Source organism: Lonchura striata, chromosome 20 (genome assembly GCF_050655825.1).
Source record: "Lonchura striata isolate lonStrDom1 chromosome 20, ASM5065582v1, whole genome shotgun sequence".
In the NCBI taxonomy this organism is placed as follows: Eukaryota; Metazoa; Chordata; class Aves; order Passeriformes; family Estrildidae; genus Lonchura; species Lonchura striata.
In genome coordinates, this window is record NC_140722.1 from 1970147 (window position 1) to 2107773 (window position 137627).

General features: G+C 52.5%; 6 protein-coding genes across 16 annotated transcripts; 5 read left to right on the forward strand and 1 right to left on the reverse strand.

Moving 5' to 3' along the window:
* The first annotated feature begins 5563 nt into the window (after positions 1-5563).
* SRSF6 (serine and arginine rich splicing factor 6) lies at positions 5564-10256 on the forward strand. The gene is made up of 6 exons (XM_021548102.4): positions 5564-5836; positions 6028-6176; positions 7452-7579; positions 7747-7955; positions 8562-8651; positions 8767-10256. Exons 1-6 carry the CDS (start codon positions 5730-5732, stop codon positions 9128-9130), a joined length of 1047 nt encoding a protein of 348 aa, XP_021403777.3. The 5' UTR covers positions 5564-5729; the 3' UTR covers positions 9131-10256.
* A 141-nt stretch (positions 10257-10397) lies between these two features.
* On the forward strand, positions 10398-43543 carry L3MBTL1 (L3MBTL histone methyl-lysine binding protein 1). Of its 9 annotated transcripts, none has more exons than XM_085557895.1 (25): positions 16150-16253; positions 17314-20018; positions 20854-22095; positions 22760-22948; positions 23161-23323; positions 25408-25631; positions 26289-26433; positions 26571-26700; positions 27358-27481; positions 28073-28160; positions 30181-30272; positions 30865-30969; positions 31727-31862; positions 32326-32426; positions 33062-33213; positions 33298-33374; positions 33736-33821; positions 34359-34469; positions 34713-34827; positions 35084-35183; positions 36077-36274; positions 36568-36614; positions 37318-37475; positions 38114-38176; positions 39093-43543. In XM_085557895.1, the coding sequence occupies exons 5-25, from the start codon at positions 23188-23190 to the stop codon at positions 39225-39227; spliced, it is 2523 nt and encodes an 840-aa protein (XP_085414021.1). In that variant the 5' UTR covers positions 16150-16253; positions 17314-20018; positions 20854-22095; positions 22760-22948; positions 23161-23187; the 3' UTR covers positions 39228-43543. The 9 variants fall into 9 exon arrangements, with proteins under 9 accessions (XP_085414025.1, XP_077643169.1, XP_085414027.1 ...); XM_085557897.1 differs by having other exon boundaries at positions 20854-20950; XM_085557898.1 differs by lacking the exon at positions 17314-20018 and having other exon boundaries at positions 16137-16253; positions 21926-22095.
* LOC110480277 (osteoclast-associated immunoglobulin-like receptor) lies at positions 32773-53296 on the reverse strand. Of its 2 annotated transcripts, XM_085557905.1 has the most exons (6): positions 50482-53296; positions 46492-47385; positions 46360-46395; positions 45896-46165; positions 45386-45667; positions 32773-44758 (listed from the first exon to the last, which is right to left on the reverse strand). In XM_085557905.1, exons 2-6 carry the CDS (start codon positions 46520-46522, stop codon positions 44586-44588), a joined length of 792 nt encoding a protein of 263 aa, XP_085414031.1. In that variant the 5' UTR covers positions 46523-47385; positions 50482-53296; the 3' UTR covers positions 32773-44585. The 2 variants fall into 2 exon arrangements, with proteins under 2 accessions (XP_085414031.1, XP_085414032.1); XM_085557906.1 differs by having other exon boundaries at positions 46492-53296.
* On the forward strand, positions 53286-69063 carry LOC110480276 (sacsin-like). The gene is made up of 7 exons (XM_031506566.3): positions 53286-53438; positions 55464-55551; positions 55726-55828; positions 56085-56231; positions 56612-57944; positions 58199-58287; positions 58766-69063. Exons 1-7 carry the CDS (start codon positions 53416-53418, stop codon positions 68809-68811), a joined length of 11829 nt encoding a protein of 3942 aa, XP_031362426.3. The 5' UTR covers positions 53286-53415; the 3' UTR covers positions 68812-69063.
* Positions 69064-103216: 34153 nt separating this feature from the next.
* LOC146765691 (uncharacterized) lies at positions 103217-108175 on the forward strand. Of its 2 annotated transcripts, XM_085557902.1 has the most exons (4): positions 103217-106003; positions 106612-106746; positions 107021-107164; positions 107627-108175. In XM_085557902.1, the coding sequence occupies exons 1-4, from the start codon at positions 105752-105754 to the stop codon at positions 107909-107911; spliced, it is 816 nt and encodes a 271-aa protein (XP_085414028.1). In that variant the 5' UTR covers positions 103217-105751; the 3' UTR covers positions 107912-108175. The 2 variants fall into 2 exon arrangements, with proteins under 2 accessions (XP_085414028.1, XP_085414030.1); XM_085557904.1 differs by lacking the exon at positions 106612-106746 and having other exon boundaries at positions 105752-106003; positions 107627-107911.
* Positions 108176-123592: 15417 nt separating this feature from the next.
* LOC146765692 (uncharacterized) lies at positions 123593-133061 on the forward strand. Its single transcript, XM_085558376.1, has 6 exons — positions 123593-123607; positions 124588-124923; positions 128643-128812; positions 129047-129083; positions 129199-129292; positions 129507-133061. The coding sequence occupies exons 1-6, from the start codon at positions 123593-123595 to the stop codon at positions 130691-130693; spliced, it is 1839 nt and encodes a 612-aa protein (XP_085414502.1). The 3' UTR covers positions 130694-133061.
* Positions 133062-137627: the final 4566 nt, after the last annotated feature.

Consider the following 137627-nt stretch of genomic DNA (forward strand, 5'->3'; position numbering starts at 1 on the left):
AATCCAGGACCAAGGTGGGAGAAAGCTAGAAGAAGAACAAACAATGTGAAAAACACATCACTGATTATGGGGGACAAACACTGAAAAAAGAACAGGGGATGTGAGAAGGAAATATTTACAAATGGCTTGAGAGGGCAGGTGTGGTTTGAGGGAGGAAGGTGTGGTACCAAGACTCTGGATTCCTTCTGAAGGATGGAAATGGAAAAACAAAACAAAAGGACGAGATCCTAACATGAATCCTCGCTTCCTTTCCTTGTGGCCTCAGCAAATCTCACTCTGCTGCCACCTGCCAGGGGCCTTGAGATGTTCCACCAGAGACAGCCATCACATTATCAGGGCCCCTGAAGCCTGAAAGACACAACAAACAGCCAGTGCTGGCGTATCAGCATCCCGTGGGCCATGGGACTCCTCATCCCGTGTGTCACATCCTCTGCGTATTCCAAAGAGCACACGGCGCCCAGGCACTGATGTTTGGAGAAAGGAGCTCTGGCTGTGGAGCTGCTCTGGGGGCTGTGCTGGCCCAGCCCCAGGGAAGTGCCTGTGCTGAGATTCCGCTGGATCTGCTCACACACGAGCAGGAAGCAGGGAACTGTGTCTCCTTTTCCCATCTCGACACTCCCTGACCCAGCAAATGCATTCCTAGTACTGTTCGTCCCTTTCCTGATCTGTCTCTAGTCTTGTTTTGTTGCTGACTCGTCTGGGGATTTTTCTAACCTGACTTTGCTTTTGGGAGAGGGTTTGTTGGGTGGTCTCATTACAGGGGAACCAATTCCCTCATGTAATTTTGTTTGCCACCACCCGTGGTCTCAGGGTGGGCAGAGCCAAAGCCCAGCTCTCTGTGTGCACAAAACCCAGCCTGGAAGCACAGGCCTGTGATCATTCCTGCTCTGTAAGGTCCTGAGCTGAACGGGCTGCATTTCATCCACTTCCAGGGCACAGCAATGGGATGTTCTCCCCAGAAAAGGTGCTGATGTAAACACCAGCTAAGGGCTCAGAGCTCAGAGGTTGCATGGATGGCACTTTTGCCATCAAGAATTTATTTTTCCCTGTTGGAACAGGGAAAGAAATTCTTTATACTGAGAGGCAGAGATGTTGAAATGAGCATCATCACCCACAAGAGAGCAGCTTTTATGAGCTATGAAAACAGCACTGAAGGGCAGATATTTGGAGAAAGACAGCTCCTCAGGGCTCTGGTCCTGAAGGGCATCCATCTGCAGAGAAGCCCTTAAAACCAGGTTGAGTTTTCCTCTTTTATCCTTGGACATTACTCCAGGCTTTCACACTGCCTTCACCAGGCACAGAATGGTTTAGCTGCACCTGTCTAATGGGGTTGCTTCCAGTGGGTTTTACAGGCAGCTCCATAGGTGCCAGCACAGACAATTCCAGGGGAATGCCCCTATCAATGGTTTTTAAATTTGTGCCAAGGAGTCATTTCCTGAGGAGAACAGGAGTAGAAAATAACAGAATGCAATTATGGTGGGAAGAGGAGCTTTGGGACTAGGCGTTACAACCTGCAGTTATCCCAAAGGAGACACAAATTACTTAAATAATGGGGTTTTCTACATCTTAAGTTTTTGATAGAATTCATCCTTAGTTCTGTGTATGTCCAGTCAGTGCAATGGTGTTGCTGCCCAGAGGAGAGGCTCAGAAACACTGTGACACTTTAGTAATAAACAGTTTTCCCATTTACCAGTTTCTGAGAAAGCTCTAGTGCTTCAGAGCTTGTTCTCCAACAGAACAGCCAAATATGGAAAATCCTGACTGTGAGCTATATCCCAACAGTTCCCTGAGAGCTTTAGGTTCAGGGACAAAATAGAACATATCTCGTACTGTTCCTCTCTGTGTTGGGCTATTCAGGACTTAGAAAAGGCTTTTTCAATTTTCTACATAGAGACGTGTAATGACTAAATTTACAAGTCACAATACCTAGATATTGTAGGAAAAAAAAATAATATAGCAACTTTTAAATTAGTTGCTGTAATTGCACACAGAAAACACCCCACAAATTTGTGAAATCATTCAAGCCTTTTCCACTTTAACAGGTCACTCACTGCCTGTAGCACTCGTGCATCAAGCTTGTATTAAATGCAAAACACCCGAGACTTGAGAGATTCTCCCAGTTCTGTATCTCAAATCAGCAGTTGCTTTGTTACAGATTCACTCAGGGCAACACCCTGGAAAGGGAAGGCAGTGGTGGTGCCCTGGGCTGTCACAGGCAGGGATTTTCCAGCATGGAAGCATGAGAACGCAAGATGCTTTTAAAATAGCTGGCAAAAATCCTGGAGTAGGACTAAATTTTGATTATGTAGTATGCAACATAAAAATGTTATCTGCATTTGAATAGAAATGCTTATATAAAATTGAAATATTTAATGTAATACAATATAATAATTAGATATGCAGAAGTTTGTCTCAAGTATACAAATCATAGTGTACGCTACAAATACTTTGAATGTAAAGCCCAGCAGACAGTAAGAGTGCATTTATCCCCATATTAAGAGGATTTTTATCAAGAGATTGGGAGAATTTTCCTAATTCAGAACATTAAAGGGAAGTCAGGACACAGGACCTGGTGACTCCAGGCAGATATTTGGGATTCTCCTGTGCAGCTCTGCCTGGAAGGGACGCCGTATACAAAGCCCTTGGGGCAACCTGGGCTTTCAGGAAGCTGTGACAGGGCTCTGTGGGATGGATCCTGGGGCTCTCTTGGGCTTTCCTTCTAGGCTGATTCTGTCTCTGAAGGAGAACCAGTGCCTCAGAATGCTGGAAGAACAGAACCTGCTGCTGAAAAATCGTGTGTCTCAGTTATTTTCTGCTCTTAAGCAGGCTGGGCAGCTCTGTTCTGAGCATAGAAGGCAAATGCAGGAGCTCAATACCCAGGTAAGCTGTGCAGTGGCATCCTCTTCTCCAGGGACACACAACAGCACCTTTGGCTTGGAGGCCCCAAGCTCTTTCCCCTCCCGGCAGCATCCACAGCTGCCGTGTTCTGCCCGGGGCTGCTGCTGCACCCTGAGGCCCAGGCTGGATCTGCTGTCTGCTGCCGAAGTTTTGCACCGTTCTCTCCCGGCTCCCAGCAGGAAATCTGGGAGGGGAAGCAGCAGCAGCCTCCTCTGGAGCTCCTCTGTCCCTCCGTGAGCAGTGTTGTCCCAGACAGAGTTGGTGCCTGTGCTGGCACTGAGCAATGTGGGGACACAGAGGTGGCTGTGGCAGGCTGGGCCGGGCACTTCCAGTGCAGCCATCTCAGCCAGCTGCTGTTCAGAGCTGCAGCCTCAAGGATGCCCACTGCCTCCTGTTCCCTCTTTTCTCTACATTTGTCTCCATTGGAATCCTTGCTTCTGTTCATTCTGGTTTTGGCATGACTTCTGCCTGAAATAATTTCTCTTTCATTCCTCTCCCTGCGAGGAGCAGCCCTGTCCCTGAGGCTCTGTGCATCCATCTTCCAGATGCAGGCCATGCCGCTGGCAGAGATAGAGAAGATAACTCAGCAGGCAACTGAAGAGAAGCAGCTGCTGGAATCTGAGGTGTCCGAGCTACGTGTGAGGCTCCAGAGCTCTGAGGAAAGAGCAGAGGCCATGGCCACACAGTGTAAGGCCATGGAGCTGGGGCTGAGGAAGACACAGGCTCAGAGGGACAATCTCAGAGCCCACAATCAGGAGCTGCTGAAACAGCTGGAGGAACTTGAGCAAGGTACAGCTTCTCCTCCCCCAGCCACTGCCCCATCCTGTCCCACCTGCAGGGATCTCGCTGATGCCTCGCAGAGGAAAAGTGCTCAGAGATGGCAGAGGGGAAAAACAACCAGCAGGAAATTTATCTATCCAAGTGCCAGTGAAAGCTTTTTCTTGAGAAAGATGCTGTGGCTTGCAGAGCCATCTGGCTGTGCTAGGGCTGGTCCTGGGCTGGAGCCTTTCATGGGCCGTGTCTCTGTTAAGGAGCTGTAGCTGGGTGCCTCAGCTCGATTCCCCCAAACTCCAGGCCCTGCCAGAGCCTCCAGGGCCATTGGCCTCTCTGAGCAGGGCTGCACAGGCATCCCCTCTCCTTTGTCCCTCCTGGATTGCTCACTCTGCACAAGGCCAAGAGCAAACACACATTCCTAGCCCTCTGAACCTTGCCCCTTTCATTCCTGCTTTTCCCTCTGCCTGGAAGTTTCCTTCATTTCTGTCAGCTTTGGAGCCCTTGTGTGCTTAGGGCCTGGCAAACACCAGCAGGCAGAGAAGACAGTGCTGTTGTCTCTGCAGGATGCACACCAGTGTGACTTTGCTTTGCTTGTCCTCTTCCCCTTCTCCTTCCCCTTCCCTGCTGCAGATTGGTGGAAGACACAACTCAAGCAGATTTCTCGAGAATCTGCCCTGGAGAAAGAGGCCACTGAAAGACAGGAAGAGGCTGTGACTCTTCGCCATGAGGTGGCATCTCTGAAGAGGAAATTGGAGAACCTGGAGAAGGAAAGGAAGGATGTGCTGGTGAGATTGGCAGATGTCACAGAGGGCCAATTCCTAGCTTGCTTTGAAACTTGTTTTAATAGTTCTAAGAAGCAGATTTTTCCAGTTGAACTTTTCCAATTGAATTCTTTTGAATAAGGAGGAGATGTTGTAGTCATGCCAAAGCCAGTTAATGCTGAGGCTGATGATTTTCCTCCATGCTGGGCTTCTGTTTCCTAGAAGCTTTAGTTCTCAATATGCACAATCTCTCTATGGACATTGCATGGTTTGGGGAATTCCTTGTGTTCAAACCCACATCCAGATTCCTAAATATCTGCAGGGGAAGGAGGGGTGAGTTGACCAAGTTTGCTGTTAATAGAAAGGTGTTTGGCCTTGGCCATCTGAGAGCAGCCAGTGGGGAGAGAAGAGAGGAAAGCCAAGTGCTGATCCACACCAGGACATGAGCCTGCAAGGGAGAACTCGTCCTGAGTGGCAGCAGAGAATGACAGACTGATCTGGCCATTGCTGCTCCAAGAGAGGGCAGTGGGGCTCTCGGGAATGGAGCCATGGAAACTCTATATGGGAGAGGTGGAACACCACTCCTGTCAGCCCAGCCCCAGGGAAGGAAATGCTGGGAGTGTTTGCTCTTGCCTTCCTCCCTGATGGAGAGCACGTCCTTGTGGCACTGCCTAAATCCTGCTTAGCATGGACTTGAAATCCTGGCTGCAGTTCTGGCAGCTCCTGCCCAAAGGAGCACTGGAGTGGAGCTGCAAGAGGTCGGGGAAGGGCAGAAAGGAAGCTGGGACAGGCTGAGCGAGCTGGGCAAGAGCAGCATCAAGGGGGCAACCAGCAAAGGTCTGCAGCATGCCGAGGGGCAGAGAGAGAGGGGCAGCCTGTGCCTGCCCCTGCAGCAGGAGTGTGGCCGCGGGGCTCTGGGGCACTGACGCCTGAGGCGCCGCGAGCTGGCAGCGCATGCGCAGAACCGCGCGCAGGTCCTGCGCACCCGCTGCACCCGCCCGCGCTCCCGCGCGCGCGCGCGCGCACACACAGCGCTCAACCAGCGCCCCCCGAGCACGCGCGGCGGCGCGGTGACGTCGTGCGTGCCCCGCCTCCTGCTATAAAAGCGGCGGCGGCTGGCGGGCGCCATTGTGGTGCGCCAGGCCCGGCCGTGCGGAGCGGGCCCGCAGCGCCTCCACCCCTCACGCCGGCAGCGCTCTCGCTCCTTCTCTCTCTCTTTGTCTCTTTTCTTTTCCCTTCCTCTTCCTCCTCCTCTCCTTTCCTCTCCCTCCCCTCCTCTCCCCCACCGCCGCGGACATGCCGCGCGTCTACATCGGCCGCCTGAGCTACCACGTCCGGGAGAAGGACATCCAGCGCTTCTTCAGCGGCTACGGCCGCCTGCTCGAGGTCGATCTCAAAAACGGGTGAGCGCCGTTGGTCCGTCCGCCCCTGCCGAGGCCCCGGGCCGGCCGGGCCCGTCCATGTCGCGGCCGCTGCCGCGTGGCGCCGGCGCAAGATGGCGGCGGGGGGGAGCGGAGCGGAGCGGCCGCGGCTCGCAGCGGGCACCGGGGCGCGGTGCGCCCGCCGCCTGACCCGGCCTTTCTCCTCTGCCCAGCTACGGCTTCGTGGAGTTCGAGGACTCCCGCGACGCCGACGATGCCGTGTACGAGCTGAACGGGAAGGACCTGTGCGGGGAGCGGGTTATCGTGGAGCACGCCCGCGGCCCCCGCCGCGACAGGGACGGCTACAGTTACAGCAGCCGCAGTGAGTCCGGGCCCGGCCCTCCCCGAGGGGCTCGGGGCGGCGGCGGGCAGGGCCGGGGGCGGGCAGGGCTCGGCTGGCACCGCGCCCCGGGGCTGGGTGGGGGAGGTCGTTAGCGGGGGGTACCCGGTGCACCGCTGGGGCTGCAGCGTTTTCCTCGGCACCAGCGGTGCCCTCGGGTATCCCGGAGCAGTTGTGGCTGCCAAATCGCGGCCTTCTAGAAAGGGTTTGCTCTGCTAATTAACGGCTCCAGTATTCCTGGGAGCATTTAGATGTGACAGCGATGTTGCATCAGTAATGTTAGTGTATAAATTATCGTTGTGTAGCGGGGGCCCAGCTGTGAGCTTTGACGTGATTGATTCAGTTGGATATATGGGAGGGGCGGGGGGAGGTTTTGGAGCAGGAATCTGTTGCTCTGAAGGGGGGGCGGGTATTGTAAATATTTCTGTGCTCAGCTCGCTTGTGTAGCTTCTTGAGCCGAGCTGTGTAGAGCTTGAATGGCCTAGTACTGTAACTAAAAGTACTAAGGTTGATTTTTCGTTGGTGTTTGGAATCGTGGTGTTGGGGGGGGTGGGTTTTTGTCTTTTTAAAAAAATCAAATGTATGTTGTTTTAAAATTGTTGCATGTTCAATTCAAACTTTTTAACAAGTCCTTGATGTTTCAATTTAAAAGTGACCAGTGGGGCTGAGGCTGTGTCCACTGAGGCTAAGATGACTGCCTTTCCTGGCCATGGCTTTTCCATACATTGTGTGACCCTTGCCCTATGACCCTTTGGCTGACCTTACCGGAAGCCATGACGACAGCAGCCTTTTGCCATTAGACGCAGGGTGATGGTGAGGATTCCAAGGGTTAGACAAAACTGGTTAAACTGAACTAGGTGACTGTTACCTTGCGTGTTTTGTGGCCAATCCACCACCAAAAACCTCATACTGTGATGTAAGTACTTAGTGTAACTAGTAAACGTTTTTGTAAAATGTAGAAATGCATGTAATCAGTTAAGTTTTATATTTTACAATGTTCTGTAAAATAAAACTTAGCAAGGTGAATCTAATAAGGAGCAGTCACTCTCTAACAGATCTTAGGAGCACAGACTTGTAGGATGTTAGTCTGTTTGATTTGCCATTAATATAGATCATGGCAAAATTGCAAAGTTTATTGGAGGCTTAGCGAAATAAAGTCCTACTCCAGTAAATATGACTGTTAAACTAACTTTTTCAGAACATTGAGCTTCCTTCGTGCTAGGAGACAACCTAACTTTGTTTCTTTGTACAATCAAGGTGGGGGTGGTGGCGGATATAGCAGTCGGAGACAGTCGGGACGAGATAAATACGGACCGCCCGTTCGTACAGAGTTCAGGCTGATTGTTGAGAACCTTTCCAGTCGCTGTAGTTGGCAGGATTTAAAAGTAGGTATTGATGTTCCGTGTGAAGTCTGTTGTGCATATCAGGAAGCAATGACTTCCTTTATTAGCAGTGTTGATTTTGTTGCAGTAGAATAATTTGAAAGTGTTTGTGCACATTGCATGCTGCGGGCACAGCTCCCCGTTCTGTAGCTGCCCTGTGCTCCCTGCAGGATTTCATGAGGCAGGCTGGGGAGGTGACCTATGCAGATGCCCACAAAGAACGTACAAATGAAGGAGTGATCGAGTTCCGGTCATACTCTGACATGAAGCGCGCCCTGGACAAGCTGGATGGCACAGAGATAAATGGCAGGAAGATCAGGCTGGTGGAGGACAAGCCACGCTCCAGCCACAGGCGATCCTACTCTGGCAGCAGGTCCAGGTAACTCGGGGGACACGCTGGTCACTGCAGCAAAAGTGGTTACAATCAGCCTGGGGATGGGTGCCCTACCTGCAGCAGTTACCTTGAGCTCATGGCTTAGGAGTAGGAGGAGGCCTCAGTGTAGAAGGAAATATTTTGCATCATATGGCAGAGCCAGGTTTGAGCAGTTTTTCCACATGTGAAACCTCAGATGTGATTCACTAACAGTATGTTGAATCTACCCTGGTAGGACCACCCTTGCTCTTGAGAAGTTCTGTAGCAGCTTTTCTCTGTTAGATTATGCTGCTAGATAGCACAGTGTATTACGTGCAATCAGGAAGATTTTCCAGAGAAGCTGTGGCTGTCCCTGGATCCCTGGAAGTGACCAAGGCCAGGTTGGACAGGGCTTGGAGCAACCTGGTGTAGGAAATAGATTTGTAGAGAATTTTTAAAGTTTAATAGAAGGTTTATATAATATGTATGTAATCACCTGGGGTAGTGGAAGGTGTCCCTGCCCACGGCAGGGGGTGGAACAAGGTGATGTTTAAGATCCGTTCCATCATACACTTAAAGATGTTGGGTACAACCAGGCCAAGAGAAAGGGAATGACATTTTAAATGTCTGCAGGTCACGATCCAGGAGACGGTCTAGAAGCAGAAGTCGGAGGAGTCGGAGCAGCCGCAGCAGATCCCGTAGTGTCTCCAAAAGTCGTTCCCGGTAAGTGCCTCAGTGTTAGCGCTGCCAGTGCAGGAGCTCCCTCACTGACAGGTGTTTACAGCTGCTGGGAGTGCAGTGCAGGCCATGCAGAATAAACTCTCTCTCTCTTTGAAAGATCTAAATCCAGGTCACGAAGCAAAGACCGCTCCCGTTCCCGATCAAAAAGCAGGAAGTCCAGATCAAAGAGCAAATCCAAACCGAAGTCTGACAGGGGTTCACGCTCGCACAGCAGATCCAAGGAGAAGTCTGAGAAGTCCCGGTCCAGATCCAGGTCCAGGTCTCGATCTCCCAAAGAAAATGGTAAAGGGGATGCTAAGTCTAAGTCCAGGTCCAGGAGCAGGTCTCGCTCCAACTCGCCACAGCAGCAGCCGTCTGCCAAGGCTCGCTCCGAGTCGCCGCCCAAAAGAGCCGCGTCCAGATCGCGCTCCAGGTCTCGCTCAAAGTCCCGCTCACGATCAAGATCCAGTTCAAGAGATTAGGACTACAACTCTCCTCTCACCTTGCACACTTACGGAACATTTTCCTACCTGTCAGGCCATTAGTGTTATGTTAGTACTTCAGAAGTTGGGTATTTCGCTTGCAGGAGTGAATGGCCTAAGAACTAAGGCATAAAGGTTTAATTTGTATCCAAGATTTGACAATACCAGGTGGAATGGTGGTACAAAGCAAGAAGAGTCCCCATTTTGTAGAAATTGAGCTGAAAGTTTGATTTTATAGCATTTCTGCAGGAGTAACTTAACTACTCTTCAATGCAAAGTGGTTTTTATATTAAAAATAAACTGAATATAAACAGGCTTAAATATGGGCTTTTTGAAAGTATCCTTTTTTCCTATTTTTTTTCATGGCATTAGAACTATGGGTGTCATTAGTTTCATAGGTTTCAGCTTGCTGCCAAAGGCAGGATTGCCTTGCTGGACAGGTTGCACAGTCTATCTTAATTTTGGAAGCAGTCAGCAAACTGTATAAAACAGTAACAGTACTAGGAAGATTTTAGACCAGCAATAAATTCAAGTTGGAGGACTTAGGTTGTACCTTGACTTGCCAAAAGAACATTCCCGTCATACTGAGACTGTATTAAAGGTAACAAAGGTACTCTGGAACCTGTATCCTACAGTATTGCTGAAAACCCCTTTGTTCCAGACTTGAAAAGAATAAAAACTTCTCTTGCTTGAATCTCAAGTGTCACTGTTGTCAGGCACGAAGGTGTCTCTTGGCTGTGGTCCAAGTTGTTAGTATGCTGTTTGGTTTGTCAGCCTCTGAATCCCCATTGGACATGAAACCCAGGTAAAGAAATCTGTCTTCCCTCACCTTTGACTCACTTATGTTAACGTTTTGCTTCAGACTAGGAGAACTATAATCCTCTTGTGTGTAGGTCCGAACTTTATTGGAAATGTATTCTCTTGGAGCTAGAATTCTAGTTTTAACAAAGGCTTTGCTAAACCACAGTTGCCAGTTCACTTAAATTGTGGAATAAGATTCATCCCAAAAAATCCCCTTTATAGTTAAATTGATTTTTGTAACATGCAGTAGCAAATATTAGAACTGCCTTGTACTCTTTATACAATGTGTAGTTTGACTTGTATAAAATTAAATTGGTGACTCAGACTCTTGTGTTCATTGCAGTTAAATGGGGTTCTTGTTCTGCCTTGTGCTGGGGAAATCACAACATACCCTTCTTTTATGGAAAAAAACTACTTTGGTTTAGTGAAAGACCTGGTAGCTCTTGAGAGGCTCTTGGTGGTGTGCTTGAAACAGCACGAGCTCTTTGTGTCCCCATGTGTCATCTTGTTCTTTCTGCAGGTGTGGCTGGGTGTGACATCTGCAACTCTGGTCCCAGGTTACACATTTGCCCAGAGGAATTGGGTCAGCACAGGGCACATGTGAAATGTGACTTGTCTTTCCTGGAATTTCTTTATCCTGTAAACAATTCTTCTGAAATTCAGTTTCTCACCTGATGGCCTCTGAAAAGCTGCATTTTGCCTGTTGCAGGTGAGTGTCCATGCTGGTGGCAGAGGGAGTCCTAGGGAGAGTGGTCAGGTCTGAGCTCACCCTGAACTTGGAGTGGTTCCATGCCTGGTGTTGCCATGAGATCAGGTTGTCAGCCTGGGTGCTGCAGTGTTATCTGTGCCTGACCCTGGTGGTAATTGGTGATAAGGAGTTCTTGGGTTAAATTGGAGCTGCTTGCTAAGGGTGGTGTATTTTAACATGAGTACAAAAATGGTGTTGCAGTATTGATTACTGCAAGATCTCAGGGGAGTACTGGGGGCTTCCTAAGGAATTCACACTGGGCAAGAATGGTTCAGTTCAGGTTTACAGCCTAAGATACACATACTTGAGTTAAGCTGCTTTGCTTATACTTCTGATCATGGAGTAGGTCAGACTTGAGCAGGAAGTGCTCCTCTTTGTAAAACAACTTCACAGAGAACTCTGCTAAAATACACATCACACGCAAGGATTGAGCTTGGAGCTCAGGAAGTTGAATGTGCATATTCCCAGTATGTGTGATAACAAGACATTGACCATTACTTTTTCTGTAGGTACAATCCCTTTTTTTGAATCTGACCCCAGTGCCAACCCAAGATGTCCTGGCCACTCCGAGGCCGTGGGCACCCCAGCCTTGGTCAGGAATGCAGAGATGGCTCCTAACCAGCTGCACTCAGCTTTCTGAGCCAAGCCTGCAGTGACAGTGGCTGTGTTTTGAGTCCTCCTTATTCATGAATTACAGGGAGGGGGCAGATTGTGTTTAACCAATTTACTTTAAGTACTCCTTTAAATATCAAGATTTCTTTCAGTGTTACTGGAGCCACATTGTCTGTCTCGTTTGGCTGCTGCCCTGCACTGTGCAAATGAAGCAAGCATGACTCATCCTTCTGGATGGGTTTCCTCTGGAAAGCCAGGAGGGTTTTGGTAGTGCCAGATCCTGAGCCAGGCAGTGAAGTGTGTGGCTTGTGATAATGCTGTAAGGAACCAGCAAAGCCCAAACACCCACAGTGTTCCAGCTCTGCCAGCAGCACTTTTTGTGGGAGTGGAACACTGAGGCTGGTGTGTGGTGGTCACCACAAGTGTGATTATTCCTGAGATCTCTTCTGGGTATGATGGAAGGGGTTGGGATAAATCTCTATACAAGAGTAAAAGGCTAGAGGACCTGCATGCTGGCTGCATGGGCTTTGTTTTGCCTGCAGTAGGAGCAGTAGTTTGATGGGGAAAGCACCTGACATTGTCATAACTCGGTTTTTAACCTGACTCTGGGCACAACCTTTTGAGAATGTGTTTCAGAATTGGGCTACCTGACTTTTTTTTTGTTGTGTTTTGTGGGGTTTTTTGGGATTTCTTTTTGGTTTTGGTTTGGGTTTTTGTCTTTAAAAAGACAAAAGAGAAACCTGCCTTCTCATCAAATGCAGGGTGCAGGATTGATCAAATCTAAGTGTCCTGTAGTGAATTGTGAAAGGGAAATCAATGCTGCAGTTAAAAGTGAAAATTAGAATCTGGGACTGTATTTCCAGTCTGGTCCTGGCCTTTTCCTATATTTGAAAAAGCATTCCCTCTATTGTTAATGTTTTTTGACATAAATACAAGTTTTGTCCTTAAATCATAGAATCACAGGCTGGTTTGGGCTGGAGGGACCTTAAAGCCCATCCAGTGCCACCCCCTGACATGGGCAGGGACACCTGCCACCACAATAAGTCTCTTACCTTGCAATATCACTGCTTGGACCCTCCTATTTCCTCCTATAACATTTCTACCTCTAAAGTCTGTGGTTTCAGACTGTTTACAATTGGGAGATGACTGTCCCAACCCTGATTGTCAGCATCTTTAGATGAGCAATGGGGAGGGGCATTTAAAACAATTTTTGGATTTATTCTTCACACATGGAATGGCTTGAACTATTTCCAATTCCTACTGAAGTCTAGTTTAGGTTGGTACTATAACATTCACACAGCAATTTCATACATCAAAGAGCAAAAGTCATGAAAGCAGGAACTTGGCTGAGGAGCCTGAAAATCCCAACAAATAGCTGAGGGTGCTGGGAATGTCTTTGAGAGGTGATGCAAACCCTGGGATCATTTGAAAGAGTCATCATTTTGATGTGGTTGGTGATAAAGTTTTTCCTTTGGGTAAGAACTGAGTACAGTGATTTTGGTCCAAAAAACCAAAAACAGGGGGGAAAAGTGCAGGTGGCACAAGGGTTGGAAGTGACAGCCTGTGCTGGCATGTGGATGGAGTTGGGGGGTTGTAGATTTATTACTGGTGTATGCAGCTCCTGGAACAGGATTATCTTGCAAATGGGAATAAGAAGTTAGTGCTGTTAAGCCAGCAGGTGTTCAGTGGGTCACAGCTCATGGGCCTGGTGTAACCACAACTGCACCCAGAGGAGCTGTTGGAGCAGAATGGGGTAAAGTGCAAAATGCTTTCCCCTGCACAGCTCCTGTGCTCCTTGTTCTGCTCAGCATTGGCACAAGAGGAAAACAGCAGTCTCTTGTGATCGCAGTGGTGACAGGGATGCTGTACAATTCACCTGAGGGATGCCACAGCAGCTCCTGATCTGCTCAGCTCTGGTTTCAGCATGGAGCATTTGCTGACAGTAACGGGAGACACAAGAAAAGTATTTTTGAAAGAGCCTTCCAATTACCTTGTCTGGATTTATTTGCTGACAATTAAAACCGGTTGCTCTGTGACACTGAAAGTGTAATCCACCACTTGCCATCATTCAGGTGTCAGCTGTGTACATGTGGCAACCCAGACCCACTTCTCCACACACATACCCCTAGAAAGCATGAAAATGATACACAGCACTGAAGTGACCTTCCCAGTAGGAATAAAAGCTGTGGATGGCAGCAGCTTCCTGGGGCTTCAGGTTTTATGAAGTCTGTGTCAGGCTTTGGGACATGACTGTGGGTGAAGACAGGATGTGTGCATGCTGCTGCCATCCTGGGAATAGCAGGACGTTGTGGGGATGAATCCCAGCAAAACAAGTCCCAGAGCAGCACAGCCCTGCACACATTGGGTCTTGGGGGACTAATAGACCAGCAGGGTTGAAAAATTCATGTCAGAATAAATTAAGTCATAAAAGCATTACAAAGAGATAGGTTTACGTAAACAAAAGTTCACAGAATCCCAGGACAGGTCAAGCTGCAGGGGATCCATAAGGATGATTGAGTCCAAAACCCTGATCCTGCCAGGAGCCCCTAAAATGAAACCAAAGGACCAAGTGTTGTCCACACACTCCCTGAACTTGGTGCTTCCCTGGGGAGCCTCTTCAAGGCACTGAGCAGCCCCTGGGTGAGGAACCTTTTCCTAATGTCCCACCTGAACCTCCCCTGAGGCAGCTTTGTTCCATCTCCTCGGGTCCATTGCTGGTCCCACAAGGGAGAGATCAGCACCTGCCCCCGGGAGGAAGGTGCAGACAGCAACAGGATCAGCCCTCAGCTTCTCTCCTCCCAGCTGAACGGGCCAGGTGGCCTCAGCTGCTCCTCCCAAGTCCTGCCCTGGGGACCTTCCACCATCCTGGTCCCCTGGGCACAACTCCAGCCCTCAGCTGTCCTTTGTGTGCTGAGGGGCCCAAACTATTCCCAGGGCTGGAGGTGAAGCCGCCCCAGAGCAGAGCAGAGCAGGACAGTCACCCCCTGATGTCCCCCAGGGCAGGGCTGGCCCTTGGGGCTGCCAGGGCTCTGCTGGCTCCTGTTCCACTTGCCCTCAGCCCAAAGCCCCTGAGTCCCTTCCCTAGGACAGCTCCCCAAGCCTCGAGGTATAAGTTGAGATCCCTTCCAACAAAGGTCACAGAAATGGAAGTTAAGGCACAGAGAGGGAGATGGTCTGAAGTTACATCAGTGAGAGGACTCAATGGGAAGCCAAGGCTGTTTCCTGTTTTTTACCTAATGTAGCTGCTCCCTAGGAATTCATAATTCTGAATTCCTGATTGTTTTATTTTACAGCAAGCTCAGCCAGGAACAGGGAACTGATGGTTGCTTTTCAAGTGACTTAGTTTCACTCTGCTCCTGATTCAAATCTGTTTGACCTTCCCTCTGCAGCATAAAAGGATTGATATTGGGAAACCTTTTTCTACACTGTGCCACTGGAGTTTGATTTGAAAGTGGGGAAGAAGGCAGTAGCAGTGAAGGAAATATATTGTTACTTCCCTCCTGATTTGCAGGATCTGTTGCTTCATCAGAGTCTAACTCAATATTTTTAATATGGTAAAAATTTTGGAGTAGAAAACTCAAGGAACTTGCAGATGCATTAAAACTGTGAGGTTGTTCCTAGAGTCTCCAAATTGAGCAGGAACACTGTGCCCTGGGTTTAGAGCAGCCAGAGTTTTGCTGCCGTGGTGAGCAAGCAGTCACCTCTCTCCAGCCCATCCAAAACACAGCGAGGGTTCTTCTCAGCAGCTTTTTGTACATTTGGCCCTTGCGCTTCCAGCCTTGGTTCCTTCCACTCCCACTTTCTGCAGGTAAGTGGGACAGACCTTGTGTAAGTGTCTGAAGGCACTTCTCATGTGGCCACAGAATACTGAAGGGTGGGCAGGTGAGCAGCCCTGGCTTTGACCAGAACTGTTTGGAAGCACTCCTGCACTGTGTCCACCCTGCATTTCCACTACAGGACCAGTCAGAATGACCCTTTCACTTCCCAGGGATCTTGGGGATGTCACATTAACATCCTCTGGTCCTTCTTTGGGGCTGTGGTTGGAGTGCTGGGGAGTGGATTCTGCCCTGGTACTGAAGCCAGACAAGGGCTGGGGAGCTGCTATGGTCTCCTTGGCTGCTGTGAAGGTCACGTCCCCAACTGATCTTGTCTGATTCCTCTCAGAGGGGTGTTTGGTTAATCACACAATCTTAGAATGGATTGGATTGGGAGGGACCTTAAAGGCTCATCCCATTCCACCCTCTGGCATGGGCAGGGACACATTCCACCATTCCCAGGGTGTTCCAAGCCCCCTCCAGCCAGGCCTTGGACACTTCCAGGGATCCAGAGGCAGCCACAGTTTCTCTGGGCACCCTGTGCCAGGGCCTCACCATCCTCATTCCTTCCCAGTACCCCATCTAAGTCTGCCTGCTGGCAGTGGGAATCCATTCCCTGTGTCCTGCCCCTCCATCCCTTGTCCCCAGTCCCTCTCCAGCTCTCCTGGAGCCCCTTTAGGCCCTGGAAGGGGCTCTCAGGTCTCCCTGGAGCCCTCTCCTCTCCAGGTGAGCACCTCCAGTCTCCCAGCCCGGCTCCAGAGCAGAGGGGCTCCAGCCCACCCGCAGCACCCGCGCCTCAGCGAAGCATCACCCCGCGGCTCTGTGCTCTCCGGTCCCGTCTAACCCTGGCGCCGCGGCCCGGGGCTGCCCGGCCGGTCCGGGGGGCTCCCGCTGTTGCCATGACGACGCCCCCCTTTCCGCATCCCCCCGAAAAGCTGCGGCGGGGCTGAGCGCGGCCCTGCGGATGCGGCCCCGCGCGTTTCCACGGCGACGCCGCGGCTGAGCCGCCCCCTCCCCGCGCTCCCCGCGCACACTCGGACCGGCCCCGCGCCCCTCCCGCTCCGCGCCCCCCGCACCCCGGGCCGGGCCGGGCCGGGCCGGGCCGGGCAGCGCCGCCGGGCTCGCAGCAGCGCCCGCCCGGGTGCAGGTAAGGAGCGCGGCCGGGCGCCGCCGGCCCGGGCTCGCCGCGTCCCCGCCCGGCGTCGCCGCAGCCCGGAGCCCGCACGGGCGAGGCCCCGGCCGGGCCGGCGGCGCCGAGCCCGGCGCTGAGGGGGGAAGCGCCGACATCGCCGTGCCGGAGCCGCGGAGGGAGCGGGGGGCTGGCGCAGCGGGAGCGGCTCGCCGGCCGCGGCCGGGCCGCCGCTCCCCGCCGAGGATCGCGGCGCTGCGGGCCCGGGCCGCGCTGCGTCCCGCCGGTGCGAGCTGCGAGGCGCTGCCCGCAGGCACCGCGCTGCCCCGGGCCGGCCTCCCCGGACCGCGCCGGGCCGCAGCGCCTCGCACCGGGGACGCCCGGCCGTGTTTCTCCGGGCGCTTCTCAGGCGGCGGGGGAGCGGGTGCTGTCCGGAGCCTGCGGTGACGGCACTGCAGCCCTGCACGGGGCCCTGCGGCGTGCAGGGCTTTGCTCCAGCCTAGCAGTGCACAAACAGCCCCGGCTGTGGACAGGGTGCTCCACATGGTCCAGGAAAGGTCCTGGACTGATGTTACTAGTTTTTACCTGGATTTCTTTACTAGTTATAAAAGAAAGTAAAACACTGGACAGTTAGAAACAGTTTGAGGTCAGATATCCATCCTGTTTAGATGTTTCCGTCTGCTTATAAGCGTGGAAAAATACCGAACTGTGGCGCTCCGGGTGGTGAGCGGGGCTGGTGCTCTCAGGGGCAGTGGGAGGTGGGTGTGGCGGTCCCTGTTGTCCTCCTCAGAAGTGCCCGGGCTTCAGGCTGCCTGCTGGCCTTGGCGTCCAGCTTGGATGGTGTCACCTCGACCCCTTTGGGGTGGCACATGGGATGGCTGGCAACTGCTCATCCTCTCCACCTGTGGATCTGAGCAGATCTACAGGCCTGAAAGCTGGTCCTGGTGACAGTGAAACTCCTGGGGACAGCAGGTGACACCCACCTGAGTGTCTCTGCTTTGTCGTCCATGTCTGAACCTAAAGCTGAAGATGGCTTGCTGCTTTATTGCCCTTCTCTCTCTCATCTCCATTTCCACAGAACCTATTTTCTCTATTGAAACGTGTAACATGAACAGCCTCTTACTGCACAGAGGGACATTTCATCTGGTTTTGAGATGTTGATAAATACCGTGGCCTACTCCAAACCTCACCATGCTGCTAAAGAACCCAGCAGCAGAACTTTGTGGCCCCTGGTTTGTTCCAGAGGAGGCATTTGCTCCTGGCTTTGGAGCAGCATTCAAGTTTGGAAGGGAAGAAGTGTGTCATCGTCTTTCTCCACTGGGCCACCTGCCTGTGCCAAGGGTGTTCCTGAGTGCTCATGTGTGTTTACAAAGCAAGTATTTTCTGCCATTAGTTTCCTAAACACCTGCCCTGGGCAAGGCCAGAAGACAGGGGAAGATCTAAAGGAGCAGCTCTCAGCCCCACAGGTCTCTGTAGTACTCTGTGTGCCACTTGCAGCTTTAGCATGATCCCAATTAGTGGTCATTCTCACAGGCTCAATTTTGCCACTGGAGGGAATTAAAAATCCATATCTCTGCTGATGGCAAGGATGGGGAAGTTCTCTGTTACGGCTGAGGAAATTCCTGAGAAAAATAATTTACAGAATCTTGGGCTGGGGGAGGCTGGAGGCACCTCTGCAGGTCACCTTGCCCAGCCCCTGCTCCATCAGGGCCACCCAGAGCCAGCTGCCCAGGATGTGTCCAGGTGGCTTTTGAGTGTCTCCAGGGATGGAGACTCCACCACCTCCCTGGGCACCTGCACCAGTGCTCGGCCACCCTCCCAGTGCAGAAGTGTCTCCTGAGCTCGGAGGGCCCTTCCTGTGTGTCACCTGGTGCCCGAGGCCCCTGGGGCTGTCCCTGGCTCTGTCCCCTCTGCAGCCTCCCCCCGGGTGTTTATCCCCAGGGATGAGATGCCCTGAGCCTGCTCTGCTCCAGGCTGGGCAGTGCCAGCTCCCTCAGCCTCTCCTCATGGCAGAGATGCTCCAGTCCCTCCATCATCTTCATGGCCCTGAGCTGGACTCTGTCCAGTCTGTCCCTGTCTCCTGTACTGGGCAGCCCAGCTCTGGGCCCAGCACTCCAGGGCTGGCCTCACTGGTGTGGAGCAGAAGGAAAGGATCCCCTCCCTCCACCAGCTGTGTCACAGCTGCCAGTGCAGCCCAGGACGCTGTTCTGCATTGTTGAAGGAGGGCATTGCTGGCCCGTGGGCATCCTGGTGGCCAGCAGAACTTTTCCTCCCAGCTGGGTGGCTCTCAGCATGTACCAGTGCAGGTTTTAGGAATATTTAAAATTCTGAGAAGCCACTATGTGAATACTCATTAATATTGTTTGAATTAGACTACTTTAAGCCAATTTTGTGATGAACAGAAGCACCTCTCTCGAGCAGATCATGCTTTATAAACACTGTCAGGGCCGTGCAGCAGCTCTGTGCTGGGAGCTGCTCTCTCCATGCTCCTCTGTGGCCTGTTGCACACAGCATGTCCTTCCTCTTCCCAAGGAGCAGGTCATTCCCTGGTTCTGCTGTGGTTTGGTGAGAGGGTGTGTGAGGGTATGTGTGAGGCTGTGGCAGAGCTGGAGGCTCGTGTGTACAGCAGCCCTGGAGATGCTCTGCAAGCCCCAGGGTCACTGCTTCAGAATGTGGCTATGCCAACAGCTAGCAATCCTGTTGCACAGCTAAACCTCTGTGAGCAGCAGGACCAGTGATCCTGGTTGCCTTTAAGTGTGTGTTTTGTGGCCCGTGTCCTTGGTCCTTGTGACTGTGTGCACAGGCTGGTGTCCCCAGCTGTCTCAGGTACTCAGGGTGGTCAGACTCAGGTGCCCTGTGCTGACACCCTTCCCTGCTGGGTGAGAGGCCATGCAGGGACCCCTTCTCTGTGCTGATGCCCTGTTTCCTGAACCTGAGGGTTTGTCTTGGACAGTTCAGAGACACTGATCTTGCTGTCAGAACTGGTTAGGATAGGCTGGTGGGGTCTGGCTGCAGACAGGCTCCATGTGCACAGCCCTCTTACACAGAGCATGGGATTCCAGGAGCAAAGCAGGAGGGAGCAAAGCACTCCCAGATGAGAATTGTCTTGAAAAATTCCACCCTCCAGCAGCACATTGTGGTGCTCTCTGGAGGGACCATGTGTATGTGTGTGGGGTTTCTTGGGGTGGCTTTCCTCCTTCCTGGCTTTTCCAGCCAGGGATCCTTGGCTGTCCCTCAGCAGAAGGCAGAAGTGAGGAGTCTTTGTGGATTAGTTGGGTAGGTGGTTGAGGAGTGGGGCTCATCTGCACCCTCTGTAAGACGTGGAGTAACACCCAATACCAGGAAAAATTGAGAAGTCAGGGCCTCACTGTAAAGGCCAAAACAGCTGCAGCTCCACTGCTGGTCTTTTAAAAGCTGCATTGGGGAGGAGGGGTTGAAGGTTGCTGAGCAGTCTGGTTCTGTTTTGGTTGGGTGGGCAGAGCTTTATCAGATGTCACTGGGACATGTGTAGGCCAAAAGCTTTTCAGACAACAGCTAAAAAAAAATCCCATAAAGATTAATAAAGCTTTTGTTCAATATCTAGGGCAATCAGCAGAACAAATCATAGAATATCCTGAGCACAAGGATTCTGGTCCACCTCCTGGCACTGCACAGACACCCCAGCAATCCCACCCCGTGCCTGAGAGCATTGTCCAAATGCTCCTGGAGCTCTCCCGGGGAGCCTGTTCAATGCCTGGCCACCCTCTGGGGTTAAAACCCTTTCCTAACATCCAAGGAAAAAGTGTGAGTTTGGTTTGCTTATTGTTGTGCTAATTTGCAGATTTGCATCCTGGTAGGCTGGAGAAGGAGCAGGCTGGGTAAAGCCCTGGGCAGCCTGGTGTGACCCCACCCTGCTGGGAGCAGAAGGTTGAATTAGAGACCTCGGATGTTCCTGAATTACCCTGTGATGATACGGGGTCGGGTCGCTCCAGGGCTTGCAGGATCCCCCTGAAGGGATCTCTGGGGCAATGGTACCTCCTGGGCTCTGGCTCCAGGGGCTGAGGCCACCAGGGTTGTCCGAGCTCTGGGCATCCCCTCGATGACCTTTTCTCCTCCCAGGGAGCAGGGTTATCCAAAGTGTCTTTCTCCTGCTATGGCAGTGGTGCTAGGGCACAGCTGTGGCAGAGCCCCTTTTCCTCATGTAGCACTCCTGACCTGGAATATTTCACAGCAGGTTGTTTTTATTACAAAAACTAGTGAATTTACATGATATAATTAATATATATTAGTAGTAAGTGTTTGAAGGTGTTAATATTTTTAAACATTTATGTAATATTAAAAATAGTTACTATTTATTGGTATACTTACAGAAAACAAACAAACAACAGAAGTTATAAGTTTATAAATAATAATTTCTAAAACTTTGAATCATTGGGGAATTAGCTGATGACTTTGTATATAGGATTTGATTGAAGTTTTTTAAATGTTTTGTTTTTAGAGAAATTTCTGGTAATTGAATTATTACTAATACTTGTATCTTTATATGGTGGTTTCACTCGTTGGGAAACACTTTTTATAGTAAAATATTTGTATTTATGTTGTATTTGGAATAGTACTGATTTGTACAGTGTCCTTCCAGGGGGTTTTATACCAGGATTTAAAAAACTGTGAGCACCAAACAACACCTCCAACCTGATTCTCAGTCCTCCAGGTGGGGATGGAGCTCTGCAGCCAAGGTATTGTCATGCCCACACCTGTGGGGCCATGGTCCAGGGGCTGTGGGGGTTCTCCCAGGAATGCTGAGTTAAAAGTTTACCAGCGTGTGCTGTGGTTGATGGGAGCAGTGTCGGTGGCAAATTGTTGTCTGACACCACGGAAGCCCCAGATGAGAGGTGGGAGAGCCCTGGGAGCCGCTGAGTTTCAGCTGTGGCAGGAGTGTGCTTAGGCAGCTCATGTGTGGCCTTGGAATAGTTTTGGGCTTGGAATAGAATTTGTGCTCCGTGTGTGCTCAGAGGGCAGGAATTGGGACAAGGAGTTAGGGAGGGAAAGGTTTCCACCAGCAGGACAGAAGTTGCTCCAGCCCAGGGTGCTGGGGCAAGCACTCACACTGCTGCTGAGGGACAGGCGAGGGGAACAGGAGGCACAGTTTGTGGTAGAATGATGGCATTGTTAAGGTTGTAGAGGACCTGTAAGATCACCGAGTCCAACAGTAGAGCAGGGACATGGGCTGGACGGGCTCCTCTGACTCTTGGAGGGCTCCCAACCCTCTGAGCTGGGCTGCCCCAGTGCTGGGACATGCCCTTTGCTGCAGTGAGGCCTTTCCCAGGAGGCTGTTGAAGGAGGGCTTGGCTGGAGGTTAAAGCCTAAATCTCAGTTGTTTAGCTTTTCCAGTTTAAAGAGCAGCACCACAATATGTAATCCAAATTCATTCTGTTCACCCTGAGCTCACAGTGTCCACAGCATCAGCCTAGTCCTGTAAGGCTGTAGAGAGCGAACCACAATTGCAGAATATCTCAAGCTGGAAGGACACCAAAGGACCATCAAATCCAACTCCCTGCTCCTGGCACCCAAAATTAAACTATAATGTTGACTACTGCTTTGCATTTCCTGAGCAAATATTTGCTCTTGTGTTCACACCAGAGACTGTGAGAAATTCAGGTGAAGCATCATGAACCTGAGCACTGGATCTAGTTGTTTCTCTTCCTTTCTAGGCATTTCCAGTCCCAAATTCTGTTTGAATTTTTAAAAAAGGCAAAAGTTCCCACAAAATGAAGAGCTGTCCTTGAAATATTTGACCCAATGATGAATCAAGGATTGACTGGATTTAAGTGCCAAAAAAAGCAGATAGATTCCTACTGGCTATTAGGAAGCACTGAAACAGGTTGGCTGCTAAATTAATTTAGTCTTTCACTTGGGAGTGTGGTGTCTAGATTAGTTTCTCAGTTCCTTCAATTGTCCTGACACTTAAGAGTGTTTTTCTGCACCTGGAGAGCCTGAAAGGTCTGTGCTGTTTGCCAGTTGACTATCAGGTGTTTCTAGTCACAAACCTGACAGAACTGGGAGAAGTAGATCATCCCCGTAATCTGATCACACCATCCCACTCTGTACCCTCTGATTGTAACACCTTTATCTGAGTGTCTCAAGTTTTAAAATTCCAGGCTTTATCCTTTGTAGCCCAATTCTTAGCTAACCCTCCTTCACCAAAATGATTATCCTGTTTTCCCCTTTCAAATTCAAATTGGATCAGGAGGGGCCAAGACATGACTGTGGTCCTCTCTAGCCCTGCCTCCATCCTGGCAGCAGGTGCTTTGGAGAGGATGCTGCTGCAACGTGGAGCCCCTGGGCCCATGGGTGGGGGGCTCGTCACAGTCAGAGACAGCCAGTCGTGCCCTCGAGGCCCTGACACTTTGCTTCCTCCTTGAGATTCATGGCTAGACAGGTTGAGCATCACTAGCCCCCTGAGAAACTCAGGGGGGTACAGGGACATCAGGTCCCCCCCACTCACACCCCCAGTAACTCCTGTCACTTGTGAAATTCTCTTACAGCTGCTTAGAAGATTGAGGGTGACACCCAACGGGAGAACAGGAAGGGGCCCTGCAGGGAGCTCTGCCTGCTCCAGGGTGGGAGTTGGCAGCCCTCAGTCACAGTCTGTCAGAGCATTGTGGGCCCCCGTGGGAGCCAGGAGCAGCTTGTGGTGGACCTGTTGTGCTCGTGCCATCTTATGGTGGTGCCAGGTGAGAAAAAAATCCTCACCATTTGCAGGCTCTGAGCTGGGACCTCACAACTGGGGCTTTCATGGGGCATGACCTTCATGTGGGTTCAGTGGACCTTTAATACATCTTGCAGGGATTTCTGCTGGAAGAGACCATCCTGTGCAGTCACATTCTTGCTCCTTTGTTGTGTTTATACTGGTATCCAGCTTGATTTGTTCCCCACTGCCCTGCAGGGCCTCGCTGTGTGCCCAGGCAAGGTGATGGACAGCAGGGGGGAGATGGAGGTGGTGAGGAGCACCAAGGGCAGTGCTGCTGGAGAGGTCAGTGTCCACGTGGTCACCACCGAGAGCACTGTGCAGAGCACCCACCTGCCCACCACTGCCTTCATCATACCAGGTATGTGGAGCAGCCCCCTGCAACTGCTGCCTTCCCAGCCTGGGTAGCCCACACTCCTTGGGGAGCTGTGCTCCTCCCAAACCTTGGGAGGCAAAGCCAAGCTGCTGTTGCCATCTTGGATGTTCTCTGTGCATATCCCACATCACTTGGACTGTTTGTGGTCAATCAAATCTTCCTGAGCTTTAAACTGAAGTACTGGTGTGAGGGGCCCTGAACCAGGGCAGCACAGTGTGCTGGTTCCTGCTCTGCAGGGCTGTGAGCTCCTGGACTGCTGCATTAGCATGGAATCCCACAATAGCTCAAGCTGCAGGGGATCCATAAGGATGATTGAGTCCAAAACCCTGATCCTGCCAGGAGCTCCTAAAATGAAACCAACAGGACCAAGTGTTGTCCACACACTCCCTGAACTTGGTGCTGAGCAGCCCCTGGGTGAGGAACCTTTTCCTAATGTCCCACCTGAACCTCCCCTGAGGCAGCTTTGTTCCATCTCCTCGGGTCCATTGCTGGTCCCACAAGGGAGAGATCAGCACCTGCCCCCGGGAGGAAGGTGCAGACAGCAACAGGATCAGCCCTCAGCTTCTCTCCTCCCAGCTGAACGGGCCAGGTGGCCTCAGCTGCTCCTCCCAAGTCCTGCCCTGGGGACCTTCCACCATCCTGGTCCCCTGGGCACAACTCCAGCCCTCAGCTGTCCTTTGTGTGCTGAGGGGCCCAAACTATTCCCAGGGCTGGAGGTGAAGCCGCCCCAGAGCAGAGCAGAGCAGGACAGTCACCCCCTGATGTCCCCCAGGGCAGGGCTGGCCCTTGGGGCTGCCAGGGCTCTGCTGGCTCCTGTTCCACTTGCCCTCAGCCCAAAGCCCCTGAGTCCCTTCTCCACAGTAGCTCCCCAGCCTTGGTCCCCATGTCATACAACTTTTCAGGATTATCCCATCCTAGGTGCAGAATCCAGGTCTTACTCTTGTTTCATGCATATGGTGATTGTATTGCCCAGCTCTCTGGTCTGTCCAGATCTCTGTGTAAGGCCTCCTTATCCTAAAGGTTGTCCACAGCTCCTCATAATAAAGTGTAATTGATAAACTTACTTAATGGATATTCTATTCCTCCATCCAGATTATTTATAAAAAAATTAGGAGCGCTGTGGGGAACCCCACTGGTGATGGCCACCAGCCTGATGTTCCCCCAGTTCCTGTAAGGCTTTGAACACAACTGTAGGAGAGCAATCACCCACTTGTTCACCTGATGGACAATGGACTGGATGAGCTCTGTACTGGACTTTTTGTCCAGAAGGGTACTTTGACAGGCAGTATCAAGGCTTTGCTAAAATCCAAAAACTCACATCTATTTGCTTTGTTTGGTCAGCCTAGTGGGGTGACCTTTCCATAAGGGGAGATTCAGCTGGTTAACCAGGACTTTTCCTTGTGAACCTATGTTGGCTGTGACCAACAACTTCGTTGTCTCTCCAGTGTTTTTCAGTAACTCCCAGAATAACTTTCTCCATAATTTTACCAAGCACTGTAGTGAGACTGACAGACCTGTAATTATCAGGGTTGTCCTTCTTACCCTTCTTGAAAATTGGGACAATTTTGAGTGCAGCTGACCGGTGTCTTTTAGGAGGTGTTTGAGCAAAGCATGGTTGTGTGTAAGGTGAGATGAGGAGTGTTCTCATCATAGAATATTTCTCATCATAGAAGCAGATCTCCCAGTTTTTCCTGGTGCCTTGGTTCTCACTGCAGAGAGGCCCTAGGTTGCACAGTGTGTTCCCTTGAAACGTAACTTAACTGGAAATTGCAGCCCAGGAGCAAACTTCTGTCACATCAGGGCACTCTAGGCACAGAAACAGTCTGAGATCAGGCTGAAGTAGAAACCCTTGAATGTGGATAGTGTCGTTGCCACCTTCCAGCATGAGCTATTACTGGCTGCAGATTTTTTTGCATCACTCTGCTTCCTTTGTGCTTTGGCCCACAGCAGAGCCCTCACCTGGGAGACCATGTCCTCTGGGATCCTGGGCTGCCTTTGAGCCTTGTTTTCATCAGTGAAGTGTTCTGTGTATGCCTCTGGTTTTTTGTCTCCTTTCTTTCCTTCTCAAGCAAATGCCACTGCCATCAACCTTCCCACGAGCACCTTAGAAATCCAGCGATTCCCCCGGGAGCCGCAGAGAAGCACAGGGGCCGAGAAGCCAGACAGGGGAGCAGGGAATGAGCCCATCACAGCTGCTGTCATTCCCCAGATCAGTGGGGTGCAGACCTGCAGCACAGTCCGTGTGCTGGAGTGGAAAGATGGGGTGGCAACTTTGCCTGGGAGTAACCTGCGGGTAAGTGTAGCCTTGGGCCACTGGGTTTCACCCCTTTGCCTCTCCTCACAGATGCTTGTGCTTGTAAATCCCTCAGCCTGTGCCAGGTAAGGAGCACCAGGATGTGCCATGGGCCTCCTGCACCCCAGCTGGCTGATCCCTCAACTGTGCCAGCTCTTCTTCTGCCCCTGCCATCCTGTGAGCTTAGCACAGAGCTCACCGAGGTGCCTGAGGGGCTGCAGCAGCTCTGCCCTGCACAAGGAGGCACAGGGGTGCTACATGCTGTGCAGGACATTTTCCCTTCCAAACTGTGCTGTGGACTTGGCTCTGCCCTAGCTCCTGCCCTCACCCTGGGAGCAGCAGCCTTGTCCTCATCTGGCAGCAGGTGCCTCAGTGCATGACAGCTTGTAGAATATGCAACCATTTCTTAGCTGCTACTCAGCCTCAGGACACCTCATCCTCCAGCCACCCACCTGCCAGCTCCAGCTGAGTGCCCAGCACAGGCTGCAGGCAGGGCACCTTCACAGGGCCTGGGGTGCTGTGCTCACCTCTGGGCTCAGAAGAGTTGTCCTCATGTTAGACACACTGATGAACATCCCTGTCCCTCATTTTCAGACTAGCCACCCAGTTACACGTCTGTCCTGCTGAACTTTTTCTTTGCTTTCTGTTCAATGGCAGTTCCGGATAAATGAGTACGGCACTCTGAAGGTGGTGAGTGCTGATAAGATGCCTCCTGTGGAAGCTGTGAAGGAGGGTCACACAGAGAAAGATGGGGACTCTGAGGTGGCACCTACCAGCAGAGACAATCCTACTGTGGCTCAGGGTAAGGGCACCGTGGTGGCACTTGTGTGGTGGGTACCAGCATCCAGCAGATGCTGCCTGCTGTCTCCATGGGTGAGGCAAATGTCTCCTGTATCTGCTGTCCTTCTGTGTGCCTCACTGTTGCTCCTCTTGTCGCAGACGTGCCGGAGCAGCCCACAGCAGAAGGTCTGTGCCACTGCGATACCTGCGGCCGCAGACACGTGTGGGACGGGGCCCGGGAGGGCAGGGGCTTCTGCAGCGAGCACTGCCACCAGCAGTTCAAAGAAAGGTAAAGGAAGGGGGGGGTCTGTGCCCTGCAGAGCCACATCCATCCCTCTGCCCTCCCTCCCTGCCCTGCTCCATATGCTTCAGCGAGGGTTGGGAACGCCTCTGCCTCCGGCAGGTGCTGGGCATCCTGCGTGTTCCACTTGTTCCTGGAGGCAGGTTGGGGAGGGAAAGCTTCCCAAGGGGTCAGCGCGAAGCATGGGAGCTAGATTTTCTCCTGCCCAATTTGTGGCCTCGTAAACACATATCTGCTGGAGCAGGAAGTTGCTGCAGTGGGGGCTTCCAGGCTGAGCAGCAGTGGAAGGCCACAGGTCACGGGGACATTTCCAGTCCTATTCCTGACCACTCTGTGGCTCTCAGGACTTGTTTTCCAGCATCTCCGGTGCAGTTTAGAGCCCTGCTACTAAACTAGATCCCTTTTGATTTATCCCTGGGTTCAGGTTTCTAACACCCAAGTGTGTCAGGGTGACTCTGGCCTGTGCCCTGTCTATAACTCTTGACAACTTACGTGTGTACATCCCCCCACAGGAGGGGTGGGGGCACATGTGAGTAAGAAATGGGGGGACAGTGACTGTCCAGCAGCCCCTCCCTTAATGAGACCCCAGGCAGTGTCACTGTGCTGCACTGGCTGCAGTGCTTGGCCCTGCCTCTCTCTGTGCAGGTCTGTCATTGTGGAAAACTCTGCCAGCAGCACCAATGTCACTGAAATCCTCAAGCCTGTGAAGAAACGAAAGAGGAAGGACTATCAGAGCCCCTCGGAGGATGAATATGAATCTGAGCAAATGGTAGGACAAATACGGGGAGGGGGTGGGTGCAGCCAGTGTCCCGGGGACTGGAGGCCAGCCCTGTGTGCACAGATCTCATCGTGCTGCTCAGGGCTCTGTCAGCTGCAGGTCAAAAGGGAAACAGGTTGGCCAAAATGCCAAGAAGACTTGAATGTGTGGAGATGAGGGCTCCTAGCACCGGGCTGGTTGTTTGGCATGTGGAGCACTGAGGCCTGGGCAGTGCCAGACTGTCCAGGCTGGGCTGTAGGTAGTGACCACTCTCAGCTACTCTCTTGTGTCTGGGCCACCAGAGATAGGGTTGAAGTAGGGGAGTGTCTGTGTGCTAGGTGTCTTGGGGAAGGGAGAAACTTTGACAAGGTAAGGAAGCTCTGCTTGCCAGCCCTGACTGTCTGTAGCAGGTCCAGTCCAGGTGTGATTTCTACCAGTCCCTGCAAGCTCCCATCACCAAATTCTCTGGCAGTCCATTTCTGGGCCACACATTGGTCACACTGTGGACCTTGTTGGGGTGCACTATGGTCCTGGGCACCAGTGTGAGGATACAACACATAGCAAAAAAACTGTGGGTTCTGTTCTGTCTGCTCTCATGTTTAGGAGGAAAAGCAGGATGAGAAGAAAAGCTCTGTGGAAGACTCTGCCATGAGCAATCTGGAGGCTGAGGCGTGGAACGGGAGCCAGCACGGTACGGAGGGCAGGGTGGGCTGTGGGATGAGCACTGCTGCTGGGGCTGGGGGGTCCCCCTGCGGGGTTGGACCGTTTTGGTGCTCCTGCAGGGTCAAACACTCACTGCAATGCGCTGGCATGTGGTCCTGAAGGCGTGTGAGCTCCTCTGCTTGCTTGATCCTGCTCTCTCTGTCTCTTTCCATTTCTCTCCTTTCCTCTCTCTCTCTCCATGGGAAGGGGGCACCGTGCTGGACAGAGCTTCCTGTCCCTCCCCTTGGGAGCTCAGTTTGTTACTGGCTCATGGGCACTGTGTTTGCTCCCAAGAACACTGTCCTGAGCACAAACAGGACTGCACCACGTGTGGCTTTGCCCCTCTTTGGGATGGGCTCATGGGGAACTTCCCTTGTGGCATCAGGAGCTCACAAGTTTGGGAGCTGCTCGTGTAGGTGCAGTGCCACTGAAGCCCTGTAATTTGGGGTTGTCTCATTCTGTGGGGATCTATTCCATGACTGTATCAGAGATCTCAAAAGCAGAGCTGTCGACATGGAAGGAAAGGAGACAAGCTGAGGGATGCAATGCTTTCTTGGTTGGCTTTTTCCCTGCAGTGTCAAGCAAAATTTTGGGAAACACTGAAAATAAACATTTATGGGAAACCTTTTGTCTTTGAGTACTGAAAGTCATACTCAAAATAATTTTAAAACTAAACTGTTCCAACTTCATACTCCTCTGCATAACCAAGTGGAGGGACAGTGGCAGGGTCCAGGTGTCATTAACACCTGGTGTTACAGTGAGATCATTAAAAAGGAATCTCAGATCTCATACCTGCTTGTCACTCTGAGCCCTGAGCATGTAACCTTCCCTGCTGCATACAAGTAAGCAGTGGTGGTCTTTGTTACTTCAGCATTTTATTTTCTCTTAGAAGTACTTCAGCAAACAAAATACACACCTGGCTGCCTCAGTGCAGCAGTCAGTGTATGCTCTGACTCTTGGTGTATTTGCCATTTCCCAGAAGTACAGAGCTTATACTCGCAGATTGCCCAGCTATGCCTGGCACTTTTTCTGTGTCCTAAAGAATAGTAAAAGTGTTTTTCAATCTGAAGATGTCAGCAAAGCAAGTTTAGTTACCTTGTTCACTGAAGTTCACCTTTAAATTCTTCCCTAAGTTTCTGGTTTTTTCCATCTCTTCCTCCCCTAAGCCCAAAGGAGGAAGGAGTAGATATGTTTTTCCCCTGCATTTCTAGCCTGCCCTTCCTGAGGCTGTCTGCCATAGCTGATCTGCAGCTGGAAATTCCTCAGCTCTGGAATAGGCACAGCACCCCTGGAGTCCTTCAGCTCCTGCAAATTAGGGAGACAAAGAGGCTGGAGAGCAAGAGACTTGGGTTGTGTCTCTTAGGTCTTGGGCAAGGCCTTTGTGGCCTTCTCAAAGGCATGAAGGCTCACCTCCCTGCCTATGAAGAGACAGTGCTGTCTTCTTTGTCATGGGCAAACACATCTCTAGGGCATTAGAGTGGCCTTGCTGTGCCATGGGGACTCAGATGTCTGTCTCAGAGCAGAGGATGGCAGAGCTGGTATGGGAACCTGCTGCTGGTTTGACTGTCTAGGAGGCCATTGGAGCTGGGAATGATTCCCAGACCTGTGCATGGATCCTGGCTTCCACAGATCCATCCTCTGTGGACACAGCATGTGTTCTGGCTGGAAGAGGGTCTGGTCAGGTCTGGTGTCCTGATGGCTCATCCCTCACACTCCCTGTAATCCCAGACTTGTTGGAAAGGACCTTAAAGCCCACCTTGGTTCTACCCCCTGTCATGGGCAGGGACATTTTCCACTAGCCCAGGTGCCTTACTAGGACATGGTTCAGGATATTCGGGTCATGGGGGCTCCTGGCTCTGCCCCTCGTCATGCAGCTGGCCAGGTTTGCTGGAGAAAGGGCTCTGGCAGGATGGTGCTGAGCTTTGCAGGGATGCAGGACCCTGTGTGAGAGTGGGACAGGGCTGGAGCGGCCCCTCAGCAGCGTTTGTGTGCGTTTGTGCTGCGCTCAGGTGCCAGTGAGGAGAAGAAAGAAGGCTGGTCTTGGGCGTCCTACTTGGAGGAGCAGAAAGCTGTCGCTGCCCCTTTAGATCTCTTCCAGGATGTGAGTTGGGATTTTCCTGTCTTTTTCCCTCTTTCATCTTCTCTTTTCTTTCCCTTTTTTTTTCCCACCCCTCCTCCTTCTCCTCTCTTCCTTGCTTCCCTGTTTTGTGGGACTCTGAGCAATAGCCAAGTTCCCATTGTCACCTGGAAGTGCCTGGGCCACCTCCAGTTCTGATTTGCCCAGAGTCCCACTCCCCAGCAGGTGCTGGCCCCATCCCAAACACCCCACCTTTGTCTAGGACACTGCTGTGACTCTGGCAGGGTGGTGGAGCCTTTCCAGCCCTTCCTGGAAGCCAGGTGGGCTCCCCTGAGGCTGTGCTGCAAACAAGTCAGGCCTGTGTCCTGCTCCCCCAGCTGCAGCTTTTACCCCAGGGACACCTTGTCCTGCCAATAGCAAGAGATGTAAATCCGTAAGGAGGTGTAACACTGTTTTTTTTCCTATGGGAAAAAATTAAAATTTGTATGAAACCTAACCTGTGGCCCAGAGTCTCTTGGTCCCAGCAGCTCCCATTGCTTGGTGGTTGCTCCCCTGGTGGGTTCTAGACCCAACTCCCTGTGTTGGTTTTACATTGTAGTTTAATTTTTATTTCCAGTACCAAGTAGCTTCCCAGCACAAGAATGGCTTTAAAGTGGGGATGAAGCTGGAGGGGATCGACCCGCAGCACCCATCTATGTACTTCATCCTGACAGTGGCTGAGGTGAGGAGCCTCCAGTGCCTGTGTTCCTTGGTTCCTCCTGGCTCCCACTCAGCCAGAGGCTCTGGGGCAGGGGAGCTGCTGCCAGATGGCCCCTGGAGGAGACAGGGCCTGACACTGCAGGAGATGAGCTGCTGCTCCAGCACCTCAGGCAAACAAGCTGGGAGTTCCCTGCCAGCTTGGAGGAACAGGACACAGCACTGTGGGCCTGTGATGGTCTCTGTCACCCTGACACAGGACAGGGAGAAGGATTGTGGTGATGGCAACAGCATATGTCCCTAAGACAGGTCTGAGCCCTTGAGGTGGAGGATGTGGAGGCATCCCGCTGCTCTTCTTTGTGTCCCTGTAGATCCACTTTCCACTCAGCCACGTGGCAGCTGGACCAGCTTTGCCTTGCAGAGCTCCCCAGGCAGCCAATGTGGCATTTAGCCAAAATCTTTGCATCAGCAGCTTCCTAGGCTGCAGAAAAAGGAGTCTGTGCACTTGCTGGATCCAGCAAGGTGCTCCACCATGGCATTTAATGCACCCTGAATATCCCTTCTACGGGCTGGCTTGTGGTGGCTTTGCACTGACCTTGTTCCATGCTGGACACTGTTTGGGACTGGTTTGTGCCTCCCAGTTTGGGCACTGGCCTGTGACTGACTTTTGGCTTCCCAAAGTGACCCATGCTGAGCGGATGTGTGGGAGGGGGTGTGATGCTCAGCCAGGGACAGCAGCAGGTCTCCATGGCTCTTTCCCCCTCCTCCCTCCCTGCTGGCAGGTGTGTGGCTACCGGATGCGTCTCCACTTCGATGGCTACTCGGAGTGCCATGACTTCTGGCTGAATGCTGACTCCCCTGACATCCACCCTGCTGGCTGGTTTGAGGAGACGGGGCACAAGCTCCAGCCCCCCAAAGGTAAGGAGATAATTCAGCCCCGGTGTTGGGTCCTGCTGAAGGAGGGGGATGAAGACTGGGCCAAATGTAGAGCTTGAGGTGGGGACAGGCTGGCTCCATGGGGCTGACTCCACGTTGCTGTACTGGTGGAGTTCCACAGGACAACATTTCAGGCACCCATCTCTGTTTGCTCACATTCTGCAGCAAATCCCTGATGCTCTGGACCTCCCACTGCCACCAGCTGTGCCCCAGGTCAGGCCGGACCGGAAGAGGAGCTGTGTCCTTCTACCCCACTGCTCATGTTTCCTAACACCCCTCCAAAACCACCCATCAGCCCTCAGCCATGGGCTTTGGGCATCCCAGGGCTGCTGCAGATCCTGCTGCAGCAGGATATGCTGGCAGGGTGACAATTGTTCAGGGATGGCCAGGCTTGCCCTCACATCCTCCTGGCTGTGAACTCACTGCTCTCATTTCTCTTCCTGAGGGGTTGTAGGTTATAAAGAAGAAGAATTCAGCTGGACAAACTACCTGAAGTTAACAAAGGCTCAGGCAGCTCCTAAGCACCTCTTCATGGTCCGAAACACTGTGAGTAGCAGCATCGCCTTCCTGCCAGAGCCTACAGGTTCAGGTGGGATTCTTCCCCTCCAGCTGAGCAAAATGCTTCCACCAGCACTGGGCTTTGCTTTGTCCATCCCACACCCCTCAAGCCCACAGTGCTCAAGAGCCAGGAGCATGTGTCACACCATTGCTCAGGATCTGTAGCAGTGTGTGTGATGCAGTGTTTTGCACAGAATCTGGATCCAAGAAATAAAGGCAAGGAAGGGAGAAGGGCCCCATCCCAGCTCTTCCTGCCATGCCTGAGTCATTGGTTGCTGCTGACTGACCACAAACAAGTGGTTTGAGACAAAGCAGAACTAGTGTCAGTTGGAGGTTTTTTTTTTTCTTGGAATTTACTAGTTATAGAAGATCCTGAGGGTCTGAAGATTATTTTTTCTCTTTGTTTGTGTGGCCCAGCTGAGTTATTTACCCACTTCCTCTTTCCTTGCACCGCAGCACGCTGCCCATCTGGGAGCCTCAGTGGTCCCAGGCCTGTCTGGAGGTCAGATGGGGTATGGCTTTGGGAGGGTTTGGGCAGGTGCCTCCTTGCAACAGGCATAGGCAATGGTGAGGAAGGAGCTGGGGCTGCAGCTCTGAAAAAGCCTGCCCCTCTCTCCTGCCAGCACGAGGTTTCTCCAGGCTTCAAGGTGGGCATGAAGCTGGAAGCCGTGGACCGCATGAACCCCTCCCTGATCTGTGTTGCCACAGTGACTGACGTGGTGGACAATCGCTTCCTGGTGCACTTTGACAACTGGGATGATACTTATGACTACTGGTAAGTGCACTGAGGCTCTTGGGAGCCAGTGGTGGGGAGACTTCCACAGGGAGCCCTGTGTAAGAGCTTGGGTATATTTTCTAGGTGTGATCCCAGCAGTCCATACATCCACCCAGTTGGATGGTGTCATGAGCACGGCAAACCCCTCACACCTCCTCAAGGTGAGTCAGTGATCAGTCAGGTGCAGCCTGGGAGTGCATCCCCTTGGGGACAGGCTTTTCAGGGTGGCATGGGGGTCCCAGTGCACAGACCTCCTGCCAAGGCTCCTTTACACATGTTCAGGTGCAGCATGGTGCTTGTGTTAGGCCAAGTCTCCATTCAGATACAAGGAGGACCTCAGCTGTTTCTGTTCCTTGTACTGTGGGTTGCATGGTCCATGAGAAAATAGCAACACTTCTTGGTGTCTCTCAGGTTCCCGTGTGCCCAGCAGATGTGGTTGGCCCTCGAAGGCAGTGGGGCATTCTGTGGTACTTTCTGAGTTCCTGCAGGCGTGTCTCACCTTCTGCATCTTCCCCCTTCCAGATTATCCTGATCCTGACAACTTCACCTGGGAAAAGTACTTGAAAGAAACTGGAGCATCTGCTGTCCCAGCTTGGGCCTTTAAAGTGGTGAGTGTCACATCATCTGCTCCACCCCACCTGGGCAGGAGTTTGCATTTTCTTCATTGTCAGGCCTTTGCTTTTGTGACAACTTCTAGTGATGTTCTGTATTCTTCTGCCAGAGGCCTAGGCTTTGGATCTACACTCACAGAAATCAGGGGTATCCTGGGCAAATAGTTCAAATTTGGGAAAAATGAGGAGTATGAGTGTGCCCTCAGCTAAACAGGGACTGAGTGATGGGAAGAATTTTAGGTTTGCTTGATTAGTTTTTGTGTCAAACTACACCACCAGCAGCCATGTCCAGCCAAACGTGGTTACAGTATAAATCCCCAAAATGTGTCTCTTAGAGACCTTCTTCCCTGGAGCACATCTTGTTAAAGACAGCTCAAATGTTTCTGCTTTCTCCTGTTGGCACTGTAAGCTGGGATGGCTCTTCCTGGGCAGGCCAGGGCTGGGAGCTGGGCTCGAGTGGGACACAGTGCTGGGAAAGCTGCTGAGGGGGCAGGAGCCTGAAGCTCCCTGCTCCCCCTGACTGGGCTCTTCCAGCGCCCGCCCCACGGCTTCCTGGTCAACATGAAGCTGGAAGCAGTGGACAGGAGGACTCCTTCCTTCATCCGAGTGGCCAGTGTGGAGGATGTGGAAGATCACAGGATAAAGGTGGGTGCTGGAGCATCGGTACTGAGCCTGTGTCCAGGCTCTGGGCTGGCTCACTTCTGCCCTTCTGCTCTCTGGGACTGTGCAAATGTGGGCAGGTCCCAGTGCCTGGCTCCAAGAGTGGAGAGCCTTGTGCTGCACTTCAGCTCTACCCTGCTGCTTGCTCTCAACTAGGAAGGCTCCAGAGCTCCTCTGGAGAGAGGTGTCTTGGCATTTGAAGGGTGACCCCTCTACTTGCTTCCCCAGGTCCATTTTGATGGCTGGAGCCATGTGTACGATTTCTGGATTGATGCGGATCATCCGGACATCCATCCCATGGGCTGGTGCTCAAAAACAGGACACCCATTGCAGCCTCCTCTCAGTAAGTGCTGCACCTGTGTCAGCTCCTCTCTACAGGGCACAAGCACGCCAGATACCTCTGTCACTGCCACCTGCCCGTGCACTGAAACAGGAGGGCAGGTTCTGGCTGAGAATGGGCAGGGAGGAGAGGCCACTCCATGGATTTGTCAATTGGAAAAGCCCTCCCTGTTTGGTGCAGGCAGGGAGCCCAGAGCCCTGGCTCTGCCTGGGCTTGCAGCTGTGACAGCCTTTCTCCTGTTCCTCTCCTCTGGCTGCAGGGCCAAAGGAACCAGCCTCCTCTGCCCATGGGGGCTGCCCAAGCCTTGGCTGCAAGAGCATCCCTCACTCCAAGAGCTCCAAGTACAGCTTTCACCACAGGTGAGCTCTCTGGCACAGCCTGGAGGGGCACAGCTTCTTCCCTGCCAGGCTGGGCCAGCTCTTCCTCTGCTCTTCCTCACCTGCCACCCCCACCAGCATCCAGCCTTTCCCTGCACTCACCCCACACCTGGCTCTGCCCCCTGCTCCCCTGGGCAAGGCCCCGGGGCAGAAGCAGAACCCCAGTTGCAGTAACCCCTGTGAGCCCCTCCTGGGCCTGTCCTGTGTCCCCAGAACCCCTGAAGGTGTCCTGTGTGCCCACCTACCACGGGCACCTGTGGGCTATGGAGAGGATAGTGCGGATGCTGTTCGCTGACACCAGCTGTGAGAATGCTGTCCCCCCACCCCTCCTGGATGCCTTTCCCTGTCAGGCTTTGAGCTGGGAAGTCCCAAGAAGGAGCAGTGTATGGTTCCAGCTCCCTCACTTGAGGGGCCTTTTCCAAGGGAAGCCAGTCTAGTGCCAAGCCCAGCACTAGGCTGGTGTCAGGAAGAGCCAGTATGGTGGAGTATCTGTGAGGATGGGGAGGGCAGGTGTGCCTCCTGGGGGTTTCTCTGCTGGCCACACTCCTGGCACATGCTTACTGCTCACTCTGAGGCTGGTCTGGATGCCTGTGGGGGCAAGGGAAGATGGAGACTCTGGGAGCTCCGATGAGCTGCTCAATCAGCACATGGGTGCCTTGCCCAGGCTTGCAGGTTTGCATCTGGAGGGACTGGCTGTGCCCTACTCCTGGCCCCAGCAGCCTGGCTGTGGGAATTTGCTCAGCACATTTTTCCTTTGCCTTCCATGGCCAGGGCAATGGCTGCCCATGCTGGGGGGCAGAAGTATGGCCCTGCTGGCTCGTCCCCCGATGCTGCTCCAAGCTGCGCCCAACGCTTGTGTCCCCTCTGTTCTCTAGGAAGTGCCCCACACCGGGCTGCGATGGCTCAGGCCATGTCACGGGGAGGTTCACAGCCCATTACTGCCTCTCAGGGTGCCCGCTGGCAGAGAAGAACCAGGGCAGGCTGAAGGCTGACTTGTCTGACACCGAGGCCTCGACACGCAAGAGGAGCCCAATGGGTTTCCCTCAGCGAAAGAAATCTCGGCACCACGGGAGGTAAGGTAGGGGCACGGGCAGTGAGCCCCGTGCGGGGAGGGTCCCTGTGCCACCACTGCCCACCCTGGCAGGGCTCACCAGGCCGCAGAGGCTCCTTGGCCTCGGTCCTGCCAGCTCTGCCAGGCACCTCTCTCACTTTTTCTTCCCACGGTTTCTGGTTTGGCTGTCAACCCTTTGGGCCAGGGCCCAAGGGGTCCCTGCTCCCTCTGCTGAGGTGTTGCTCTGGGCGCTGGGGAGGAGGGCCCTGGGGCCGGTCCCAGCCCAGCTGGACATCAGTCTTCCTGTCTCTTTAGAGGGAGACCTCCAAAGTACCGGAAGATCCAGCAGGAAGACTTCCAGAGTAAGTGCCATCCTCTGCCATGGTGTCATTGCAGGGCAAGGCTGGAGCAGCTGGGGTGGGTGGGGGTGCTGGGGAGGGGTCTTGGCTCACACAGGTCCACCCCAGGGAGGGGCTGTGGTCAGCTGCCAGAGGTGACCATGGGTAAGAGATGTTCCTGCCTTGTGCCAGGGCTCACAAAGCTCCCTCGGTTTGGCTCTGGGGTTATGCCTGGGAGTCTTTGAGTGCTTTAGAGCATTGAATTAGGATCCTCTCTATGACACTGTATTTTCTGTGCTGCTTTGTCCTCTTCAGGCAGGGATAGTGGGGAGTTGTGCCCCAAAATTTCAGTGTGGTTGTGAAGTGCTAAATTATTACTGCCACACAGAAACTAATGCTGGACGACAGTTGGCTTGGCATTTAGTTCTGATGCCTGACAGAAGCAGATGCCTGATGTATATTCAATCCAGCATCCCTTTCACCGTGGGCTGTCTTGCCACCTACCCCACTGCTGGGAGTGAGTGGAAAATGAATGATTAAAGGTCATGAGAACAAGGCAAAGCCAAGCTTGTCTGAACTTCTTTTCCTAGGATCCCTATTCCCATCTAAGTGAACACTTGGATACACTGAAACCCTGTTGACTCAAGGGACAGCTACTAGCTCTTGATACCTGCATTGGGATGTTCCTGTCTTTTACCTCATATCACACGTTGTGCTTTATCCCCAGCTGTTTCTTCAGACAATGTGCACCAGTCGCTCTTCATGTCTGCCCTGTCCGCCCACCCCGACCGCTCCCTGTCCCTGTGCTGGGAGCAGCACTGCAAGCTGCTGCCAGGGGTGGCTGGCATCACAGCAGCCACGGTGGCCAAGTGGACCATTGATGAGGTGAGGTGCTTTGGACAGCTCCATGCTGGCCCCTGATGTGCTGGCATGGCTGGGAGCACCCTGCCTGGCTGTGCAGTACTGTGGCACACGCACCAGGCACTTCAGTGGCCACGTCTCTGGGCTAGCAAGGCGGGGTCTACTGGACACGTTGTCACCTTTGTTCACTTTCTTGGGTAGCTATGGTGACCCCTGTTAAGGCCTGAGTAGGTGGAGGAGCTCTGGCATCAGCTCCAGCAGCCTCTGCCTGCTCTTAAGCACTGGCACAGGCTGCCCAGGGCAGTGGTGGAATCACCATCCCTGGAAGAGTTCAAAACCTGTGTGGATGTGGCACCTGGGGACATGGCTTAGTGGTGGCCTTGGCAGTGCTGGTCAGTGGTTGGCCTCGATGATTACAGAGGGCTCTGACAATCTTAAAAATCCTCTGATGTCCTTGTGACCCCCCATGGTGCTCCTCTCAGGCCAGTGCCTGTGCCTGGGGCCAGGGGTAGGCTCTGGCATGGGAGGGCAAAGCAACTGCATCCTCTGCCCCAAGAGCCCCGTGGCACCTTGCAGAGCTCAAAATATGAGGATGTGGGATTGGGGGGGGTCTCCAGCCAGAAACATTGCTCTGTCTTGACATTTCTCTCATTTATTCCAAGGTTTTTAGCTTTGTGCAGACTCTGACGGGCTGTGAGGACCAAGCCAAGCTCTTCAAGGATGAGGTGAGAAGGGTTGGTGGCTGAGAGCAGGGGGTCAAGGACCGCTGTGTGCCACTAGGGCTGGGAGGAATTGGCCAGTGGCCTCCCTGCAGTGGCTTGCTGCTGGATGCTAAGGGCACATCCAGCACCTGGCAGTGGTCCTGCCCTGCAGCTCCACTGCATGGGAGTGTGCAGCCATCTGGCTGTGTCCATGCAGGGCAGGAGGGAAACTGCTGAGCCTGTGCTGCCCTGTTCTCCCCGCATGAGGAACTCATGGGAGGGCCTCTCTGAGGGGATGCAGATGGGGGGCAGGAGTAAGATGGTGCTGCAGCCTGAAGAGCACCATCACCTCCAGTGGGGAGCTGCTCCTCCTCACCCTTTCATCCTTCCCCCTCTGTCCCTCTCACCAGCACAGCAGCTGGGTGGCACTGCTGCCTGTCAGGGTCGGTGTTTTTGGACCCTCTGTGGGCAGATGTGGTGGGGGTGGCTCTGGCACCCGACACCCTCTGCAGCACCCTGGCTACAGCCACTGTCACAACCTGTCTGGGAATAGCCCCTGTGCTTTAAGGGTGCTCAGGCAGGCAAAGCTGAACCGGGGCAGCGTCCACGAGTGCTGGTCCCTGGAGTAGGGAATGGACAGCTGCTTGCCCAGAGCAGGTTGTGGTGGCTCTGTGCTGTGCCCGTGGGGCTCCAGCACAGAATCCTAACCTGGCTGTAGTGTGGGCTCCTGGGATGGCCTTGGAAGGGCTTCTCCCCCTCTGCCCTGTTCCTGGGCACATGAGCTGCCAGCTGGGCTTCCCCTGGGGAGTGCTGTGGGTGGGCCCTGCCCTGGTCTCTGGAGTCACCTGTGGTTTCTGCCCAGGTCATGCTGGTGCTGGCTGTCCCCAGGAGTGCCAGCCCAGGTTTGCAGTAGTACCTGTGTCCCTGCTCTCCTTCCCAGATGATCGATGGCGAGGCGTTCCTCTTGCTGACGCAGGCTGACATCGTCAAGATCATGAATGTCAAGCTGGGTCCGGCACTCAAGATCTACAATGCCATCCTCATGTTCAAGAACGCTGATGACACCTTAAAGTGACTTCTCTTGGCCCAGCCGGGAGCCTCCCTCATCACTGGTGCTGCCAAACTGTCCAGTCAGGACAGAGATTCCCCCAGCCGACTGCAGCTTGTCACGTCCTGCTCGTGTCCTCCCGGATGCCACACCTTGCCTCTCCCACCAGTCCATCTCCCACCGTGTTCCTTGCACGCTGCCCTTCTGCAGCGCTGGGCCCAGGCTGGCTGCAGGCCTCGGGGGCGGTGGCAGGAAGGAGGGCAGATGTGGCACTGGCCTGTCTTGGTGCCACAGCTGTCCCCACTGTGTCCTGCTGTGCCTGCACCGGGTCGGAGGTGCTGAGGGCCAGGGGAGTACTGTGGAGGGTGTCACAGCAGCGGGCTGACACCTACTCGAGTCACCCAGGCAGGGCAAGGGACTGACTGCCTGCACCCATGCTCACACCCACTTAAAGGCTGCTCTTGCCTTTGCTCAACAGCTGAGAGAGATTTGGGATTTTTCCCTCTGTATGATCCTCTGGGGGTACTTGTACTAACATAATTTCCAAGGAACATTCTTTAGGAGCTTCTGCTCATTTTGCCTTTTTCTCTGAATTCTTTTGACTTTCCCTTTTTAAGGCCAGTTGATGACTGCTTTGCCCCTGCACTGCACTGCAAACCAGTGGCCACCTCTTGCCCCTTCAGGTAGCAGCTGTCCTGGCAGCTGCTCTGCTCATGACCATCACCTGTGCTTTCTTCCTCTTTCCTGAAATTCAGCAGCCCCAGGGCCCTGCCAGGCCAGGGCTGGCTGGGTGCAAAAAAGGCTCCATTTCTTCTTGTGCTTCAGACTGTTTTGTCCAGCACTTCTCTGGGAGAAAGGATGCTTGGATAGCTTGTTCCCCCTGTACTATTAAAGAGTCCTTTACAAAGGAAGTTGGGCCCACTTTGGTCCTTGTCTTAGAAGCAAGGCCCTCTCTAGGATGGAGACAGCTGCCAAGGACAAGAAGCATCCATTGCTCCAACAGGCAGATCCACAGTCACTTCTGGAGGTGTTCCTGAGTTGGCTGAGTCAATTCTGTCAAGCTGCCTTCTCCCCACTCTTTGCCCTCACAAGGCACCCAGGTTTTGCTGTCTGAAGAGCAAGATCTTTTGCTGTCCCTAGATCCCTTACCTGCAGAGCTAAAAGAAATCCAGCACAGAACTGGTTTGTTTCTGTCCTTTTCAGAACATAGCACCTTTCCAACAGGGCCGCAGGCAGTTTGGGAATGTTCATGTAACACTGTCCCTTGTGATGGAGGAGGGAACAAAGGGCTGCAGAGCCAGAAAAGCCAACATTCCTGGGGGTCCTGGCATAGTTCCAGCAGCTTCTGATAGGCTCCTGTGCCTCCTGGCAGTCCCCACACTGGTCTCCATGGTCCATCACCCTGGCACAGCTGCTGTGGGAGCTGTTGGAGCAGGGGTTGGCCATGCAGTGCTGCAGGATGGCCACCTGCCCAGGCATCCAGTCCCAGGTCCACTTCCTTTCCCATTCCCAACAATGACATTCTAGTAATAAAACAGCTTCCTCCCTTTTCCAGTGCCCAAAGACAGGGATGCAGAGGTGTGAGCAAGTGCACCAGCAATGTCTCCTGGAGCTGCACTGCCCTGGGGAGACACTGTCACATCTGGGTCAACCTGTTTGAGGCTTCCCATGGAAATGTAGCATTTTGACTCTGTTACTGAATATCTGGGGTCATGTTTGACCTGTTCTTGAAACGTCTGCTGCTTGCTCTTCCCACAGGACTTGCAACTTGTCCATGCCTTTGTTTTGTCATTGCTTGGGTTTGATTTAGGCAGCTTTCCTTCTCCTTGCCTTTTTTATGTCCTTGCATCTTTTCAAGCACTGCAGTGTGGCCAGCTGTGGAGAGGGCGAGTGGGAAGAAACAGCTGTGTCCCCGAGTCACAGAGTCACTCCCTGAGCCACCCTTCATCTGTAGGAAGTGGTGTGGAAGTTGGTCTCTTCAGCTGATGGAGAGTCTCTTTCTAGGCAACTGTGTGCTAGGGGAAAAGAGGAGGAGGCCTGGGACCTTCAGCCCAGGCTGTGAATGGTGCTGAGACTTTTCCGTGTTTGATCTGGAATGAAGAGGCTCCCTCACACTGGACATAGACCTTGAGTGTGCAAGGACCTATTCTAGGAAAGCATCCTGTTCTCATCTGCTGTATTCCCACATGTGAAGTTGTTCCTCCTGCTGGGGAAGAGACTGAGCACCATCCCAGGGTGCTGGGAGAGGAGCTGCTACCCAGGCATCACATCTGAAACTACTGTGAAGGAGGGAGAGCCTTGTGTCTCACAGGGCTGCCTGAGGGAGCAGAGGTGGTGAGGAGCTCAGAAGATCCTGCTGAAGAGGAGCCATGAGCCAAGCCCTGGCTGCCCTCCAGGGCTGGGTACAACCAGCACCACTGGCTCTTGCTCTGCTCCTGGGTGCAGCCAAGCTGCGCTCTGCCTGGGCACCAGCCACACAGGCAGAGGTGAATCCCCCCACTGTGCCAGCCACGGCACCACCTGCCCTGGGCTGTCCTCACCTTCCTCTTAAAAACAGACATGACCTGGACTGGACTGCCAGGGTGCTGCCCCTTGTCTGGGGGGGTCTGGCAGTAGAGCTGGAGCCCAGGTCCCCACCAGGTCTGAGCTCTGTGCCGGGAGCAGCTGTCAGGAGCACCAGTCCCTTTGGAAGGGTGGTGGGAGGTGGGAGGCTGTGTCACACACCTGCTGGATTGAGCATCACTTCCTCAGCCTCTCAGGCTGATGTACCTGATGGGGTACAAAGCTGCTGGATTTGTCTGGGTGAGGGAGTTACAGGGTTTGTAGGTGGTCAAGGGCTATTTACTGTTAAAACTTATAACCTTCTGTGTCCTTTAAAACCAAACCCAAAGCATCGTGTACACGTGGATGGGTGATTGTGGGGGTACCATGACGCCATTCCCCTGCTGTTGGTGTGTTGCTGTTTTAGGGTGGGGGTCTCTAGGGCTGTGGAGGCAGCAGATGCCCATCCCACAGTCTCATGTGATGTGTCCTCTGTGAGCAGTTGATCCTGGTCCCAGCAGGGAGGCCCTGGTCCCAGCAAGAAGGAAGGTTTGCTGCACCCCTGGCCTTGGTAGGTCCTCCATCCCCACAAAGCATTGAGTGGGAATTCCCCCTCAGGGACTGTTAAGGACAGTTGTGACCAAGGCAGAAGCACCAAAGTTTTCTGTCCTTCCCCTGTTGCCTGACCAGATTCCTCACAGAGACGTTTACTGCTGTGTCACTAACAAGCCAGAGAGGACAGTGGGCTGGGTCTGGCCCACACGTTCTTCTCTGGGGCCTTTCTGGGAGTTGTGACTGCAGCCAGCATTTCTAAGTCAATGAAGAATTCTACAAGTCGAATGTTTTTCTGAGTGAAGGCCCCCAAGTCTCTGTTTCTGCCATTTCTGCCCCTGCAGCTGGTGTAGGCAGGGCTTAGCTGGAGCCATGGGAGAAGTCCCACTATGTGCTCCAGCCTTAGTTTTGGGGTGTCTCCTGTGGGGGCTGGTCTGTGGCTGACTCTGGGTGTGTGGGAGCAGTTGGAACCTCTTGGGAAACTGTTTTCTCCTCCTTGTGGAAATGGGCAGCACTGGGACAGTGTGAGCCAAGGTCTCCATTTCCACAAGAGCAGCCAGCCTGGAGCTCAGCAGGAAGGGTGGCCGTGCCTGCCCCAGCAGAGCACAGCCACATGCCCTCGCCTTCCTCCGCTGCTCTCCATGGCAATCACAAGCACTTTCAGAAGAGAAATGCACCCTCCAATTGTTTAGGAGGGCTGGGGGCTTAGGGCACCCGCTGCCACAGGGGCACATCTGGGCCTGTGGGCACGATGAGGTTGTTGGAAGAGGGAGCCAGGAGAGGGGTGTGACTTTGCCACTTGGGTTCCTCACTCCTCATTCTCCAGGAGAGCTCCTTGATGCAGAGAGGGAAGGACAGGAGGGCTACAGCTTGGCTCCCTTCTTCCAGCCTAGCCCTTCCTTCTGGGCCTGAGGCTCGCTTGTACTTGGAGGGGGGAATGGGAACCATATTGTGGAGGGAGTGTGATTATGATAACAAAAGCTTTTTTGCACTTTCATTCATTTTGCACTCTTTCTTAATTTCTTTTTTTCTGTGTTTTTGATATCAGCGCCTCCTCCCTGTGTTTTCATAATGAAAATCCTGTTGTAGCCAGTGCAGCTATTCTGGAACTGTGTGTCCTGAATGTACAGTAATTTAAAGGCTCTATATATATAAACTTATAGTGGTACAAAGGTAAATTTATATATATAGATGATGGTGTGATGTGTTTTGTCAGTGTTTTAAAATAATAAACAAATGTGAGCAACAGAGGCCTGTGAAGCAGGAGTGGTCACTGCGCTGTGTCAGCAGTCGCTGCAGGGCTGGAGCAGTCACTGTGCTGCAGGGCAGTGGGAGCAATCACTGTGCAGTGGGGCAGCAGGAGCACTCACTGCGTGGTGGGAGAGCTCAGTGCACTGCTCACGGTTTGGGATCAGTCGCTGCATGGCCAGTGTGGTCACTGTGCAGCAGGAGTGGTCAGTGCAGTGGTCAGTGCAGCAGTCAGTGCACAGCAGGAGTGGTCAATGCAGTGGTCAGTGCACAGCAGGAGCGGTCAGGGCACAGCAGGAGCGGTCAGGGCAGCGGTCAGTGCGCAGCAGGAGCGGTCAGTGCAGCGGTCAGTGCGCAGCAGGAGCGGTCAGGGCACAGCAGGAGCGGTCAGTGCAGTGGTCAGTGCACAGCAGGAGCGGTCAGTGCAGCGGTCAGTGCGCAGCAGGAGCGGTCAGGGCACAGCAGGAGCGGTCAGTGCAGCGGTCAGTGCGCAGCAGGAGCGGTCAATGCAGCGGTCAGTGCGCAGCAGGAGCGGTCAGTGCGCAGCAGGAGCGGTCAGTGCACAGCAGGAGCGGTCAGTGCAGTGGTCAGTGCGCAGCAGGAGCGGTCAGTGCGCAGCAGGAGCGGTCAGTGCGCAGCAGGAGCGGTCAGTGCGCAGCAGGAGCGGTCAGTGCAGTGGTCAGTGCGCAGCAGGAGCGGTCAATGCAGTGGTCAGTGCACAGCAGGAGTGGTCAGTGCGCAGCAGGAGCGGTCAGTGCAGCGGTCAGTGCGCAGCAGGAGCGGTCAGTGCAGTGGTCAGTGCGCAGCAGGAGCGGTCAGTGCAGTGGTCAGTGCGCAGCAGGAGCGGTCAGTGCGCAGCAGGAGCGGTCAGTGCAGCGGTCAGTGCAGCGGTCACCGCGCTGCCCAGGGGCGAAAACCGCACCCCTCTGCGTGTTCCTGGGTGTTCCACCGCCCGCCCGCCCCGCGGGATCCCCCAAGGCAGCCGGGATCGGGACCAGGACGGGCACAGGAGCCGGGGCAGGGATGGCGACAGGGTCGGTTTATTCAGGCCAGCGCGGGCCGCTGCCGGGGAGTGCCCGCGGCGGTGCCCCGCGGGCCGGCGCGGCTGCCCCAGCCCCCGCGGCAGCGGCTCCGCGCCGCCTCCGCCGCCATCAGCCCCAGCAGCAGCAGCAGCCCGGCCGCCAGCGCCAGGCGCACGGTGTTGCACAGCGTGTAATCTGCGGGGACGGAAGGGACCGTCACCGGGGAGGAACCCACTGGGAGATCCTAGTCCTCCCACGGGGGCAGCAGAGGATCCAAAGGGACACATAAAGGATCCAAAGGGCTAGGGGAGACCCCAGGGATGTCCTCGGCTAAAGAGACACAAGCGGAAGTTCATAGGGAGCAAAGGGAGCGCCGAGGGGACCCCCAGCTGCAGCTCCCACATCCCTGTCCTCTGGGACACCCCCTACTCACAGCCTCTCACCTGTGACCCCACCAAGTGGGGCCAAAGATGAGAAGGAGGGAAAAAACACGGACCTGGTCCTCAGATGCCACTGCCAGCAAGATAATGACACTAAGCCATGACAAAACATATGACTGTCCCTGGGGCTGGGAGGTGCAGGGATAGGTGTCCTCTGACTCTTATCCCCACCTGGCAGCCCAGCAACCCTGGTCTCTAGGTCATCTATAGGGTCCCTGAGGAGCTGGCCAGGCTCAAACACAGGTGAAGGAAGCTGGAACCCTCTCCTTGGTCCCCTCATACAGCTGCTTTCCTGCCCTAAATCCTCTTTTCTAGTGCCCCCAGGATGTACAGATTGCAGGGAGGAAGAGCGGAGCAGGATGTGGCTGGGCGGATGTCTCACCTCTCACCACCAAGTGCAGGGTGTTGCTGGCAGCAGACCATTCTCTCGAAGCATTGAAGGTGTAGCACTGGCAGCTGTAGTGGCCGCTGTCACCTTCCCGCACGAGGGAGAGGTTGTAGTCCTCTTGTTCCCTGGGGAGTAGCTGGGCTCGGATCTGGCCCTCCAGGTACAGGTAACAGCCGGTGCTGGGGTACGTGGTGGTGCAGCGGAACATCACGTCAGCTCCCGGAGCCACCTTGTGCCCAGGCAGGACTGAGAGGCTGGGTCTGGGCAGACGGAGCTCTGTGGGGACAGGAGAGGGAATGAGAAGGTGCAGAGAGCTTTGGTGTGCCAGAAGCACCAGGATCTCTCTGAAGCCACCAACTGGCTCAGGCAGAGGTGAAAATGGTCCCCAGCTCTCCAAGCCAGGGAAAAAGAAAAAAACCTTGTCCATCATGGGAGTGGCCACAGGCATCCTGGTGTTCCCTGGGGCATGTGACCTCACAAGAGGGGAAACAGCACAGCCCTCACCTTCCACAAAGACTTCCAATTCAGTGCTTCGAGCCACCTCAGTGCCTCCCTCCAGGTAATGGCAGTTGTAGCTACCTCTATCCTCATAGGTGGCACTAGAGATGGAGAACTCGGCCATGCTGCCACTCTGCTCCAGGGCAGGGACCTGGTCACCGTTCTTGTACATCACAAAGCTGCCATAGCTACACTGGCAAATGCAGCAGATGGTGATGGAGCCTCCAGGTGGGATCACCCCAGGTGGCTTCTGGAAGATGGAGATTGTGGGGGCACCTGCACAGGGAGAGAGATGCAGCCAGCCAGACAGGGAGCCCCCAGCAGCTGCCCTGCTGTGAGCCTGGGGCTCCACCAGGCCCCATCTCCACACAAGGGTGAATTTTGTTCCAGGGGACTATGGAAGAGCCCTGAGAGATGGGTTGGCCCAGAAATGTGTCTAAACTCCCTATCCACCTTCTCAAGATACTCACTTGGTGTAGCCTCACTCTGTGACACCAGCCAAGTACCTGCAAGAGAAACAAGCACCACTGTGTAACATCTCTGTGGAGTGTCTGGACACCTCCTGTTGCCCTCTGGGAATCCCCACAGCCTCTGGCACTCACCTAAGGCCAGCACACAGGTCACAGGCAGCATCACGTCTCTCTTGGCTCCCTCTGGATTCAGCTCAAGCAGGGTTTCTTCAGAGCAAAGTGCTGGCCAGAGGCACGAAGCAGCTGCGTGGCTTCTTGTGGCTCCCGATACAACCTCGTCACAAGGCACCTTCTGTCCCACGGCTTGGGTTTCTGCAGCACGACTGCAGGGCTGGGAAGGTTGAACTGAGACCACAACGTCCCAGTCACATGCCCAGGGCTGGGCCCCTGTGACAGCTTAGGTTTTAGGCTCTGGCAGACCTTGGGCGAAAGGCTATCAGAACTTTTTGTTTCTCTTTCTTAGGGACGGTCACTTGATGGTGAAATGGCTTCTTCTCTGCATTATGAAATAGGGGGTTGTTTTGCAACCACAAACCCACAAGCTTGGTGGCTCAGCAGAATGAAATAGGAGGTAAGGAACTTGACTTCCTTTTTGGCCTTTTCCTGGGCTACAGTGTCTGTCTTTGCAGGAGGGACAGCAACACTTCCTACCTGTAGGTCTGGGTGCACCCCACAGGGTTGGTCCTGCTCCTCATCCATCCAGACCCCTCAGCCCCACACTGGAGCAAATGATGGTCCTTATTCCAGACAGCTGCTCCCTTCCACCCACTCCTGGAGCCAGGTGCATCTCAGCTGCATCTTCTCTGGGTTGGCCAGTGATGTAGGCAGAGCTCCCTTTGACAATAATGAAGAGCTAATGAAACAGGGAACGGATGAATCCTGGCACTGGGGCTGTGTGGGACACGTGCAGCTTGTCCAGGAGTCCTGCTCTGAAGGTGGCAGCGTTTGTAGCTCCCTGCCTTCCTGTGAGCTGCAGGCAGCACATCCTGATCCCTCTGCACCTGCAACCTCTGCCACAACTGGTCCCTGGAGGAAAAACAGGGAGTGCTCAGGGCTGGGTGGGTGGGGTTATATGTGTGCAAACCAGGGGAAAAAGGCAAAGCTATACTTCTTCCAGACCCTTTTCTTTCTTCCCCCTTTAGCCCTTTTGTTCTCCCTTGGAGATTCCATAGGCAAGGAGAAGTTTTGGCAGCAGGGTGCCCCATGGCCTTTTTCTGTTCTGGGCGCCTCTTCTGGCCCTCTCTCCTGTCTACCTGCCCTTTGCCTCCCCCAGCCTCAAGTGATTCTTGGCATTGACGACTTAGCATTTTAGCTTTTATATTTTTCATATATTTGTAATCCTGAAATTCTTTAGTGTATAACTCTAAACTCCATATTCAGTGTGAGATGCTGCTTTCCCATTTTGGGCAGACACAACAATTCCTCTCCAGGCCTGGCAATCAAGGACACCTCACTGTCTCAGGCCCCAAGAAATGTAAACAAAAGTGAATTGGGGGGAGCAAACTGGGGGTAAATGTCTTCATTAGCTGAAGCTGTAATTGGAAGATTAGCCCCCAATATGCAAATGGATCAAACTTATGAAAGTTATAGAAGTATAAAAACCTGTGAACCAAAATCGATTTTGGGTGTAGCCCCTGGGGGGCTTTGTCTGCCCAAAATGTACCTGAAGGCCCTTCAATGAATACAATTGCTTAATATGCCCTTAATTTTGTCTGGCCTCTGGTTTTAGGTAGCCCCAAAAAGGCATCAGCATCTCCTTGGAGAGCCTCCTTTCAACCCCACAGCCCCCAGTGGCCACACCAAACTACTCTGGCCTCACCAGTGCCCAGTGGAGAACAAGCCCTGGCCATTCTGTGGCTCTGGCTTGGCTCACACTGTCCAGGATGATGTTGGTGGCATTGCCATGGGCCCATCCATGGGCACACTGGAATCCTTGCTCCCCTCTCCAGGCCTTTTCTCACATCCCTCAGCCTGAGACCGACCTCTGGGTGCACATCCAGGGCATGGGACCATGGAAAGAGTTTTCCCCCCTCCATAACCGCTGTTAGGAGTTGCCTGATCCAGCAGCCTGAGAAAGAGGAGGCTGCCACAGCTCCAAGGCCCCAGGTCCAAGCAGTCATGGAGTCCCCAGAGGACAGGTGGAGTCACACACAGACACAGCCAGTCCCACAGGTCTGGACAGGCACAAGGGCCTCCCACAAACAGCACCAACAGGATGCACCTCTTACTGTATCCCTGCAAGCACATTTGAGCTTAAATACCAAAAACTTTAATGAACAATCTACCCCAGAGCCCCACCACCATAAACGGTTGTACAGGCAATAGGGAAAGATGTGGCTGGAGACAATTCCTCATCTCCACTTAAGCAGCTCCAAAGAACTCCCCTGTGATCTGGGCTTCACCCCCAGCTACAGCTACACCTCCCTCTACTGCCCAAAGGTGGCTCCTCGGCAACTGCATTGCCTACAAGACAAGTGAAATGGCTCCCTCTGACAGGAGTCAATATCCCCAGCATTCCTGATCCCAGCCAGTTTAGCTCTTTCTGCCATTGGACAGTCTCACCTCAGAATCACAGAATATGATGACTTGGAAGGGAGCCATCAGAATAATCGAGGCAAACTTTTGGCTACAGTGCAAATATGTGAATCAGTAGGTTCTTCTATTTTCAGCCCTGAAGGAAACCATTGTCACATAATATTTTCCTTTCAGTCATCTACCTTCCCCAGTTTAATTCTGTAGCCTCAAGTCACTGGCTAGAACAGAAGTATGTCCATACTAGGAACAAAATAGGGAAGAATAAAGAAATACAATCTGTTTCCAAACCTCACAAGAAAATATCACAAGAAACTACCCCTGCTGCAAAATCTAGCAACTGCTGCAGTGCTCCCAGTCAGCAAAGCAGACTCCAGCAATGATCTTCCACCTACTCATTGGTGGGACCACTGCATTCATAACACCTGATAGCCCGCAGGCCTTGGCTAGCGCTTCCCACCTGGATTCTCCCTGGCTGTCGGTGGAGGTCTTAATTACAAACTCTAAAGACACGCAGAAGCATCTTCAGACAAGCTAAGCATCTACCTGCCTGTTCACAAACCACCAGGTGAGCTTGCAGCCATGTCTCCCAGTGCCGAGGCCAGAGAGCAGCAAGGACCAGTCTGCAGCAGACCTCCCAGGAAAGTGACTTTAGAAATGTCAGGGCAGACTTCACAGCATTCTACACCTGTCTCTGCTGAAGAGAAGCAGCAAACTCAGGCTCCCAAGGCAAGCAGCATCAACCCACAGTTCACTGAAGTACAACCAAAATGTGACATGGTGCAACATTGACTATAATTTGTGCCACAGACATTTTGAGATTTTAACCATTAAGCTAAGCCACAAATTATTTTTTTACCTGTCACACAAATTTTAGAACTGTGATAAAAAAAAGCTAAAAACTTGGGAAATAATACCGTCCAAGAAGACAAGTGAGAAGACATTCCTAAGATTAAATTTTAGAAATATTTTATGTAAATGATATTTTTATCTTCTTTTTTTGGTTATACTTTAAACTATGCATTAATTCAAATACTGTGATAAATGCATCATCTTGAATTATAAAATAGTAAAATATTCTTGTTGAAAATATCAACAGGAAAATGTTTTTTCCATCTGAGTTGTTTCAGATTAGTTCAGAAAAATAAGAATTGATTCTTTCTTACAAGCAGGTTTTATTGATTTCTCAGTGAACATGCATTTTCCAAAAGAGAAAAAAAACAATTATAATGTCTGATTTGTTTTGGGTTCTACTTCCTCTTCTTGTGATCTGCCTATTTTTGCCTTTCATTTTCAGTTTCAATTTTACAAATTTTCCCTTAATTCTGAGAGCTAAGATGCTGGAGAATAACTATCTAATTAGATCCCTCCCTATCCCTCATCTCTGAACACCGGTGTTTGTCCTGGCCATGCTACCTCTGCAGAGAACTACAAGGAAGACTTTGCTCCAGACATGAAAAACTGTTCCAAACAGCCCAGGAGGTGCCTCAGCTTGCTCTGTCCACCTCTCAGCCCAGCACATGAGAAAAAGCAGGGAAGAGAAGGGTCAATTTTATTGCACCTATTGAGGGAAGAACTCGTTTTACTTACCTTCTGTCATGGTATAATCCCAGACAGCAATTACACACGATCCCTGGTGGGATGGTAGAGAGAATCAAATGGCCAAAGTGACAAAAAAGCCCCTTGCTGTTTGAGATACAGTCGTTTAATAAGGGAAGGGAAAGCTGCACATGGAAGAAAAGCAAACCACAGGATTTATTCCCTATGGCAGCAGCTCTGTGGTCACAGAGAGCAGGCACAGACTTTCCCAGGTATTTCCCAGGGAAGGCTGTGAGAGAAGCAGAGAAAAGAATGATCAAAACAATCCTTATCTCCCTTGCTGCTGCTGGGTGTTTGTGCCCATGTGGAATGTGTTCTGGAGATTGTTTACCCAAGGTGATTGCTTGATTGGATTCTGGTGATGGTGTTTGGATTCATTGATCAATTGGATCTACAGCTGTGTCCAGACTCTCAGGAGAGGGAGTCACAGGTTTTCGAGTTAGTAGTGAGTGAGAGCTCTTGCTAAGGGAATATAGTGTAATAGAAGTAGAATAGAATAGACTATGAGATACTAGAATAATAAAGTGTTATAAATGAGAGTTTATTTTAGCCAGATTAAAAATAAACATAATTTTATTAGCGGTCAAATTCTATCTAGCCAGCCACACGGAAAGGACAGAGCCGAGCCTGGGAATCGACCCTGGGTGTGCAACAAGGAGTCAGCCTCAGCAGAGGTTTTCCCCTATGCCCACACACCTCCATCTTGGCCCAAGTGGTTTTTCTAGGGAAAATTCCGCCTGAGGCCAAGATTTTAGCAATCAGTCCTTTCTTCTATTCGGAGTCCATATGTTAATAAGGATTTCTTTTTGGTGATGAGGAGAAAAAATTAAATGTTGAGCGTTTAAGGGAAGGCTTCATTCACATGGATCTGTCTGAGTATTTCCATGATATCCATCTTGGATGATCAGCACAGACGATCAGCACAGACATGGCCCATCTCCCGGCCGGGCCACATCCGTTTACTTTTAAATCAGTTTCCAATATACACCCAGTCTCACCTGCAAAAGGGGGGGGGGGGGGGGAGGGAGGAACTAATACAACGGGCATGATTTAACAAGCATCCAATATTACATATTTCATACAAGGAATGGCGCGAATTATATTTACTATACATAACATAAAACAATTGATCAGCCTTCTGAATCATGGAGTCAATGCTAATTATTACCCAGCTGGGGGCCTGCAGCAACAATTCCCCACCTCCCACTGTCAGGTTCAGCCATCCCCGGGACAGACTGGCTCCATCACAGTAACAGTGACTTGGGAAGACAAATGCCATTACCCAAACATCCCCTTCTCTCTTCCCTGGCCTTCCATGTGAACTCAATGCCATCCTCTGGCACAGCAGCAGCAGCTGTGTGTCCCACTGTCCCGCAGCTGGCCAGAGCTCCTGGCAGCACTGCAGGGCTCATCCCCCTCCCTGCAGAGGGGAAACACGGAGCAGAGGCCCATGGCTATCTGCAGTCCCACCACAGCTCTGAGGGTCACAGGGATGAGGATCTTGGAGGAATGGGAATCTGCCTGCAGAGGGGTCAAAGCAGTGGAGCACTGACGTGAGCACCATTGCACTCAGCAGAAAGATGAAAGAAGGAAGAATTGAGGAGGCTTCCCTGTAGAGGTGCCTCACTGCATCCCCTGAAATTTGTCCTACATTTGCCCCAAGTCACTGTGTCCTACAGGCTCCTTCTTCATACATTTCAAGTGGTCTCATGTCTTTGTGGTCTTTTTGCCTTCACTCTGCAGTCCACATAGCCTCTATGTGGTGTCCTTGTGAAGTCGTGTGGTCCCCACATGGTCTGTAACAGTCCATGGGGCTGATATTTGTCTTACGTGATCTCTACAGTGCAAGAGCTCTGCATATGGTCCCATGAGCCCTTTGATAGAGCCCTTTGGCCCAGGACAGTTCAGGTGCTTCTGCAGGCCAGTCTGAGGCAGGAGACCAGGACTTGATGGCCCTGGGCCCACAGCAGTGTCCCCACATATTCACATACTACATCCCTGTAGCCATATCCCCACGTATTCACATACTACATCCCTGTAGGTGTATCCCTACACATTTCCATATCCCTGTAGCGCTATCCCCACATGTGGGAAATGGATTTGTAGAGAGTTCTCAGGGCCTGACAGAAGGCTCACACAGTATGCATCCATATGCAAACTTTGAGATAAGAAATGCTGAATTAGAAATGCCATGGAATAGGTCAGATATTGTTGAGAGAGAAATGGAGCTAGGGAAATGTTTCAAAAGATGGCCTTGCAAATAAGACTGGATACTTTAGAGAAATAGAACTATGAAAGATGCAGGTTCCACAAGAAACTTCACAAGGAGTCATTTTAGATGCTTGGCTTTAAAGCATCTATAGCATGACTAAAGCTGATAGGCCAAGAAACATTTGTAGTGTTTTGTAATTAGGAAATAGTTGGCTTCTGATTGTGGTGGTGTGAATTATAGTATCTGTATTGTCTCATCCTTCTCATGAGACTGAAACTAGAATAAAAGTTTTTTAAACACCTCTCAGTTACCCCATCTCTAAATCGAAAAAAGTATTATCCAACATCCATGCATTCCCATACCCCATCCAGGTATCCACATTCCCATATCTCCGCTCTATAGGCAAGTTCCTGCCCCGGTCCTCCCCGCCGCCTTTCAAGTCTCCTTGCTGCTCGCCGCTATTTTTGGGAAAAAAAAAAAAAAAAAAAGAAGAAAAAAAAAAAAAAAAAAAAAAAAGAAAAAAGAAAAGCACATTTCCCCGAATGAGCGTGTGCAACGGGAAATCGAAACTCGGTCCGGGAGACGCGACCAGGGAGGCGGAGCAACGGGCGGAGCGGAGCTCCGAGCGCCAGCAGCGCGCTGCGGCACCGGGCAGCAGCAGCGGCTGCTCCAGCTGCTCCAGGAGTGGGCAGGGGTCCCCCGCAGTGCCCACCATGGCCCTCAAGCAGCCGAAGGCGTGAGTGGGTCTGGGGGCGCCTCTGGGTGTTTGTGGGGGGAGACAGGGCATGGCTGGAGTGTTCTGGGGGTCACAGGGGCCGTTGGTGGGGCAGGGGGCTCAAGGGGTGCTGGGGAGAACTGAAGGGTGACTGAGGGAGGTGGGGACTGCAGCGGTCAGGGCTCACAGGGAGGGTTTTTCACTGGGGGCTGCTGGATGTCTTGGTTTTAATTGGGAGAGAGATAATTTTCTCCCCAGAAGCTGCTCCAGTGCTGTGTTGGGGATTCAAAGTGAGAGCAACGTTTGTAACACGCTGAGTTGGAGCCCTGTTGAGCTCACTCCAAGTCAAGACTTTTCAGTGTCCCGTGCTCTGCCAGCAAGGGGGAGCATGGCCAGGAGACCCACCTCAAACCAGCCAGAGGGATATTCTGGACCACCGAACCTCTTGCCCAGTCCAGAAACTGGGAGGGGGTTGGCCAGGAGCCACCGATTGCTACTGGGGAACAGGCTGGGCATTGGTCAGTGGGTGATGAGCGACTTCTGGGCACTGCTGGTTTCTCTCAGGTTTTATTCTGTTCTCTCTCCTTCCCATTACTATTAATAGTAGTAGCAGCAGTAATGTCAATATATTTAGTCTTGTTTCAGTTATTTAACTATTCTTTACCATTTCTGGATTCTCTCCCCCATCTCACCAGAGCAGCAAGCAGCTGTGTGGGATTGAGTTCCCGGCTGGGGTTCAGGCACGACAGTCCTTGGTGCTCAACTGGGGCAAAAAGAGTTGAGATAACAAGAGATCTGAGCAGAGTGTGTTAAAACAAAGTTGTTGTGAGCATCTCTTGTATTTCTTTAACAGCTGTGGTCACAGTTTGGTCTCAGAGTTCCTGCCCATGCACTCACAGGTGCACTTTATAAAAACCCTTCCTGGTGCGTGCAATCCCGTGGGAATGTTCATCCTCCCTGGCTCTGGGCTAAGGTTATTATTCTGTTGTGGTTGGTAACACGGGAGAGAACGGCTGGAGCTGAATCGAAGCTGCCGGCTGTGCTCAGCATTGCCGTCCCCGCTGGGCTTCGGGAGCCATCCAGTGGGAACTGTCAATAATTACACCTTAGGCTTTTCTCCAGAGAGAGCCAAGCTATGAGACAAGTCTCCCAGCATAGTCTTCCCTTTCCCCTTCCCTTTCCCTTTCCCCTTCCCCTTCCCCTTCCCCTTCCCCTTCCCCTTCCCCTTCCCCTTCCCCTTCCCTTTCCCCTTCCCATTCCCTTTCCCCTTCCCTTTCCCCTTCCCTTCGCTGTACTCTGTGGTTACCCAAACCCTCAGGACAGTTTAACCCCTGCCCGCAGCTCACACCATAAAGCCACTTGCTGTTCCCAGTGGGGCAGAATCAAAAAGAAAAGGTAAAGCCTCTGAACTGACACAAGAACAGTTTAATGATTGAAACAAAACTAAATAGATTGATATTACTGCTGCTACTAATAGGAATGAAAAGGACAGAGAATGGAATAAAACCCAAGAGAAACCAGTAATGCCCAATAGTTGCTCATGCCCCACTGATCAATGTCCCACCCATCCCACAGCAGTGATCGGTGGCTCCTGGCCAAACCCCTCCCAGTACTGTGCTGGGCAGGAGATTCTGTGGTCCGAAATATCCCTCTGGCCACTTTGGGTTGGGTGTCCTGGCCATGCTCTCCCCTTGCTGGCAGAGCACAGGACACTGAAAAGTCTTGACTGGGCTCCAACTCAAACCTCAGTGTGCAGCTAACACTGTTCTCATGCTAAATCCTGAATGTAGCCCTGGACACACTTCTGGGAAGAATATTAACTCTATCCCAGGCAAAACCAATGCACTGGAGCATCCCAGGAAGAGATAGGGCTTTGGGGAAGTGTACTTGTCATGCTTGGAGGTGGTTGTTTCAGTGTGTCCTGGAAGGAGATGGGGTCCTTGACCCTTTCCAAGGAGAGGCACATCCCGTGGGATCCAAGGAGAACATGGGCATCTTGGTTACAGAGCCTCCCCCACACCTTCTCTCCCTCTCTCTGCTTTACAGGGAGACCTTCTGCCAGCGGGCACCCAGCTTCCTTGACTACCTGCACAGCATCCTGCAGAAGTACCCGGACGGAGGGCAGATCCTCAAGGTCAGATGCCCATCACCCATCCGGGATCTCCTGCCCAGCGGGGCAGCGTTACCACAGGCAGTGCGACTGGTCCCTGTCCAGCCCAGGGCCTTGGTGCCCAGCTGGGAGAGAGGGTTGATGCTGTTCTCAGGGCCTGGAGGGCCCAGGTGACCGGGCACTGATCTCTAATTCCAGGAGCTGGTGCAGAATGCAGACGATGCCGGCGCTAAGGAGGTCGTGTTTGTGTCTGATGAGCGGGAATTCAACATCACCAGAGGGGGCCTGGAGGGCACCCAGGGTGAGAGGCACTGTGGGCACCGGGAGAAACGGGATAAAGCCCTCGGGGGGCACTGGCTGCTGCTGGGAGGGACTGGGGGAACTGGAACTGGTGAGGGGTTCTGGCATGTGCTGGGAGCACTGAGGGCACTGGGAGGACTCAGTGCTACTGAGGGGAGTTTTGTGGGACTGGAGCTTGTGGGAACACTGAGTGTGAATGACAATTCCCATGCCATGTCCCAACTCCCCCCTTACCCACGGATGGTGCTGACCACCAGGCCCAGCTCTCTTGGCCTACAACGATGCCGTGATGTCGCCCCGGGACTGGACAGGGATTCAGCGCCCAGGGGTGTCACACAAGCGGGAGGATCCTCGCAGCGTGGGGCGCTTTGGCTTGGGCTTCACCTCTGTCTACCACCTCACCGGTGAGTGGCACTGGGAGCCCCAGCTGGGACTGAACTGGGGATGTGGGTTTACTGAAGGCACCAAACTACAGGTGCTGGGGAGAACTGGGGGGCACTGGGGGTGTGCAAAATGGAGAGCTGTGTACAAAGTGAGGAAACCTGAACCTGGAAACCTGAAGCATTAGGAGGCTGGAGGGAGGCTGGCTGGCAATGGAGAGCAGGGCTAGGGGGACAAACTGAGGGAGGACTGCTGAGTTGGGATTAAGCTTTGGATGGTGGGAGGCACCGTGGGGATAAACTTGGGGCCATTGGGTGGGCATCTGGGGCTATGATGTCTTGGGATGATCTGGGAAGGCAGTGGTGTCCATGTCATCTTGGCCTTACGGTTCCCTTGTCTCCAGACCTACCAGGTGTGCTGAGCCCCCCATACTTGGGGGTGCTGGACCCCGAATGCCAGGTGCTGCCTGGTGCTGGCAAGCGCTGGGACGTCTCTGAAGCCCAGGACCTTCCTGGCCTTTTTGAGCCCTTCTGGGCTGGGCTGGAAGCTGTGGGACAGCACCGTGCTTCAGCCCAGGGCACCCTCTTCCGCTTCCCCCTTCGCCGGCAGCCCTCAGAAATCGCTGCAGGGGTCTCCAATGCTGAGCGCATCTGCAGCCTCATGCAGACTTTCCTCACAGAGGCCCCTCTTGCCCTCCTCTTCCTCCGCCATGTCCGTCGTGTGGCCCTGCACCGTGTGGGCCCTGATGGGGTCCAGACACTCATGGGAACACTTGTGGCATCCCCTCAGCCTCTCCCTGTCCCAGTGCCGTTGGGGGGTGAGGGGCTGAGTCTGGCGTGGTGCCTGGTGGCCCTGCACAGGGATGGGGTTGGTACTGGCAGCGAGTGGCTGGTGGCCACGGGCAGGGCCACTGAGGGGCCAGTTGTGGATCTGGGCAGACGGCTGGGGTGCTGCCCTGAGCTGAGCCTGGCACACCCCCTCCAGGGGTCCTGCCAAGGGCGGCTCTGCTGCTTCCTGCCACTGCCAGTCACTGATGAGACGGCCACAGGGCTGCCCGTCCATGCCAGTGCTCCCTTTGCCCTCTCCGATGATCGCCGCCATCTCCGCTGGCCCCAGGAGGGTGAGGAGGGTGAGGAAGATGCCCGCTGGAATGCTCTTCTGCTGCTCGACCTCCTGCCCCGGGTCTACAGCCACTTGGCATCCGTGGCCATGGTGCTGCCTGGTGCAGATGCCTACAGCTTGTGGCCAGACCCCGAGCGCACGCCGAGCTCTGGCCGGATCCACAGCCTGGTGACCCGTGTGTGCCAGGAGCTGGCGGCTGCCCCCGTCCTGCTGCCGGCCGCAGACGGGGCGGCAGGGCGGCTGCGGGCCCTCGAGGCTGTGCTGCTGCCAGAGGCTGCAGGCGATGCAGCCACACGGCAGGCGATCCAGGCCTTGCTGGTGGCAGCTGGGGAGACCGTGGCTGAGGTCCCACCCCACGTGTGGAGAGCGCTGACTTTGGGAATGCCCAAGGGTCTGCGGGAGGCCACAGCGGGATGTGTACGGGAGGTGCTGCGGCACCACGGGGCCGCGGAGCTCCCGGCTGCCGGCCGCCTCTGCCTGCTGCGCTACGTGGCCGGGGATGGCTGCCACGCTGAGCTCCGGGGCCTCCCCCTCCTGCCTCGCGCCGATGGAACCTTCGTGGCCTTTGGAACTGTGTCAGCCGTTGTCTACGTGGACACATCCGACTGCCCCAGGTGAGCCCACAGCCCCCAGCAGTTCCGTTCCTTGCAGAGTGGGCAGCACAGCCAGTTGCCCGCAGTGACAGCTCTTGCTCTTGAATTGGGAATGGGACGCACGGCCAAACCTGGATATTTGGCCCTGGATATTTGGACTCCTCACTGCCCTCCTTCTCTCACCTAGTGTCACCAAGTGGGAGCTTAGGCAGGTGCCCAGAAAGCTGCTCCCCATTACGCTTCTGGTCCCCCAGCACATCTGTTTGTTCCCACAGGGAGCTCCTGCCTGGCTTGGCTGGGTCCTTCCTGCCCTCAGACCTGGAGCCAGACTTGGACAGCCTCCTGCGGGGCATTGCCAAGGAGGGTAAGAGATAGGAGTCTCTGGACCACTTTTACATCCCCTGCTTGCCCCCCCTAAATCCCAACATCCCCAGGCAACCTTGTACACCTTGGGTTCCTCTGCAGCCCCTGTACCTCCCTGTCTCTCTGGAGATCCATGTCCTTGTTGTTCTTCCCACATTCCTCTGTCCCCTCTGTGCTCCCTTGGGTCCTGGGTCTCACTGTGTTCCTCATCTGAAGATCTCTGTGCTCCCCAATACTGGTTCCCCTAACACCTTTTTACTTCCCCCATCTCTTCCTTATATCCCCACCCATCTGGGCTTTCTGGGTTCTCTGTGCTCCTACTAAGGGTATCCACCATCCCTTCAGAGCCCAGGTCCTCCCACATCCCCCATAGGGGCCACTCATCCCCTGCAGTTCTTTTTCCCCCATCCTGTGTCTCCCTCCCTGCCAGGTCCCAGGTCCCACAGGTTTCTAGTCCAGCCTCTGCCTCTCATACACAGGTCTCTTCCCCAACCTGGTTCTGCTGGATCCAGCCGTGACTGTACAGACCCTGCGCTTGGCTCTGCCCCCCACCTGGACATCCCAGTCTTCGACCCCAGTGACCTGGTGCCCAGCCCAAGGCCCCCCCCAGCCCCCAGCCTCCTGGTTCCCAGCCCTATGGCAATTTCTGGCCCACCACATAGAAGACCTGGGCGCTCTGGAGAGGCTCCCTCTCATAGCTCTGTCCTCACTGGATGCCCCCACTGTCCGTCTGGCTCCACTGATACCTGAATCCAGTCTTATCTTCCAGGCATGGGAAGACCAGCTCCTGCCACTTGCTGTGGCCTCTGTGCTGGAGATTCTGGGTTGCCCTGTGGTGCCACCAAGCATGTGGCACCGCTCCCTGTCCCGCTATGTCCTGCCTCCATCCCCCCTCAATGCCCTGCGGGCCCTGGGTAGGCAGGGGCCTGCAGCACTGGCCTCCCGCATGGCTTCGCTTCCTGATGCAGATGTGGTCATCCTCCGTCTCTATCTGGCAGACGTCCCATCCCTGAGCAAGCAGGACATGGCCACTCTGGCTGCTCTGCCCCTCTTTCTGCCACTGCCCTGCTTGGCCACCCCACAGCCCACGGAGCTGGTGGCAGCCGCTGCCACCCCGGCGCTGGAGCCAGAGCTGGAGCTGCCCCAAGGTGTGGTGCTGCCAGAGGCCATGTTGCGGTGCCGGGATGAAGTTGACCGGCGGCTACTCGAGAGGCTCCAGAGGCCCCTCATCAGTGCAGCCTGTGTGATGCTGAAGGCCATCAGAGCCGTGGCCCAAGGTGCATATGCGGGGAGAGCGGCTGAGACACAGGCTCTTATGCTCTGGGTACTGCAGCACGGAGACACTGTTTTTGCACAGAGCCCCCCGCTCCAGCAGGCCTGCAGCAAGCTGGCCTTCCTGGAGACCCCTGATGGCCTCGCATGCCCGCAAGACCTCTACGACCCCTGTGACAGCACCTTGCAGGCCCTGCTGGCACCCGAGCGCTTTCCTCCTGCTGCCTTCCACAATCCATCTGTCCTCCGTGCCTTGAGGACCGTGGGCTTGCGGCATGGTCAGGGGTGCCTGCTGCCCTCAGACATCCTGGAAGCTGCAGCAAAAGTCAGTCAGGGCGGCACGGCAGCTTTGGACAGGGCTGAGGCACTGATCACAGTCTGCAACCAGCCCAAGGCACTGGATGGCTTCAGCGCTGCAGAGCTCAGGCAGCTCCAGGCCCTGCCATGGGTACCTCACTCCAAGTGCACAGGAGAGCCTGGGCAGCCCTTCCTGCCCCCCAGAGAGCTGCGATCCATGCAGTACCAATCCCTGGTGGGGCTTGCCATGCCCCTGACTGATGCCTTTGTGCCTGAGGCAGAGAAGTTGGGGCTGAGCCAGACCCCACCATTGGAGAGAGTGTGGGAGCAGCTGAGAAAGCTGGCGGGGCGCAGGGACATGGAAGAGGTGGGTCCCGCTCTCCAGCCCATCTACTGGCACATGCAGGAAAACCTGAAGGCCTTTGGGACTGCCCCAGATGGTGCTGTTGTGTGGACTGAGTCTGGGTTTGTCTGGCCACATGATGCTGTACTGGGCTATCCTGAGAAGCTGGAGCTGGGGCTGCTGGTGCCCCGGGTGCCCCCTGACTTCCTGCCCTACAGCTGCCTCTTCAGGGCTTGGGGGGTGGCGGAAGGGGTGAGTGAGGAGAGGGCAGTGTCAGCCCTGTGCTCCCTGGGGCAGGACATAGACAGGCGCAGCTCCAGAGCGGGCACTGCCACAGAGTTGCAGGTGGTTGTAGCAGTCCTGGAGTGGCTGAAGGGACGGGGCCACCAGGGCAAGGGCACTGTGCCAGTTCCTGTGAGGATCCCGCAGGGCTTGGGCTTTGCCCTCCGTCCAGCTGCCTCTGCCGTGTACCTGGACATGGAGCTGGAGGAAGAGGAGGATGTTCAAGAGGTGGTGCATGAGGCAGTGCCTTCCAGCACAGCCATGTTCCTGGGCACGGAGCGTCTCAGTACACGGGTGCTGGGCCCGGAGCCATTCACAGCCTGTGGCCCCTCGGAGCCCATCACCCTACGCCTCCGCAACATCCTCCAGGAGTACGGCGAGGAGGGCGACCTCTTCACGGAGATGGTCCAGAATGCAGAGGATGCCGGCGCTACTGTATGCCGCTTCCTCCTGGACCTACGGTGCCACAGAACGGTCACGTCTGGGCTGCTAGACCCAGGCATGGCTGCCTGCCATGGCCCAGCCCTCTGGGCCTACAACAATGCCCTGTTCTCAGAGGATGACCTCCAGAACATCACCCGGATTGGGGCTGCCACAAAGGAGCGCCAGGCAGGCCAGATTGGGCGCTTTGGTCTGGGCTTCAGCTCTGTCTACCGTGTCACAGATGTGCCAGCAGTGCTGAGCTGGGAGACACTGCTCATCTTTGATCCCAATGGCACCCATCTGAGCAAGCACATCCCCAGGGCCGGGTCTCCTGGCATCCGCCTGGACTTCTCTAGCCGGCCACGCATTCTCCGTGTCTTTGCTGAGCAGTTCCAGCCCTACCACGGTATCTTTGGTTGCTGCCTGCCTGAGCCAGGACCCTTTCCAGGGAGCCTTTTCCGCTTGCCTTTTCGCACTGAAGAGGAAGCTGTAACATCGCAGATTTGCTCTGAGGCCTTTGGTACAGAGCGCATCCAGTCCCTTGGGACTGCTTTCCTTGGCTCTAACAGGCTCCTGCTGCTCTTTCTGAAGAACGTGAGGGAGCTGTCTCTGGAGATGCTGCCAGACACAGCCACTTCTGCAGAGGATACCATGCCTTTGGCCATACTGCAGCGAAAGGAGATCCGAGGCTTGGAGTCCCCTGGGGATCCCCCAAGTTGGGCAGCCATTGAGCAGATCCTCCTCTGTGAGGAGGAATCCAGGACAGTGTGGCACTACCTAGTTTTGGTGTGTCAGGGTGATGGGGAGTTGCTGGAACTGTTTCACCAGAACACACAGGCAGGACTCCATCCTCCACTTCCCATGGCTGGTGTGGCCCTTCCTCTTGCCCCTGCCAAAGATGGCAAGTGGGTGCCACATCTGGATGCTGAGAAGGGGCAAGTTTTCTGCCACCTTCCCATGCCTGTCATCTCAGGGCTGCCAGTCCACCTGCATGGGGCCTTCAGCATCCTCTCAAATCGCAAGGGGCTGTGGGACACGGCGGAGCGGGGCAAGTGGAACCGGGTGCTGCTCCACAATGCCGTGCCGGTGGCCTGGCTGCGGGCACTGGACCATCTCCGTGCCATGCACGAGGCAGGTGACTTGAAGAACTATGAGTATCATCTCTTCTGGCCAGACATTAGCACTGCCCGTTACCCCTTTACAGAGGCTGTGACTGGTTTCTACCAGGCTGTGGCAGCTAGGAGTGGCCCAAGGCTCTTTTCCGATGGCCACTCCTGGTGCTCACTGCAGGACGCCTGCTTCCTGCACCAGACTGTGGAGAGACACCCTAAGCTGGGTACTGTGGCGCAGCGAGTCTTTGCCATCACCGTGCCCCATCCCCTGTTGGCTGTGGCCTTGCCTGGGAAGGTGCAGGAGGGCCTTGGGAAGGCACTGGATGCTGGAACCTATGACTGGAAGCGCTTTCTCTGTGAGCTTGTGCTTCCAAACTTGGAAAATCTCCCTGACATTGACCGAAACCTGCTGCTGCTCCATGCGCTGGATATGTCTCATGAGGATGTGGACAAAGTGCTGCAGACAGTGCCCTGCATCCCTGCCACCCCTCATGGCCACCTACAGTTTATCAATCACCTGGTGCATCCCAGAGGTCGTGCTGCCCCTTTATACAGCCCTGAGGATGGGCGCTTCCCCACTGGGCATGCCTTCCTGGAGAGACTAAGCCAACTGGAGAGGCTGGGCATGGTGAAGAACACCGTAGCCTTGCCAGAGCTGCTGGAGAGGGCAAAGACCGTGCAGCTTCTCTGGACCAAGAATGTTGCCCAGGGCTGCCAGAGGGCTGCCTGCATCCTCGAGTTACTTCAGGATGCAGTGAAGAAGAGAACAAACGACACCCTGCAGGCCACTTTCCAGACTGTGCCCTTCCTCCCTGCTGTACTGCACAATGGCGAGTCTGTGCTGCTGCCAGCTGCCCAGCTCTACCATCACCTCCATGACCCACTAGTGGGACTCACCAAGCCCATCTTGGCTCCTAAAATGCTGGGGAAAAACTTCAGCCTCTCCGAGGAGGTAGCATCCTTCTTGGGGCTGGACCGGCAGATACCATCAGCTCAGGTCCTTGAGCAGCTGCGGGCACTCAGACATTTCTCCAACACTCTCCCTTTGGAGACCCTGCAGTACAGCACCAACTGCTGCTACAAGCACCTGAACATGATGCTCCGGGAACATCACTCCAGCTGGGATGAGGTAGCTTCTGCAGTGGACTCCAGAGAGCCCTTCATCTTGATGGGCTCCTGCTTTGTGCCAGTCACAGCTGTGGCTGAGAAACTGTCATTTGAGGCTGCTCCATACCTTCATCAGCTGCAAGAGCAGTACAAGCCCTACAGAGAGCTCTGGGAGTGTGTGGGGCTGCGCCACACATTCACCTGGGATGATTATGCCCAAGTGCTCTGCACCCTGGCAAAGACACATGCTGGAAAGCCACTGCCGGCCACGGAGCTGGATCTGGCCCTGCGGCTGGTGTCTTGTGGCTTGATGGAAGATGGCACCCAGCCAGATGCCTGCCACACCCAGCAACCCTTTCTGCCTGATGAGGAGGGCATTTTGCACCCATGGTACAAGCTCTACTTCAATGATGCACCATGGATGCCGTTGGACAGAGATGTCCTGCTGTGTCATAAACAGCTGTCCCGAGATGCAGCTCTGCGCTGTGGGGTGGCCACCATACGCCACCGAGCACTGGAGAGGAGTGAACTCATCACTGATCACCTGAGCCTCTGGGCACAGCCATTTGGTGCCCATGAAGATTTGCCAACACGACTGAAGAACATCTTGAAGGAGTACTCTGAGTCCGCTCCTGATATGCTCAAGGAGATGCTCCAGAATGCAGATGATGCTGGTGCGGGGCTCGTGCACTTCGTGTGGGACCGCCGGCAGCACCCAGCAAAGGCCACTTTTAGTGAGAAATGGAACATCCTGCAGGGCCCTGCCCTCTGCATCTACAACGACCGCCCCTTCCAGGAGCACGACATTGAGGGTATTCAGCATCTGGGGGTGGGTGGCAAGCAAGGCCGGCAGGATGTCACAGGCAAATATGGCCTTGGCTTCAACACTGTCTACCACTTTACTGACTGCCCAGCTTTCCTGACTGCAGACAGTACCCTGTGTGTCTCTGATCCCCATCTCTACTACGTGCCCACAGCCACAACTGCAAAGCCTGGTAGCATGTTTGCTGTTGACACTGACTTCAAGAAAAATTTTCCAGACGTTTATGACACCTTCCTACCATCCTTCTTCAACCTGAAACAGGGCGTCCTTTTCCGGCTGCCGCTCCGCACTGCAGGTGAGGCTGCCAAGTCCAGGGTGTCTGACATGGTTGTGCGAGACCAAGACCTCAAGGACATGGAAGAAACACTGGCTAAGGAAGGTGAGGACTTGGTGCTCTTCCTCCGGCATGTCAACACCATCATCTTCTCTGAGATCCCCCCAGCTGGGAAAGAGTTGGTGCAGAAGCTGCGGGTGAGCACGGAGGTCACGGAGGAAGATGCAAAGTTGAGACAGGATTTTCAAGCAAGATTAAGCAAAGCCGTGGATGGGAACAGCCCGACCTCTCTCTCCTATACCATGAAAGTCAAAAGTAGCATGGCTAAGACCACAAGTTTGTGGAGGGTGATTGCCCAAATTGGGGTGCAAGGTGGAGCTGAGGAGTCTCCAGTGCTTAAATGGCTGCCCTATGGGGCTGTGGCTGCCTGCGTGGAGCCTCTGAACCAAGTCACGGGCAGAGCCTTCTGCACCCTCCCACTGCCCTTGATCACTGGGCTGCCTGTGCACATCAATGCTAACTTCTCTGTAGATGCGGCCAGGTGCAGTCTCCACTGGGACAAAGGCGGCACAGGGGCAGCCTGGAATGACTTCTTGCTCCGGCGCTTGGTGGCTCCACTGTACTGTTACTTTCTCTCCAGGCAGTGGAAAGCCCTGGAGCAAGAAAAGCTCCAGTACAGGTCCCTGGAACTCTGCCAGCAGCACCTGGACTCCCACTTGCTCCAGTTTTTCCCTGTTATGAAAAGGGTGTTACCTATCTTCCAAGGCATGGTGAGAGAGGTCTACAAGCACATCAGTCATGCACGCCTGCCCCTGGTGCCTGTGTACCACAGGAAGTCATCTGTCATGGTGAGAATAACATGGGCATCTCCAGGTGGAGGGGACATACTAACAGAGCCGTACTTCCTCAAGGAGAAGCCTCAGCCAGAAGTCCAGGAAGTGCTGCAGCAACTGAACATGAAATTGGTTCCAGCATTCACCCACCTGCAGCAGATCCACGAGGGGTTCATTGAAGCCCAGGTGAATGCTGTGGTCTTAGGGCCAGCCTCTCTCCGGTGCTTCCTCAAGGCCCTGGCTCTGCCTGTGCCCTGCAGGCTGGCTGAGACACCCCTGAGGACCCCAGAGAGCTGCCTCTACCTGCTGCAATACTTAACAGGATGGAATAGGCACTCCCAAGGTACTCACAGGGAGGGGGACAAGGCAGACCTGGAAGGCCTGCCCTTGCTGGCCACAGAAGATGGTCTTCTGAATGCTTTCAGCATCCACCACCCTGTCTTCAAGAACTCCTTTGCCCACCTCTTCCCCAAGCACAGCCACCGTTTTGCCCAAAAGTGTATTCCTGAATGGATCCCACCTTACTTTGTGAAGGAGCTTGACCTCCCAGAGGCCACACCACTCATCCAGGAGGCATTGGGTCAGCTGGAGTGGATCAGAGAGGGGGAAAAGTGGCTCGTGGGGCTGTGGACCTTCTTTGAGAAGATGGTCCACCCTAGGACCTCAGAGGTGGACATGAAGTCATTAATGAATCATCTCCAGAATATGGCAGTGCTGCCTACTCAGAGGAGTAAGACAGACGCGAAACACCTACTGCCACTATCGTCTCTCTCCAAGGTTCTTTTTGAGTGTCACTCTAAAGTGGAAAAGGTGCTGCACAAACTGGGCATCCCTGTGCTCCAGCAGTCCTTGCTTCCCTGGAGTTTTGCTTACCATTGCCTGAAGCCAAGGACACTGCAGGTCAAAGATCCCAGGGCTGTAGTGGCTCATCTGGCAGACACAAGAGCTGATCTGTGCTGGGGGGATTTAGGGGAGCAGGACGTGTCAGCCCTGCTAAGGTTTTTCAAGGATGGAAAGCTGGATTCATGTGCACTGGAGCAGCTCCAGTATCTGCCTCTCTTCCAGAAGTTTGGGGGGGGCTACGTAGCTGTGGCTCCCTACCGCAAGGTGCTGTTTCTCTGCAGACAGTACCTGCTAGTGCCCTCGAGTGCCCAAACCCTGTACGAGTTGGACAAAGACATGCTGCTTCTCACACCAAGCCTGGACCACAAATGGCTGGCCAAGCCTTTGAAGTGGGAGTTCACCAGTGACCAAGAGCTCTTTGTGACTGTGGTACTTCCCCGGCTGGCCCAGCTCACACAGCAAGACCTCCTGGAAGCGGTACGCTTGTTCTTTTTCCTGAAACCCAGCTGTTCCACTCAGAGCATGGACGCTATTGTGGCAGCTTTTCAGAAGGTGGCCTTTATACCAGATGCCCATGGAACACTGCGCCTGGCCTCCTACTTCTACCATGACATGCCCTTCTTCCACACCCTGCGGCTCCAAAACCGCTTTGTGCCTAAGTCTTTCTTTAATAAGCTACCTTTGAACTGCAAAGAAATTGTGGATTTCTTCCTTATGGCAGGTGTCCGCACCAGCCTCTCTGTAGAGGATTTTGTGGCACTGGCTGAGGAGATAGAGCATGAAGCCACTGAGGCTACGTGCCATGCTGCAGAACTGCTGGAGCGACAGCAGGAGATGCTCAAGCAACTTGCAGTCTTGTTGGAAAATCCTGAGTCAATGTGTTTCCTGAGGAAAATTGCCTCAATCCAATTCCTGCCTCCACTGGATATCCCCCCAAACTTGATGAACCTCCACCCTCCTTTTGCAGGCTGCACTAAGGCCGTGGCTCTGAAAGGCAGCATTTCCTACTGCAAAAATGTGGCTGAGCTCCTGTGGACATCAGCCACCCTCCTGCCAGAATCCCTTGAACTTGAGGAGAAGTCCCTGAAGACCATGGAAGTCCTTGTAGAGATACCCACTGCCCTGGTGGTGGCCAACCTGGAGCATGTGTGCAGGGCAGCCTGCTCGACACAACTGCAGGTAAGCACACGGGCCAGAGTGCTCCATAGCATGTACAGCTTCCTGCAGACCCATCTGAAGGAGGTGGACGCAGAGCACCTGGCTGAGCTGCCTGTGGTGCTGGCCAAGTCACAGGACATGGCCAGGCCATGGCAGGTGGTGACAGCACTCCCGGACGAGGCTGACTTTTACCCCTACCTCCTCACGCCTCACCCCCACGTGGCTGCCTTTGGGGATCTCCTGCAACACCTTGGCGTCGTCCTGGTCCCCACACTGACTCACTACACCCGTGTCCTGGCCCAAATCTACCAGGAGAGCCATGGCACTGGAAGCCTTTCCAGTAGCCAGAAGAAGACAGTCCTGGTGGCTACACGGCATTTCTTCCAGCTGCTGCGGGAGGAACCAGAGCCCCCCGATTGCTCTGCTGTGGCTGAGCTGTACCTGCTGAGCACTGCTGACTGCCTGGAGGCATCCCACAGACTGTGCTTCAATGACTGTGTGTCCTCAGAGACCTCTCAGGCCCTAGAGAAGACCTTTGTGTTCATGACTGCGCTGCCAGTGTCTGGGTGTAATGTCAGGTGGCTGCTGCAAAGGCTGCCAGCACACCTGCGGCCACGGGCGCTCTCAGAGGTGACAGAGAAGCAGCTGGAGGAGGGTAGTCCTCAGCCATGTCGTTACGGCTCTCAGTGCACTGTGCAGAGGCGTCTCCAGATGCTGCTGGTATCCCCGTGGTTTAGGCTGGGGCTGGAGTCCCTGCTCCATTGGCAAACCCCCAAGGCAATGATGGGAATGGAGGGGGATGGTGGCTTTGCAGTGGAACAGGTGAAAGTGCAGTGCTGCAAGGACATCTGCACTGTGCTGGTGCACAGAGGGGCAAAGGTGGAGGGCAGCTCCCAGTCACAAGTTATCCATGTGTGCCTGTCTGGTGGTGCTCAGCGGCTCTTCTACATCCAGCATGCAGACATGGTGCTGAACCGGCAGCAACTGAGGGTCGTGGAGACACTGGCACAGGAGATCAATAACATCCTGGGTGGGCAGCTGGAGGCACGTGCTTTGTCTGTGCTGCGTGAAATGCTGGTCTGCCAGGAGCCACAGGACGTGGCCTTGGTTCTGGAGGAGAACAATGTGGCACTGGTGCGTACTGCACCAGAGCCAGAGAAAAGGCTGCAGGAGGAGGCTGAAGCTGATCCATGGAAGGATCCCAGCTTGCCAACCTTGAGGCCTCTGCTTGGTGTCAGGGGGCCAAAGGTGTCAGTCCCATACAAACCTGGGAATGCTGCCCAGCACCACAGACAGGGAGGCTGTGGCTCCTGGCTGAGCAGCCAGGAGCTCATGGGCCTGACTCCATCCGTCCCCGAGGCCCTGCGTTGGCTGTGTCAGGCCACGAGTGACCTGCAGGCAGCCCGCAATGACATCCAGCACTGCTGCCCCAACTGGGTGCTCTTCAAAGTGCACCAGGCCCTGGAGAAGGCACTGGTGGCGGCCGTACTTTGCCGTGGTGAAGCTTTTGCGGGCCATAGGGGGCTGATGGGTATGGCCAAAAGGCTGGAGGTGGAGGAGCCGGAGCTGAGTGGCCTTGTCCTGGACATGCAGTGGCTGTGTGACTGTGGTATGGACGGCAAGGCCACACAGTACCCGAGTTACCATCCCTTTCCTGTGACCCCCAGTGAGGCCTTCCCCAGTGTGGATGAGGAGGAGGTCCTGAAGCGGGCACAAAAAGTGCTGGTAACACTGAAGGACCATGTGGGCAGAAAGTGACAGGTCCCTACCAAGGCGCACAGCACCTGGGCCAAAGGACCATCAGGTGCCCATCAGAGACCCAGCATGGACCTGTTGTGGACTCGCCGTGGACTTGCCACAAACCTGCCACAGGCCATTCCAGACTGTCCAGCCCTGGCAGGGGAGTTTAGGTGGCAGACCAGGGCCCAGACCACTGGACATCACAGAGTTGCCTGTGACATTGGCATGTCTTGAGTGTGCAGTAAATAAAGTGCAAAATAAATGCTGCAATGCTGGAAGACCCTTCACTGACAGTGGAGTCAGGGACATGAAGAAGTCATGGGCAATAGGTGTGGAAAAGGTAGAGGGGTTGATGAGGGAGTTTGGAGAACTGTGTTTGGTCAATTTTGGCTAGCCAGGTGCTCACTGAGCCACTCCATTACTTCCCCTCTTTGACTGAAAAGGAAAAGAAAATGTGATAAAAATCCCACAGGTCAGGGAGATCACTCACCAATTACTGTCACAGTGAAAACAGACTCACCTTGGGGAAATTAATTTATTTTAGAACTAATTAAACAGAGTAGGAAAATGAGAAATAAGAATAATACTAAAACCACCTCCCCCTACCCTCCCTTCTTCCCAGACTCAGCTTTATTTCCAACTCTTTTACCTCCTCACCTTGAGCAGTGTGCAAGATGGGGAATGTGGATTGCTGTCAGCTCATAACACTTGTCTCTGCTGCTCCTTTCTCCTCACAGGTTCCCCTCTCCATGGGAGACAGTACTGCACCAACTTTTCCAATGTGGGTCCTTCCCACAGGCCGTGGTTCTCTAAGAACTGCTCCAGCAAGGTGCCTTTCCATGGGGTACAGTCCTTCAGGAACAGACTGCTCGTAGTGTTCTGCCAGCTCCTGCATGGACTCCTCTCCACAGAGCATAGCCCCTGCCAGGAGCCCGCTCGAGCGTGGCCTTCTTCCAGGCTGCAGATCCCTTCAGGGCATCCCCACCCGCTGTGCTGTGGGCTCCTCACATGGGATGCACTGGGGATCTGTTCCTCTACTCACCTACACGGGCTATGGGTCAAAATCCACTGTTGCTCTCACATCTTCCTCCTCCCTGCCAGCTGCTGTTGCACAGCAGAGTTTACCCCTTTTTTAGTATCGAATCTCTGAGGCCCTCCCAGCATCACTGGTTGGCTCAGCCTTAGCCAGTGGCAGGTCTGTCCCAGAGCCCTCTGGAGCCGGCTCTGCCCAACACGGGAGCAGCTTCTGGTGTCTTCTCATCCAGGGTCACCCTGCAGGTCCCTGCTACCCAGATGTGGCCATGCAAACCTGTGACAAGGATGATGAGGTAGTATCAAGGGGGAGCATGGGGGTCTCAAGAAAAGCATAAGGTAGGGGAAGCAGCAAGAGAAGCTTAAAAGTTTCAACGATCTGGAGTCACTGCCATAGGCCCAGAGACCATCACCAAAGTCCCAGTGTGACTCTGCTGGTATGAGGCCAAGGACATGGCCTGCCCCTGGGCCGGGGCAATCCCAAGCACAGACTCAGGCTGGGCAGAGCAGGGGTTGAGAGCAGCCCTGAGGAGAAGGACTTGGGCATGTTGGTGGACAAAAATCTCAGTGTGCCCCAAGCTCTTGCGCTGTCACCCAGAAAAACCCCATGTCCTGGGCTGGCCCCACAGAGTGGGCAGCAGGGGACAAGGGGGATTCTGCACCTCCGCCCTGCTCAAGCAAGACCCCACCCACATAGCTGCCTCCAGCCCTTGGGTCCAGCATCAGAAGGATGTGGAGCTGCTGGAGTGAATCCAGAGAGGCCAAGAAATGTTGCAAGGGCTGGAGCCCCTCTGCTCTGAGCTGAGCTGGGAGAGCTGGGAGTCTTCAGCCTGGAGAAGAGAAGGCTTCAGGGAGACCTTAGAGACATTTCCAATTCCAAAAGGGGCTCTAAGAGAGCTGAGGGGTAACCTTGGACAAGGGCTTGGAATGGCAGGACAAGGAGAATGGCTTTCCACTGGCAGAGGGCAGGGTTAGAAGAAACTCTTCTCTGGAGTTGTGTTTTGGGGATGTGTGGCCACACGAATTTTGAGGGGATCCATCTCAGGCCTGAGGGTGTAGACTTGCAAGCATACCCACGCTCCCAGGTTACTAGGTCATAGGGTCCCTCCTGCTGCCACATTTCTCGGTTTTTTATCATGACAGGAGGTTTCTCCTTGAATTTAGCTTCTGGGTAGGTGTGAAAATGCTGGATGATTGGCGGGTTTAGATTTTCAAAGGAACAGTTCAGGAAATTGATTGTGAAAAGTGCCCTAGCAAGCTGGACCTGGGGGGACTCCACCTTCATTCCTGGTTGCTGTTGTTTGAGAACTCTTTTTAAGCTCTGGTGGGTCCGCTCCACCACGGCTTGACCTGATGGGGAATAGGGGATACCGGTTTTATGTTCTATTCCCCATTGTTGCAGGAAGCTCTTGAGTTCCTTGGAGGTATACTCTGGGGCATTATCTGTTTTGATCCCTTTAGGGACACCCAGCATGGAGAAAGCCTGTACCAGGTGTTTCTTGGCATCAGCAGCTCTTTCTCCTCACAGGTTGGTATGTGACCTGATATGCATTACATAGAAAGGCTGCTTTCTGTGGGAGACTAATTTTATTAACTTTGAGAGCAAGTTGTGCAAAGCAATGTTGGAAACCCCCTGCAAAACCACATCTTGAGCTCTAGACACTATACCTGCTACATAGGCCAAATTAGTGACCAGATTAAAAGGTTCAGAGAACCTCTCAAAAGCTCTGATGACTGTGGCCAACTCAGCTATCTGAGGCAAGCCTTCCACCTCAGCAACATCTGACTCCCACTACTGAGTCTGAGGATTCTTCCAAGTCACTACAGACTTGGGCAACCCTCAGGACGCATCAGTAAAAACGGTCATAGCCTTTAAGGATTTTTTGCTTTGAATAATTTTGGTTGACAATGTGAATTGAGCATTCAGATTAAAAATTTTGTGGGTCGGTCTCAAAACAGAAAGTTGACCGGTGTAGCTATCTACAGCGAATTGCAGAGCCCGGTTTTCTTGTAATAAATGTTCTAACATGGCCTTGGTAAATTGGCCCGATTCTAATTTCAAAGGAATGTGAGTGCACTCGAAGTCACATCCAGCCAGCTCCCTGATCCTGGCTCTGACCTTGCAGATCAATTCTGCTACCAGCTCCTGTGTCCGTGTCATTCTTTTGGACCTTTAATGACTTATGAAGACCCACTCTATAATCAGGAGAGAATCCTTCCGGTCCTGGTCCTTCTTTTCCCTGTGAGTGTCTTTCCACTGAAACATGACTTCCTGGAGGTGTGGCAGTCTGCCCAGCACTATAAATTTAAAGGGCAGGTCTGGATCATATCTATGGACCTGCCGGGCAGACATTGTCTCCTGGACTTTCTCCAGCACAGCCCTGGCCTCTGGGGTAAGAATCCTAGGAGAACTAGGCTTCTCTCCCCCTTTCAATAAATTGAAGAGCGGGGCTAGGTCTTTGGTGTAACTAAGAAGAACAATGTAAGGCCATCAACTGACCGACCCGTCCAAGTGATAAGATAACCGTGACACAAACCAGAGCAGTGGAGGACAATTAGGGAATATCATGTTAAATTTAAGGAGCACATACTAAATCCTTATCAAAGGATGTAAAACAGCAGGATGGAGACACAAGAAGAAATGAAATATATTGACCTGATACCCAGGATGTCATGCAGATAAGCTGGAGTGTGAAGAAATCAAACAAAGGAGTTCCCAAAACATCAGAAAGTTTGAAAGAATGTTTGACTAAGGTAGGAAAGACACGAATATGCATGTATCTCAGTGATGTAAGTGTATAAAGATAACACTGTCTGTATATACCTGTGTGTTCTTTGGCTGCTGGCCAGGAGCACCCCAGCGCTGGATTTTTGTCTCTTATTTTATCCCCTCTTAAACTTTACAAAAAATTCTTTATCTTCAACTCTGTTTCTCAGAAGCCTGCATAAGGAAAAATTGCAGAGCTGGGAGCTTGGAACTAAACTGCCATGTGCTCATCTAGAAATATTTCTATTCCTGGGGGCTGTATCAGCCAATGCTGGCCCTTCCCAGAGTCTGTCTGCCAACTCTCCTTCTCCACCCATCGGTGGAGACTTTCTTGCAACCTGACTGGAGGTGAGGTGTTGTCACGCTGCGCCTGCTAGCAACAAGCTTTTCCCATGCCATGCAAGGGACACATGTACATGGCCTCCTTTCACAAGGCTTTCACAGCCAAGGCTGTCTGGCAGCAACAATACTGTGGGGGGAAGCGGACTATGGGAGAACAGAGGATGTCTAAACAACAAGACTACGATAACATAACTCCATATCTTTTAACATAAATACACTTTTCATCCCTTCATTGTGCAAGCCAATCCCTCACATTATCTGTCTATAAAAATTTCTCCACCCAGAGTGGACATCAAGCTAATGAGAGCCCCCCCCCAAAGTCCCGTGTCACCTTTCCCAGACCCCCAAAACCTCTCCCGAGACCCCCCAAGCCTTGCTGAACTGGTGGATGAATGGCTCTATGTGTTTGGAGGTGGGGAGGGGGCTCGGGGGGTCCTGGGTGAATCCTAGGGGTATCTGGGGCAGCTACAAGACAAGGGGGCCTGGGGAGTCGGAGAAAATTCAGAATGGGGGCAAGATGGTGGCGGCTGGGGCTGGGGTGGGCAGCTCCACATGATTGGAGGTCAGGACGAGCCCTGAGGGAAGTTCTGCGGGGATTTAGGGAAAGTTTTGGGGTTCTACAGGATGTAGAGGGGCTGGACGGGTTGGAGGTGCTGGAGGAATTTGGGGACAGGGGGTTGGGAGGTTTCGAAGCTCTGGGAGACAACTAGGTCTACTTGTTTGGAGATGAGGAGGAGCTCCAGGAAGTCTGAGGAGAGCTCTGGGGAACTTTGGGCAGGGCTAAATGGGCTGGGAGAACTTCAGGGGATCTGGGGGAGCTGGAGCAAATTTGGAATAAGGGAGCTATGAGAGGGCTGGGGTGGCTGGGGGGTGACTTGCTCTATAGCATCTATATCTAGGTGTGGAGGGGGCTGGGGAGGCTGATTTTGGGGGCCCTCCTGATTTTTGGGTGGGGACCACCCAGCTCAGGCTATTTCCTCCTCTCATCTGGGTGGGGGCTTTAGGGGTCTCAACTTCTTATTGTCCAGGGTCCCTTCCTGATTTTGGGGACCCCCTGATTTTGGGGTCCCCTCCCCATGCTGCACATCTGAGGATGTTTTCTCCTCAGAGCTGTTCCCGCTCCCGCTGTGAGGGGGGCCCTTGGGAGTGGTTGGGGCCTGGGGGAGGGGGAAGCCCCCTGCCCACCACCAGCTACTCCATGGTCTTCTATCCCCCTCCCACACCCTCATCCTCTGTGCGTGGCACTCCACTGCTGGGGGGGATCTGGGGAGGATCCTGGGGGCTCTGTGGGGGAAGATATGGAGGACACTGGCTCTCCACCATCAGGTACAAGCCATCGTGGGGCAGTCCTAGGGCAGGGCTAGGGGAATCTGGGACTATCGGGAGGGGTCTGACGGGGTCCTTCAGGGGTCTGGTAGGGGAAATATGGGGGAATATGAGGGGATACAGGAAGCTAGGGGGTCCTGAGTGCGGATATAGGTGGAGAAATGGGGGGGATACAGGGGGTACAGAGTCCTGGGGATGTCATGGAGGGGAGACATGGGAGAGATATGACAGGCACAAGGAGCTGAGGACATCTTGAGGGGTTTCAGGCAGTCCTGGATGGGCTGGGAAGAGACACATGGGAGGCATATGGGTAGTACAGAATCCTTGGTGGGAGATACAGGAGGGTAGATGGTCCTGGGAGCATCCTGGGTGGCTCTGGGGAGGTGCTGGGAGATCCTGGGGGCTTCTGGGCAGGTTGTGGGAGGAGACTGGGGGGCAGATATGGGACAACAGGGAAAATGCATGGATGCAGTTTGGCCTGGTTTGGAGGAAGCACAAGCAAGGTCGTATGGGTAACCTCTTTATTTCCAGAAGAAGGGTGTGAAGTTTGCTGTCTAGAGGCCCTTCAGCTCTCCTTCCACACACCTCAGATGAGCTTTGAGTGCCCTGATCTGTGCCGTGCTCTGGCCTGGGCAGGGAGCTTTGGACCCTCTGGAGGGACGAGCTGTCGGGAAAACTCTGGGTCCAAGGAGGGGAGAGTGTCCTCAGCAGCACAGCTCTCCTCTCTGCCTTGGCATGAGGCTGGGTTTGGGACAGGTCATTGGAAATTCTGTCTGCAGGTTGGTGCAGGCCTATGCCGAACAACCCGCCCTAATACAGACCGAACAATCCGATTTGCCATGGTCCTTGTGTCCAAAGTGTTGCCTGAGGTTGCTGGATTCCTTTCTCTCACCAAGCTCCCCTTCACCATTGCAGGATTCTCAGGCTCCTTGGTTTTGTCAAAGCCATCCCCTTTTGCATGGAGCTGTGGTCCTAAGGCAGGCAGCTTTACTCCTGCGCTTTCTTCCTGGCTCTGTTCTTCAGATGCTCTAGGGAATCCCGGCTGCATCTGTCTGTTGGTGACCTTACCCTTGGGAAGCTTCAGGAGTTTGGTGTACTCACAGCTGGATTCTCCTCCAAATGGAGAAGCTACCATGGATTTCAAGAGGCAGCAAATATTCTTAACAACTTGGATGGTGAGATAGTCAAGGCAAGCGTTTAAACGTGCTCTGTCTGTTTCAGCTTCCTTGGATGTGTCTGCTTGGGTGGCTGTCATGGTTTGTCACGGGAAAAGAATTTTCTTAGAAGGAAGAGGTCAGTCCAGTCAAGAGTCAGGTTTAAATACTAACACTTAGAGTGACCAATTTTAGGTAGACACGCCTCTGATAACACAGAGGGCTTAAAAGCAGAACTCCCAGGAGAACTCACTCTCTTTAGTTCCAGTCATCAGAGAGTACTAACCTCCCCTGCCCAGCAGTGAGCTAGGTTGGGGTGGGGAAGCCATATGGCCTACAGAAGTAAGCCAGGGGGTAAAGGATCAAGAACCGAGCTGAGACAATTCCTACAGACAGAAGGGTAAAAAACATCTAAGATATCTTTGTTTCCCCCCCCCAACCTAAAAAAAATAAAGATAAAAAGCCTGCAGACACCCAGGAGTTTGCCAGCAGAAGAGAAAGAGGAGCGGGGGGGGGGGATGCCCAGTGTGAGAAACAGCACAGTGTCCTGAGCTGAAAGATTTCAGCCATCCAGGGAGTCCAGGAATTTTAACCCTTTCCTGTAAAATGAAGACTTTGTAAAATATTGCTCCTCCTCAATTTAAAGGAAAGAGAGATAGCCGGAGACCTTAATTATTAAGGAAAAAAGATTAGGGGGAGATGATCGAGTAGCTGTTAGCTAGACTCTTCTCATTAACCACAGACTGAACCAACTTCTCCTCCAAGAGAGACTGCATTTTAGGAAGATGCAATAGTGAGCCAAGAGACTCCATCAGCAACTACCAGTTCAAGAATGAACAGAAGACAGCGGAGGAGGGTGTGAGGATGCCCTCCGTCTTCAGAAAAGAAGAGAAAGCAATCTCTGTTCTTAGACCCCCAGCCCCAAGGAAATAGGGGGGACTGTAGTCCCAAAATAAGATACTAAACTATTATTCCTGTTAGTCCTTAGCAAAGCATCCTTAAAAGAGCCCTATAAGCAATCTCTGTCCATGCACAGTAGTAAAAGCACTATAACATAGAGAAGAGAGTCACACCAGCAGATTCTCTCCGGGCAGTGCCACGTATAACATAGAGACACAAGAAGTAGCAGCTCTATTTCCTGAGCATCTGTAGTGCAAGGAAGACTCCTCTCTCCCCTGATAAATTCAATATTGATTATGTAGAAGAATGAAAACTAGATTAAAAGTCCAAATGTATCTTACTGTAATTTATTAAATTTGGGTGGGGAGAGGAGGAATGTTTAGAAGGTTTTCATTTCGAATTTTGTGTAGTTTTTTTTTTCCCCTTTTATAATAGTAGTAGTAGTAGTAATATAATAAAGTTTTCCCCTTGTTATTAAGTTTAGCCTACTTTATTCTGTTCTCAATCACATTTCACAGCATTCAGTTAATGTGTTACATTTTCAGAAGAGCACTGGCATTATGCCAATATCAAACCATAACAGTGGCTCCCCCATCAACAAGCTGCTCCTTGTGCCTGGCTGCCCTCCCTGACTCAGAAGCTTTGGACTCCAGATGGTCCCCCAAGATCTCCAACACCATCGCCAGAAGCTCCTTGGCCACCAGTTCTATTTCCTGTCGGCAGTCTAGTGGTGTCTCTGCAGGCTCTGTTCTCACGGAGCTGCCAAAAGCACTTCCTCTGATCCCCTGAGCAGTGTTCCTTAAAAAATTGACACGCTGATCCCAAGGAACCTTCAGCCTCGCAAACTGTTTGTACACAATGGTCTCAACCAGCTCTTGGAGCTTCTGGGCTTCTGCTGTGGTCAGCTGCTCAAAGACAGCTTTCAAGAGGCCGTCAGCAGTGTTGTCCAGCTTCTTCTGGGAGCCAGTGGCTCTGCTGGCATCTTCCTGACCCAGCTCAGCTGTGGAGTGGGTTTGGCCCTTGTCTAGAGGTACTTTCACTCTTCTGAATCTCCCTGATTTCAGGGGGCTCTCTTTGCCCTTCTGTGGAGGTGGGCAAGAAGGTTTCTGAGGCTGCAGCTGCTGCTGTCGCGCTGCAGGAAGTGTCAGTGGTTCCTGACACTTTGGGACCATCCTTGAATTTGGCCAAAAGAGGCAGAAGCCCTTCCTGAAAGGTGACACCAGGTTGTGGGTGATGGTGCCTGGACCAGCACTCAGCCCCTGCGTGCTGAGGCTCCCCGCAGGCTCAGGCTGGCCCTCTGCTTCGGCCAGGCCACGAGGGCAGGAGAGAAGGGCTTCCCTCCACACGGGGTGTGCCTGCACATGGCCCTGCTGCCCGTGCCCAGCTCAGCGCCCTGCGCTGGCTCAGCTCTCAGCCGTGGAGTCCTTTTGTCACCACAGCGCCCAGCCCAGCAGCACAGCCCTGCACAGTCCCATGGCCCTGAACACAAGGCTTTGCCTACCTCTCTCTGCCCCAAGATCTGCTCTGACTGCAGCTTGGTCCTGGTCAGGTACTGCCTGTACTCGTTGAACTCTTTCACAGTGCAAATCACCTGTGGAGGGACGAGGGCAGAATCCCCCAGAAACTGTCAAGCCATGCAGTCGGCCTTCCCCAAAACAGCCTGACCCCAGCAGGAGAGGAGCCGCCCCCAAGCCCTCCGCCCATACCCTGGTGTTGGGGCCACTGATGTCCCCCCAGTCAGGGCTGAAGAGGCAGCGTGGGGCAGGCTGAGAAGGGCAGGCCTGGGGCTTGCCAGGCCCATGTTGGTGCTGCTTCTGCTCCCAGGGACACCAGCGCACGCCTCTGTCCTCTGGCAGCAGCAGGCGGCTGCAGCAAGGGCTGTGGGAGCCCTTTTGAAGAGGGCTGTTCTTGATCAGCCTGAAGTCCAAACCTACCTTGTTGTCACTGGTGACAAAGCCCTGTTTCTTCAACATCCGCAGGATGTCCTTGCGCATGTGGTAGTCCTGAAGGTGGGGGTCATGCAGGCAGTTGTATTGCAGGTTCAGGTGATGCATGTAGGGATCATCCAGATTGAAAGAAGGACATTGCCAGTGAAGCTGTAAGAGACATTTCCCAGAGTATGAAGGAGGCAGGAGCAGTAAAGAGGTGCCATGCAGCACTTGTGAAAAGAGCAAAGTACTTTGAAGACCAACCTTCTTCTCCATCCTTCTGCAGACACAGAGACCCTCACAGAAAGACTGCGGAGTTGTGCTGGGCCAGGCTGGGCTGTGATGCAATGAGCTGAGGGAAAGAAGACAAACCCCAGCAGCAAATAGACACCTTTCTTGCAGAACTTTTTCAGTGCAAACTATTTTTTTTAAACAATTTTAACTATGGCAAACTTAGAAAACATAGTCTCTGCTTTCCAGCTGTCACTCAGTTGTCTGCGTGTTCTTTTTCTGGCATCTCCTGCTGCACTTGGATTGGCTGTACCTGTGCCTTGACATTCTTTGCAGGGACCCATCCAAGACCTGCACTGTAGAAATGCATGCAAACCCCCTTCCCCAAGTCACAACAAAATGGGGTCCTGAAATTTGTCCTGTCTCTGGATCCTTTATGAAGACTGGTGGCTTTTCCTTGAGCTTTGCTTGACTGGTGTTGCTGAAATGTTTGAAAATTAGTGGTACCTGCTCCATAAAGGGATTATTTAAGAAATTAAAAACAGCTATAACTTTGTTCAGCATCTCTATAGTAGGCAGCACTTCTGTCCCTCCCTTTTGCATTTCAAGGAGCATCTTCAGGGATCTGTGTGCTCTTTCTACAATAGATTGGCCTGTGGAAGAATGTGGAATACCTGTAGTATGTTTGATACCCTAGATTATGAAAAACTCTTGCAGTTTGTTAGAGACATAGGCTGGTCCATTGTCTGTTTTAACTTCTTGAGGGATACCTAGGGATCCAAATGCTTGTAAGAAATGTTTAATTTCATCTCTACTCTTTTCTCCTTGATGTGCAGAAGCAAAAATTGCTCCTGAGAAAGTATCTGTTGATATGTTTATATGTTTGAACCGTGCAAATGACTGATACTGAGTTATGTCAGTTTGCCATAGCTGCAGGCTATTTAAGCCTCAATACACTACCTTGAGAGTGAATAGAGGTAGAAATTAAGGCGCGAATTAATGGGTTAGTACAGAAGGTCGGGGATTGTTATGTGTAATAAATATAATTCGTGCCATTCCTTGTATGAAATATGTAATATTGGATACTTGTTAAATCATGCTCGTTGTATTTGTTCCCCCCCCCCCCCCCCCCCCCGCCCTTGCAGGCGAGACTGGGTGTATATTGGAAACTGATTTACAAGTAAAAGGATGTGTCTTGGCCAAGAGATGGGCCATCATCGGTGATGATCGTCCAAGATGGATCTCATGGAAATCCTCAGTCAGGTCCATGTGAATGCAGCCTTCCCGAAAACTCCCAACAAGAATTCACCTACTCTGGACATTGAATTATTTCTCCTCATCACCAAAAAAAAAGAAATTCTTATTAACCTATGGACTCTGAATAGAAGAAAGGACTGATTGCTAAAATCTTGGCCTCAGGCGGAATTTTCCCTATAAAAACCGCTTGGGCCAGGATGGAGGTGTGTGGGCATAGGGGAAAACCTCTGCTGAAGCTGACTCCTTGTTGCACACCCAGGGTCGATCCTGGGCTCGGCTCTGTCCTTTCTGTGTGGCTGGCTAGATAGAATTTGACCACAAATAAAATTATTTTTATTTTTAATCTGGCTGAATAAATTCTTATTTATAACACTTATAATCACTGACCAGATACAAAAGCTAATACATAAATGTGAAAAACAATATTATGTAGTCGTTTTGCACAGACTTTTGCTGCAATTTGGTTCAGGTTCAATAAACCTTTTCAATTTTAAAAGTGAGCATAATTTCTCACAAAGTTAATATTCAAGAGCCTCTTAAGTTTTATTCTTCTTCCCTGAGAAGAAGTCCATGTCAATTAGTAAAGCTTTCTAAAACAGATGAACGGATTCAGCTGATTGCAATGATCATGGCTTGTGTGTCTTACAGAGGGCACATACTAAGGGGAGCACGGACAGATAGGGAAGTGCCGAGTAGCTCCCAAGCAGCTCAGCCAAGGGGGAAAGGGAATGAGGAGAAAATGCAGCCGGGAAAGGAGAAAAGAAGGCTACTTGCTCCAGCGAATTGAGAGAGACCCCGATGGACTCTCTCCCTTGGCTCCAGTCAAGGGACTGCTACAGGACTCCTCTGTCTCCTTTGTGGACACGACCCTCTAGCCAGGGGAATTTGACACTCTGGGGCTGGGTGGTGCTGGAGCTCCGCTCCCTGGGCAGGGGGAGAACAAACCAGGATAAACCAGTCCAGCCTGGGGCAGCTGGGCAAAGCTCAGAGTCACAAGGGGCCCCGGCAGCGAGGCAGGCGAGCGGCGGCAGTGCCGGGCCGGGGAAGGGCGGGAGAAGTTCCGGCCTCAGCCCGGCCGCCCTCAGGAGCGACAGCGGGGAAAAGTGCCTCAGGGATTGGCTGCCAGGGTGCACAAAATGACCCCAAAAACCCTCAAAACCTCCTCGACATTTGCACAAAACTGACCAACGTGAATAAACGTGAATAAGTATGAAATATTTAAGGCTGTGTTTTCATTACATTTAAACAATGGACTGTGGGAAAAGCAAACTGTGCACTGAAACGTGGCAAAACCAAGAAAAACCCCACAGCCCCTTTAGGAATCCCTCAAAATTAAGTAATATTTAGTAGAAGCTTAAGAAAGATGTATAAATATAAATCAGTTAAAGCCATAATTAACATATAAGTAAAAAATTCGGAGGTGTACTATGGGGCTTGGGGTGCTCAAATGCCTCAAGAAAGCACCAAAAAACCCCAAGCACCACATTCCCCTCATGCCTGGGCTGGCTGTCCAGCAACTCAAGTAGAAGAGTCCTCCAGGAACTCAGGGGAGCAGCAGCCCTCGTGCTGAGGCACAGCCTGTGGAGAAAGAGCTCCGTTGCCCAAATGTGTGCTTTGGAAATCAGAGTTGGGTTCCTAAATCCCCTCAGAACTCTCTCTAAGAGACCCGTGGTGGCTGAGGGATGTACGTGGGAAGGCTTTGCCAGCCTTGAACTGGACTTGTTGCTCATCTGAGCTCTGTTCTGTCTGGGAGCCTGTTCCTTTCCCCTTGCCCCAGGACAGAGTGTTGGTGAGGGCTGGAGCTGGAGGCTGTGTCTGCCCCGGGAGCCGGTACCGTGGGGCTGCAGCTGCTCCTGCCAGCGTGGGCTTGTCTGAGCCGGGCCTTGTGCCTCTTTCAGGTGTCCCTGCTGCAGGCACAGCTGGCCCAAGACCGACAGCAGCGGCAGAACTACACTGAGAGCTGTGCAAGGACCAGCCAGGAGCTGTCAGACCTTCAGCAGGAGCTGTCCTGCTCCTTTGCAGCTCTGCTCAAGGAGCCCAGAGCTGCTCTTGTGGAAGCAGAGATTGAAGCTGCACCGGTCTCTGAACCTTAACTTGGCAATGACATCCTGGGGCCGTCCATCTCTGGAGAGACAAGCCCTGCAGAAGGCAGCTGCAGCTCTTCTCTTCCACGCAGGATTTGTGCCCTGCTCAGAAGCCTGTCCTGGTTTGTAAGATAAGCTTGTATTTTATTTGCCATCTGTTGGAGGTTGGGCAGGTTTGTTATCTCTTCCAAGAACAATGGTTTGCTCCAAAGAGGTAATGGTTTGTTAATGGGCCATTGACTGACTCTATGCAGGCCTGGTAACGTAACACCATCCCATTGTGAGATGCTCCACCCAGAGGGGGAAGCCAAGCACTCTTTTATTGTATAAAGGGGTACCTTTTGGGGGACAGAGCAGCTCTCTCTCTCTTTGCGGGATTCCCAGAGAAGCAGCACTCTCTCTTTGCGGGATTCCCAGAGAAGCAGCTCCTTCGGCGAGATTCCCAGAGAAGCGGCTGGAGCGCGGTGAGGTGGCGGCGGCGGAGCTCGGAGGCGGCCCCAGTGCAGAGGAAGACCGGCCCAAGTGCCACCAGATCTTCAGAGAAAACTATACCCTTCTAAAGATCACCACTTCAGCTGCAATTCATCAGCCACTGCAAGAGGAGCAGCTGTCATTTCAACCGGACTGCTACCAACACCCCGACTCCTCAGGGTGTCAGGTTGTGGACTTTACTACTATTTTTGTTTGTACCAATTGCATTTGCCTTTTTAAATTGTTATTTAGTTTCTCCTAGTAAAGAATTGTTACTCCCATTCCCATATCTTTGCCTGAGAGCCTTTTAATTTGAAAATCCTGGTAATTTGGACGGAGGGGGTTTACCTTCTCCATTGCACAGGAGTCTTTTGCCCTCCTTCACAGACTCCTGTCTTGTCAGACCAAGACAAAGCCAATTCCTGTCAATGCAGGCACGAAAATCTTCCCTAGGTCACAGACGAACGCTGTCAAAGATGAGGGCAAAAAGTACCTGCCAAAGCTTTTGCAAGCAGGCTCATTTAGTTCTTGGAGGTCTGTTCCTAGAGAGGAATCTTTGATGTAAGCAGCAAGACTTTACTTCTGTCTAGAAGACCTAGTGATATATTGCCAAAAGAGAGAAGGGAAAAAAATGCACTCGTGGATGTCTTGGGATTCTTAATCTATTCTGTGAGCCTTAAACACTGCAGCTCTTGGCATTTCTCTGTAGAAATTTGAAAAGCTTCTGAAACACCATTCTTCCTCCTCATGTGGCTGTTCTAAAGGCAAAGCTTTATTTTTCATGAATATGAAGCATCAAGATCTCAAAGGTCATGGAATGCTGGGTTGTGACCCTGACAACTGTCACAAAGGCCATGGAATGCTGGGTTGTGACCCTGACAACTGTCACAAAGGCCATGGAATGCTGGGGGTTGGACCCTGGCGACAATCAACAGCTCCTGGCTATTGGGGTTTGGACCCTGGAGCTGTCAACAGCTCATGATCTTTGGGGCTTGGACTTTGCAAAGGCCAAGGGCACTTGGATTTCGTGCTATTGACCCTGCAAAGGCCAAGAACCTTTGGATATTGGTGTTTACACCTGCTAAGGCCAAGGACCTTTGGTCACTGGGGTTTAGACCCTGTTAAGGCCAAGGGCTTTGGTCACTGGGGTTTAGACCCTGTTAAGGCCAAGGGCTTTGGTCACTGGGGTTTAGACCCTGCAAAGGCCAAGGGCTTTGGTCACTGGGGTTTAGACCCTGCTAAGCCAAGGGCCTTTGCTCACTGCTTTTTCTCTCTCCTAGTGAAAGGGGCAGATGGAGTCCCGGCGGGTGAGTGAAAAAAGCTGCTGCTCTCCTTGTGCCAAGCCCAGCAGGGTCCGGGGAAGGCCTGGGCTGTGCCTCAGGGAACAGTTCCCTTTGGGAATAGCAAGGGATTAACATCTGGCTGTTCCAGAGTTGGCAGCAGCTTTGGTGCTCGCTGTGGGGACAGGTGTGGGAGGGAATGGGTGGCTCCTGGCCATCCCAGAGCACGGCCACATCTCCTCCTCCGTCCTTGTCCCACTGGAGGCTGTGGGCACAAACAAGGGAGCAGCTTTTCATTGCCTTCCCCTCACCCAAATTACAGCACAGCCTCAGCACTTCCCAGAGTCCAGAATGGGTTCTCCCAGACATCTCTGAAATGATCCCCAGGGGCCCAGGTGAGGCCACAAGGATGACAGGAAGATGCTCCAAGGGCTGGAGCACCTGTGCCAAGGGAAAAGGATGCAAGAGTTGGTGTTGTCCAGGCTGGAGAAAGTCCCAGGGTGACTTTGGAGTCCCTTCCAATGCATGGAAGGGCTGCAAGAGAGCTGGAGAGGGATTTAAGCCAGGGCCCTGCAGGGACAGGAGAAGGCTTCCCACCAAGACAGGGCAGGGATGGATGGGACACTGGGAGGGAATTCTGCCCTCTGAGGCGCTGAGGCCCTGGCACCCAGTCTTGAGGTTGCCCAGAGAAGCTGTGGCTGCCCCTGGATCCCTGGGAGTGTTCAAGGGCAGACTGGGTGGGGCTCTGGGCAACTCCTCGTGTTCTTAGAAGTGATGAGACACCTTCCAGCATGTTCCTTTGCACTGCTGTCAAACTACTCTGCTGAAAATATTCCCAAGGAGGGGAGGAAGAGCTCAGCTGGAATTGCACTCAGAGACGACTGCCTCAGGGGCAGCCATGCAGTCTGAGTGTGCTCTTCCCTGTGCTCTTGCAGGGAACTCGAGGGCTTTCTCAGCAGGGACCTTCCTCCAGAGCCCCTGAGGTGAGTAAACTCTGCTGAGCTGGCTGGCATTTTGAAACTGGTTCTCCATGAATGGACGCTGGTTCTTGTGGGATCAGAAGAAGCATCTCAGTGCTGCTTTGGAATGGGAACAGAATACCTGACTAACAGCTGGATGTGGGCTTTCAGGCACTGGTAGACGACAGTGACAGCATGGCCAACTCCATCATCTGCACCGACAATCCTGGGAATATCCTCTCAACTCTGACATCCAGTGATGAACAGCATCCCTTGGAATTGGTTCAGGAAGCTAGAGAGAACTGGGTGCGCATGAAGCGATATTTTGATCAAATGGAGGAGAGAACCCAGAGGATCAGAAGGCGCTACCAGCACATAGACTCTCTGGTAGAAGAAATCAGAAGGTGAGTGTTTCCTCCTCCTCTTCCTGCATTCCAGAAACAATCTGCTTGCAGGCCTGGGAGTTCAGAGGTGTCTGGGTTGATGTAAATAAAAGGGCCAGGAGACCTTGTGCTCCTTTCTTGACAGGCCTTTATTATCAGGAAAGCCTATGGGGGTGGGAGCTCGGGGTTCGCGACGCCGCCACTGCTCCCAGTTGAGTCGACGTCCCAGAGGAGGGGTAGACGAGCCTGTCGTTTACGGCAGGATCGGAGTCTGCGCCCTCACGGGATACGTCCCGAGACTCGTTCGTAGCTCGCTGGTCTAGGGGGCTCTTCGTACTCTTGCTCCTTCAAGCTTACAGTGATCACCTTCGGAGTTTCTAAGAGTCCTCTCCAGTCCTCTGAAGGTTTCCTTGCAGGTACGTGTAGATCATTCAGTCATCCCTGTTCTTGGCTCGTTGTCAGAGTCCATTTCTTCTTACGTAGGAATCTAGTAATTAATAGTCAGTGCTCGCTTGGCCCTCTGGGAAGCAGGAAGCCTCCCCTGGGAGTGGTTTCCTGGGAGCAGCTTTGGAACTACCCGACGCAGTGGGACAAGGGGACAGAAAATGCTCCAAACTACTACAAACAGTAAACCCAATAAGTAGAATGTCTTTCATAAGGGGGATTTTAACAAAGCATTCATAACAGGAGAGGGGTACAGAGACTCAGGGAGTTAACTGGGGGATACACTCCGGGTATAGGGGTAAATACATAGGGGGGAGATTAACCAGGGGCTTCCAAACTGTGAGGAGATAAAACAGGCAAAAGATTAGACATTAAATTTCATCTATAACAATTCCCCCCTCTCTTATTTTGACCGGGCGTAAGCCCGCGTCAATTAGCCACTTCTGGCTCCTGACAATAAACCTTCCTTAGCTTTTTGGTATTGGTCGTATGCTTCTTTGGCTGTTTCCCATTCTGTACTTTTTAACCTCATTATTTTCGTCTGCTTATCCTTTTGAGAGGTCTCTAGGGTAGTGGGAATCATATAGCCAGATTGGATTATAGATATTTACCACTCAAATCTTCCCACTCTTTGTTGCTAATTGTCATATCTACTTTTCTTTCTTTAATGATGTCCATTTCTCCTCTTATTGTTTCCCTTCTTTCAAAGCATAGCCAAGTATCTTTCATGGGACACTCCCCTAGGAGCCTTTGCCTAAACGAGGCTGTGTTCCTCGTGATCCAATAGACCTTCCCTCCCTCTTGGCAGGTCTCTAATTGTGACTGATTATAGCAGGAAGGACTCAAATTACTGTGTACTCTAATCAGAGATTCTAGATTCTCCCCATCGTACAATGGATGGTAACACTTAATGCAGGAGTCTATTCCTCCCGTGCCATAAAAGCACATCATCACTATCATCAGCACATTCATGGAGGGTCGACTCATTTCTCTCAAGAGTCCGGTAGGAGCCATTATCCTCGACCTCCCCCGGTCTTGCCTCCTGGAATTGTCTCTTGGGTTTCTGTTGTACTGGGGAGCTGAATCCTTGTCCTCCCTGCTTCCCTCCCGTTTTTCCCTCTTTTGGAATTTGTTTCCCCTGAGGGGTACTTGTCCCAGGAAAGATATGCGATATACCTCTAAGGAAGTGCAGCTGTCTCTTGGGGGTTTTAAGACACTAATAACAATTAAAACATATTAAGGAAACTTACAAACTTTTTCACTTATAACTATTTCCGTCTATAGAAACTACACTGGCAGCAGAAGTCACTGGCGTGGGTTTGCCATTATCAGTTCTTAGGAGTTTTTCTTAGTTTCACCTTCAGAGCTCCAGCGGGAAAAGCAGTCCAAGCTGGGGTGGTTTCTGTTGGGTCGATGTCCTCACTCGGGGGTTTCACAGGCCCTTTGACTCTCGAGATATGTGTCCACCCTTTCTCCAGGGTCCTGATTGCTGTATGTGTGGTAAGCAGGACTTGATATGGTCCTTCAAATCGAGGAGTAAGAGGAGCATTATTCCATGACTTGATTAAAACCCAGTCCCCAGGATTGATGTTATGGGTGCTTACTCCTATGGGAGGGGTCTGAGGGAGGTATCCCTTTCTCCTAAGTTGTTCCAGTGTTTTCACAATGGTCTCTAAGTACTTTCGGGAGGCTTCTTCTCCCTCCACATATTGAGCAGTGCTATAAGGGGAGATTAGAAATGGGAGACCAAATAACATTTCATAGGGAGACACTCCAAGATCTGCTCTAGGGCGGGTTCTTATCTGTAGTAACGCAAGAGGAAGGCACTGTACCCAATCTAGGCCCGTTTCTAGAACCAGTTTTGTGAGGGTGGTTTTGATGGTCTTATTCATTCTCTCGACTCTGCCGGAGCTCTGGGGATGCCACGGGGTATGTAGCCTCCATCGAATGCCCAGAGCTTCAGTGATGTCATGTAGAATGCGTGCCGTGAAGTGTGGGCCCTGATCAGAATCAATGTTATTTATTAGCCCATATCGGGGGATGATGTTTTCAAGCAAAATTTTCACTACTGTCCCTGAGGTTTCATTACGAGTGGGGAAAACCTCAGGCCAGTGGGTCAGATGGTCTACGATTACTAAGAGATGTTTATGCCCCCTTGCTGGAGGCATTTCTGTAAAATCAATTTGGACATTTTGGAATGGCCTCTCGGCCAATTCTCTCCCACCCGATATGGGTTTTCTCATCGCCTTCTGATTAACTTTTTGGCACGTTACACAACCTCGAGTGATAGCTCTTGCAATATCATACACCCCTATACACACGTAACTTCTCAAGAAATGATCACAGAGCCCTTGGGTTCCCCAGTGGGTAAGTTGGTGCATTTCAGCCAGAAGTCTCCGAGCTAGGGCCTTACATATAAACTTTCTCCCATCTGGGAGAATCCACTCCCCTCGAGGCCCTTGTTGTAGATTTAGATCCTTCATAGCTTTTTGTTCCTGCTCAGTAAATATTAGTTTCTCCTGCAGGGTGTTCTCCTCCCTGTTTATTCTTGCCGCATCGGTTAACTTCAGGACTTTGACTGATTTCTCTGGGCCCTGAGCTGCTCTTTTTGCAGCCAAATCTGCTGCGCGGTTCCCCCTTACTTCTAGGGAATCACCCTTTTGATGCCCCTTCAAGTGTACCACTGCAATTTCTTTAGGCCCTAACAACGCTTCTAGGAGAGATTTGATAATTTCTCTATGGGCTAGGTCTTTTCCTTTAGAGTTCAGATAACCCCTCTCCTCCCAAATTTTTCCAAAGGTGTGGACTATACCAAAAGCGTACCGAGAATCGGTAAAGATGGTTCCGCACTTTTTGTCTAGGAGCTCCAATCCTCTTTTTAGGGCATACACTTCACATAACTGCGCCGACCAATGTGCTGGCAATTTCCCTTCCTCCAAGACCTCTAGATCTTTCCCATCAGATGCCCGTATGATCGCATATCCTGACATCCGTTCCCCATTCACAACCCTTGATGACCCATCACTAAAATATACCTCTCCCTGTTCCAGAGGAGTATCGCTCAAATCTGCCCTGACCTTTGTCTGCAGACTAATCGTTTCTACGCACTGATGTTCGAAGCCCGAGGCCGGTTCTCCTGACAAAAACTGGGCCGGGTTTGTTAACTTGGTGGTCGTTAGTTCCAGGTGATCTGAGCTCATTAGCATGATTTCATATTTTAGGATCCGGGCATCTGAGAGCCACTTATGTGCCCCTTGGCTAAGGGTCCCCTTGATGTCATGGGGAGTATATACCCTAATTCTCCCTTGGAATGTTAGTTTGTTAGCTTCCTCTACCATAAGGGCTGTGGCCGCAACGGCCTGAAGGCAAGTGGGCCATCCCCGAGCTACGGGATCTAAGAGCTTGGACAAATAGGCAATGGGCTTTTTGAAACCGGCCCACTCCTGAGCCAATACTCCATGTGCTACCCCTTCCTCTATATTGGTAAATAGATGGAATTCTTTCTTTAGATCTGGCAGTCCCAGAACCGGTGCCGAAATAAGTGCCTGCTTGAGCCCCTCTAACCTCCAATTATCTCCTTCAGTCCACTTCACTGGGTCCGGGAGAACTAGCTTCTCATACAAGAATTTAACCTTCTGGGTGTAGCCGTCTATCCATAATTTACAGTAGCCAAATAGACCTAATAATTTCCTAATGTCTCTTTTTGTTTTCGGGGCTGGAAGGGATATAATTCCTGATATCCTTTCAGGATTCAGCCTCTTGTAACCCGGTCCAATCATGTGTCCCAAATATATTACCTGGGGTTCCATAAACTGTAATTTACTCCTTGATACTTTTAGTCCAATTTCTCCCAAATAATTTAATAGCTTTATGCTAGTTCTTCGGACCTGCTCTTGATCTTCTCCAGAGACCAGAAGATCATCTACATATTGTAGTATCTGTACTCCTCCCTCTGGGGCAAATGCCTCCAATATCTTCTCTAAAGTCTGCCCAAAAAGGTTAGGGGACTCGCAGAAGCCCTGCGGCAACCGAGTCCATCTCAACTTCATTCTCCTATTCCCTTCAATGTTTTCCCATTGGAAGGCAAACCAATCTCGACATTCTGGAGCTAATGGGCAGGCCCAGAAAGCATCCTTCAGATCCATAACCGTGAACCAGGCATGACAGTAGGGGATCTTGCTCAGAAGAGTATACGGATCCGGTACTGTGGGGTGTTTCGCGATGGTCCTTTTGTTAATTTCTCTGAGATCCTGTACTAGACGATATTTTCCTTCGGCCTTTCGGACTGCCAAAATTGGGGTATTGTGTGGTGACATACACGGCTCTAGGATCCCTTCACTCAACAAGGACTGAACAATGGGCTCCAGACCCCTTCTACTTTCCAGTGATAGTGGATACTGTCTAACCTGTACGGGAGGTCCCTCGGTCATTTGCACCCTCAAGGGGGGAATATCTAACTTTCCATATTTTCCCGTCTCAGCCCATACTTCTTGCTTTATTTCTTCCAAATCTACCTCAGTTAGCTTAAACATTCTTACTATCATTTTTCCTCCCTGGGGAATAATCCCTATTCCCAGCTGGACTTGAAGGTCCCTTCCCAACAGGTTAGTATCTAAATCCGGGAGATAAACTAGGTCCACTTTGCTTATCCGAGAGTTTCCTTTTATCGGTACTTCTTCTAAAATCTGTGCCAAGAAGGGTCTATTTCCTGCTCCCACAAGCTCACAGGTCTTATTACCGATCTTCACTCCGCCTGGAACTTCATTTATACTAGATCGATCTGCACCAGTGTCAACTAAAAATTCAAACTCCTGAAAATGGGGACCCACTTCTAATGTTATCAAGGGCTCAATAAGATGGTACATAGGGTCCCCTAAAACATAGAGCCCCTGACACCCCTAATCTTCTCCTCTTAGTACTTTTTCAAGGGCTTCCTGCTCCTTCATAATGGCCTCATCACGGGCGGCCTTTTCACACTCTCTCTTGAAATGCCCACTCTCTCCGCAGTAATAGCATTTCAAATCCTCGGGCCGCCTAGGTTTTATGCGCCCATGTGCTGCAGAAACTTTTTGTCCCCCGGGTGGATTTGAGCTTCCCATTCCTTCTGCTATCCCCTTTTCTATCCCTACACTCTCCCTCGCTACAGCCACCATCATACGTGCCTTGTTTCTCGCTTTTTCTTCCTCCCTACACAAATACACCTTTAGAGCTTCCTTCAACAACTCATTAATCCCTTTCTCCTGCCAATCCTCCAACTTTTCTAGTTTCCTTCTAATATCCGGCCATGCCTTGGACACAAACTGAACCTTTAGCAGCACCTGGCCCTCCCGACTTTCAGGATCTATGTTGGAATATTGTTGGAAGCTCCTTTTTAATCTACCTAACCAAGCCGCGGGAGTCTCATCCTTTTCTTGGCAGCAATCGAATGCCAACTTCGAGTTAGTTCCTTTAGGTACAGCTTCTCTAATTCCCCTGATCATCAATGTCCGGTATTCCTCCATGTTTCGTCTGTCCTGCTCTCTGTTGGGGTCCCAGCCCGGATCATTGGCTGGTAACTTGCAATCTGCAGTGACTCCGGTCTGATTTTCTCGATCCCATATCTTTATTGCTGCTGCCCGAACTAATTTCACCTCCTCCGGGCTAAACAATATTCTTAAAATGGAGGTGAGCTCTCCCCAGGTGTAAATATTGGGGCCCAGAAACTGATCAATCTGCTGTGATACTCCAACTGGGTCTTCTACCAAGTTACTTAGTTCCTTCTTAAAACTTCTCACTTCCGAAGAAGTCAGGAGAGCATTCACATATCCTATTCCCCCGAGGACTCCCCGCATCGGTACCTCCCTTAGAGGGAACAGTCTGTCGGTCCGCAAGGCCCGAGATCGAGTATTACAATACGGGCCTTCATCTAAACTCCCTCTTGAAATTTCATTGGGGGTCTGAGAAAATGATGGTGCCTCGGGTCCAGTCCTGTCATTCACTAGAGGCTGGGATTCTCCCCAGTGGAGAGGGGGTTTAGGAACCACCCTCGATGAGGGGGACTGAGATATCGGTGTAGTCAATTCCGCTAAGGAGTGCTCAGGATGAGCTGAAGGACTCGGGGTATATGGGGGAAGGACAGGGGTAGAAAAAGAGTCAGTGACTGGAGGAGAAGCTGGGACTGGGCAGGGGGAAACTTGGGACTGATCCTTAGGAGCTAGAGGGACGGAAGTTAAGGGGACGGTAGGTGGTGGAGGTAAGGAATGGGGAACCTGGGAAGGAGGAGAGAATATCGGGACCAAGGTTAAAGCAAGGGGCGTTTGGGGAGCGGAGGGGGTTGCCTGAGATGGCGTGGCAGGCAACGACTGGGTGGGTTGGGACTGTGGAAGGTTCTGAGAATGAGACAGGGGTATGGGGGTAGGGTCCGGGGGATTTCGGGGTGGCAATGGGGGCTCTGGAGCAAGAGGAGGAGGCAGATGGTCCAGAGGATCCCAGGTTTTACCTCTTTCCTCCCTTTTCCCTTCTACTCCCTCCTTATGCTCTTTCAACTTACACATCTTAGCTGGCTTCATACTAGATCTTTCCCGTCCCCAGCAGTCTGCATACACAAGTTGGTCCCTATCCGGTTCGGGCTGGCTACTTAAACTCTCCCTTAACTGAGTACACATCCAGGCATCTGCCGACCCAAACCACGGCCATTCGATATCTAGTTTCGGCCACACTTCCATACAAAAATAGATCATCCTGATCTTATCTAAGTCCCGGGTTAGCTCATTCCTTTCCCACTCATCTAACATTCTCCCGAGGGGGCTATTCAGGGGAATGCTCTTGACTTTCTTTGCCCTCTTTCCGCGGGAATACCTCTTGCTACTACACTGACCCATCTCTAACAGAAAAAAATCTAATGTGCCCCTACCCGAACGTAAAGCAACTGACGGGCAACACAAATGAAACCAAACTTATTCCTCTTACAACTGATTTCCAACAAAAGACTTCTACCTCCTGAGGCCTACCGACTGGCCACAGAAACTAAAAACCCGCAGTTTCCCTTCCTTCTGGGTCCTGGCCTAGAGGCCGGGTCCTAGCGGAGATCCCGGGGCCTACCCTGGCTCCTACTCCCTCCCCACACCTCTCTTAAGGCCCCCTCCCAAAGAAACTGCCTGAACTTAATAAAACCTAGGGGTCCCTTCCCACACCTTTTTTCCTCAGGCTGGGTCCCAGCGGCTACCCCTAGGGTCGGGAAGTTTTTGGAGTGGGGTCCAACGGGCTAATCCCTCCCCCAGTCTGCAACCCCCCTTCCCAGAAACCCAGAGCCCGATCCCAGCGGGGTCAGCGCTACCCCCTTTTGGCCGCTCCTGGGTCCTGACCTAGAGGCCGGGTCCTAGCGGAGGTCTCAGGGGCCCACCCTGGCCCCTACTCCCTCCCCGTACCTCCCGTGAGGCTCGGTCTTAGCGGGGGCCCGGGGCCCTCCCTCCCTCCACCTCACAGCTTACTCAGGGAAGCCACCCAGCTAACCCTGGAGGGAGACGTCTCACTTGCCTCTCTGGACCCTGAATCGGGCCTCTTTCGCTTCCCCCCGTTCCCGGCCGGCCCCCTCACGGGAGTCCGGAACCGCGGTACTAGGGGTCCCAATCGCTTTGGGGGTCCGAGCTGCCGGCCCCCGTCTCATGCACTCACACACTCGCTTGTGTCCCGTATCCCGCCGCCGGGGGGTCTTACCAGTCCAGCGCTCTTCGGTCGTCGACTCTCCCCGTAGGCTGTCCTCGTCGTCCGGATGTGGCCAGCTGTCCCATGAAGTCTCGAGGAGGGTGGCCAGTCCTCTTCGGTCCTTGTAGGCGTGGCCGATCCCGGACGAGCCCCCAATTGATGTAAATAAAAGGGCCAGGAGACCTTGTGCTCCTTTCTTGACAGGCCTTTATTATCAGGAAAGCCTATGGGGGTGGGGGCTCGGGGTTCGCGACGCCGCCACTGCTCCCAGTTGAGTCCACGTCCCAGAGGAGGGGTAGACGATCCTGTCGGTTACGGCAGGATCGGAGTCTGCGCCCTCACGGGATACGTCCCGAGACTCATTTGTAGCTCGCTGGTCTAGGGGGCTCTTCGTACTCTTGCTCCTTCAAGCTTACAGCGATCACCTTCGGAGTTTCTAAGAGTCCTCTCCAGTCCTCTGAAGGTTTCCTTGCAGGTACGTGTAGATCATTCGGTCATCCCTGTTCTTGGCTCGTTGTCAGAGTCCATTTCTTCTTACGTAGGAATCTAGTAATTAATAGTCAGTGCTCGCTTGGCCCTCTGGGAAGCAGGAAGCCTCCCCTGGGAGTGGTTTCCTGGGAGCAGCTTTGGAACTACCCGACGCAGTGGGACAAGGGGACAGAAAATGCTCCAAACTACTACAAACAGTAAACCCAATAAGTAGAATGTCTTTCATAAGGGGGATTTTAACAAAGCATTCATAACAGGAGAGGGGTACAGAGACTCAGGGAGTTAACTGGGGGATACACTCTGGGTATAGGGGTAAATACATAGGGGGGAGATTAACCAGGGGCTTCCAAACTGTGAGGAGATAAAACAGGCAAAAGATTAGACATTAAATTTCATCTATAACATGGGTGAAGAAGTCACCTGCCTACCATGTCTAGGCCTCAGTGTGGCTCTCGAGCATCGTCCTGTGTGGATTTTCATGCTCTACTGTGACTCCCAAGGCTGTCTGGGAGCTGCAGAGCCATGTTGGAATAGAAGACTCCTTCTTCTTGCCGTGCTGCTTCCTCGAGTACTGTTCTTTGTGCACCCCTGCCCAGGCACTGCTTCTCGCTGAGGGAAGGCAAAATCCTGCCTTTCCCATTGCCTCTGGAGGAGTTTCTTGGGAGGGAAAGAGCAAGGTCTTCCTTAGCCCACTGCCCCCGGCTCCATCCTGGAGTGCTGAAAATGGCATTGCTGACTCTTCAGGCCTCTCGATTCTTCTGACTGAGCCTTGTCTCTGCAGTGACTGTGCAAACTTGGAGTTGTCCAGGGAAATGGTGCTGCAGTGCACTGGAACACCGGAGCCAGGAGCCTTGTGTCTGCATCTGGAGAACACCAAGCCGAGGAAGGAAGCATCAGCCCAGGAAGAACAGGCAGAGCAGCAGGACAGAATGGAGGTTGGTTTTGGAAATGAAACTGGTTTTCCCTTGAAAACTCATCTTGCCCCTTCTTGTACAGTGAGGGGCTAGGCTGCACTCGAGGGAGAAGACCCACTGTTGCAGAGCAAGCTGGACGTCAAGAGGGAGACATTGGAGGAATGGCAGCTTCAGAGGGATCTTCTGGAGCAAGAGAGCGATGATGTTAGCATGGCTCTGAACACCTTATTGCTAGGCAGCACCTGTGGGAGTGGGAGTTGTGGCAGCCAGATCAGCCCAGATGCTGTTTCTGGCAGTAGAAGACAGGAATGCTGCTGTGCACACCTGGCTCAAGATGGCAAATGCATTGATTAGCCAGGGATATGCATGTTCATCAGCAAAGCTTCTGCAAAATGTGTTGCTTTGGGCAGCCACAGAGCCTCTAAAATGGGGAACGGAGAAGGGGAAGGGTCTGGAGCACAGGTGTGACCAGGAGTGGCTGAGGGAGCAGGGGGGGCTGAGCCTGGAGAAAATGAGGCTCAGGGGGCACCTTCTTGCTCTCTAGAGCTCTCTGTGACAGGAAGCTGCAGCCAGGTGAGGGTCAGGCTCTGCTCCCAGGGAACAAGGGCCAGGACCAGAGGAAACTGCCCCAAGGTGTGCCAGGGGAGGTTTGGACTGGGTGTTACAGGATAGCTGCAAGAGAAGGCTTTGTTTCTGAGTGTCTCAGTCAGTCTCAGTTCTGGGGAATGTGGTAGGTCTGGCAAATGCACAGAAGAGGTTTTGCTTTGGCAACATCAGCCAGACTGTAATGTCCATCAGTCACTAAATGTCTGCTCAGCACAAGAGCCAAGTCCCTGCGAGGCATCTTCTCTTGCAGAGAGTTGCTTTGAATAGGTGAGGAGGTGAGGCTTTGATGTGAGTTTTGTACTTGAAGGGGGAAATCCTGTATATTTTCCCTTGAGTCAGCAAGCAAATTTGCTTTCCCAAAACTTTGTTAAAATGTCCATCAAAGAAATAGGCCCATTGAGAAATTCTTTTTGCCAAGTGGCAGTTGTGGAAGATGCAGTGTTTTTGGGTGACAACGGGGAGTTTGGAGGAGGGATGTTTGTTGGGAAGGAGCTGTCTGGTCCCAGGCAGGGCAGCAGGGCCTGACACAGCATTTCCAAGGGAACAGTGCCAGAGGCTTTTGTCAGCCCAGGCTATCAGAGCTGCCTAGGACAGGTGCTGTGAAACTTTGAGCCCAGAGCACAGGTGCTCCTTGTCCTCTGGCTGCCTGTGAGCTGCCACTGGCTGGCTCTGCACAGGGCTCCCGAGGAAGGGCTCGAGCTGTACCTTGTCCCACTTCCAGGCTTCCCAGGAGCAAGATTCGTCGAGCTGGTCTCTGGAGCAGCTGAGCCAGGACTCTTCTGAGGAATCCTCTGGCCAAGGGCACGCACTGGCCCAGGTGTGCCGTGAGAAGGAGCTGCTGGGCCAGAAGGCTGACCTTGAGGGCCAACTGGCAGCCACGGAGTGGCTCCGACAAGACCTTTGCAGGCAGCTGGCAGAGACCAGGTAAGGGCAGGCAGCAGCAGAGCCTCTTCAGATGCTTTTACAGTCCATGCACAGAATATGGAAGCGTCTCAAGAATAAGAATATGTCACAATGTGAAGGTTATTCTTCTGACACCTAAAGCCACCAAAGCTCTCGTGAGCTCCCGTTTGTGCCACTGAGCACACTCCTGTGGGAAGCCCAGAGCAATCCACCCAGCCTTGAACTGAGTAGTAGTTAAACCATGCAGATGCTGAGTGAAACCTCAAGTTTCTCTGGGGTTTGGTTCCTTGTTCTGGGCATTGAACAGCCCTCCTTCCTTACCAAGTAGCTTGACATGATCCTGCTCCTCAGGGCTGAAGCTTCGTCTTCAGCATTCCAGGCTCTTTCCTTGGCACGTTGGGAGTAGCACGCTGCCATTCAGGGGGAAGCCAGAGGCTCCTGCTGAAAACCTTGGGGGCTTTCTGCTTCCAAGCACACTCTTCAGAAGTGTGGGACAGGCCCTAGAGCTGGTTAGAGAGCAGCAGGGAAAGCTCTTTGGAATTCTCAACAGCCTGGCTGATTGTTGATGGGCACCCCGGTGCCAAACCTGCCAAGGTCCCTTTGGATGGTCCCTCTCACTGTGTAAAGAAGGACATGTCCCATGGGCCACTGCCTGCTTGGCCAGCAACACTAAAATAAAGGTGGCAAGTCTGCTCCATGACCTTGCAAGAGTTTAAACTGCAGTCTCTGCATTCAGGTGCTTGGTTTTCAGACAAAAGGGTGTTCTGAATTTTTACAAGTGCTGCCATGACCATGAGATTTTACTGTGTCATGCAAAGTCGTTCTGAAGTCTCCTAAATACAGGGTGTCTGGAAGATGATGTACCTTTGTGTCCATTATCAAAAGCATTAAAAAGTCAGCAGTCAGCCAGGACAAGAGTCTGTTGTGTCCCCCTGCAGAGCATTTTGGAAGTGCTGGTGAGTGAAGGGCTGTGAGCAGGGGCTGGGCTTTTGCTCGTCGCTCCAGCCTGTTTGGACACAGCTCCCCCATGTCCTAGGTCAGGATCAGCAAGTGAAGGTTTGGCTGTTGAGGCCAAGTTGGGCTGGGCTGTCTGTGCTATGCCAGGCCATAGGGAAGGCCTGGGCAGTCCCTCCGAGGGCCCTGCTCTGCTGTAGAAATGGCACAAATGTGCCTTGTCTGGGCGAGTTTCCCCGTGACCCATTTCCCATACTCAGGTGTGGGGATCTTGAGCCACATTGTCCTGGAATAACCGGCTGTGGGAGTGTGGAGCAAGCAACTCATGTCTCTGTGTGTGCAACTTGTAGGTCAGCAAAGGAGAGCCCGGAATCCTGGCTGCTTGCTGCTCAGCAGCAGATATCTCAGCTGGAGGTGACCAGGAACCATTCTGAGGCAGAGCTGCAAGCTGAGCTGCAGACAGCTCGCACTGAAGTCCAGACAGTTCAGAGGAGGCCGGAAGAACAGCTACAAGGCCTAAAGGAGGAAATTTATCTCTTCCTTGAGCAGACAGAAGCACTGCAAAAGCAGGTGAGTGAAACAGCAGTGACACTGCAGCCATGCAGAGAGGGGTCTGTGGCATTCTTGCTTTTCCATGGCAGAGCAGCATCTGATGGGGTGATCCCTGGGGCTGTCTCAGGCTCTGGGGGCTCCATGGCAGCTGCTCTGAAGGACACCCAGAGCTCTGCTGAATCTCAGCTGCTGCTCTGGACAGCTGGGCTAGTCCTCCGGGCGGTTGGCCAGCAAGCATCAGCATGGATTCCTGCTGGCCTCTCCTTGCTAGCCTTGGTGTGGGAGGTGCTTTTTCAGGTGCCCTTGGTGGTGGGCCACTTGGAAACTGCAAAAAGTTGTCCATATCCAGTGTGAATCTGGTGCTCTCAGGACAGGGAGAAATGGAGAGTTGTCCTCTGCCTTTCCTCACAGCCTGTGCTGTGGCTGACAGTGACAAGCTGTGGCTGTAGCCTCTGACTGCTTTGTTCTGTTTGACTGGAGGTGGGAGAGTTGACATCTCAGCTGGCAGCCACCCAAGAGTCCCAGGAAATGACTGTCCAGAGAGCCCAGCAAGATGTGAGGGAGGCCCAGGAAGAGTCCAGGCAGAAGCAGTTGGAGCTTGAGCACACCCAGAAGATGCTGGAGGAGGCAAAACATCAGAACAAGGAGCTGCAAGTGCATCTGCAGAACATGGAGAGGGAATGGAATCGATGGGAAGAAATGGCTCAGGAAAATTCAGAACTGCAGGCTTCTGTGAATATCCTAGAGAGTGAAAAAGCCAGGTAAATGAAAGCCTGTGGGACTCCGCATTGTGGTGAATGGATTCCCTCTTTGCCATCTTTGCACCTGCCAGGGGCTCTGGCAGCATTTCCTAAGTGGCAGATTCTGAACTCTGGGTGCAGTCACTTCTCATGGTCTGGATGTTGTCTTTCATTTTCTTTTCTTTTAAGCCTTCAGCTAGAGTTTTTCTGCAGTCAAAGTCTTTTGGGGTAGCCCTTTCCCTCTAGGGGGTATTGTGTTGTTAGGTGGGTGTGTTGGCACTGCCCAAGCTGCATTATAAGGAACTGGATCCATCCATCAGCCCCACTTTGGCTCCTGTACCTTGAAGCCTTTGGGATGTGGGTCAGCCTGGCTTCTGATGCTTTTTCTGGCCAGAAGCATCTTAAGGCCCTGCTTGCTGATCTAGGCCAGATTGCTCTCGGAGGCAGCCCAGAAACAAGAATGGCTCTGTGGCATCGTTCCTCATAAAATGTGCCCCGGGGCCTGGAGGGGGTCAAGCAGGCTCCCTGCCACCCTGCACAGTCACAGGCATTACTGACTGTGCAAAGAATGCAGAAACAGGACCAAGGGATGGGGGCTCCTCCAGCTGATCGAGTCCTGCCAGTCTTCATTGCCACAGGATTCTTCTTCCAACACAAAGACAAAGGAAAGGCAGGGCACTCCTGCTTGCTTGGAGCCTTCTGCATCTGCCATCAGCTTTTGCTCCAAGCCTTGGCTGCCACTTGGGCCTCTGTTTCTCAGGCTGAAAGTAGGATGAGTGCTGGTAAACCTTAGGGAACTCGCCAGAGATCCCCTGGCTGTAGGGTGCTGCTCCTCCTGCCTGGACATAGAAGATGGGGGAAGGAAATGTCTTTTCCATGTTGACCAAACCTCCCTGCCTTGGAGCCTCGATAGTCAGAAGAAAATTGTTCCTCTCCTCTAAAGTCTTCATTGCGAGACTTCATGAGGTTTGTATTCACATTCCCATCTCAAAGAGAAGGTAGGGTGTGTAGGCAGGAACTCCCTGTTCTTTCAGGAGCAAAAGCAGAGTAGGCACATGCTGGGCTGTGACTGCAGGGGGAACAAGCAGCCAAGTTGTTTAGACAAACCTCACCAGGCAGAGGAGTTTTTCTCTGAGGTGCTGAAAGTCCTAAGAGCTTATATAATGTGATATCATATAGTAAAGAGTTGCTTGCTTCCCTTCTAGGCTGCTTGTATCCCTGGAGGAGAAGAACCAGTGCTTCAGAACCCTGGAAGAACAGAACCTGGCACTGAAAAATCGTGTGTCTCAGTTATTTTCTGCTCTTAAGCAGGCCGGGCAGCTCTGTTCTGAGCATAGGAGGCAAATGCAGGAGCTCAGCACCCAGGTAAGCTGTGCAGTGGCATCCTCTTCTCCAGGGACACACAACAGCACCTTTGGCTTGGCAGCCCCAACCTCTTTCCCCTCCTGGCAGCATCCACAGCTGCCGTGTTCTGCCCCAAGCTCTTTCCCCTCCCGGCAGCATCCACAGCTGCCGTGTTCTGCCCGGGGCTGCTGCTGCACCCTGAGGCCCAGGCTGGATCTGCTGTCTGCTGCCGAAGTTTTGCACCGTTCTCTCCTGGCTCCCAGCAGGAAATCTGGGAGGGGAAGCAGCAGCAGCCTCCTCTGGAGCTCCTCTGTCCCTCCGTAAGCAGTGTTGTCCCAGACAGAGTTGGTGCCTGTGCTGGCACTGAGCAATGTGGGGACACAGAGGTGGCTGTGGCAGGCTGGGCCGGGCACTTCCAGCACAGCCATCTCAGCCAGCTGCTGTTCAGAGCTGCAGCCTCAAGGATGCCCACTGCCTCCTGTTCCCTCTTTTCTCTACATTTGTCTCCATTGGAATCCTTGCTTTTGTGCCTTCTGGTTTTGGCATGGCTTTTGCCTGAAATAATTTCTCTTTCATTCCTCTCCCTGCGGCCCCCTCTGCGGCCTCAGGAGCAGCCCTGTCCCTGAGGCTCTGTGCATCCATCTTCCAGATGCAGGCCATGCTGCTGGCAGAGATAGAGAAGACAACTCAGCAGGCAACTGAAGAGAAGCAGCTGCTGGAATCTGAGGTGTCCGAGCTACGTGTGAGGCTCCAGAGCTCTGAGGAAAGAGCAGAGGCCATGGCCACACAGTGTAAGGCCATGGAGCTGGGGCTGAGGAAGACACAGGCTCAGAGGGACAATCTCAGAGCCCACAATCAGGAGCTGCTGAAACAGCTGGAGGAACTTGAGCAAGGTACAGCTTCTCCTCCCCCAGCCACTGCCCCATCCTGTCCCACCTGCAGGGATCTCGCTGATGCCTCGCAGAAGAAAAGTGCTCAGAGATAGCAGAGGGGAAAAACAAACAGCAGGAAATTTATCAATCCAAGTGCCAGTGAAAGCTTTTTCTTGAGAAAGATGCTGTGGCTTGCAGAGCCATCTGGCTGTGCTAGGGCTGCTCCTGGGCTGGAGCCTTTCATGGGCCGTGTCTCTGTTAAGGAGCTGTAGCTGGGTGCCTCAGCTCGATTCCCCCAAACTCCAGGCCCTGCCAGAGCCTCCAGGGCCATTGGCCTCTCTGAGCAGGGCTGCACAGGCATCCCCTCTCCTTTGTCCCTCCTGGATTGCTCACTCTGCACAAGGCCAAGAGCAAACACACATTCCTAGCCCTCTGAACCTTGCCCCTTTCTTTCCTGCTTTTCTCTCTGCCTGGAAGTTTCCTTCATTTCTGTCAGCTTTGGAGCCCTTGTGTGCTTAGGGCCTGGCAAACACCGGCAGGCAGAGAAGACAGTGCTGTTGTCTCTGCAGGATGCACATCAGTGTGACTTTGCTTTGCTTGTCCCCTTCTCCTTCTCCTTCCCCTTCCCTGCTGCAGATTGGTGGAACGCAGCAGTCCAGCAGATTTCTCGAGAAGCTGCCCTGGAGAAAGAGGCCACTGAAAGACAGGAAGAGTCCGTGACTCTTCGTCAGGAGGTGGCATCTCTGAAGAGGAAATTGGAGAACCTGGAGAAGGAAAGGAAGGATGTGCTGGTGAGATTGGCAGATGCCACAGAGGGCCGATTCCTAGCTTTTTTTGGACCTTGTGTTAATCGTTCTAGAGGAGCAGATTTTTCCAGTTGAATTTTTCCAATTGAATTCTTTTGAATAAGGAGGAGATGTTGTAGTCATGCCAAAGCCAATTAACGCTGAGGCTGCTGATTTTCCTCCATGCTGGGCTTCTGTTTCCTAGAAGCTTTAGTTCTCAATATGCACAATCTCTCTATGGATATTGCATGGTTTGGGCAATTCCTTGTGTCCAAACCCACATCCAGATTCCTAAATATCTGCAGGGGAAGGAGGGGTGAGCTGACCAAGTTTGCTGTTAATAGAAAGGTGTTTGGCCTTGGCCATCTGAGAGCAGCCAGTGGGGAGAGAAGAGAGGAAAGCCAAGTGCTGATCCACACCAGGACGTGTCCCTGCAAGGGGAGAACTCGTCCTGAGTGGCAGCAGAGAATGACAGACTGATCTGGCCATTGCTGCTCCAAGAGAGGGCAGTGGGGCTCTCGGGGATGGAGCCATGGAAACTCTATATGGGAGAGGTGGAACACCACTCCTGTCAGACCAGCCCTAGGGAAGGAAATGCTGGGGGTGTTTGCTCTTGCCTTCCTCCCTGATGGAGAGCACATCCTCGTGGCACTGCCTAAATCCTGCTTAGTATGGACTTGAAATCCTGGCTGCAGTTCTGGCAGCTCCTGCCCAAAGGATCCCTGGAGTGGAGCTGCAAGAGGTCAGGGAAGAGCAGAAAGGAAGCTGGGACAGGCTGAGCGAGCTGGGCAAGAGCAGCATCAAGGGGGCAACCAGCAAAGGTCTGCAGCATGCCGAGGGGCAGAGAGAGAAGGGCAGCCTGTGCCTGCCCCTGCAGCAGGAGTCCAGATCTGGTCTGAAAAGCAAACCTAGAGAGGGAGTGAGTGACCCTTTTTCTCCTTGTTTTGGCAGCATGAACGGGAACTGAGCCAGCAGCACATGGGTGATGTGGAAAGGAAGAATGAAATGCATGCACCTGAGATGACAAATCATAAGGAAAATACTCAAGAATTGGAAATTGAGAGGGAAGACAGGCAGCAAGAGTTAGAGCACGGGCCTGCTGCTTTGAAGAAAGGGAGGGAGTACACTCAAGTCCTGAGTGCTGCACTGAATAAGAGTGAAATTACAAAAGGGTCTCTGAAGAAACACTTGGACATCTTGAAGGGAGAGTCTGGTGTCCAGGCAGGCACTGGCATTGATCTTCAGTCTACTCCAGCGTCCCTGAGCTATTCCAGTGTTTCTCCCTATGAAGAGGTGGGTCTCTATCCCCGTCAGTCCAGGCCTGCTTGGGTAAAGCAGCCCGGGCTGCAGCAGGCAGCCTTGTCTGTCTGCCTGGCTCCAGCCAGAGGCCACTGACTGCCAGATTGTTTCCTGGCTCGCCCAGAATGACTGATCCAGCTCTGGAGCTTGCTGCTCAAATCAGCTCCAGGCAAAAAGCTGGGCATGGGGAGCTGCTTCTCCTATGCCCATGCAACACATGGGGGTTAGGATTTGGTGTGGGAAGAAATGGAGCAGATGAGCAGAGCAATGGGCAAAACTGAGCAGAGGTTTGGACCAAGGGCTGAAAAGGACCTACACTCCTGGTGCTTAGAGTAAATGGTATGGGCAGTTGTAGAAGATGCAGTGTTTTTGGGTGACAACAGGGAGTTTGGAGGAGGGATTTTTGTTGGGAAGGAGCTGTCTGGTCCCAGGCAGGGCAGCAGGGCCTGACACAGCATTTCCAAGGGAACAGTGCCAGAGGCTTTTGGCAGCCCAGGCTATCAGAGCTGCCTAGGACAGGTGCTGTGAAACTTTGAGCCCAGAGCACAGGTGCTCCTTGTCCTCTGGCTGCCTGTGAGCTGCCACTGGCTGGCTCTGCACAGGGCTCCCGAGGAAGGGCTCGAGCTGTACCTTGTCCCACTTCCAGGCTTCCCAGGAGCAAGATTCGTCGAGCTGGTCTCTGGAGCAGCTGAACCAGGACTCCTCTGAGGAATCCTCTGGCCAAGGGCACGCACTGGCCCAGGTGTGCCGTGAGAAGGAGCTGCTGGGCCAGAAGGCTGACCTTGAGGGCCAACTGGCAGCCACGGAATGGCTCCGACAAGACCTTTGCAGGCAGCTGGCAGAGACCAGGTAAGGGCAGGCAGCAGCAGAGCCTTTTCAGATGCTTTTACAGTCCATGCACAGAATATGGAAGCATCTCAAGAACAAGAATATGCCACAATGTGAAGGTTATTCTTCTGACACCTAAAGCCACCAAAGCTCTCGTGAGCTCCCGTTTGTGCCACTGAGCACACTCCTGTGGGAAGCCCAGAGCAATCCACCCAGCCTTGAACTGAGTAGTAGTTAAACCATGCAGATGCTGAGTGAAACCTCAAGTTTCTCTGGGGTTTGGTTCCTTGTTCTGGGCATTGAACAGCCCTCCTTCCTTACCAAGTAGCTTGACATGATCCTGCTCCTCAGGGCTGAAGCTTCGTCTTCAGCATTCCAGGCTCTTTCCTTGGCACGTTGGGAGTAGCACGCCGCCATTCAGGGGGAAGCCAGAGGCTCCTGCTGAAAACCTTGGGGGCTTTCTGCTTCCAAGCACACTCTTCAGAAGTGTGGGACAGGCCCTAGAGCTGGTTAGAGAGCAGCAGGGAAAGCTCTTTGGAATTCTCAACAGCCTGGCTGATTGTTGATGGGCACCCTGGTGCCAAACCTGCCAAGGTCCCTTTGGATGGTCCCTCTCACTGTGTAAAGAAGGACATGTCCCATGGGCCACTGCCTGCTTGGCCAGCAACACTAAAATAAAGGTGGCAAGTCTGCTCCATGACCTTGCAAGAGTTTAAACTGCAGTCCCTGCATTCAGGTGCTCGTTTTTCAGACAAAAGGGTGTTCTGATTTTTTACAAGTGCTGCCATGACCATGAGATTTTACTGTGTCATGCAAAGTCGTTCTGAAGTCTAAATACAGGGTGTCTGGAAGATGATGTACCTTTGTGTCCATTATCAAGAGCATTAAAAAATCAGCAGTCAGCCAGGACAAGAGTCTGTTGTGTCCCTCTACAGAGCATCTTGGAAGTGCTGGTGAGAGAAGGGCTGTGAGCAGGGGCTGGGCTTTTGCTCGTCGCTCCAGCCTGTTTGGACACAGCTCCCCCGTGTCCTAGGTCAGGATCAGCAAGTGAAGGTTTGGCTGTTGAGGCCAAGTTGGGCTGGGCTGTCTGTGCTATGCCAGGCCATAGGGAAGGCCTGGGCAGTCCCTCCGAGGGCCCTGCTCTACTGTAGAAATGGCACAAATGTGCCTTGTCTGGGCGAGTGTCCCCGTGACCCATTTCCCATACTCAGGTGTGGGGATCTTGAGCCACATTGTCCTGGAATAACCGGCTGTGGGAGTGTGGAGCAAGCAACTCATGTCTCTGTGTGTGAAACTTGTAGGTCAGCAAAGGAGAGCCTGGAATCCCGGCTGCTTGCTGCTCAGCAGCAGATATCTCAGCTGGAGGTGACCAGGAACCATCTGGAGGCTCAAGTGCTCTCAGTCACACAGGCCAAGGAGGTGATAGAAGGTGAGAACCTTGTGTGCTTTGTTTGTTGTGCTGCCCCTGCCTAGAGCAGCTAAGCACCCTGTAAAGCTGCCTCTGTCCACAGGGCTTCTGAGGAGTGGTGGGGCTGGTGGCACTCAAAGGGCCTGAGGTCAGTAAAATCAGTAGAGACTCTGACTCTTGCTGTTGGTCATGTTTGCAGGAGAAGTGAAGTGCCTGCAACATGATCTGGAAGCAGAGAGAGCTCTCAGGAGACAGGAAAGGGAAGACACAGCTCAACAGCTCCTGCAGGCAGAGCAGCAGCCTCACGAAAGCCTCAGGCTTCAGGGAACTGCTCAGCATCTGGAAATAAAGAAGCTCCTGCAAGACCTGGTAGGGGACAGTACACTTCTGAATTGTCCAAGCCAGCCCTGTGGGTTAGTTTAGCACAAGCAGAGCCTGAGGGTGTGAAAGGGCAGCAATCCTCTGCCAGAGGCCTCCCGCTGCTGGGCCGGGCAGCAGAGCCAGCAGCTCAGACTTGGCGGTGCCTGAAGGCTGCCAGGATGGTGCTGGGACAGTAAATGCAGCCACAGCTTCAGTGAGGGTGTAAGAGGAGTTCCAGAGCAGGTTGGGCAGTGCCCACCCAAAGCGTGGCAGCCCAGGGCAGGATTGTCCTCGAGTCCCACCTGCCACGGAGCAGATGCCAGCGTGGAGCAGATGCCAACAGCTGCTGGCTGCTGGCATGGGAACTCGGTTCCTTTCTTGCTGTGCTTCCACAGTGGACAGAGGGATTAGCTTTGGGCTGGAAGCAAATGGAACAGGCCCCTTATCCCTGGTCCTTCAGTCCTTGTGACTGGGGCGTCAGAGAGGGGAAGGTGACACGTCCTTTTCTGAGTGCTTGGACTCAACGCTTGGGAAGGTCTTTGCCAACAGAAGAGATTCCACGAGTCTGTGATTCTTGCACCTGCTGAGCCTCCTTTTGAATTCCACGACAGGACACAGTTTCTGGAGTGCTGTTGTCTTTTCCCGTTAGGGGTTGTGGGAGGGATGAAGCTTCACCTGTTTCAGCAAGGAGCTTGCCTGGGACTTCATCTTGCAAATTTTTCCTCCCCTCCTCAGGCAAAGGAGTGTGAAAGGCACCATGCAAAGACCCAGGATATGCTGGAGCAATGGGGAAAAGAGAAGGCAGAGAGAGAGCAGGAGCACAAGAAGGTACTGTTTGAGATGAGGCAGAAAGTTGCCACCCTGCTGGCCCAACAAGAAGAGGAACGAACTAGATTTGAAGATGCCAAGCGAGAGGTAATGATTGTGAGAGGAGAACTGGTGTGATTTTTTGCAAAGCTGGAGTTGTGGGAGATGGCAGGACATGGGGCTGTGGGCAGCATGCCCTCTGTGTCTTCTACATTGAATTAGGGGAGGTGAAAGCTGAACGGGGCTGTCTTTGGGACCAGGAATGAGCCTTCTCATAGGAAGCCAGGCAGAAACATCAGCTGTCAGCTGAGATACTTCTGCTGCTCTTGTGCTCTGTTGTTCTAAGATGTACCTCAGGGTACCTTCACTGTTCTCTTTCCTCTCCCCTTTTGGTGTTTACTGGCAGGTGTTCATAGCGAAAGTGAGTTTGTAGGTCTTTTCTTATGTGGCAAAGGGGAGGGCGCAGCAAGAACACTGACAAGAGAAAAATCTATTCAAAGACTTGCCTGGAGTATTTCTGAACAGTAACCCAGAGATGTCCTTGTGGCTGTGTTTTAAGTCACTTCCTGGGAAGCTGTGTCTGCCCTGGGGCAGGCAGTGGCCCAGGGGAGCAGCAGCCCAGTGCTGTGAGAGCACGTGAGCCCATCAGTCTTTGCCTCTGCCACATGGATGTTGCAGGAGAAGTGTGAAGCCCTCTGCTCTTTCCTTCTGTGCAGGTGCTGCTGGAAGAGCAGAAGGAGAAGATTGCTTTATCAGAGGCACTGCTCCAAACTCAGGGAGAGCTCAGCCGAGCCCACCAGCAGGTCCAGCAGCTCAGGCAGGAGCTGAAAGAGCAGCAAGAGAAGGGGCAGGTCAGTGTGAGTAGGCAGCAACAGAGGGCAGGGCAGTGAGAAGGGCACCAAAGGCAGCTCCTGGCACTGAGGAGGCAAGGGCTGCTTCAGGCCCTGGGAGCACAGAGCCTGGTAAGCTCCAGAGCTCAGCCTCAGGAAGGAAGGTTGCAGTGGAAGCAGAGCTGGGTAGAGAAGCAAAAAGAAGCAGCTGAAGCAATGGGATTTTGAGGCAGCAAGTTGAACAAGCTGAGCCAGAGGGCAGGTCCCGGGAAGTTGCTCTGCATTTTCTTGCCAGACCATTGTGACAAATCTGCAAGCTGAGCTGCAGGCAGCTCGCAGTGAAGTCCAGGCAGCACAGAGGAGGCACGAGGAAGAGCTACAAGGCCTCAAAAAAGAAATGAATCTCCTCCTTGAGCACATGGAGGCTCTGCAAAAGCAGGTGAGTGAAACAGCAGTGGCACTGCAGCCATGCAGAGAGGGGTCTGTGGCATTCTTGCTTTTCCATGGCAGAGCAGCAGCTGATGGGGTGATCCCTGGGGCTGTCTCAGGCTCTGGGGGCTCCATGGCAGCTGCTCTGAAGGACACCCAGTGCTCTGCTGAATCTCAGCTGCTGCTCTGGACAGCTGGGCTAGTCCTCCGCGCTGTTGGCCAGCAAGCATCAGCATGGATTCCTGCTGGCCTCTCCTTGCTAGCCTTGGTGTGGGAGGTGCTTTTTCAGGTGCCCTTGGTGGTGGGCCACTTGGAAACTGCAAAAAGTTGTCCATATCCAGTGTGAATCTGGTGCTCTCAGGACAGGGAGAAATGGAGAGTTGTCCTCTGCCTTTCCTCACAGCCTGTGCTGTGGCTGACAGTGACAAGCTGTGGCTGTAGCCTCTGACTGCTTTGTTCTGTTTGACTGGAGGTGGGAGAGTTGACATCTCAGCTGGCAGCCACCCAAGAGTCCCAGGAAATGACTGTCCAGAGAGCCCAGCAAGATGTGAGGGAGGCCCAGGAAGAGTCCAGGCAGAAGCAGTTGGAGCTTGAGCACACCCAGAAGATGCTGGAGGAGGCAAAACATCAGAACAAGGAGCTGCAAGTGCATCTGCAGAACATGGAGAGGGAATGGAATCGATGGGAAGAAATGGCTCAGGAAAATTCAGAACTGCAGGCTTCTGTGAATGTCCTAGAGAGTGAAAAAGCCAGGTAAATGAAAGCCTGTGGGACTCTGCATTGTGGTGAATGGATTCCCTCTTTGCCATCTTTGCACCTGCCAGGGGCTCTGGCAGCATTTCCTAAGTGGCAGATTCTGAACTCTGGGTGCAGTCACTTCTCATGGTCTGGATGTTGTCTTTCATTTTCTTTTCTTTTAAGCCTTCAGCTAGAGTTTTTCTGCAGTCAAAGTCTTTTGGGGTAGCCCTTTCCCTCTAGGGGGTATTGTGTTGTTAGGTGGGTGTGTTGGCACTGCCCAAGCTGCATTATAAGGAACTGGATTCATCCATCAGCCCCACTTTGGCTCCTGTACCTTGAAGCCTTTGGGATGTGGATCAGCCTGGCTTCTGATGCTTTTTCTGGCCAGAACCATCTTAAGGCCCTGCTTGCTGATCTAGGCCAGATTGCTCTCGGAGGCAGCCCAGAAACAAGAATGGCTCTGTGGCATGGTTCCTCCTAAAATGTGCCCCGGGGCCTGGAGGGGGTCAAGCAGGCTCCCTGCCACCCTGCACAGTCACAGGCATTACTGACTGTGCAAAGAATGCAGAAACAGGACCAAGGGATGGGGGCTCCTCCAGCTGATCGAGTCCTGCCAGTCTTCATTGCCACAGGATTCTTCTTCCAACACAAAGACAAAGGAAAGGCAGGGCACTCCTGCTTGCTTGGAGCCTTCTGCATCTGCCATCAGCTTTTGCTCCAAGCCTTGGCTGCCACTTGGGCCTCTGTTTCTCAGGCTGAAAGTAGGATGAGTGCTGGTAAACTTTAGGAAACTCGCCAGAGATCCCCTGGCTGTAGGGTGCTGCTCCTCCTGCCTGGACATAGAAGATGGGGAAAGGAAATGTCTCTTCCATGTTGACCAAACCTCCCTGCCTTGGAGCCTCGATAGTCAGAAGAAAATTGTTCCTCTCCTCTAAAGTCTTCATTGCGAGACTTCATGAGGTTTGTATTCACATTCCCATCTCAAAGAGAAGGTAGGGTGTGTAGGCAGGAACTCCCTGTTCTTTCAGGAGCAAAAGTAGAGTAGGCACATGCTGGGCTGTGACTGCAGGGGGAACAAGCAGCCAAGTTGTTTAGACAAACCTCACCAGACAGAGTGGTTTTTCCCTGAGGTTCTGCAAGTCCTAAGAGCTTATAGAATGTGATATCATATAATAATGAGTTCCTTGCTTCCATTCTAGGCTGCTTGTGTCTCTGGAGAAGAACCAATGCCTCAAAACACTGGAAGAGAAGAACCTGGCACTGAACTATCATGTGTCTCTGTGTCAATCTGCTCTTCGGGAGGCTGGACAGCTCTCTTCAAACCTCGCTGGACAACTGCAGGAGCTCAACACCCAGGTAAGCTGTGCAGTGGCATCCTCTTCTCCAGGGACACACAACACCACCTTTGGCTTGGCAGCCCCAAGCTCTTTCCCCTCCCGGCAGCATCCACAGCTGCCGTGTTCTGCCCGGGGCTGCTGCTGCACCCTGAGGCCCAGGCTGGATCTGCTGTCTGCTGCCGAAGTTTTGCACCGTTCTCTCCTGGCTCCCAGCAGGAAATCTGGGAGGGGAAGCAGCAGCAGCCTCCTCTGGAGCTCCTCTGTCCCTCCGTAAGCAGTGTTGTCCCAGACAGAGTTGGTGCCTGTGCTGGCACTGAGCAATGTGGGGACACAGAGGTGGCTGTGGCAGGCTGGGCAGGGCACTTCCAGCACAGCCATCTCAGCCAGCTGCTGTTCAGAGCTGCAGCCTCAAGGATGCCCACTGCCTCCCTTTCCCTCTTTTCTCTACATTTGTCTCCATTGGAATCCTTGCTTCCATTCATTCTGGTTTTGGCATGGCTTTTGCCTGAAATAATTTCTCCTTCGTTCCTCTCCCTGCGGCCCCCTCTGCGGCCTCAGGAGCAGCCCTGTCCCTGAGGCTCTGTGCATCCATCTTCCAGATCCAGGCCCTGCAGGATGCACTGCTGCAGATGGAGGCTTCCCAGGCAACTGAAGAGCAGCAGCTGCTGAAGGAACTGGAGGAGTCTCGAGCAGGAGAATGTGCTTTGAGGGACTCAATGGACGTGCTGGAGGCTGAGGTGTCTGAGCTGCGTGTGAGGCTCCAGAGCTTGGATGACAAAGCTCTTGCCTCGGCCATAGAGTGTAAGGTCATGGAGCTGGAGCTGAGGAAGACACAGTCTGAGAGAGACAAACTCAGAGCCCGCAACCTGAAGCTGCAGGAGGAATTGGAGGAAAGGGAGCAAGGTACAGCTTCTCCTCTGCCACTCACTGCCCCATGCTGTCTCAGCAGCGAAGGAGCTGTAGCTGGGTGCCTCAGCTCGATTCCCCCAAACTCCAGGCCCTGCCAGAGCCTCCAGGGCCATTGGGCTCTCTGAGCAGGGCTGCACAGGCATCCCCTCTCCTTTGTCCCTCCTGGATTGCTCACTCTGCACAAGGCCAAGAGAAAACACACTTTCCTAGCCCTCTGAACCTTGCCCCTTTCATTCCTGCTTTTCTCTCTGCCTGGAAGTTTCCTTCATTTCTGTCAGCTTTGGAGCCCTTGTGTGCTTAGGGCCTGGCAAACACCGGCAGGCAGAGAAGACAGTGCTGTTGTCTCTGCAGGATGCACATCAGTGTGACTTTGCTTTGCTTGTCCCCTTCTCCTTCTCCTTCCCCTTCCCTGCTGCAGATTGGTGGAACGCAGCAGTCCAGCAGATTTCTCGAGAAGCTGCCCTGGAGAAAGAGGCCACTGAAAGACAGGAAGAGTCCGTGACTCTTCGTCAGGAGGTGGCATCTCTGAAGAGGAAATTGGAGAACCTGGAGAAGGAAAGGAAGGATGTGCTGGTGAGATTGGCAGATGCCTCAGAGGGCTGATTCCCATCTTTGTTTGGACCTTTTGGTGATAGTTCTAAGGAGGAGATTTTTCCAGTTGAACTTTTCCAATTGAATTCTTTTGAATAAGGAGGAGATGTTGTACTCATGCCAAAGCCAATTAATGCTGAGGCTGCTGATTTTCCTCCATGCTGGGCTTCTGTTTCCTAGAAGCTTTAGTTCTCAATATGCACAATCTCTCTATGGACATTGCATGGTGTGGGGAATTCCTTGTGTCCAAACCCACGTCCAGATTCCTAAATATCTGCAGGGGAAGGAGGGGTGAGCTGACCAAGTTTGCTGTTAATAGAAAGGTGTTTGGCCTTGGCCATCTGAGAGCAGCCAGTGGGGAGAGAAGAGAGGAAAGCCAAGTGCTGATCCACACCAGGACATGAGCCTGCAAGGGAGAACTCATCCTGAGTGGCAGCAGAGAATGACAGACTGATCTGGCCATTGCTGCTCCAAGAGAGGGCAGTGGGGCTCTCAGGGATGGAGCCATGGAAACTCTATATGGGAGAGGTGGAACACCACTCCTGTCAGCCCAGCCCCAGGGAAGGAAATGCTGGGGGTGTTTGCTCTTGCCTTCCTCCCTGATGGAGAGCACGTCCTTGTGGCACTGCCTAAATCCTGCTTAGCATGGACTTGAAATCCTGGCTGCAGTTCTGGCAGCTCCTGCCCAAAGGAGCACTGGAACTGAGCTGCAAGAGGTCGGGGAAGGGCAGAAAGGAAGCTGGGACAGGCTGAGCGAGCTGGGCAAGAGCAGCATCAAGGGGGGAACCAGCAAAGGTCTGCAGCATGCCGAGGGGCAGAGAGAGAGGGGCAGCCTGTGCCTGCCCCTGCAGCAGGAGTCCAGATCTGCTCTGAAAAGCAAACCTAGAGAGGGAGTGAGTGACCCTTTTTCTCCCTGTTTTGGCAGCATGAACGAGAACTGAACCAGCAGCACATGATTGATGTGGAAAGGAAGAGTGAAATGCATGCACCTGATAGGCCAAATCACCGGGAAAGAACTCAACAATTGGACACTGAAAGGGAAATCAAGCAGGAAAAGTTGGAGCATGGGACAGCTGCTTTGAAGGAAGGAAGAGGGAATGCTCTGAGTGCTGCACTGAGCAAGTGTAAAATTGCCAAAGGGTGTCTGCAGAAAGGCTTGGCCTTCCTGAAGGGAGAGTCTGGTATCCAGGCAGGCACTGGCATTGGTCTTCAGACAACTCCAGTGTCCCTGAACTATTCCAGTGCTTCTTCCCATGAAGAGGTGGGTCTCTATCCCCGTCAGTCCAGGCCTGCTTGGGTAAAGCAGCCTGGGCTGCAGCAGGCAGCCTTGTCTGTCTGCCTGGCTCCAGCCAGAGGCCACTGACTGCCAGATTGTTTCCTGGCTCGCCCAGAATGACTGATCCAGCTCTGGAGCAGTTCAAATCAGCTCCAGGCCAAAAACTGGGCATGGGGAGCTGCTTCTCCCGTGCCCATGCAACACATGGGGGTTTGGATTTGGTGTGGGAAGAAATGAAGCAGGTGAGCAGAGTGATGGACTAAACCCAGCTGAGTTTTGTGCTGAGAGGGCTGAAAAGCAGCTGCCCTGTTTGTGCTTGGAGGATGCTTCCCAAGATGGAAATTTCTGAGGGACAGCTTCTGTGGTGTTTGAAATATGGGCATCATCTCCTCTCTGCATACCCAGCAGGATGTGGAAGCACAAGTGGAACAGCTGTTAGGTGGCTCAGGGACCAGCCTGGAACCCAAGCAACCAACTGCATCACTGGAAAAGGAGAAGAGAGAGAGGCCTGAATTACCCACTGAGCCCAGAAGAAGTGGTGAGCAGGTAAAATTGGGCTTTTCCTGCCTCTGCAGAGCCTCAGCTTCCTCTGGAACACAAGCTCCTGGTATCAGGAAAGAAGAGTTGGAGGAGTTTCAAGGCCTCAGCATTGCTGGACGGCCCCTTCAACCTTGGGCTTTGTTACCCACATTGTGCTCTTCTCCTGACTGGAACACTCTGAAGTTTGGGAGAGGGAGAGTTTGCTCCCTGACCCTGGGCTGCCTGTGCAGGAGCTTGCTGTTCAAATCAGCTCCAGGCCAAAAACTGGCATGGGGAGCTGCTTCTCCTGTGCCCACCCAAGGGGAGGCAACACATGGGGGTTTGGATTCTGGGTGCAAATAATGGAGCAGGTGAGCAGAGTGATGGACTAAACCCAGCTGAGTTTTATGCTGAGAGGGCTGAAGAGCAGCTGCCCTGTTTGTGCTTGGAGGATGCTTCCCAAGATGGAGATTTCTGAGGGACAGCTTCTGTGGTGTTTGAAATATGGGCATCATCTCCTCTCTGCATACCCAGCAGGCTGCTGGAGCACAAGTGGAACAGCTGTTCCATGGCTCAGGGACCAGCCTGGAACCTAAGCAGCTGGCTGCATCAGCAGAGGAGAAGAGAGAGAGTCCTGAATTATCCACCGAGCCCAGAAGAAATGTCGAGCAGGTAAATTGAGTTTTTCTATCTCTGCAGAGCCTCAGGCTCCTCTGGAACTTGGCACCTCAGCCCAGGCAGTGCTTTGGAGACCTCTGCTTGTTTCCTTGCCTCTCCCTATCCCTGCTGTGGGCTCACCCTTTTGTTTGTTCTTTCTCTTGGGCAGCCCATGGCTTTCACAAAGGCACCTTCACTTCGCTGCCTCCCTCCCTGGCCCTGTGTCCCTGCACACACACTGGCCTCTCTTGCACAGCCCCCAGTGAGGGCTTTTTGCCCCCAGTTTTGTCTAGTGCAATTTGAGGTCTCAGAGCAGAGATCTCCTTGCCATGATGCCCAGAGGTCCTTTTGCCCCATGTTTGCTGATCGGTTTCTGTGATCCTCTCTCCCATCCAATGTGCAGGTGGAACCTGAAAGGAGAAGAATCAGAACTTTTAGGAGAGTGTTCCCCCCAGACTACATTATGTTTCCTGTCCACAAGTCTGCCCATCGAAATCGAAATCTTCTACAATAGAACAGTCCTCCAGTAGCTCAGGGGAGCAGCAGCCTGCCTGCTGATGCACAGCCTGTGGAGAAAGGTCTCTGTGGCCCAAATGTGTGCTTTGGAAATCAGAGTTGGGTTCCTAAATCCCATCGGAATTCTCTCTAACTGACCTGTGGTGGCTGAGGGATGTACGTGGGAAGGCTTTGCCGGCCTTGAACTGGACTTGTTGCTCATCTGAGCTCTGTTCTGTCTGGGAGCCTGTTCCTTTCCCCTTGCCCCAGGGTAGAGTGTTGGTGAGGGCTGGAGCTGGAGGCTGTGTCTGCCCCGGGAGCCGGTACCGTGGGGCTGCAGCTGCTCCTGCCAGCGTGGGCTTGTCTGAGCCGGGCCTTGTGCCTCTTTCAGGTGTCCCTGCTGCAGGCACAGCTGGCCAAGGACCGACAGGACCACCTGGAGAGCTGTGCAGGCAGCAGGCAGGAGACACGAGGCGCAGAAAGGACCTCCTTGCTTCCTGAACGTCTCAGAGAGGAGGCAGGCTGCAGCTGGATGCAGGCTTAGACTTAGTCAGTAGTTTATCTTTAAAGGATAGCATAGGTGCAATTGAACCTTTATACAACTGTGTTCCATAGGATGAAAGATATATTTATAGAAAAATAAAGAGTTTATTATGATCATGATTAAACTAATAGATCTTTCTCAGGTTATTCACTACCCAGTACAGAGAACTATAACTTCCAGTATAGTGCATTATATTTTGAAGCAACATTGCCCCAATTCTAGTCAAGCCAGCAAAACCAATTCTTACAGATTGATGCTATTCACCCAAACCAATGACCATGGGCAAACATTTCTCTCAGCCTCAAGGCATTACCTTGAGAGGCATCCTCACTGCAGGGAGGAATCTGCTGAAGGGAGACATGTGACATGAACCACTTTGGTGAGAGCAGGAGAAACCTGCCGTGCGTGGAGCTTTTCCATTTGTTCTTAGGAAACTGCTTATTCTCAGAGTCCCAGAATCTTGGGCTGGGGGAGGCTGGAGGCACCTCTGCAGGTCACCTTGCCCAGACCCTGCTCCATCAGGGCCACCCAGAGCCAGCTGCCCAGGATGTGTCCAGGGGGCTTTTGAGTGTCTCCAGGGATGGAGACTCCACCACCTCCCTGGGCACCTGCACCAGTGCTCGGCCACCCTCCCAGTGCAGAAGTGTCTCCTGAGCTCGGAGGGCCCCTCCTGTGTGTCACCTGGTGCCTGAGGCCCCTGGGGCTGTCCCTGGCTCTGTCCCCTCTGCAGCCTCCCCCCGGGTGTTTATCCCCAGGGATGAGATGCCCTGAGCCTGCTCTGCTCCAGGCTGGGCAGTGCCAGCTCCCTCAGCCTCTCCTCATGGCAGAGGTGCTCCAGTCCCTCCATCATCTTCATGGCCCTGAGCGGGACTCTGTCCAGTCTGTCCCTGTCTCCTGTACTGGGCAGCCCAGCTCTGGGCCCAGCACTCCAGGGCTGGCCTCACTGGTGTGGAGCAGAGGGAAAGGATCCACTCCCTTCACCAGCTGTGTCACAGCTGCCAGTGCAGCCCAGGACGCTGTTCTGCATTGTTGAAGGAGGGCATTGCTGGCCCGTGGGCATCCTGGTGGCCAGCAGGACCCTGCCAAACTTCAGTTTTTCAACTGGGTGGCCCCCAGCAGATACCAGTGCCTGTGCCTGTTCCTTCCCAAGGACACAGCTCAGCACTTGTCATTGAACTGTCACCCTTGTTGAACTTTCCCTCTGGATGGCCAACCCTGCCCTCCCTCCCTGGAAGCTTCCAGTGGAATGGGAGAGTCATTGGCCAGTTCTTTGCATCTCCATTGCCCCACGGGCAATTCATTCCCCACGGGCAATTCGTTCCTGCCCTCTCCTCGCCACATCCCCCTTTTCAGGTAAGAAATGGGAGAAAATCCACCAGGAAAACCCTCCAGACACACAACATTTTCCACCGTGAATTTTTTCCCATACCAACATCTTACATCAAACTTTTACTTTTTACCTATATACATACATATAGTATCCTAATTATATGCATACATACATGCAGCTATCTATACAGGCACAGTGTTCTGGGCAATTAACCCCAAAACAAGGTCCACTGAAGATATTCATTGTGTTTATCCATCTTTCTACATCCCCCACCAAGTGCAACCTGGTCCCTGAGCAAAGACAACCCCACGGATGGGTTTGTCTTTGCTCGAGGCAGAATTAACCCAAACAGTCTTTCCTAGAGTACCTCTCCTATGCACCACCAGGACCTTGTCTCCATCTGCTGTACACAAGGGTTTGGATTGGGCATGGCCAGCTTGGTTGGTGGAATCTCTGCTATTAACTAACCAAGCAGCCTTTGCTAAATGCAGCTCCCTCTGCTTGACGATCCCATCCCCCCATTGCCTTCGATGTGTTTTTGAAGAGTTCATTGCACCGCTCAATTTTTCTGGCAGCTGCTGCATGGTTGGGAATGTGATACACCCACTCAATGCCATGTGCTCTAGCCCAAGTGTTTATATGGCTGCCTTTGAGATGAGTCCCTTTGTTGGACTCAATTCTCTCACAGGTACCTCCTGCCTCCAAAGGACCTGCTTTTCAAGGCCCAGGATGGTGTTCTGAGCAGTGTTTGAGCTGTGCCTTGTGTTGCCAATCCAAACCTATCTGTAACACCTTGATTTTTGCAGCCTGATCCACCTGTTCATTATTTCAGTGTTCCTCATTAACCCAACTCATGGGCATGTGGGCACTGACATGACAGACTTTCCCAGGTAGCTTCTCTACTCGAGTGACAATGTCTTGCCATTCATCAGCAGCCCAGATTGGTTTTCCTCTATGCTGGCAATTGGCCTTTTTCCACCTTTCCAGCCAGAAAAGGCCTCCACAGAGCATTGTCTACCATCCAGAAGTCAGTGTAGAAAGAGAGTTCTGGCCACTTCTCTCCCTCAGCAATGTCCAGGGCCAACAGAACAGCTCTGAGTTCAGCAAGTTGGCTCAATCCACCTCCTGCTTCAGTAGCTTCTGCAGCCGCTCCCTTGGGGCTGCATACAGCTGTTTCCACTTTCAGTTCATCCTTCCAATGTGCCAGGAAGTGTCAGTGAAAAGAGCCTAGCGTGTTTCTTCTTGTGGCACTTGGTTGTGAGGTGGAGCTTCCTCAGCACACGGCACCTGTTCCTGCTCTTCTTTTTCCAGTAGACCAAAGTTCTCACCTTCAGGCCAATTCATAATTATCTCCAAGATCCCAGAGCAATTTGTGTTTCCAATACTGACGTGCTGTGTGGTGAGAGTAACCCATTTCCATTTGCTCCATGTGGCATCAGTGGCATGATGGCTAGAGGGAACCTTTCCTTTCAACATCCACCCAGCACCGGCAGTCAGGGTGCCAGGAGAAGTTGTACCTCTATGCTGGTCACCTCTGAGGCAGCCTGAACTCCTTCAGAGGCTGCCAGGATCTCCTTCTTGGTGGGAGCATAGTTGGCTTCAGACCCTCTAACTTCAGCTCCAGAATCCAAGTGGTTGGCCTCGAGTCTCCCCAGGCACCTTCTGCCAAAGGCTCCAGGACAAGCCATTGTTCCCGGCTCCAGAGTAAAGCACATTCTTCACCTCTTGTCCCATCCTGACTGGGCCAAGGGCTACTGCATGAGCAATCTCCTGCTTGATCTGGGTGAAGGCTTGTTGCTGTTGAGGGCCCCAGTGGAAATCCTTCTTGTGGGTTACCAGGTAGAGAGGGCTCGCAGTTTGGCTGTACTTAGGAAGGTGCATTCTCCAAAAACTTTGGCGCCTAGGAAAGCTTGTGTTTTCTTCTTGTTGGTCGGTGGAGACCTTGCTGTGATCTTGTTGATTACCTTAGTGGTATCTGGTGGTGTCTGTCTTGCCACTTTATTCCCAGGAATTGCATCTCTCAGGCAGGTCCTTTGACTTTGCTCTTTTTAATGGTGAAGCTGGCTTCCAGCAGAATCTGGATGATTTTTTCCCCTTTCTCAAGTACTTCCATTGCCGAGTTCCCCCACACAGCAATGTCATCGGTGTACTGCGGATGCTCCTGTGCTTTGCCCTTTTCCCGTGCAGCCTGGATCAGTCCATGGCAGATGGTGGGGCTGTGTTTCCACCCTTGGGGCAGTTGGTTCCAGGCATACAGCACAGCCTCGAGATGAAGGCAAACTGAGGCCTGCATTCTGCTGCCAGAGGAATGGAGAAAAATGCACTGGCAATGTCAAGAGTGGCATACCACTTTGCTGCACCTTGGACTCCAGCTCGTACTGGAGCTCTAACATGTCTGGCACAGCAGTGCTCAAAGGTGGAGTCACTTTGTTCAAGGTATGATAGTCCACCATCAATCTCCATTCTCCTTCAGACTTTTGAAGGGTGAGTGGGCTTTGCTGACCACTCCTTGGCTCTCCAGCTCTTGGATCATCTTATGGATGGAAATCACAGCATCTCGAGTTGTTCTGTATTGTTGGCAATGCACTGTTGAAGTGGCAATTTTGCTCTTCTCCCTTCAGAAGTCCTATTGTAGTTGGATTCTCAGACAGTCCCGGCAAGGTGTTCAATTGCTGGATGCCTTCTGTCACTGCAGCTGCTATCCCAAATGACCACCTGAGTCCTTTTGCATCTTGAAAATACCCCCATCAGAGGTAATCTATGCCCAAAATGCATGGGGCCTCTAGGCCAGTCACAATAGGGTGTTTCTTCCACTCATTTCAAGTCAGGCTCACATCAGCGTCCACCAAGGAAAAGTCCTGTGAGCCTCCTGTCACACCAGCGATAGAGACAGATTCTGCCCCTACGTGCCTCAATGGAATTAACGTGCATTGCACACCAGTATCGACCAAAGCCTTATATTTTTGTGGTTCTGATATGCCAGGCCAAGAAATCCACACAGCCCAGAAAACATGATTTTCCTTCGCCTCTACCTGGCTAGAGGCAGGGCCCTTCTAATCCTGTTTATCTTTCTTTCCTTGGGCATATGTCTTAGAGGTTCCTTCAAGGGGATTGGACATGTCATCATCATCATACCTGGCAGCTTGCTGACAGGCAACTGGAGCTGCTTTCCTTTTGGTGGAACTTCCTCTCCGAGTCTTGTCTTCCTTCAATTCACGTACCTGTTGTGCCAGATCAGCAGTAGATTTTCCGTCCCTTCTCCTCATGTTTTCTCCACAATCACGCTGGAAGAAGCATAGCTCAGCTCGTGGGGTGCTCCTTCTCTCCCCATCTGGGCAATATCTGCCTTGGATACCAGGGCCTCTAATTTGTACTGCCGAGAGTTGGAGAAGGTCCTCTTTAATCTCCTCCCTGAGTTTCTTATGATTCTCCTCTATCTTGTCTTCTAATTTCTGCAGACGGGTTTCCACCGCTGCGATTCTGGCATGTGTTGGGCCATGTATAGCATCTGCATATGCTCGGAGCTTCTTCACCATATTGAGCACGGTCTCATCTCTCTCATCCTGCTTCATTACTGCTAAAGCATGTGGCCCAAGCCATACAAGTTTTCGCCACATCACAGATGTACATGGTACCAAGTCTGGATTCCTAGTTGTTATGTCATCTGAGAAGATAAACTCTGCCACTGCCATTTCTCTCAGGCGTTGGATCCCGTGTTCTATAGTCTTCCACTGGCTCTGCTGCATACAAAGATCATCTGCACACAGGTATCTTTGTGCTACACTTTCCAGGACTCGTGCCCATAGGCTGTGAGGGTAGCCCCCCTCATCATTCCTTGGTCGATGACAGGATCATGTGACAGGGATCCCAAATGTCTCGCTTCAGCGCTGTCCAGAATTGTAGCCTCGCCCGCAGCATCCCAAAGACACACCAACCAACTAATTATAGACTCATCAGGTTGTCAAGTGTAATCCTTTCTTAGGTCTAAAAGGTCCTTCAGGGAAAAGGATTCAATATTGGCTTCTGATCTTGTACCTGTTGCTTTGACTCCTGATTTTATGTCATGCGGCGTTGAGGGTCCTTCTCCTGCATCATCATCATTGTCATCCACTGATCTCCTGGTCTTGTCTGTGCACTTTCCACTTCTCCTGCTAGCAGCAGCAGCCATTGGTTGAGGCTTATTGTCTGGTTTAGCTGCTGCCTTCGAGCCTGGGCTGTTGGCTGCAGCCTGAGTGACTGGGATAGCTGCTGATTTATTTCCCTGTCCCTGTTCCTCTGTCTGCTGCCCTGCAGTATCTAGCAGGGTGTGATAAGCATATGCCAGGGCCCAGCTCAATGCCATGATCTTTTTCTCCTTAGAGTTATCATGGCACTTCTCTTTCAGGTACTTCGCCCCCTCAGATGGGTTCTGAATTTGTTCACATGGAAAGCCCCAGGCTACAGGGTGAGAAAATTCCTTTCAGACTTGGCCCATATGCTCCCATTTCCCACACCACTCAGGATTTTCCACACCTGGGTCAGGGCTCTCATTAGCCCCTCTAGAAATCTCAGCCCTCATTCTAGAGAAACTGCAGACTGTATAGAGAAAGCTTACCAGATTAAATACCAGAAAGATGGTCTCCTTAACATTAAGGGGAAACTGAACATTCTCCAATAGGAATGTTACAGATTCAAAGGAGAAGAAGGAAAGTAAAGTCTGAAAAGCCTCATACCCTGCTTCTCCTCTAAGAAATTGGGAGCATAATCATACCCATGAACCGTACATTCCTTGACCAGACTCCAGCCCCTTTATAAACCCCCTGCAAGCCATTACCACCAAGCCCAGCCCAACGGATATTCTGGCCAGTGCCCCTCTGCTGCAAAAACTACGTAGTAGGGACAATACCAGAACTAATTCTGGATAAGAAAATAAACCTAGGGACCATATAGGTATTAATACCTCCAAAAACCCAAGGGAACAGAAACACATGCAGGTCTCCACCCCAAGAGACATTATGAATTCAAACAACATAGCCAGCAACTGCTCTATACCAACACAGAGCAAATGGAACCAAAATATTATTAGAACAGGGGGTTTTCCACTCTCTCGAGTCCCACATTGGGCACCAAAATATTTGCTCTGGTTTCAGGCAAATTTGGGAGAAAACCTCCAGAAGGAGCCCCCAGAAAGCAAAACCCCCCACGGCCCCTCCCCAACCTGGTTCAGGAAGAATGTACTCAAGAGTAGTGGAAAAAACCTGTTGATTTAACAGGCAAAGCACTCCCCAGCACAAAAAAATGAACAACACCAGATGACAAAAACTTTCACCGCTCTGAAGTGATGACAAATTCAGAAAGTTCCTCCTGGGAGTGGTCGCCCTGTTCTTGGTCTCCAGTGCTAGGGATAGCTGCTGCAGGTCACAAAATGCAGGCTCTCAGTGTTTCTCAGTGTTTCCCAGGTCCCATTCCGGAGCAGGTTTGAATGGTGTTCAGGAAAGGGAAAGAAAAACAGTCCAGGGAAAAAATTGGACTGCCTAGCTAAATTAACTAATAAGCAAAAGCAAAGGCAAAAGCCAAAAGCAGGAGCGATAGCAAGGCTAAAGGAAGCAAGCCAGCAAGCAAGCCCTAGCCTCTCCTAGACACAGAGCATGGTAGGGGGAGGTGAGCCAGCTGATAACAAGACAAAACAAACCTTCACTTTTTAGATCCAGTCCAGAAGGCACAGAACATAACATCAAGCATAAACAGAACACATGACCGGGGATACAAGCACCATAATGTCACCTTAGAACACCTTGTCAGGGTCATTATGGTGTCCATCCCTTGCAAAAAGTGTCTCCAATACTGCCATTTGTCTCAGCATTGGAGGTCAGGAGTTTCCTGTTGTTTTCTTTTTCTTTTCTTTTCTTTCTCTTAGGAAAAGGATGTGCTGGTGAGATTGGCAGATGCCAGAGTGTCACGGTGCCTGTCCCAGTGTCTGGCTTGCCCAGTGCTTGCCATCTTGTCCCCTCCAGACGCCATTTTGTGGGTTAGGGGAATTAGGGGTTTGGGGGTCTGGGGAATCAGGAATGTTAAAATGAACTGAAGATTTTCAGGAAAGGAATGTATGTTTTGGCATAAAGCGGGGACTGGAAAAATCTTGAGGAGCTGGGCCTGGAATCTCCAGTTGGGGGGATCTGGAATTCTGAGGAGAGCCGGGGAGATTGTGGCAACTCCGTGTGAATTTGCAGGTTGCTCCCCTCAGAATCCCAGCTGTAGGAGAGGCAGGAGAGGGAAGAGGGCTAGGACGGGGAAAAACTGGGGATGAACTTTGCAAACAGGGCTCTTCCTCCATTCTCTGTTTTGTGTTGCAGAATTTCTGAGAGACAGAGGCCATGATTTATGTTTGGAATGAGGTTTGAGCTACCCAGTCAGACTAGGCCCCTGATAAGTGGCCTTGATGGGGCCTCAAAGCCTTTGATGCAGTGAGAATTCAGTTGTGGCGCAGATAGAAATTGTGTCAAGGTAACTACAAAGTAATGAGCTATCCGAGCATGAATTAGAGTAGAGCTGCAGTGTGAAAAGTTTAGCCACCTTAAGGAAAAGGTAAACAATGTTAATGTGCCAATCAGAGTGTCTTTGTAACTGTAAACTATGTAGAAGCTTATATAAACTACCAGTTTATCTTGAATAAAGGGAGAACATTTGATTAACCACATTGGTTAGATCTGCGTTTGTCTTGTCCAGCTTCCCATTTTCCTGAGATTTCCCTGGCTTCTGTTTTGATTTTAACATAGTGCAAATTTGGAGACTCCAAAATGTCATTTTCGAGATGGAGCTGCTCCCGGTCTTGCCTAATTGGGTTAATTTTTGTCCAACTCTGTCCCAGAATTCGATACTTGTGACTGTCTCAGGAGCAGCAACTTCGGGGAAGTGGAGGAAGAGCCACCAAACTAAATCTTTAACCTGGGATTTTCTAACACAAACACCCTCCCAGTCAGGACACCCACAACTTGGAGGTAGACTCCATTTTGCTCGGAGGAGAGCTTAGCTCCAATGGTGCTATGAAATGCCGAGCAATAAAATTCCCACCCCAGGGAAGAAAGTAGGAAAGAAAAATAAACAGCCCAGCTAGCCCAGCTGGACTCCTAGTCATTCCTCCCACCCAGCGACCAGGAGAGATTTATCTCCCCCTGGCTGTAAATAGAAAAAGACAAGGGAGGAAAGGAAAATGCAAGATAGGGCTCAGCCTACTTACCCTGTCTGGGAGACAGCGGAAAAACCTGGAACGGGAGCTTCTGTCTGGGAGAGATTCCAGCTGAAAATCAGGAGGAGCTGCCTCTCCCGTCCCCCAGGAGCACCACCCATAAAACCGGGTCTGCTCCCACTGGGGGTAGCTTAACGTCCACGAGACAAAGGAAAGACAATCCAGGGATCGGAAATCCCGGAATCAGATCCAAAACATCTCCGCCGGGGTGTCTGGCGGTCTTCTCAGGCCCCACATTGGCTGCCAAGCTGTCGTGGTGCCTGTCCCAGTGTCCAGATTGCCCAGGGCTTGCAGGCCCAGCAGGCAGCAGGGGCCACCTTCCCGGGCCACGGGTGGCAGGGACGGCGGCTTGTGGATCTGAAGCCACCAGACCCAGGGAGACACAGTGCAACGGCGACAGAAACGAGAGGAGTCTTCCCGACGGAGGGATCGCTTATCCGAGTTCACTGGAGAGCTCTGAGGAGCGACCTCACCTCGGGGGACGATGCCTCCAAAAGGCCCCGAGCACTGTGAGCAAGGGGTTTTAAAGGGGGGTGGAGGCAAGGGGAGGGGTCAACAACAAGCCAATGGGGTAACAGGGGGTGTGACAACTGGGGTGATGAGCAGGTACGGGGTCCAATAAGGAAGGGAGGGAGTAGGGGGTCCCGGAGACCAGCCAATCACCTGAGGCCCTGGGTAGAACTTTCTAGGTGAAAGGGAGGGGCCTCAGAGTAATGGACAGGCCCCGGGGAGGGGTCAGGGGAAGGACCAGCGGGTTTTACATAAGATATGGGGGGAGGGAGGGAAGATTGACAGGTGGAGGGAGGAGGGCAGGACCATGTTATCCTGGGGGGTACAGAACCAACCACAACAGAAAAAGGGGGGAAACCTAAAAACACAACCCAACACCGCAGAGGGCCATTTCCTAGCTTTGTTTGGACCTTGTGGTAATACGTCTAAGGAGCAGCTTTTTCCAGTTGAACTTTTATAACTGCATTCTTCTGAATAAGGAGGAGATGTAGTCATGCCAAAGCCAGTTAATGCTGAGGCTGATGATTTTCCTCCGTGCTGGGCTTCCATGCCCTAGAAGCTTTAGTTCTCAATATGCACACTCTCCCTATGGATATTGCATGCTTTGGGGAATTCCTTGTGTCCAAACCCATGTCCAGATTCCTAAATATCTGCAGGGGAAGGAGGGGTGAGTTGACCAAGTTTGCTGTTAATAGAAAGGTGTTTGGCCTTGGCCATCTGAGAGCAGCCAGTGGGGAGAGAAGAGAGGAAAGCCAAGTGCTGATCCACACCAGGACGTGTGCCTGCAAGGGGAGAACTCGTCCTGAGTGGCAGCAGGGAATGACAGACTGATCTGGCCATTGCTGCTCCAAGAGAGGGCAGTGGGGCTCTCAGGGATGGAGCCATGGAAGCTCTATATGGGAGAGGTGGAACACCACTCCTGTCAGCCCAGCCCCAGGGAAGGAAATGCTGGGGGTGTTTGCTCTTGCCTTCCTCCCTGATGGAGAGCACATCCTTGTGGCACTGCCTAAATCCTGCTTAGCATGGACTTGAAATCCTGGCTGCAGTTCTGGCAGCTCCTGCCCAAAGGAGCACTGGAACTGAGCTGCAAGAGGTCGGGGAAGGGCAGAAAGGAAGCTGGGACAGGCTGAGCGAGCTGGGCAAGAGCAGCATCAAGGGGGGAACCAGCAAAGGTCTGCAGCATGCCGAGGGGCAGAGAGAGAGGGGCAGCCTGTGCCTGCCCCTGCAGCAGGAGTCCAGATCTGGTCTGAAAAGCAAACCGAGAGAGGGAGTGAGTGACCGTTTTTCTCCTTGTTTTGGCAGCATGAACGGGAATTGAACCAGCAGCACATGAGTGATGTGGAAAGGAAGAGTGAAATGCATGCACCTGAATTGCCAAATCACCAGGAAAGAACTCAACAATTAGACACTGAAAAGGAAACCAAGCAGGAAGAGTTGGAGCATGGGACTGCTGCTTTGAAGGAAGGAAGAGGGAGTGCTCTGAGTGCTGCACTGAGCAAGTGTAAAATTGCCAAAAGGTCTCTGCAGAAAGGCTTGGCCTTCCAGAAGGGAAAGCCTGGTGTCCAGGCAGTCACTGGCATTGGTCTTCAGTCCACTCCAGTGTCCCTGAACTATTCCAGTGCTTCTCCCTATGCAGAGGTGGGTCTCTATCCCCGTCACTCCAGGCCTGCTTGGGTAAAGCAGCCCGGGCTGCAGCAGGCAGCCTTGTCTGTCTGCCTGGCTCCAGCCAGAGGCCACTGACTGCCAGATTGTTTCCTGGCTCGCCCAGAATGACTGATCCAGCTCTGGAGCTTGCTGCTCAAATCAGATCCAGGCCAAAAGCTGGGCATGGGGAGCTGCTTCTCCTGTGCCCACCCAAGGGGAGGCAACACGTGGGGGTTTGGCTTCTGGGTGCAAAGGAATGGAGCAGGTGAGCAGAGTGATGGACTGTGTTATTTGGGAGGTTGCTGATGTAAATATTCAATTTACATTTATTGGTGTCTACCTACATACTGAATTGAATAAGAAATGTTTCCCTCAAAGAGATTCAGCTAATGGACTTCTTCAAAGATTAGTATTTTTAGGGATTCAGTCATCTTTACAAACATTTGTCTTATAGTAGTTCTCGAATTTTGTTGGGACAAAATATTTTCTGTGTCTGTTCCTTCTGCAGCTGAAATTTATTAGGACATTGAGACATATGTGGCATTCAGAGTTGAAAATTAATGAAAATCTAAACATAGAAGGCTGAACTGCTCACTATATATTTTCTGGCATGAAATTACCTTTCTTTTATGTATTATTTTGCACTCGCCTTTATTTTCTTCTTGCTTTAAGATGAGGAGCAAAATAGAGAATTTAGTCTTTTAAAAATGGAGTTTTGTCATGGTTTGACACTGGCACAATGCCAGTGCCCCCATGAAAATGTGATCCCTCCCTTGAATGCTGTGAAGTGGAATTTAGAATACAGTAAAGCAGGCTTAAGCTTAATAACAGGGGAAAAAAAAAAAAAAAAAAAAACAACTTTTATTAAGCTACTACTATAAAAGGAAAAAGAAAGGAAAAAGGAAAAAAATTACATAAGGATTAAATGAAAACCTTGCAAAGCATTCTTCCCCCCACCACCCAACTCTAATAAACTATAGTGAGACACAATCTGGATCTCAATCAGGTTTCTACTTTCTAGACAATTGATACTTAGGCTTTTGAGGGAAGAGAGTCTTTCTTGTGTCACAGACTCCCTAAGAAACATAGTTTTACATTTTGTGTTCTCATGTTACACATGGCACCGCCCCGAGAAAAGTTTGCTATGGTGACCCTTCTCCTTTCTATGCACAGTGTTCTCACTACTAATGCATTGATAGACAGACTGCTTTTAAGATTTTTTTTCTTTTTAAAGATGCCTTGTTAAGAGGAGAGAAAATAACAGTTCAATTTTTTATTGTTTGAGACTACAGTCCCCCCCCATTTTCTATTTCCCCTAGAGCCGAAGGTTCAAAAACAAAAATCTTTTTTTTTCTCTTTCTTTTCCAGGACAGGGAGCGCCACCACAAACCCCCTAACCTTTTCTCCGTTCACTCAACTTTTATCTTTTTCCCAGCTGAAGCAAGTCTCTTAACTCACTAATATCTTCTTAAAATATAGTCTCTTTTAGAAGAGAAGATTAGTTCAGGTTGTAGCTAACATAGAAAAGTCTAGCTAAAAGCTACTCCTTGTCCCCCTCCCATCTAAAATTCCTCCTTCTAACATCCCAAGGTCTAAAGTGTCCCTCTTCCTCTCTTTCAAACTGAGGAAGGGAAAGGAAAATTCACAAAGCTTTCATTTTTTAAGGAAAAGTTAAAAGTCTAAACTTCCAGAGATAGCTCAATGCCCAGACATCCAGCAACTCCCACGCACTAGATACCTTACAGTTCCCCCCCCACCCCGCTCCTCCTTCCTCGCGGTGAAATTACTAACAAAACTACCGCTGTCTCTTTCTCTCTCTTTCTCAAGAGAGAAACTCTAGGGGGGAGGGAAATAGAGACATCCCAGATTTCTTCCACCCTTCTATGTGCAAAAGCCAGCCCGGTTCCAGTTCTTCCATCACCCTTAAGCCTACCTGCGTCAGGCCATGGACCTTCTCCTCCCCCACCCAGCTCGTTGCTGAGCAAAGGAGAGTCTTACACTGCACACTAACCAAAACTAAAAAGAGCAAATTCCCCTGAGAATTCTGCTTTTAACTCCTCTGTATTCTCAGAAGCATGTCTACTTTCACTCAGTCAATATTTAAATTAACCTCTTCCTTCCAGAAGAAATTCTCTTTCCGTGTCAAACTACAACAGTCAAATTCTGCCTAGATTTTTAACTAAGACTAATCTCTGGCTGCCAAGCAGAATGAATTAACTGGAAGCTGATTTTAGGGACATTTTTTTTCTCCATTTTCCCTCCAACTTTTTAAAAGGAAGCTCCTTCTAAGGCCCTATGCTTCATAGTGCCTTCAATAGCTTTGGCTTTATCTTCATTACTGAGTTGAAAAAAAGATAACTTTGAAGAGAAACAAAATATAAGGATTTCAGAATTTGCTTACAGTTTAAGAGGAAGTGATAGGTAGTCCCTCTCCCCTGGCCTTGGTTGTACAGGGACAGAGGAACTGACTGCATGAGACATCCATGATTAATACAGCCAAGGGGGCACAAGTTGTGTGCATTGTGCATGGATTTTGTAACCAGGGTTGCACTGCACCCGATAGATCAGTTTTCAAGAAATAATCCGTGAGTGGCACAACAAACACCAGGAGGTTCCATATGGGAATGGGAATAACAGTTCTTTACTAAGAAAAAAATTAAATTAAAAATTGTAGTTAGTACAAACAAAACTACTGATAGTCGGAAACCTGACACCCTGAGGAGTCAGGGTGTTGGTAATAGTCCAGTTAAATGGTGGCTGCTCCTCCTGGAGTGGCAGATGAAATGCTGCTGAAGTGGTGATCTGTAGAAGGGTGGAGTTTTCTCTGAAGGTCTGGTGATGGAGTAAATGGGCTTAGTCTTCCTCTGGGGATCCAGCAGGAAAGAAGCTGCTCCTCTGGGAATCTAGCAGAGAAGAAACTGCTCCTCTGGAAATTTAGCAAAGTGGCTATTCTGATGTCCCAAAAAATGCTGATTTTATGCAGGTAGGGGTGCTTGGCTCCTCCCTCTGGGTGGAGCATCTCACCATGGGATGATGGAACTTTACCAGTCATGCAGTGAGTCATTCAATGGTCCATTAACAGAAGATATCTCCCCGGAGGGAGACATTGTTCTTGGAAGAGGTAAGAAAACTGCCCAACCTCCAACAGATGGCAAATAGAATACATACTTATCTTACAAGCCAGGACACCCTGTTTCTTAAGGGCAGAGCCCAGCAGGTGCACGACCTGGGCTCTGCTCCAGCTCTCAGGCAGCCCTGTTGTTAAGGAAACGTCCCTGTCTGAGCACCCCCAGGCACTCTGGCAGTCACACTCTCATCACCAGACTGTTCCTGTTGGGACCAAATCCCCTTTGCAGTGGGTGGCTCAGGTGAGCCACTGGTACCCCCAGTGACTCCCTGCACTTCCCCCACTCTCACACAGTCAGGCCAGGTTTCCCACAGCAAAGTCTCACATGTCTCATTCCACAAAACAATTTATTTGCGGCACAGGAACACAGAAACAGCTTGAGCCAGTGCCTCCAGGGAGGAACCTTGAAGCCCATGGTTGTTACGCCTTCACAGTCCGAGCACAGCAAAGTCTCAGCTCTTCCTCCTGAGGCTTGGCATCTGCTCTGTCTCTGAGTGGCCACTGGCCTGGTTGTGCCACAGGTCCTGGGCTCCTTGTCCTGCCAAGGGTCAGCAGGACATGGGCTCTTCCCTCGGGCTCCTGCCAGCCAGAGCTCAGCCTGGAGCAGGCACTGCAGCTGCAGCCCGAGCTACCTGCCCCAGGTGTATTCCTCAGCACCTGTGCTTTGCAGCTGCCAAGGAACTGCACACAGAACCTCCTGCTCGGCCTCCGGGACTGCACGCTGGAGCTGCTGGAGCTGCCTGAGCACTGCCCCAGGTGAGGGTGTGCATGAAGGCACTGCAGGGCCCAGGACCCTCGTGGCTGAGCAGGACATGTGGCCCAGGGAAGCTGGGGCACAGCCAATGCTGCTCCTCCCCTGGCCAAGCTGGAGAAGAGCTGCAGCTGGAGCGTGTGCCAGAAACTGCTTTGGGAGCAGAGGAACAGCGTCCCTGCGCTGCGCCCCTCGCTGTTTCCCTGCCCTTCTCAGCCTGCCCCACGCTGCCTCTTCAGCCCTGACTGGGGGGACATCAGTGGCCCCAACACCAGGGTATGGGCGGAGGGCTTGGGGGCGGCTCCTCTCCTGTTGGGGTCAGGCTGTTTTGGGGAAGGCCGACTGCATGGCTTGACAGTTTCTGGGGGATTCTGCCCTCGTCCCTCCACAGGTGATTTGCACTGTGAAGGAGTTCAACGAGTACAGGCAGTACCTGACCAGGACCAAGCTGCAGTCAGAGCAGATCTTGGGGCAGAGAGAGGTAGGCAAAGCCTTGTGTTCAGGGCCATGGGACTGTGCAGGGCTGTGCTGCTGGGCTGGGCGCTGTGGTGACGAGAGGACTCCACGGCTGAGAGCTGAACCAGCGCAGGGCGCTGAGCTGGGCACGGGCAGCAGGGCCATGTGCAGGCACACCCCGTGTGGAGGGAAGCCCTTCTCTCCTGCCCTCGTGGCCTGGCCGAAGCAGAGGGCCAGCCTGAGCCTGCGGGGAGCCTCAGCACGCAGGGGCTGAGTGCTGGTCCAGGCACCATCACCCACAACCTGGTGTCACCTTTCAGGAAGGGCTTCTGCCTCTTTTGGCCAAATTCAAGGATGGTCCCAAAGTGTCAGGAACCACTGACACTTCCTGCAGGGCACAGCAGCAGCTGCAGCCTCAGAAACCTTCTTGCCCACCTCCACAGAAGAGCAAAGAGAGCCCCCTGAAATCAGGGAGATTCAGAAGAGTGAAAGTACCTTTAGACAAGGGCCAAAGCCACTCCACAGCTGAGCTGGGTCAGGAAGATGCCAGCAGAGCCGCTGGCTCCCAGAGGAAGCTGGACAACACTGCTGACGGCCTCTTGAAAGCTGTCTTTGAGCAGCTGACCACACCAGAAGCCCAGAAGCTCCAAGAGCTGGTTGAGACCATTGTGTACAAAGAGTTTGCGAGGCTGAAGGTTCCTTGGGACCAGCGTGTCAATTTTTTAAGGAACACTGCTCAGGGGATCAAAGGAAGTGCTTTTGGCAGCTCCGTGAGAACAGAGCCTGCAGAGACACCACTAGACTGCCGACAGGAAATAGAACTGGTGGCCAAGGAGCTTCTGGCGATGGTGTTGGAGATCTTGGGGGACCATCTGGAGTCCAAAGCTTCTGAGTCAGGGAGGGCAGCCAGGCACAAGGAGCAGCTTGTTGATGGGGGAGCCACCCAAGCAGACACATCCAAGGAAGCTGAAACAGACAGAGCACGTTTAAACGCTTGCCTTGACTATCTCACCATCCAAGTTGTTAAGAATATTTGCTGCCTCTTGAAATCCATGGTAGCTTCTCAGTTTGGAGGAGACTCCAGATGTGAGTACACCGAACTCCTGAAGCTTCCCAAGGGTAAGGTCACCAACAGACAGATGCAGCCAGGATTCCCTACAGCATCTGAAGAACAGAGCCAGGAAGAAAGCGCAGGAGTAAAGCTGCCTGCCTTAGGACCACAGCTCCATGCAAAAGGGGCTGGCTTTGACAAAACCAAGGAGCCTGAGAATCCTGCAATGGTGAAGGGGAGCTTGGTGAGAGAAAGGAATCCAGCAACCTCAGGCAACACTTTGGACACAAGGACCATGGCAAATCGGATTGTTCGGTCTGTATTAGGGCGGGTTGTTCGGCATAGGCCTGCACCAACCTGCAGACAGAATTTCCAATGACCTGACCCAAACCCAGCCTCATGCCAAGGCAGAGAGGAGAGCTGTGCTGCTGAGGACACTCTCCCCTCCTTGGACCCAGAGTTTTCCCGACAGCTCGTCCCTCCAGAGGGTCCAAAGCTCCCTGCCCAGGCCAGAGCACGGCACAGATCAGGGCACTCAAAGCTCATCTGAGGCGAGCAAGGTGTGTGGCAGGAGAGCTGAAGGGCCTCTAGACAGCAAACTTCACACCCTTCTTCTGGCAATAAAGAGGTTACCCATACGACCTTGCTTGTGCTTCCTCCAAACCAGGCCAAACTGCATCCATGCATTTGCCCTGTTGTCCCATATCTGCCCCCCAGTCTCCTCCCACAACCTGCCCAGAAGCCCCCAGGATCTCCCAGCACCTCCCCAGAGCAACCCAGGATGCTCCCAGGACCATCTACCCTCCTGTATCTCCCACCAAGGATTCTGTACTACCCATATGCCTCCCATGTGTCTCTTCCCAGCCCATCCAGGACTGCCTGAAACCCCTCAAGATGTCCTCAGCTCCTTGTGCCTGTCATATCTCTCCCATGTCTCCCCTCCATGACATCCCCAGGACTCTGTACCCCCTGTATCCCCCCCATTTCTCCACCTATATCCGCACTCAGGACCCCCTAGCTTCCGGTATCCCCTCATATTCCCCCCATATTTCCCCTACCAGACCCCTGAAGGACCCCGTCAGACCCCTCCCGATAGTCCCAGATTCCCCTAGCCCTGCCCTAGGACTGCCCCACGATGGCTTGTACCTGATGGTGGAGAGCCAGTGTCCTCCATATCTTCCCCCACAGAGCCCCCAGGATCCTCCCCAGATCCCCCGCAGCAGTGGAGTGCCACGCACAGAGGATGAGGGTGTGGGAGGGGGATGGAAGACCATGGAGTAGCTGGTGGTGGGCAGGTGGCTTCCCCCTCCCCCAGGCCCCAACCACTCCCAAGGGCCCCCCTCACAGCGGGAGCGGGAACAGCTCTGAGGAGAAAACATCCTCAGATGTGCAGCATGGGGAGGGGACCCCAAAATCAGGGGGTCCCCAAAATCAGGAAGGGACCCTGGACAATAAGAAGTTGAGACCCCTAAAGCCCCCACCCAGATGAGAGGAGGAAATAGCCTGAGCTGGGTGGTCCCCACCCAAAAATCAGGAGGGCCCCCAAAATCAGCCTCCCCAGCCCCCTCCACACCTAGATATAGATGCTATAGAGCAAGTCACCCCCCAGCCACCCCAGCCCTCTCATAGCTCCCTTATTCCAAATTTGCTCCAGCTCCCCCAGATCCCCTGAAGTTCTCCCAGCCCATTTAGCCCTGCCCAAAGTTCCCCAGAGCTCTCCTCAGACTTCCTGGAGCTCCTCCTCATCTCCAAACAAGTAGACCCAGTTGTCTCCCAGAGCTTCGAAACCTCCCAACCCCCTGTCCCCAAATTCCTCCAGCACCTCCAACCCGTCCAGCCCCTCTACATCCTGTAGAACCCCAAAACTTTCCATAAACCCCCGCAGAACTTCCCTCAGGGCTCCTCCTGACCTCCAATCATGTGGAGCTGCCCACCCCAGCCCCAGCCACCACCATCTTGCCCCCATTCTGAATTTTCTCCGACTCCCCAGGCCCCCTTGTCTTGTAGCTGCCCCAGATACCCCTAGGATTCACCCAGGACCCCCCGAGAGCCCTCCCCACCTCCAAACACATAGAGCCATTCATCCACAAGTTCAGCAAGGCTTGAGGGGTCTCGGGAGAGGTTTTGGGGGTCTGGGAAAGGTGACACGGGACTTTGGGGGGCTCTCATTAGCTTGAAGTCCACTCTGGGTGGAGAAGTTTTTATAGACAGGTAATGTGAGGGATTGACTTGCGCAATGAAGGGATGAAAAGTGTATTTATGTTAAAAGATATGGAGTTATGTTATCGTAGTCTTGTTGTTTAGACATCCTCTGTTCTCCCATAGTCCGCTTCCCCCCACAGTATTGTTGCTGCCAGACAGCCTTGGCTGTGAAAGCCTTGTGAAAGGAGGCCATGTACATGTGTCCCTTGCATGGCATGGGAAAAGCTTGTTGCTAGCAGGCGCAGCGTGACAACACCTCACCTCCAGTCAGGTTGCAAGAAAGTCTCCACCGATGGGTGGAGAAGGAGAGTTGGCAGACAGACTCTGGGAAGGGCCAGCATTGGCTGATACAGCCCCCAGGAATAGAAATATTTCTAGATGAGCACATGGCAGTTTAGTTCCAAGCTCCCAGCTCTGCAATTTTTCCTTATGCAGGCTTCTGAGAAACAGAGTTGAAGATAAAGAATTTTTTGTAAAGTTTAAGAGGGGATAAAATAAGAGACAAAAATCCAGTGCTGGGGTGCTCCTGGCCAGCAGCCAAAGAACACACAGGTATATACAGACAGTGTGATCTTTATACACTTACATCACTGGGATACATGCATATTCGTGTCTTTCCTACCTTAGTCAAACATTCTTTCAAACTTTCTGATGTTTTGGGAACTCCTTTGTTGGATTTCTTCACACTCCAGCTTATCTGCATGACATCCTGGGTATCAGGTCAATATATTTCATTTCTTATTGTGTCTCCATCCTGCTGTTTTACATCCTTTGATAAGGACTTAGTATGTGCTCCTTAAATTTAACATGATATTCCCTAATTGTCCTCCGCTGCTCTGGTTTGTGTCACGGTTATCTTATCACTTGGACGGGTTGGTCAGTTGATGGCCTTACACTGTTCTTCTTAGTTACACCAAAGCCTTTTCCATAGTACAATACATGAATCACACTCTTCTTTCCATAATTGATACACAGATATTATATTCATTACACTATTTCTATGAGCAGTGCAGTGCATACTTAAGTGGACAGATTATATTATCTTCAAAAGCAGCTAAAAAGAGTAACAATTGTGACTTTTTCTAAATACTTATGTTATGTGTAATAAATACAATTCGCGCCATTACTTGTATGAAATATGTAATATTGGATACTTGTTAAATCATGCTCGTTGTATTAGCTCCCCACCCCCCCCACCCTTGCAGGCGAGACTGGGTGTATATTGGAAACTGATTTACAAGTAAAAGGATGTGTCTCGGCCTGGAGATGGGCCATCGTCTGTGCTGATCGTCCAAGATGGATCTCATGGAAATCCTCAGTCAGATCCATGTGAATGCAGCCTTCCCGAAAACTCCCAACAAGAATTCACCTACTCTGGACATTGAATTATTTCTCTTCATCACCAAAAAAAAAGAAATTCTTATTAACCTATGGACTCTGAATAGAAGAAAGGACTGATTGCTAAAATCTTGGCCTCAGGCGGAATTTTCCCTATAAAAGCCGCTTGGGCCAGGATGGAGGGGTGTGGGCATAGGGGAAAACCTCTGCTGAAGCTGACTCCTTGTTGCACACCCAGGGCTGACCCCGGGCTCGGCTCTGTCCTTTCTGTGTGGCTGGCTAGATAGAATTTGACCGCAAATAAAATTATTTTTATTTTTAATCTGGCTGAATAAATTCTTATTTATAACACTTATAATCACTGACCAGATACAAAAGCTAATACATAAATGTGAAAAACAATATTATGCAGTCGTTTTGCACAGACTTTTGCTGCAATTTGGTTCAGGTTCAATAAACCTTTTCAATTTTAAAAGTGAGCATAATTTCTCACAAAGTTAATATTCAAGAGCCTCTTAAGTTTTATTCTTCTTCCCTGAGAAGAAGTCCATGTCAATTAGTAAAGCTTTCTAAAACAGATGAACGGATTCAGCTGATTGCAATGATCATGGCTTGTGTGTCTTACAGAGGGCACATACTAAGGGGAGCACGGACAGATAGGGAAGTGCCGAGTAGCTCCCAAGCAGCTCAGCCAAGGGGGAAAGGGAATGAGGAGAAAATGCAGCCGGGAAAGGAGAAAAGAAGGCTACTTGCTCCAGCGAATTGAGAGAGACCCCGATGGACTCTCTCCCTTGGCTCCAGTCAAGGGACTGCTACAGGACTCCTCTGTCTCCTTTGTGGACACGACCCTCTAGCCAGGGGAATTTGACACTCTGGGGCTGGGCGGTGCTGGAGCTCCGCTCCCTGGGCAGGGGGAGAACAAACCAGGATAAACCAGTCCAGCCTGGGGCAGCTGGGCAAAGCTCAGAGTCACAAGGGGCCCCGGCAGCGAGGCAGGCGAGCGGCGGCAGTGCCGGGCCGGGGAAGGGCGGGAGAAGTTCCGGCCTCAGCCCGGCCGCCCTCAGGAGCGACAGCGGGGAAAAGTGCCTCAGGGATTGGCTGCCAGGGTGCACAAAATGACCCCAAAAACCCTCAAAACCTCCTCGAAATGTGCACAAAACTGACCAACGTGAATAAACGTGAATAAGTATGAAATATTTAAGGCTGTGTTTTCGTTACATTTAAACAATGGACTGTGGGAAAGGCAAACTGTGCACTGAAACGTGGCAAAACCAAGAAAAACCCCACAGCCCCTTTAGGAATCCCTCAAAATTAAGTAATATTTAGTAGAAGCTTAAGAAAGATGTATAAATATAAATCAGTTAAAGCCATAATTAACATATAAGTAAAAAATTGGGAGGTGTACTATGGCGCTTGGGGTGCTCAAATGCCTCAAGAAAGCACCAAAAAACCAGAAGCACCACATTCCCCTCATGCCTGGGCTGGCTGTCCAGCAGCTCAAGTACAAGAGTCCTCCAGGAACTCAAGGGAGCAGCAGCCCTCGTGCTGAGGCACAGCCTGTGGAGAAAGGGCTCTGTGGCCCAAATGTGTGCTTTGGAAATCAGAGTTGGGTTCCTAAATCCCCTCAGAACTCTCTCTAACAGACCCGTGGTGGCTGAGGGATGTACGTGGGAAGGCTTTGCCAGCCTTGAACTGGACTTGTTGCTCATCTGAGCTCTGTTCTGTCTGGGAGCCTGTTCCTTTCCCCTTGCCCCAGGACAGAGTGTTGGTGAGGGCTGGAGCTGGAGGCTGTGTCTGCCCCGGGAGCCGGTACCGTGGGGCTGCAGCTGCTCCTGCCAGCGTGGGCTTGTCTGAGCCGGGCCTTGTGCCTCTTTCAGGTGTCCCTGCTGCAGGCACAGCTGGCCCAAGACCGACAGCAGCGGCAGAACTACACTGAGAGCTGTGCAAGGACCAGCCAGGAGCTGTCAGACCTTCAGCAGGAGCTGTCCTGCTCCTTTGCAGCTCTGCTCAAGGAGCCCAGAGCTGCTCTTGTGGAAGCAGAGATTGAAGCTGCACCGGTCTCTGAACCTTAACTTGGCAATGACATCCTGGGGCCGTCCATCTCTGGAGAGACAAGCCCTGCAGAAGGCAGCTGCAGCTCTTCTCTTCCACGCAGGATTTGTGCCCTGCTCAGAAGCCAATTCCTGTCAATGCGGGCACGAAAATCTTCCCTAGGTCACAGACGAATGCTGTCGAAGATGAGGACAAAAAGTACCTGCCAAAGCTTTTGCAAGCAGGCTCATTTAGTTCTTGGAGGTCTGTTCCTAGAGAGGAATCTTTGATGTAAGCAGCAAGACTTTACTTCTGTCTAGAAGACCTAGTGATATACTGCCAAAAGAGAGAAGGGAAAAAAAATGCACTCGTGGATGTCTTGGGATTCTTAATCTATTTTTTGAGCCTTAAACACTGCAGCTCTTGGCATTTCTCTGTAGAAATTTGAAAAGCCCCTGAAACACCATTCTTCCTCCTCATGTGGCTGTTCTAAAGGCAAAGCTTTACTTTTCATGAATATGAAGCATCAAGATCTCAAAGGCCATGGAATGCTGGGTTGTGACCCTGACAACTGTCACAAAGGCCATGGAATGCTGGGGGTTGGACCCTGGCGACAATCAACAACTCCTGGCTATTGGGGTTTGGACCCTGGAGCTGTCAACAGCTCATGATCTTTGGGGCTTGGACTTTGCAAAGGCCAAGGGCACTTGGATTTCGTGCTATTGACCTTGAAAAGGCCAAGAACCTTGGGATATTGGTGTTTACACCCTGCAAAGGCCAAGGGCTTTGGTCACTGGGGTTTAGACCCTGTTAAGGCCAAGGGCCTTTGGTCACCTGGTTTTAGACCCTGTTAAGGCCAAGGGCTTTGGTCACTGGGGTTTAGACCCTGCTAAGCCAAGGGCCTTTGCTCACTGCTTTTTCTCTCTCCTAGTGAAAGGGGCAGATGGAGTCCCGGCGGGTGAGTGAAAAAAGCTGCTGCTCTCCTTGTGCCAAGCCCAGCAGGGTCCGGGGAAGGCCTGGGCTGTGCCTCAGGGAACAGTTCCCTTTGGGAATAGCAAGGGATTAACATCTGGCTGTTCCAGAGTTGGCAGCAGCTTTGGTGCTCGCTGTGGGGACAGGTGTGGGAGGGAATGGGTGGCTCCTGGCCATCCCAGAGCACGGCCACATCTCCTCCTCCGTCCTTGTCCCACTGGAGGCTGTGGGCACAAACAAGGGAGCAGCTTTTCATTGCCTTCCCCTCACCCAAATTACAGCACAGCCTCAGCACTTCCCAGAGTCCAGAATGGGTTCTCCCAGACATCTCTGAAATGATCCCCAGGGGCCCAGGGGAGGCCACAAGGATGAGAGGAAGATGCTCCAAGGGCTGGAGCACCTGTGCCAAGGGAAAAGGATGCAAGAGTTGGTGTTGTCCAGGCTGGAGAAAGTCCCAGGGTGACTTTAGAGTCCCTTCCAATGCATGGAAGGGCTGCAAGAGAGCTGGAGAGGGATTTAAGCCAGGGCCCTGCAGGGACAGGAGAAGGCTTCCCACCAAGACAGGGCAGGGATGGATGGGACACTGGGAGGGAATTCTGCCCTCTGAGGCGCTGAGGCCCTGGCACCCAGTCTTGAGGTTGCCCAGAGAAGCTGTGGCTGGCCCTGGATCCCTGGGAGTGTTTAAGGGCAGACTGGGTGGGGCTCTGGGCAACTCCTCGTGTTCTTTGAAGTGATGAGACACCTTCCAGCATGTTCCTTTGCACTGCTGT

Bases quoted from the DNA above. Each gene is read 5' to 3' on its own strand.
- SRSF6 (XM_021548102.4), top strand. From the start codon at position 5,730: ATGCCGCGCGTCTACATCGGCCGCCTGAGCTACCACGTCCGGGAGAAG. The intron at 5,837-6,027 runs GTGAGCGCCGTT...TCCTCTGCCCAG, and splicing joins GAGGTCGATCTCAAAAACGG to CTACGGCTTCGTGGAGTTCG. The intron at 7,956-8,561 runs GTAACTCGGGGG...AAATGTCTGCAG, and splicing joins TACTCTGGCAGCAGGTCCAG to GTCACGATCCAGGAGACGGT.
- L3MBTL1 (XM_085557899.1), top strand. From the start codon at position 23,188: ATGGACAGCAGGGGGGAGATGGAGGTGGTGAGGAGCACCAAGGGCAGT. The intron at 23,324-25,407 runs GTATGTGGAGCA...TTCCTTCTCAAG, and splicing joins CACTGCCTTCATCATACCAG to CAAATGCCACTGCCATCAAC. The intron at 30,273-30,864 runs GTGAGTTGGGAT...TTTTATTTCCAG, and splicing joins CTTTAGATCTCTTCCAGGAT to TACCAAGTAGCTTCCCAGCA.
- LOC110480277 (XM_085557905.1), bottom strand. From the start codon at position 46,522: ATGCTGCCTGTGACCTGTGTGCTGGCCTTAG. The intron at 46,396-46,491 runs GTGAGTGCCAGA...TTTCTCTTGCAG, and splicing joins GACCTGTGTGCTGGCCTTAG to GTACTTGGCTGGTGTCACAG. The intron at 45,668-45,895 runs GTGAGGGCTGTG...CTGTCCCCACAG, and splicing joins ATTGGAAGTCTTTGTGGAAG to AGCTCCGTCTGCCCAGACCC.
- LOC110480276 (XM_031506566.3), top strand. From the start codon at position 53,416: ATGGCCCTCAAGCAGCCGAAGGC. The intron at 55,552-55,725 runs GTCAGATGCCCA...CTCTAATTCCAG, and splicing joins ACGGAGGGCAGATCCTCAAG to GAGCTGGTGCAGAATGCAGA. The intron at 56,232-56,611 runs GTGAGTGGCACT...CCTTGTCTCCAG, and splicing joins CTCTGTCTACCACCTCACCG to ACCTACCAGGTGTGCTGAGC.
- LOC146765691 (XM_085557902.1), top strand. From the start codon at position 105,752: ATGAAGCTTCACCTGTTTCAGCAAGGAGCTTGCCTGGGACTTCATCTT. The intron at 106,747-107,020 runs GTCAGTGTGAGT...TTTTCTTGCCAG, and splicing joins AGCAGCAAGAGAAGGGGCAG to ACCATTGTGACAAATCTGCA. The intron at 107,165-107,626 runs GTGAGTGAAACA...GTTTGACTGGAG, and splicing joins TGGAGGCTCTGCAAAAGCAG to GTGGGAGAGTTGACATCTCA.
- LOC146765692 (XM_085558376.1), top strand. The intron at 129,084-129,198 runs GTATGGGCGGAG...GTCCCTCCACAG, and splicing joins TCAGTGGCCCCAACACCAGG to GTGATTTGCACTGTGAAGGA. The intron at 129,293-129,506 runs GCAAAGCCTTGT...GGCCAGCCTGAG, and splicing joins CTTGGGGCAGAGAGAGGTAG to CCTGCGGGGAGCCTCAGCAC.